The sequence below is a fragment of the Sciurus carolinensis genome, chromosome 7 (assembly GCF_902686445.1).
Source record: "Sciurus carolinensis chromosome 7, mSciCar1.2, whole genome shotgun sequence".
In the NCBI taxonomy this organism is placed as follows: Eukaryota; Metazoa; Chordata; class Mammalia; order Rodentia; family Sciuridae; genus Sciurus; species Sciurus carolinensis.
This window is the reverse complement of record NC_062219.1, coordinates 12,868,670-13,012,848: the sequence shown is the minus strand read 5'-3', so window position 1 is coordinate 13,012,848 and position 144,179 is coordinate 12,868,670. Positions and strand designations below refer to the sequence as shown.

At 38.1% G+C, this 144,179-nt stretch overlaps 1 protein-coding gene across 2 annotated transcripts; it reads left to right on the top strand.

The window, feature by feature from the left end:
* The first annotated feature begins 73,571 nt into the window (after positions 1–73,571).
* On the top strand, positions 73,572–133,870 carry Oprm1 (opioid receptor mu 1). Of its 2 annotated transcripts, XR_007109605.1 has the most exons (5): positions 73,572–74,070; positions 105,935–106,287; positions 107,046–107,566; positions 125,616–129,029; positions 131,186–133,870. XR_007109605.1 is itself a non-coding variant. In XM_047559691.1 (4 exons), exons 1-4 carry the CDS (start codon positions 73,781–73,783, stop codon positions 125,652–125,654), a joined length of 1,203 nt encoding a protein of 400 aa, XP_047415647.1. In that variant the 5' UTR covers positions 73,572–73,780; the 3' UTR covers positions 125,655–133,870. The 2 variants fall into 2 exon arrangements, 1 of the variants encoding a protein (XP_047415647.1); XM_047559691.1 differs by having other exon boundaries at positions 125,616–133,870.
* The last annotated feature ends 10,309 nt before the right edge of the window (positions 133,871–144,179 follow it).

Sequence of the window (144,179 nt, the reverse complement as noted above, 5' to 3'; positions counted from 1 at the left end):
ACATCAAAGAAAGAGATTGAAGAAGACCTTAGAAGATGGAAAGATCTCCCATGTTCTTAGATAGGCAGAATTAATATTATCAAAATGACCATAGTTCCAAAGGTGCTATACAGATTTAATGCAATTCCAATTAAAATCCCTATGACATTTCCAGTAGAAATAGAGAAAACAATCATGAAATTCATCTGGAAGGACGAAAGATCCAGACTAGCTAAAGCAATCCTGGGCAGGAAAAGTAATGCAGGAGGTATCACAATACCAGACCTTAAACTCTACTACAGAGCAACAGTAACAAAAACGGCATGGTATTGGCACCAAAGTAGACAGGCAGACCAATGGTGCAGAATAGAAGACACAGAGACAAACCCACATGAGAACAATTATACTAGACAGAGGTGCCAAAAACATACTATGGAGAAAAGATAGCCTCTTCAACAAATGGTGCTGGCAAAACTGGAAATCCACATGCAGTAAAATGAAATTAAACCCCTATCTCTCACCCTGTACAAAACTCAACTCAAAATGGATCAAGGATCTAGGAATTAGACCTGAGACCCTTCACCAAACAGAAGAAAAAGTAGGTCCAAATCTCCATTGTGTTGGCTTAGGACCAGACTTCCTTAACAAGACCCCCCAGAGCACAAGAAATAAAAGCAAGAATCAATAAATGGGACAGATGGGATAGTAAGGAATTATTTCTAATTATTAGTATTATTTAATCTAATTTTCAAAAGGTTATCTTTAGAAGCTGTATTAAGAAGAAATAATATGATTAATGAGATTGCTTCAAAATAATACAGGAGAAACTAGAAAATATTAGCCACAGGTTAATAGTTGAATGTCTCAGTGGTTACATGGGATTCATTGTACCTGAAGTCTGCTTTTATGTGTGTTTGCGGTTATCCTTTTTGAAAAAGTTAAAGTGTGGTGGTCTTGAAGGACAAAGGGAAGGGGTTTTAGAGGTTAAGGAAGCTTCTTAGTGAGGAGTAAAGGTATAAAGCAAGCATAGTTCAGCAAACGGTTCACATGGCTGCCGCTAAGGATTTTAAAGAGCAGAGAGAATGTAAGACTGGAGTGACTGGCAAAGGTCAGTCTTGGAGGATTTTGTATCCTGCAAAAGAAGTTTACTTTATTTTGAGGGGATTAGGGGACCATTAAAAAGTTTGAGTAGGGGGCCCAAAACCTTTGGAATGGAGTTGAGAAAGCTCAGGAAAAAAACTGAGAATTGATTGAAGTCAGATCAGACAGCTACAGACATGGCAGTTGGATGCAATTTAGGAGAACTTTTAAAAAATTGGGAAAAAAATATTGACAGGGCTTGGTGATTATAAATAAGAGTTAGGAAATAAAATTCCAGGACTACTATCAAAATCTTGGCTTTGTGACCAGTATGGATACAGATGTAACTAATTTAAAATAGGATAATTTTTCTGGGTTTTGAGACTCTCCTAATGCATCTTGAGCTAATGAGTGCCTCGGTACCATAGCATAAGAACAGTCAGTCAATCAAGTCTGGGGCAGTTTGGACACCACCGTCCAAGTGATATGAAAATCAGTCATTACTGAGCTAGGTTCTTTGAATCATGCAAGCGGTCCTCATGTTCTAAGCCACAGTTCCCAAATTCACATGTTCTAAGTCACAGTTCCCAAATTTTTGAGAGTACAGATAGAATCCCAAATTCTGATGGATTCAGAAAAAGGGAAAGGGGAAGTACACAGGATGTATGTTAAAGTTACATTTGGATAGAAAGCATATCATTTATATCAAAACAGATGCTTAAGATGATTTCTTAAGCTGATAGAAGCTGAGGGAAGCTAAAGTCCAAGCCAACATTCATCCCTGTTCTTGGTCATCAGGGAAACTATTTGCCTCAGTTTATTGAATCTGAGAAGACAGGGAGCTAGGCTTTCATTAGGAGTTTCCAGCTGACATGCCATGGCTCAGCTACAACGGCAATACAGGTTAACAAGCCTACGAATATGTCCCTGCACCAACTAAGCTGTGTCCACTTGTTGGGGTTCAGTTTAATGGCATATTTGAAACAAATTTTTATTTAGAAGTTTATGTGAAATAGACATAATAGGCTCCACTTTCCATTGGTAATCTATTAAATGGAAATGAGTTTTTGTACAGAGAAAAACATTCAGTATCTTTGCTGGTTCCCTGTTATTGACAGTACAAAGGACAGAAAGTATTGTCTGACTAAGCAGCACAATACGAATCAGAGGCATTTACATCCATGACTAATGGTCAGATACCTAAAATGGCTTGCGCTGCCAAATATTACTTTTCCCTTTAAAATAAGATGTTTTATAAACATAGGTTTGGGCATGTGACTTTAGTGGTATAGCACATGCTTAGCATGCAAGAGGAGAGACCTAGCTTAATGAGATGTTCTCAAAGCTTCTCTCTTCTTGGAGTTCATCATGCTTAGAGTATCTTCCTCCTACTCTTTTCGAAAGTCTCTTTTAACAAGTGATTCATTCTAGTAAGATTTTTTTGCTTATGATTGCATTTGACTAGATACTGGTGTAAAAAAAAATCATAAATGTGAAGTTCCATGCCCAAGCAGGAAGCAAATATATTCCTTTAAAAAATACAATAAAATTAAAACCATCCCTTCTACCCAGGTGTTAATTTTTATTAGAGCAAGCATTTGATATACTCCAGATGTAACTTTCTATGATCCAGTAAAAATGATAGTGTGGCTTTCAACAGCCCTTAATTAATGTTAATTTCATTACCTTTTATGTCATGATTGAAAGTTACAAAAAAATACACCCTGTTCCCTGGTAACTATTTGCTAAAGTAGAAAGACAGATACACACACACACGCACACACACACACAACCACACAAAATAATGTGAAATTATAACAAATATTTGGTTTTCATTTTCATTTTACATAAATAAATGTTTATTTGAACATGTAAAAAGAATATTTGAAGCACTTCGCTAGAAAATTTAATGCAAAAGAAAACTATTCTATTAATAAAAGATATAATCACAACATTTTTCAAGCTTTAATTAAAATCCTAAGTCATCTGAATTTCTCCATTTACAGAGAAGTATTTGGAGATTTTTATATGTATAAGATTCTAATAATTGATAAACAAAGCATGTTGATTAAAAGTCTCATTGAATACTATCTTCAGGATTTAACAAAAATATGCTCTTCTAGTATTGACTCTGATGTGTGGTATATTATTTTGCAATCATAAAACACAGTCATTATTACTATATTGGGCAATATTCCAGGTCATATGATGGTGAGAAAATAAAGTTCAATTTTTGTAACACTATTCTTTCAACATATTTATGTATGAATGTTCTACTGTACATTTCAAACTTATAAAAACATAAACACTAAAGATTTCTTCTGGCTCATTTTCCTCTTGTTTCGGGCCTTAAGTGCTGCATGTCAGCTCTGTACCAAGCAGCTGTTGCTAGGATCTATCTGTTTCCATAGCAATAGATGAACTCTTCGGATGCATCTAGAATGCCTCCTTGTCTTGGTTACCCCAGTATCCCTTGTCTATATTAAAACCGGTGTACAAATCTCCAAGTGCAACAGAGTTTTTTTGATACCATCCTGCATTTAATATCCATACACGCACACTAGTATAGTGTTGATTTTTTCCCTTTAAACTCTGCATCTTTTTGCCAAGTTGTTGAGGTTTTGCAAAAATTCCTATGACCTAGGGATTAATACCCTGCCAAGTTAATAAAGATCAGAAATGTTTTCTGCTAATGCACTTTTTAGGAAGAGCAATTATTAAGAGAAAACAATGGTGCAAATTGACAACTTCTTTCCTTCTTTTGTCTTTTTATCCCCCTCCCCAACTTTTTTCAAACATTCAGTAGGAAACCAATAAGATGCAACAAAAGTAATGGGCACTATACTTCACATAGATTGCACCAATCCCTTTTGGACCGAAGCCCAAATTTCAAATATCGGTTGAGGTTGACCGTTCAGAAGTTTCTAGACTCTCAGGAGTTCTAAAGGTCTGTATATGAAGCATCACAATAGTTCCTCTGGAGGATGTGTTTGTCCCCACTGGATCTAAAATTTATTACTACAGATCATCTTACTTTAATTTTTAGTTTTTGTTCAGGAGTTTCAAAAACCAGCAGGTACAATACTTACTCAACCAAGTGACAGAAGTTCCTCAATCAACAGAAAGAGAAGGAGGAGAGCTATTGCTAGACACCTTACATTATGCTAACTAATCCTTGCCAAGCACTAAAGAAACTAAGAACTTGGCAATATCTTCAAGAAAGAGAAAATGTAGAGAGAGGTAGAAATAGAAATCTCTACAGAGAATACTGGAACTGACTTTTGGGAGCAAAACCTTGCTTTGAGAACCCAAAACTGACACTGGTTTCTTTTTGTACCTTGTTACTTTCTCAGGGTGAATAGCATCACTTCTGTGTCACATTGTGATTCAAGAAGGCTGTCTCTTCAGTGCCAGACAGGTCCCCACTTTCCCAACCATCCCTAGAGATGTAGGGAAAGAAACACAATGTCCTTAACTGAATTCTACATTTGCTCTCAAAATGTCCATGAAACAGAGCATGAACTGATTCTAGAAGTATCAAGTTTGTTAGCAAGGATTTATTTTGCCATATTTTCCAATCAAAATACAGTGATTTTGTGCTATGCCTCCAACATCACTCTCCATCTAGGAGCAAAAAAAAATTATAAAATTTGAAGGTTATCCTACTAATATGCCATCTTTTTGAACAACTATTTATTGTACCTATAGTCAATCATACTGTATTATTAAGACATTAGAAGTCATCCTAAGTGTTATTATCACAACAAAATAAAAATTTTTTAAAATTGCATTTAGAGATACAATTTGACATTTTTATCCTATTCAAAAAGAAGTTGGGGATCTGAAGTAATATGTTAGGAGTGATTATGTAATTTATTTTTCCTTATTTATAGTTTTTCTGATGTTACTTTTGTAAAAGCAAAAAAAAAAAAAAAACCCAACTCGTATTTCTTAGAAATACCAAATGTCTAATTCTTAATTGTTGTCCATTAATTTCCCCAAACCAGGATTAGATTTATTAGAAATAGCATCTTCTTCTAAATATGGATTTGACATTTTAAGAGTATCAGTTGAAGAGAGTTTAAGAAGTGAGTTCTGCATCCCCTCAAAATGATGAAGAGCTGCTACTGTTCAGAAAAAGCCATTGGTTGCTTTTGCCAGCATTTGGCATCAGATGATGGCTCAGGTCATGTCCATTTCTGCTTTCTCCTCATTATGAGAAAACAGCAGAAGATAATTCCAATAGTAATTACATTCTTCGCTCTGCATTCAATTAGGGATAAATGGAGCTATCTCAGATAAACTTCCATCTCTATAAATGTTCCTCCCTTATTAATTTTTCTATTAATTTTACACTAAACACAGAAAGAGAAAAATATGTAGAAACACTGTTTGAGTTATTTTTCCAAATTAAGGTTTCATTATTTTGTGTTCAATCACTCAACAAAAATATGCAACTACCACACTCCAGATTTAGCTAAGCACTTAGGTGGCAGAGATGTGGGTGATGTCATCACCTCATTATTATGTCATTTGTACATGATGAAAATAATTACTGTTGCATAAACACTAAATGAAACATTTTAGTAACAATATGCAGCATAAATATAAATACTATTCTAGAAGTTGCTACACTGATAATATGGTAATTATTTGATAATGCATACATGATTCACTGATTAATGAAAACTGTAATGACTATGCTTTCAGCACCTCTATAGTATAAGGCACATATTATATGTGTAATGTAAGAAAAAAGTTATTATTACATAGATTATTTAGAATTGGTTTCATCAAGCCTTAAAATATACTTTCTTACATGTTAGGAATGGCCCTAATGAAATAAGAAAAGCTTTATGCAAAAATGTATGTACAATAGAGATTGGTTAAAATAATGGTAAAATGAACATAAAATGAAAGCAATTCAGTTTTAAATTTAGATCAAAGATATGTTTGCAAATGCATTTACAATAAATGTTAAGTGAATAAAAAAGATGGTTATATTATAATCCACTTTTAAATATATCAAAATGATAACAATAGTTAGCTTTGGTGATGATATTTGCAAGTGAATTTTTTAAATTCATCTTTCATATTTTCTAATTTTTCTATAATGAGCACATGTAACATTTTCAAGATACATTAAAATTATTTTGTAAATATAATTGAAAAATTGGAATAAAGAACATAAACTCTAAGTATTAAAAAACATAAAATTACTTGAAGATAACTCTGGTTAACAAAGAAGTCAAAAATGTTATCCCAAAGTCTTGATCTGCTTTATCTCAGTCAGGTATTCTGAGAATAAGAAACACCCTGTCTTGATATTACTGTGTTTCCACTGGTAAGTTACCAGAAATTTCCATCTGAAATTGATGGTTAAGAGAAGATAATCAAAAGGACCCCATACTTTAAGCATTACAAAACCACATCCAAATCCTAAGTCAGGAAAACAGGGGGACACTGGTGTGAACAATGTGAACATCAAAACCACAGCTCAAGGGTCTCTAAACAGCAAAATTGCACCACAATTGGTGATTGAACTTAAAAAGTATACAAGAATCATATGATCATCTCAATAGATGCAGAAAAAAGCATTTTACAAAATACAGTACCTCTTCATGTTCAAAACACTAGAAAAACTAGGAATAGTAGGAACATACCTCAACATCATAAAAGCCATATATGCCAAACACAAGGTCAACATAATTCTAAACAGAGAAAAACTGAAAACATTGCCTCTAAAAACTGGAACAAGACAAGGATTCCCTCTTTCACCACTTTTATTCAACATTGTCCTTGAAACTCTAGCCAGAGCAATTAGACAGAAGAAAGAATTAAAGGTGTACAAATAGGTAAAGAAGAACTCAAACTATCACTATTTGCCCTTGATATGATTCTATATTTGGAAGACCTAAAAAATTCCACCAAAAATCTTCTAGAACTTGCTCTATTTCTGTAAGGTACATCATTGGGATTTTAATTGGAATTGCATTGAATCTGTATAGCACTTTTGGTAGTATGACCATTTTGACAATATTAATTCTTCCTATCCAAGAACATGGGAGATCTTTCCATCTTCTAAGGTTTTCTTGAATTTCTTTCTTTAGTATTCTGTAGTTCTCATTGTACAGGTCTTTCACCTCTTTTGTGAGATTGATTCCCAAATACTTTATTTTTTTCGAAGCTATTGTGAATGGGGTAGTTTTCCTAATTTCTCTTTCTGAAGATTCATCGCTTATGTATAAAAATGCCTTAGATTTATGTGCATTGATCTTATATCCCGCTACTTTACTGAATTCACTTATGAGATCTAAAAGTTTTCTGGTGGAATTTCCTGGTTCCTCTATGTATACCATCATATCATCAGCAAATAGGGATAGTTTGAGTTCTTCTTTTCCTATTCATATCCCTTTAATTTCTTTGGTCTGTCTAATTGCTCTGGCTAGAGTTTCAAGGACGATATTGAATAGAAGTGGTGAAAGAGGGCATCCCTGCCTTGTTCCAGTTTTTAGAGGGAATGCTTTCAGTTTTTCACCATTTAAAATGATATTAGCCATGGGCTTAGTGTAGATGACCTTTACAATGTTAAGGAATGTTCCCACTATCCCTATTTTTTCTAGTGTTTTGAGCATGAAGGGGTGCTGTATTTTATCAAATGCTTTTTCTGCATCTATCGAAATAATCATGTGATTCTTGACTTTAAGTCTATTGATATGGTGAATGACATTTATTGATTTCCTGATGTTGAACCAACCTTGCAATTATGAAATTCATCTGGAAGAATAAAAAACCCAGAATAGCTAAAGCAATCCTTGGCAGAAAGAGTGAAGCAGGGGGTATCGCAATACCAGATCTTCAACTCTACTACAAAGCAATAGTAACAAAAACGGCATGGTATTGGTACCAAAATAGAAAGGTGGATCAATGGTACAGAATAGAGGACACGGACACAAACCCAAATAAATACAATTTTCTCATACTAGACAAAGGGGCCAAAAATATGCAATGGAGAAAAGATAGCCTCTTCAACAAATGGTGCTGGGAGAATTGGAAATCCATATGCAACAGAATGAAACTAAACCCATATCTCTCACCATGCACAAAACTAAACTCAAAATGGATTAAGGATCTCGGAATCAGACCAGAGACCTTGCATCTTATAGAAGAAAAAGTAGGTCCAGAGCTTCAACATGTCGGCTTAGGACCAGACTTCCTCAACAGGACTCCCATAGCACAAGAAATAAAAGCAAGAATTAATAACTGGGATAGATTCAAACTAAAAAGCTTTCTCTCAGCAAAGGAAACTATCAGCAATGTGAAGAAAGAGCCTACAGAGTGGGAGAAAATCTTTGCCAATCATACCTCAGATAGAGCGCTAATCTCCAGAATCTATAAAGAACTCAAAAAACTCTACACCAAGAATGTAAATAATCCAACTGACAAATGGGCTAAGGAAATGAATAGACACTTCACAGAAGAAGATCTACAAGCAATCAACAAACATATGGAAAAATGTTCAACATCTCTAGTAATAAGAGACATGCAAATCAAAACCACCCTAAGATTCCATCTCACCCCAATTAGAATGGCAATTATCAAGAATACAAGCAACAACAGGTGTTGGCGAGGATGTGGGGAGAAAGGTACACTCTTACATTGCTGGTGGGGCTGCAAATTAGTGCAGCCACTCTGGAAAGCAGTATGGAGATTCCTCAGAAAGCTTGGAATGGAAACACCATTTGACCCAGCTATCCCACTCCTTGGCCTATACCCAAAGGACTTAAAATCAGCATATTACAGAGATACAGCCACATCAATGTTCATAGCTGCTCAGTTCACAATAGCCAGATTGTGGAACCAACCTAGATGTCCTTCAATTGATGAATGGATAAAGAAAATGTGGTATATATGTACAATGGAATATTACTCAGCCATAAAGAATGATAAAATTATGGCATTTGCAGGCAAATGGATGAAACTGGAGAATATCATGCTAAGTGAGATAAGCCAATCTCAAAAAACCAAAGGAAGAATGATATCGCTAATAAGTGGATGATGACACATAATGGGGGGTGGGAAGGGTTAGTGTTGGGGTTGGAGTTGGGTTTAGGGAGGGGGGCAGGAATGGAGGAAGGATGGACTGTATAGATGGAAGGGAAGGGTGGGAGGGGAGGGGGGGAAGGGAAAAAATGGCAGAATGAATCAACCAACATTACCCTATGTAAATTTATGATTACACAAATGGTATGCCTTTACGCCATGTACAGACAGAGAAACAACATGTATCCCATTTGTTTACAATAAAAAAAAATGCAAAAAAAAAAAATCTTCTAGAACTAATAAACGAATTCAGCAAAGTGGCAGAATATAAAATCAATACCCATAAATCAAACACATTTCTATACATCAGTAATGAATCCACTGAAAGAGAAATAAAGAATTCTACCCCCCATTCACAATCCCCTAAAAACAAAAAATACTTGGGAATCAATCTAAAAACAGAGGTGAAATACCTACAATGAAGTCTACAGAATACTAAAAAAAGAAATTGAAGAAGACCTTAGAAAAAGGAAAGACCTCCCATACTCCTGAACAGGCAGAATTAAAATTGTCAAAATGTCCATACTACCAAAAGTGTTGTACATTGTTATACAAATTTAATGCAATTCCTACTAAAATCCCAATGATGTTCTTCATAGAACTAGAAAAAGCAATCATGAAAATCATTTGGAAAAATAAGAGACTCAGAATAACCAAAACAATCCTTAGCAAGAAGTGTGAAGCAGGAGGCATCACAATACCAGAACTTGAACAATACTACAGAGCTATCCTAATAAAAACAGCATGATATTGGCACCAAAACAGACATGTAGACCAATGGTACAGAATAGAAGACACAGAGACAAAACCACATAAATACTGGTATCTCATACTAGACAAAGGTGCCAAAAACATTCACTAGAGAAAATATGACTTATTCAACAAATGGTGCTGAGAAAACTGGAAAGCCACATGTAACAAAATGAACCCTTACCTCTCATCCTGCATGAAACTCAACTCACTGTGGATCAAAGACTTAGACCCTAGAACAGAGACCCTGCACCTACTAGAAGAAAAAGTAGGCCCAAATCTATACTATGTTGGCCTAGGACCTGACTTTCTTAACAAGACCCCTAAAGTGCAGGAATTTAAATCAACAATCAACAAATGGGGTGGACTCAAACTAAAAAGTTTCTTTCCATCAAAAGAAACAATCAATAATGTGATTTTTACAACAAATTAGAACAAATTAAAAAATTAATAAAAAGAAAAAAATCATAAAAATCAGAAGGAATTTTTCAGATAAATTACTAAAAATGACAAATGGGTGTAGCAAGTTTTTGGCAAAAGGTTAATGAAAAAATAATCAGTTACATTTCTGTGTACTAACCTTCCTTCAAAATTCACAAGAGAATGATATATGTCAGGATAAATCATTACAGTGGCATAAAAATAACAATTATTTAGAGCAGATTTCATATGTGTATATATGTCTACAGAGAAGTATATAAAACTATACTGGGGGAAAATAAAGCAGACTTAAATACAAAAGAAATGGGTTAAAATTACTGGTACTTTTTATGTATCTTTATATACTGCCCAAGTCATGTAGTCACTATTAGAATTGTGCTCACTATAAAATAATTTTTAGTCAGTGAATCTTGAGCTTAATCTTAGAGGACAGAGATTTGGCAATTGCTTTTCTCAGGAAGTAGTCTTTTGCAATGTGCCATTATGTTAACTCATGATGTCTTTCAACACAAACATATTTACATAATTCCAGAGTTTGGGTAATGGTAGCTTCAGATATAAAGAGGGTATAATGATATGCAAATCTACTTGGTTATAAATTTCAGGGAATAAGAAAGGACATTGGGGTATTAAAGTGTTCACTAAGTACTTGTTTAAATCATTTCGTTCTAAACTTGGACAGTAAGATGTTCCATTGTCAGAGACACCTATATGTGATTTTTTTTTACAATGCTGAGAAATATCAAAGGTTTCAGCAGAGCTACAACAAAAGCTGACACACAGAAAATTAAATTTCAGGCATATGTCAGTGATTTCTTTTATGAACCAATTTCTGCAGTAAAGAAATTCAAACCATTTCAGGATTTGTCATGAAACTGACAAAGTATTTCAGGAAAGCCAAGTTTCACAGGTAAAGGAGACATGTTGCTCAAGAACACATGCAGGTCTAATTCACAGTTTCTTTTCTGTGTTACCAAGTTCAAAATGAATAAAAACTTCTCACCAAGGAAACATTTCTACTTTCAATCATTGCTTTAACACATTTTATGGATTAAGCTAAAATCCTAAAATAGCCCTGTATGTCTATCTACTGTCTGTCTGTCTCCGTCTACTTGGTGACGGACAGTTTGGAGTATATCCTCAGTAGACATAGAGGACAGCACACAGGCTCTGATGGTCACTCTTTGGTGGTGAATTATTTGAAGGCTTTCTCGAGTTTCACTGTAGAACTAAGTTTAAAAACAGGCAAAGAAATATTTTATGGGACTCTATAGCATAAGATTATTTTGGCCCCTTTGCCAACATTTGTTGGATGAGGAATAATTCATCAGTTGTTTAGGAAAGTGATAATACATAAGCCCTCTCCATCAGCAAACTGCACAGAAGATAAATTGTGAAATTATCTGACATCCCTGTATGTATATATGTAAATAAATAACAGTAAGTTTTTTGAATTTTAGAATAAGTCTGTAATTATAGAACTATAATCACAGAATTATAAAAAAGAAGCATAATTTTATCTACTTATAAATTATATAATAATTAGTAGCTAAAAAAATTTATTTCAGATAGGTAATAGACTCTTGGAGATAAGTTTTTAAAAATGAAAAATTTGAAAACTTAATTAGCACATTTACATTTACATGGATCTTGCTAATGTTGTTTCTTTCTTAAATTGGTTTGTATTCACTCCTTTCATCCATATTTCAGTTTATTCTATATTTGGCTTATTACTAATTTTTTCAATACCTAATACAAAGCGCACACTAAAACAGTTTAAAGAATACAGTTTAAATTAAGAATGTTTTAGGTCTTAAGAACATAGAAAGTGATTTTGAGCAAACTCAGAAAATGCCAAGTACAAATGGTACTGATACATTCTCTAGTTCATCCCAGAGGAAGCAATTTTATACCAATCTGAATGTTTTTTAGGTCCAGCTCAGCACAGGAATAACAAAGAATGTTGCATAAGGGAATTGTGGTACATAATTAGAACAGCCTGATAAAATACAGATGTCAGGTGTTGCAGGGGATACATGTGTGTGGAAAATACTATTTGTTCTTTATCTGAAGTTCAGGTTAGACTGGACATCCTGAATTTTACCTGTTCCACCTGGCAATCCTATGTGTAAGACCATATTGGAAATGGCGATTTCAGAGTACACCCTAAGGGTTCTAGGCATGTAATAAATGTTGAAAATGTGTTAGCAAGTGACAATAATAAAAGTGACAGAGGTAAATACGAGATATTGTGGTATGTTGGCCAAATATGAGCAGAACTCCACAATGTGCACCATATATTGTATGAAATGGGGGGTAGTAAAAAATGACACCTTAAATGTTATTGAGAATAATACCAGTTCTTGAGGATGAATTTCAAGCTGTAAATGTATAATGCATTGCTTAGGTATTTGCCAAGAAGGCTTATTCAAGAGTCAATGGAAAGCACAATTTTCTGTGAACAGAAGAAAATGAGAATAGCTATGGAACCAGGCTAAGTCAAGATATTTTAAACAAAGGTGCTTTAAGCTATTTCCTCAGGAACCTTAAGAAGAAAGTTAAATAAAAAAAAAAAAAAACTCCAAAAATTCAATTTAAAGATTTATTGCAGACAAATTTTGCTCATGTAGACCTTATAATTTCTAAAACTAATATTAAATATTGAAAACCTCAACCTACAGGTGGCTTTTTGAGAGTGTTCAGAACCTAAATAGGATAATATGAAAATCCTCCTTTTCAAAACCATTGTTTTTTTTTCCTAAAGGCTAGATAATTCCATTGCCTATCTAGTTAACAGAATTGCTGGGACTCAGACTTTGGCAAACTGACATGAGGACATGCGCTCTCCCCATACCATGCTATGGATGAGACAGAAGAGATTTTTATCTCAGGAATAATTCAATACTTGCAAGTTTGTTAAAAATCATTATTTGATGTTTTCCATCTTCTGTGTTTCCACTGCCCACTCTACTCATCTAACAACCTCTTAAAAGCTGTGCTGAGGAATTTGCTTTAGGCAAGTAGGTTGCCAGTAAGTTATTCTACTGTGTTCTTGGGGATGGGATGGGAAATGACATTTATTTGAAATTCCAAAGTCAGAAAGAATACTATGCCATTGAGGCTTCGCTTGCAGGGAAGGACTGAGAAATCAAATTTCACTCAGATTTTTATCTTTCCTTTTGCATTAATCTGATGAACATCAGATCAATTTTTACTTGTCTGTGGTCTCCAATATATGGTTTTGAGATGGGCTCATTGTTCCTCATGATTTTAAAAAAATCTTAATTTGGTGTCCATTCCAGTCATTTTTTTTCCTTCTTTATATGGAGTCTCTGCTGCTGGCAGCCTGACTTGCTGCTTATCACTGGATGATTTTCCCTGGAGAACACAGGGAGACGTCTGAATTTTGAATTATATAGTGAGGTAGTTGGAGAGGTCACCCCACAATGCCTTCCCAGCCTCTAAATATATTCTTCCTGCCTTGGTTAGGACTCAAGGTTTCTGAAGAGGCCTTGTGGGATACCAGTCAGAATTTGGGCTTAAGTCTTCCACTTGTATCCCAGCTTTGCTCAGGGAATCCATAAGGTGTACTTTGTAGGATTTGAAGTGATTTAGGTAAGGAAAATTTAACAACTGAAAACAAAGAATGCACCATAAAACAAGAGCTCTGCCTTCAATTACTACTAAATAATGAATCCTATATTCTTCATCCATGACACGGGTCAACAAAATCTTTCTGTATAGGATTTACTAGATAGTAAATATCTTCAGCTATGCAGGCCATAAGGGCTCTCTATTATAACTACTCACTTCTGCCAGTATAATATCAAAGCACCCAGAGACAATATATACATAAATGAATGAGGGTGCATTCCAATAAAATTTTATATATAGATTGATCTTCTTAGCAGTTTGCTTAACAAATTATGCTGTGTGACCTTTGAAATAGAATTTCAGTTTGCCATGCAAGTCTCTGTAAGATTATCTAGGTCCCTTGTCTGTGGCTCCTGTGACTGCAATGTGCATCACGCGGTTCCTCATCAGGGATGTGACCACCGTCAGTGAGAGGAACCAAATCTCCCTCAGGTCAGCCTATTCCATCCCTGTCAGCTCTGACCGCGCCCTCTGCTAACTGGCAGGTTTCCTCACTCACAATCCTCCTTTGACCTGGGTCCTCGCCTCTCTTCCTATGTTCTTCCGCTTTTGCCAGAACTCTTCACAATTCCTCTCAGAGAATTCCTTTGAAAGTTGAAGACTCTGAACAATCATGGCCTCTGATTCTTTTCTCCAGGTCAAATCATCTGAGCTTATCCAGAACTCTGTGTGGCGTGGTTTCCAGAACCATCAACAAGCTGCCTGTTCTTCAAGTTTCTAAGCCTCTTTCTAAAGTGTGGTCCAAGAATTCAATATATTCTCATCAGTGCCTACAAAAATATGATTCATCTTACTTGTCCCAGAAATTACACATTGATTACAGGATTGCATTAGAATTTTATCATTCACATCATGTTTTTGACATCTGTTTTGATATTTAAAAAGTTAACTAAGTTGATTTAATACAAGCTATTGCTAAGGAAAATTTTTGCTAATTATGACAACCTTAGAAAGTTCTTTTTGATGGAGATTCAGTTATCTATCTTATCACACCATCAAGTTTCTCTTCATCAACATATTGTATAAATATTTTCTTTCTTCTTTCAAGTCACTTGCAGATCTATATTAGATTAAATAAAAATTTTGGACCCAAATCCAGAAACATTTGTTACATTTGTTACATTCAAATGTAACATTTGTTACATTGAAAGATATTTTTTCCACTCTCATTACCATGTGCATTGCCTTCTTGGCCTATTTTACTTAGTAATGCCCTTTTTTTCTTAATGGGGAAATTTCTAGATAAACTTAAGGATTAAGACAATCACGTTCTCTCCACAGCATAGGGGAAGATCCTACTTCAGAACAAAATAGTAATTTCAGGTAACATGTTTTAAGTAGCTTGTTAAAAATATCAACAGTGATGCAGATGTTTTGAGGCTGGCACAAACAGTTCTGACTGGGGTGAAAGCCTTGTGGAATTGTCATTTCAATTACTCATTCGTTCATCAAATTTTACTTAGCATGTACTATGTGCCAGGTTTATTTCATGCATTGGGGAGTGACATAAGTGAACAAAACAGGTTTAAGCTTTAAAGGACAGAGACTATGTCTAGGCAGAATCAGAAAATTATTTCTGGCAAAATTAATCACAGGAATAAAAGACATAGGAGGAAAACCCCATTACATATTTTGGAAATGGAGATGGAAGTCATTGTCAAATGAAGCAACAAAAGTGCTTACAACAAGAGCTCTCATGGGGTACAGTTATTTTTATTTGTTCTAATTAGTTTTACATGATAGTAGGATGCATTTATACATTTTGATAGACCTTATATAAATGGAGTGTAATCTCTCATTTTTCTGATTATACATATTGCAGGATCACATTGGTCATGCAGTCATACATGTGCATGAGGTAATAATCTCTGTTTCACTCTACTATCATTCCTTCCCTCAGACCCCTTCCCCTCCCTTCACTCCCCTCTACCTAATATAAAGTAACTCTATTCTTCCTTATCCCCACCAACCTTATCATGAATTAGCATCCACATATCAGAGAAAACATTCAGCCTTTGGTTTTTTGGGTTTGGCTTATTTCACTTAGCATGATATTCTCCAGCTCCATCCATTTATCAGCAAATACCATAAAGTCATTCTTCATTAAAGGTAAGTAATATTCCATCATATATAAAAATATATATATATATATATATATATATACACCCCATTTTCTTTATCCATTCATCTGTTGAAGGGCATCTAGGTTGGTTCCATATTTTAACTATGGCTAATTGAGCTGCTGTAAACATTGATGTGTCCACGTCACTGTAGTATATTGATTTTAAGTCCTTTGGGTATAAACCAAGGAGTGGGATAACTGGGTCAAATGGTTGGTCCATTCCAGGTTTTCTGAGGAACCTCCAAACTACTTTCCAGAATGGTTGCACCATTTTGTTGTCCCACCAGCAATGTATGAGTGTACCTTTTCCCTCACATCCTCACCAACATTTATTATTGCTTGTATTTTTGATAATTGTCATTCTGATTGCAGTCAGATGAAGTTTTAGAGTAGTTTTGATTTGCATTTCTCTAATTGCTAGAGATGTTGAACATTTTTTCATATATTTGTTGATCTTCTGTGAAGTATCTGTTCAGTTCCTTAGCCCATTTATTGATTAGGTTATTTGGGGTTTTTCGGGGTTAAGTTTTTTGAGTTCTTCATATATCCCAGAGATTAATGCTTTAGCTGAGGTGCATGTGGTAAAGATTTTCTCCCAATCTGTAGGATCTCTCCTTTAGTCCCAGATAGAGAACACCTGTAAAAAGTTAAATATAGAATATAATATATAATATAATTATGCAATATTATATAACATAATTAATATAAAATTAAGCTATATAGTTATATAAGCATATATCATTATATTACATATTACTATTGTTTTAATGTAATAATACAGAAACTCCAAATTAAGATTTACAACCTATTTTAATGCATCTGTCAATTTTGCAGAATTGAAAACTTGGGTTTTCAAAGGGTTAATAACTTAATAATCACCTGAATGATAACTTGTAGTGCTTCCAAAAAGTGATGAGTGGCTTTTAAGTATTACAATATTCTTTGTAGGTACTTTAATTATTTTTCATAAAAAAATAAAAACACATGCACTTTAGAAAATACATAGCTATGTGTGTTCTCATCACAAACCTTTTCCTGGCTATTTGTCCTCCCCAGTTTAGTAGAAAGAACTAATGAAAAGATGCTTTTTATATCCCACTGCCAATGTAAAATTATTTAACAACTGGCCAAAGTCAATCAATGTTATTAAAATTTCTTTATAGAACTTGAATATGGCATATGTTACCTGTTTACTTTACCAGTGCATGGGGCAAATTTAATTAAAAAGTAACCTTGAAATAACAACCCAAGGAGGTAACATTTTCATACATAAAAGTGACAATTACAGGAAGGAACAATATGTTATTTAAAACTTATTTTATTAGGTTTTAGACAAATGGGATTTTTCTTTTTTTGGCTAAACTTATGTTATTGATTTCTGAATTTATCACCTTGTGTCAGAAAAACTGAATTATAGTGTGAGTTCTTTAGGATATACTAAGGCTTCCTGGCATACCTAGAATTGATTCGTAGATGATATTAGAAAAATTAATTCTATACACAGAAAATTGAAATTAAAATTAGAATATTTCATGTTGTATTAAAAATGTAATCCACAACAGTTAAAGAGAAATATCAAAATCAAAATTATTAATTTTTTTTAATAATAGAGAACACCTTTATGTGAGTGGAGTACAAATTTTAAGTGCAAGACTGCCTTCCAGTCCCAGGCACAATGGAGAATCATATCGAATTCACCCAATATTCATGAAAAACAAAGTACACAAGAAGGAATCACTTTCAGGCATTAAACAACAGCGTGGAAGCATGATACCAGAGAGACAGCAAACCCAGAATCATCTCGATGTTCACCGAGGCTTCCTGCTGGTGGCAACTATCAAACCACACCCAGGGAAGTGGTGGCCCAGCAGGGTCAGGTTGTCAGCTGAGTGGGAACTCGGAGATGGCAGGGTACTGAGGCAGTCTGGAGTTCCAACCATCCAAAGTGGAGAGGCCTTACTGAACACCTGGCCTCCCAGGTGTTTTGAGACCTAAAAACACCTCTCCTTACAATTAGGGCTAACAGAAAAACCAAAAAGAGAAACTTGGATAAAAATTGACTCGGAAGATTTAGCACCGAAATAGTAACTATGCAAAGGATGAATTTCATGGCTGAAAAATGAATTCTCTGTATATTTATGCAGAGAACCAAGTGACTTGCAAAGAGGTAAAAATGGAGCTGGCTTTATATTTTTGCATAGATGCTTTTAATGCTGGAATAAATGACAAATATTTTCCCAACCCCTGCACTACTGATATTATGGGACAATAAATCTTCCCAGGAGGAGCCGCCCAGTGTCTCTCCATACGAGACTACTGAGCACACTGCTTTCCATCCCCAAGCATAGCAGGCAACAGTGTCTCCAGATGCTTGATATCCCCACAGAGGAAAGAGGGGTTAAAGTTGCCCCTGGTTGAGAACACTCGGGTAGAATAACGAAGTGACGAAGGAAAGTATAATCTAAGATATTCTATCATGGGTGACACGATAAAAAAAAAAAAAAGACAGAACCCCAAGGGAACCATCCAATAGGAGAGATGTCAGAGTCAACTCTGAGGGCTGTGAGCATCAGCTCCACTCTTATAACAGGGAACACATCTAAGCAACCAGAGGCTCTAGGGCCACAAAAGATAAAGGCTGTATATAGTCAGAATCTAAAATTAGAAACAAGTAAAACCTGAGATAGTGACAGAAAATAAATTGAAGAATATATAAAATTTCCTTGCAATTCTTAAAGGAAATTTTATAGCTACTTCTTGTAGTGAATAACTCAAAGCTGAACAGTGTAAGCCAATTAGATAAATCTATTAAAACAGAAGTTGTTCACTCTATAAAAGGAAGAGAACAGAAGTAGTGTAAGTTCATGTTCTCGACTATCACAGTAGGACACTGACAGGTGCTGTCTGCGGAGGTGATACAGACAGATGACTCAAAAGGATCCACTGAAAGACGTGAGAAAACAACTAGGAAACCAAGGACGTGATCACATGAGAACTCACACAGTCGCTCTGTTGCACACAGAACAAATCAGAGAAGGGAACCCAACTAGGCAAAAATAGAAGGCAGGAAATATTGTACACAGAAAATAAGATAAATTTTTAAACTTAGCATTAGTTACTAGTTATATACGTTTTGTTGGTAATTTTAAATGACATGTAATCTCAGTTGAATAAACTAAAATTTTAGCTGTTTTAATGACACAACTAAATACAAGTCCCTCAAACAAATAAAAATATTAAATCTGGAAAAATAATACTAGTAAATTGGAATGGCAATAATAGTTTTAACCAGGGTGAAATTCACAGCAGATAATACCACATACATCAAGGAAGGTCACACAATTTATAATTAATATAAATAGAGAGATTGGCATCTCTGTAATACTCCTTTAAAAATCAAAATGTCATGATATATATTTAATTTTTAATTATTCTTAAAAGAATGTTTACCTTTTTCCCTGTGCTTCTTTGTACTAATAAAAAGAAAAGTAGCTTTTTGTAAATAATAATAATAATAATTGCATGAACCTTTCTTTCAACATAGCAATTCCACAATTGGGACTCATTTGTCCACTTACCTAAGGATTTGCTTGTAATGTGTTTAGCACAGCTGGATTAGAAGGCTAACAGAAAAATGTGTGCATATCCAAAAGTGAATGGTTGCATAAATTTGGTACATTCAAACCCAAAGCTATTAGGAATAGACAAGAGATGGTTCATATATAACCCATCAGGGACTGCTCTTTAGGGTATAGATTCATTGCTAATGCGTGCTTCTTAAAACATGTACACATTTCCATACATACTTGTTTCTGCTTGATTAAGTGCAAAACAAGTAGAGGAATGGTTACTATTGCTTATTTCCAGTAGCAGGATTTTACGAGTTTAGGAAGCCTTTTTTTTTTTTCCTAGAAACATCTCTTTACTCTTTGATTTGTCACAAGAAGCAAGGATTATTTTGGCAATTTAATAAATAAATTTTAGAGCCTCAAAAAACAAATTGAAAAAAATAGTTGTCCCTTGGGGGTTTCACATAGCAGAATAAATGTGAATAGAGGAGACACAGTATTATTCTGGAACAGGAGGTGGCGAGGTGGCCCTGCAGCTCCATTTGTGTGTTCCCTGTCTTCTAGTTAGAGTATGCCAACTTTTTCTATAAAGGGCCAGATTGCAAGTATTTTAAGCATGGCAGGCCATATGGTCTCTGTCACTACTACTCAACTCTGCACCTGCAGCACAAACCCCACCATAGGCAACAAGTAAACAAATAACAGTGTCTGTGTTCTAATAAAGCTTTATTTGTGGGCACTGAAACTTAAATTTCCTATCATTTTCATCTGTCACAAAATATTATTATTATTTTGAAAATTTTCTTTACTACATAAAAATGTAGACAGTATTTTTGGTTCGTGGGTTTTCTAAAAGCGGGCTTCGGGTTATAGTTTCCAACCCCTTTTCTAGATACTCCAAGTGTAAGTGGAAATACACCCACTGGGATTAGGTCTGGTTGTCCAAACCAGCAAATGTCACTGGCACCATGCCGAGCCCAGTACCCAACTCAGGCAAGATTAGTGTTCACTCCTAGGTGGTCTGATACACAGAACCTGGAAAATACCTCCTGTCTTTCCTGATGAAGTGGACTTGATTACTTTACCAGCTCTATTCTATACTTAGAAACCTCATTCTCTACTGGAAAAAAAATGCTAAAATTCTAAAGTGGGGGGAAAAATGCATTAGGCTATGCCATCTTTCACAATGTGAAATTGTGAAAACGATTTTCCCCTAACAACTGTACCCAGAAAATGGAAGTTTTAATGGAGTAGATGAGAAGATGAAAGCCCCCTTTTATGTAATAGATCCCACAGAGACAGCCCCCGTGGACTCTGGAGAATGAGTGCTATCAGCCAGGGGTCCTAAGAAGGCAGGGGACTGAGCAAGAGAGAGAGTGGGGGGGTCACAGGTGAGGGAGGGGTGTGGACATTGGGGCATGAGGGCAGACAAGGTCACACAAAACCTGTTTAATGATTGTCCCAGAACATATTCTAGTTTTCGGACTAAAATTAAAACTGAATAAAACAAAGGCATTTGAGGGGAGGAGAGGAGAAACATGAGAATCATTTCCATTTTTCTTCAGATTTCTGGCAAGGAATTTCTCTATGGTTCAGGTGCAGAATGAAGTGGGACAGCCTGCTTGATACACATGTGGAACTGCAGAGAATACGCCTTAGATTTAAGCCAGGATTTTGTGAAGTAGGCATGCTGAGAGTATACTTGGTGGAGAGAATGTTCTAGAAATAAATCTGGAGAAGACTGTGTTAGGGCTGACAATGGAGGCTCATTTTCTGCAGAGTCATTTAAAGTCCTAAATATTCTAATGTGATTTGTTAACTTCCCAGGGGACCTAACCCACTCACCACTTCCAAAAGCCATCTGAAGACAATATGTGAGTGGGCCGCACACATGTGTGTACCATCCCTCAGGAATAATCCCCACAAAATCTATTTTGAAAAATACTGCTTTAGTTATACCCTTCTTAGGACAAAATTTTCCCTAAGGTAAAAATCACCAGACACTCCCAAATCTATGAGGAAGAAACAAAAATTATATTTGAATGCAATTAACAGATTGGCTTTCCTAGGACACCAACTGTGGGAGCTATTCACACAAAAACTTTCTTAAAAACAAAAGCTTCAACTTACTAAAGGGGTTTTATGTTCAAAGAATTTGCATCACTCTTAAAAACTTAGAATTTACTTGCTAATAAAAACTCATAAAAAAATGTTGATAAGTTCCCAATCAAGCCTGCTAATGTTTTCAATCGAGTCAAAATTACCAATGATGCAATATGACTTAGGAAAATCATTACTGTTAAGAATAATTGCATAGCATAGAAATGTAGAAATACATTTTTGAATGCTACCTTAAATTTAATGCTTCTGAAAAAGTAAAATTAGCGAATGATGGTATACAAATTTAAGCAAGGGAATTTTGTGATTTGCCATAAGATTGAGGTATTTGTTCTTACTTTTAATAATTTTAAGTAAAATTAACAAAATATATTAAATAAATATTACTAATAATGTAAAGCTATATGTAATTTGTTTGAAATTTCTATTCTCAGACTATTTTCTTTGACTACCCATATGTCTATCAGAAAGATTTTGCCGTAATGCAATTCCTTTTAACACCATTTAAGCATAACAAATTCAAGCAAGGAGGTGGGGAACACGCATTCATCTCAATGAGTTACCACAGTATAAGGGCCCTAGGAGCCTCCGCTCAAGAGAACAACAGTACAGGGACCCATCTTAAACCCCCTCCTCATCAAAGGTAGTGTGATGGTTTCTTCTATGAGTGGCTACTTTTGCAAGTTTTGAGATGAATGAAAAGGAAAAATTTAGCATGTCATCTGACTTTTCAAATCAGTGTTACATTTATGGGATTTGTCCAGATACTTGTCCAGATATTTGTCCAGGTCTTGCTCTAATTTGTTTGCCTTTACTGATGCATAGTATACTGCTGTATGAATATATCACTATCTAATTATCTGTTCCTCTTTTGTTGATGGTCAGCAGTGGAATAGGTGGATCACAGGGACAAAGGACATTCATATTCAGTGATTAATGCCAAGACTGACAAAGTTGTTCTGACTTACATTTCCACCAGAGTTTCCATTGCATCCTGAGCTTGCTAACATTTGGTATTGTCAGTTTGCTTCCTTTAGCCCTTATGGTACACATGTGGTCATTTGTTATGTCTTAATTAGCATTTTTCTAACTGCTGAAGTTAAGAAACTTTTTTATATATTTGATGAACATTTGTGTATCTTCTTTTGTGTTCAAGACACTGGCTCATAATTTCATTGGATTTTCTTTTTTATCATTAATGACCCTTCATTTAGTCTAGATGTAATCCCTACTCTATGTTTCAATCTTTTTTTGTTAGTATTCGAATGAGTTTGTCAGGATGTTCTAGCTTTATGCAGATGGAAAAAATGACCTCTACATATCAGTGGATATATACAAAAATACCTAGACGTGCTGCAGGTCGTTGGGTTTGGGGAGAGCTTTTTTGTCCACACAGTCACTTCTGGGCCCAGAGTGACCAGTGCTGTACCACATGGAATGCTGGGACTTTCTATGGCCAGGAAATCACAGAAAACTGGAAAATTTCACACCAGGTGTGATATCTATTGTGTCTGCTTACACTATATTGTCCACAACTAGACAATGATTGGTACCTAACTGTGAAAGGGGTTGGATGTGCAGTCTCTCAAACACCAGAAAGGAAAGGGGACCCCTCTTGTAAGAAGTACTAACGTCTTCTGTGCCTGGGCATGTCTCCCTGAGCCCAACGCACGGCTCCATTCCTGTGTCTAGTGTTTGCAGTCATGCACGCCAGCTCAAGTTTATACCCTAGTTTTGTTAAAAACTTCCCCCAAATTAGCCACACCAGGACCCACACACACTAAATGTTTCTGTCTTAAAAAGGTATAAATACTGGGGGATTAGACCATGGTAGACATGTCTACATGATGTTTGGTGAAAAAATGCATTACATTTTCCTTATGTTTTGTAACTGTTAGAGAAACTATGTGTTCTGTTATATGTTATATGATGACTTAGACATTCATCCAGATTATAGCTTTTCAAAATTTTAATAAGAAATTTGAACTTTCTTATGAACATGTCTTTTTAATATCAGAATCTTGCACTTGAAATGGTACGGTGTAGTTCCTGGTCCAGGATTTTAGTGATGATATTTTCAACTTCTTGATATGATCATTAATAAAATTTGGTTCATATTAAATTTTCAGAGAAAAAAACAAAGTGACCACAGCTGAACTTATATTTGAAGATTCCAACAACTTTTTTTTCTTTTAATGACAAATTAATGTCGAAACTGCTTATGAAAATGGGAATGGAGTTTGGATCCAATTCAATTTTGTCAACTTGACTGTTTCAAATTACTGATGAAGGTCTAATTTGTAGCACATGCAAGCATTATTAGAGCAACATCCGGAAGCTAGTATAAATACTAGAAAGGGGTAGATCTACCCCCAAGAGATATACCTGTATGCTCTTTGTGAGGACAGAAATTCATGGATGGGGCTGCTTCATTCACCAAGAGTCCCTGCTCTCCTTGCTGGACCATCTCCTTAACTGTGAGTTAGCTCTGGGGTGCCTGAGACATACACCCCTGGCGGCAACAACCCTCTTCATCCTGATGGACAGCTATGCACTCTGTAGCTGGCTGGTCAAGTCATCAAGGTGGCCAGCTGCTGACCAGTGTGTGGCAGTGAGGTAACAGGTGCCAGATGGCATTCATCCAGCTTGTCACCTGCAGAGAACTAAGATACGCAGCTCTGCAGGGAGGTTTGTGCTAAGGCAGAGACAACAGGTGGCAAGATGTGTCTGGCCCAGCTCCCTAGTGCCGGACTCTTGACTCCTTTCACAATGTTCTAGGCACAAATGACCTGGACCCATTAGGCAATTATAAGGACATTCTTTCCATTTAACACATGATGAAGCTAAGGCACAGAAAGATCAGATGCCATGTCCACAGTGGCACAGAGGGAGGAGTCGGAACCTGGTTCCATAGTTGGTGCTCCAGTCCATCAACTCTCACATGTCCCTTGATTTGCTCAAAGTAAAACAAAAATTGTACAGTTCCAAAGAATGAAAATGTTGTGTGCATATCAACTATCTTCAGTGAGGGACCTGTTGATCTACAGCTAATTTTATATGATCTAACCATATAAATTTAAGAAAATATAAAATACTGTATGATATTTTATTGTGTTTTTTGGGGTATTGTATTATTCTTTTAGAATTCAGGTGCATAGAATTGACATAATCAGCCACAGTTTATGGCACACTGTAATGCTTATTTCTTATATTTGTATTTAATTCATTCATTTTTTTCTGTATTTTCCTAGCTTTCATCCCTTTGGTCATCCCTAGTAACACCTTATATTCATCCCAAATCATCATGTCACCATATACTTTGTGAATCCCATGTACATGATAGCTTTTGGCGATTCACCTCTTTATTTCTCCAAACTTTCCATTCAAAATATCTCTGTGTGTTCTCACACTGTCCCCCATGAGTACAGTAATTTCCTTTCCACTGCTGCATGGTAGCCATCATTTGCAATACCACATAGAATCTATCTAGTTATTATTGACAGACATTCCAGTAGTTGCCCACTCTGGTTTTCTAACCAGGCTAACCAGTCTCTTTTTGTGTTACGATTTTCCTGAAGAATGCATCTGAAGGAGTAGAATCAAGTCACATTGTGTGCACAGACACAAATTCACTCTGCAGAAAAGTTAGGCCTAACTATGTTTAAAAAGCAGGGACAGATCCAACATTCCACACTGATATCTGACCTTAAACTTGGTGGTAAAAAGTAGCATTTCATTGCTTTTGCTTTCTTAGTTTGAGAATTTCCCTCACTAATGAGACTGAATAATCTTTGCAATCTTTTAGGTATTGTGTTCCTTCCTACAGTATTTTAAATTACATCCTTTCTTGGCTAACTAGTAGCACTCCTGCCTTATTATTTCTAAATTGAAGGAAATCCTTATATATTCAAGATTTTAATCCTCCTTATCTATATAGTATACCAGAATCATCTCCTAGTCTATGACCTGTCTTGTTATTTTTGCCTATGGCAATGATTGGCATGGCAGAAATTGTTACTTGTGTGTTATTCATAAACCTCAAATTTTTCCTGTATGTTTTATTTTTTTTAACTATTATTTTTTCTTTTTTTTTATTATTGTAAACAAATGGGATACATGTTGTTTCTCTATTTGTACATGGAGTCAAGGCATACCATTTGTATAATCATAAATTGACATAGGGCAATGTTTTTTGATTCATTCTGTTATTTTTTCCCTTCCCCCCCACCCCTCCCACCCTCTTTTCCCTCTATACAGTCCTTCCTTCCTCCATTCTTACCACCCTCCTTATCCCTGACCCTAAACCTAAACCTAACCCTGACGCTAACCCCTCCTACCCCCCATTATATGTCCTCATCCGCTTATCAGCGAGATCATTCGTCCTTTAGTTTTTTGAGATTGGTTTATCTCACTTACTATGATATTCTCCAATTTCATCCATTTGCCTGCAAATGCCATAATTTTATCATTCTTCATGGCTGAGTAATATTCCATTGTATATATATATGCCACAGTTTCTTTATCCATTCATCAACTGAAGGGCATCTAGGTTGGTTCCACAATCTGGCTATGGTGAATTGAGCAGCAATGAACATTGATGTGGCTGTATCTCTGTAGTACGCTGATTTTAAGTCCTCTGGGTATAGACCAAGGAGTGGGATAACTGGGTCAAATGGTGGTTCCATTCCAAACTTCCTGAGGAATCTCCATACTGCTTTCCAGAGCGGCTGCACTAATTTACAACCCCACCAGCAATGTATGAGTGTACCTTTTTCCCCACATCCTCGCCAACACCTATTGTTGCTTGTGTTCTTGATAACTGCCATTCTAATTGGGGTGAGATGGAATCTTAGGGTAGTTTTGATTTGCACTTCTCTTATTACTAGAGATGTTGAACATTTTTGCATATATCTGTTGATTGCTTGTAGATCTTCTTCTGTGAAGTGTCTGTTCATTTCCTTAGCCCATTTGTTGATTGGATTATTTGTATTCTTGGTGTAGAGTTTTTTGAGTTCTTTATAGATTCTGGAGATTAGTGCTCTATCTGAAGTATGAGTGGCAAAGATTTTCTCCCACTCTGTAGGCTCTCTCTTCACATTACTGATAGTTTCCTTTGCTGAGAGAAAGCTTTTTAGTTTGAATCTATCCCAGTTATTGATTCTTGCTTTTATTTCTTGTGCTATGGGAGTCCTGTTAAGGAAGTCTGATCCTAAGCCAACAAGTTGAAGGTTTGGACCTACTTTTTCTTCTATAAGATGCAGGGTCTCTGGTCTGATTCCGAGGTCCTTGATCCATTTTGAGTTGAGTTTTGTGCAGGGTGAGATATAGGGGTTTAATTTCATTCTGTTGCATATGGTTTTCCAGTTTTCCCAGCACCATTTGTTGAAGAGGCTATCTTTCCTCCATTGCATATTTTTGGCCCCTTTGTCTAGTATGAGAAAATTGTATTTATTTGGGTTTGTGTCCGTGTCCTCTATTATGTACCATTGATCTACCTGTCTATTTTGGTACCAAAACCATGCTGTTTTTGTTACTATTGCTTTGTAATAGAGTTGAAGATCTGGTATTGCGATACTCCCTGGTTCGCTCTTTCTACTGAGGATTGCTTTAGCTCTTCTGGGTTTTTTATTCTTCCAGATGAATTTCATAATTGCTTGCTCTATTTCTGTAAGGTACATCATTGGGAATTTAATTGGAATTGCATTGAATCTCTATAGCACTTTAGGTAATATGGCCATTTTGACAATATTAATTCTGCCTACCCAAGAACATGGGAGATCTTTCCATCTTCTAAGGTTTTCTTTAATTTCTTTCTTTAGTGTTCTGTAGTTCTCATTGTAGAGGTCTTTCACCTCTTTTGTGAGATTGATTCCCAAGTATTTTATTTTTTTCGATGCTATTGTGAGTGGGGTAGTTTTCCTAATTTCTCTTTCTGAAGATTCATCACTTATGTATAAAAATGCATTGGATGTATGAGCATTGATCTTGTAACCTGCTACTTTACTGAATTCACTTATGAGTTCTAAAAGTTTTCTGGTGGAATTTCCAGGTTCCTCTAAATATATAATCATGTCATCAGCGAACAGGGATAGTTTGAGTTCTTCTTTTCCTATTCGTATCCCTTTAATTTCTTTGGTTTGTCTAATTGCTCTGGCTCGAGTTTCAAGGACGATATTGAATAGAAGTGGTGAAAGAGGGCATCCCTGCCTTGTTCCAGTTTTTAGGGGGAATGCTTTCAGTTTTTCACCATTTAGAATGATATTGGCCATGGGCTTAGTGTAGATGGCCTTTACAATTTTAAGGAATGTTCCCACTACCCCAAGTTTTTCTAGTGTTTTGAGCACGAAAGGATGCTGTATTTTATCGAATGCTTTTTCTGCATCTATTGAAATAATCATGTGATTCTTAACTTTAAGTCTGTTGATATGGTGAATGACATTTATTGATTTCCGGATGTTGAACCAACCTTGCATCCCTGGGATAAAACCCACTTGATCGTGGTGCACTATCTTTTAAATATATTTTTGTACGTGATTTGCTAAAATTTTGTTGAGAATTTTTGCGTCAATGTTCATTAAGGATATTGGTCTGAAATTTTCTTTCCTCGATGTGTCTCTGTCTGGTTTAGGTATCAGGGTGATATTGGCTTCATATAACGAGTTTGGGATGGTTTCCTCCTCTTCTATTTCATGGAATACTTTGAGGAGTATTGGAATGAGCTCTTCTTTAAAGGTTTTGTAGAACTTGGCTGAGAACCCATCTGGTCCTGGACTTTTCTTTGTTGGTAGGCTTTTGATGACCTCTTCTATTTCATTGCTTGAAATTGATTTGTTTAAGTTGTGTATGTCCTCCTCGTTCAGTTTAGGTAATTCATATGTCCCTAGAAATTTGTTGATGTCTTCGAGGTTTTCTGTTTTGTTGGAGTATAGATTTTCAAAATAACTTCTAATTATGTTTTGTATTTCAGTCATGTCTGTTGTGATATTTCCTTGTTCATTCCGAAGTTTAGTAATTTGAGTTTTCTCCCTCTTTTTCTTTATTAGTGTGGCTAAGGGTTTATCAATTTTGTTTATTTTTTCAAAGAACCAACTATTTATTTTGTTAATTTTTCCGATTGTTTCTTCTGTTTCAATTTTGTTGATTTTGGCTCTGATTTTAACTATTTCCTGTCTTCTACTACTTTTGTTGTTGGTCTGCTCTTCTTTTTCTAGGGCTTTGAGCTGTAGTGTTAAGTTGTTTATTTGTTGATTTCTACTTCTTTTGTTGAATGCCCCTCATGAAATAAATCTTCCTCTAAGTACTGCTTTCATAGTGTCCCAGAGATTTTGATATGATGTGTCTTTGTTCTTGTTTACTTCTAAGAATTTTTTTTATTTCCCTCCTGATGTCTTGTTATCCATTCATCATATAATAGTGTATTATTTAATCTCCAGGTATTGGAGAAGTTTCTGTTTTTTATTTTGTCATTTATTTCTAATTTCAATCCATTATGATCTGATAGAGTACAAGGTAGTATCTCTATCTTCTTGTATTTGCTAACAGTAGCTTTGTGGCATAAAATATGGTCTATTTTAGAGAAGGATCCATGTGCTGCTGAGAAGAAAGTGTATTCGTTCTTTGTTGGATGGTATATTCTATATATGTCGGTTAAGTCTAAATTGTTGATTGTGTTAGTGAGATCTATGTTTTCTTTATTCAATTTTTGTTTGGAAGATCTATCCAGTGGTGAGAGAGGTGTGTTAAAATTGCCTATATTATTGTGTTGTGATCTATTTTATTTCTGGAATTGAGAAGGATTTGTTTGATGTACATGGATGAGCCAATGTTCAGGGCATAGATATTTATGATTGTTATGTCTTGCTGATTTATGCTTCCCTTAAGCAGTATGAAATGTCCTTCTTTATCCCTTCTGACTAGTTTTAGCTTGAAGTCCACATTATCTGAAATGAGGATGGATACTCCAGCCTTTTTGCTGTGTCCCTGTGCATGGTATGTTTTTCCCCATCCTTTCACCTTTAGTCTATGGGTGTCTCTTTCTATGAGATGAGTCTCTTGCAGGCAGCATATTGTTGGATTTTTCTTTTTAATCCAATCTGCCAGTCTATGTCTTTTGATTGATGAGTTCAGGCCATTAACATTCAGGGTTATTATTGTGATATGATTTGTATTCCCAGTCATTTGACTCATTTTTGTTTTTTGACATGATTTGGTTTCTCCTTTATTTGGCTATTCCTTTAGGCTAGTTCCTCCCGTTGCTGATTTGCATCATTGTTTTTCATCTCTTCCTCATGTTATATTTTGCTGAGAATGTTCTGTAATGCTGGCTTTCTTTTTGTAAATTCCTTTAGCTTTTGTTTATCATGGAAGGATCTTATCTCATCGTCAAATCTGAAAGTAAGTTTTGCTGGGTATAAGATTCTTGGTTGTCATCCATTTTCTTTCAGGACTTGGTAATTGTTGTTCCAGGCCCTTATAGCTTTTAGGGTCTGAATTGAAAAATCTGCTGATATTCTTATTGGTTTCCCCCTGAATGTAATTTGACGGCCTTTAAAAGTCTGTCTTTATTTTGTATGTTAGGTATTTTCATAATAATGTGCCTTGGTGTGGGTCTGTTGTAATTTTGTATATTTGGAGTCCTATAAGCCTCTTGAACTTGATTTTCCATTTCACTCTTCAGATTTGGGAAATTTTCTGAAATTATTTCATTGAATAGATTGTTCATTCCTTTGGTTTGTTTCTCTAAGCCTTCCTCAATCCCAATAATTCTTAAATTTGGCCTTTTCATGATATCCCATAATTCTTGTAGATTCTGTTCATGATTTCTTACCATCTTCTCTGTTTGGTCAACTTTGTGTTCAAGATTAAATATTCTTTCTTCAATGTCTGAGATTCTGTCTTCCAGATGTTCTATCCTATTGGTTATGCTTTCTATGGAGTTTTTAACTTGGTTTATTTTTTCCTTCATTTTAAGGATTTCTGTTTGTTTGTTTGTTTTTTTCAGTATCTCTAACTCTTTATTGAAATGATCTCTTGCTTCCCGTATTTGCTCTTTTAACTGTTGATTGGTGCGATCACTTAATGCCTGCATTTGCTCTTTCATCTCCTCCTTCAATGCCCGCATTTGCTCTTTCATTTCCTCGTTTGCTTCCCTGTTTGTTTTAATTATGTACATTCTGAACTCCCTTTCTGACATTTCTTCTGCTGTGCTGTCATTGGGTTTTATTGATATAGTATCTAGGTGTTTTGGGGACATTTTCTTCTCTTTTTTTCTCATATTGGTCAGATGTCAGTGGGACTCTGAGATATTGCAGATTTCCTCTATTGACTTATAGTGTCCCTGTAGATTTCCAGTGTATCACCTCCCAGCCTTCAGTAGCCTGAAGTCTTGGAGGAACTTGATAATGCAGTGCTTCCAAAGAAAGCTGCCCCTAGCCCACCTACTGGTTCCAGGGCTTGTAGCTGGCTCTGTACGGAAAGGGTCTCATTGGGGGGCCTGCTCCGAGAAGCTGGCCGTGTGGGAGGAGCCCACCACCAGAGTGCGCAGGGCTGTCTGGGGAAGACTCTAGCTGCCCTGCCCTGCTCTGATAAGCCACCCTATCCGTGCCTGCCACCTTGGCAGAGCTTCACCCAGTGGGGGAGACTCACCCCTTGGCTCTATTTTAGTCTGAGTCTCTCAATGCCTCCCCTTCTTGCATCCTGCGTTCTGGAGTGACTAGAGATGTAGTCACCCTCTAGTCCGCCATCTTGGATTGCCCCGTGGAAAGAGCTTGCAGCCAGAGGGGCCTGGAGAAGTCTCTGGCTGCCCCGCCCTGATCCCAGAGGCTATCTGCGGGTCAGAGCTCTCCGCTGGTTCCGGGACTTGTGGCTGGCTCTGTGTAGAAAGGCTCTCACTGGGTGGTCTGCTCTGAGAAGCTAGCCTTGAAAGGCGCCTCCCGCCGGAGGGGGCCGGCTGCTTGGGGAAGTCCCTGGCTGCCCTGTCCTGGTCCCTGAAGCTGCTTGCGGGTCTTAGCTCACTGCGTTGGCTGTGGGACTTGGACCTGGTTCTGTGCAGAAAGGCTCTCACTGGGAGGCCTTTTCCGAGAAGCTGGAGAAGCTGGCCATGTGGGAGGAGCCCACTGTCGGAGTGCACAGGGCTGCCTGGGGAAGACTCTAGCTGCCCTGCCCTGCTCTGATAAGCTGCCTGCCACCCAGGCGGAGCATCACCCGGTGGGGGAGACTCACCCTGTGGCTCTATTTTAGTCCGAGTCTCTCAATGCCTCCCCTTCTTGAATCCTGGGTTCTGGAGCGACTGGAGATGCAGTCACCTTCTAGTCCGCCATCTTGGATTGCCACCAAGTTGTTTTTCACGCTGAAGGCCAGACTGGGAAAGCAGGCTGCTGGCCAGCAGGAGTCTGTGCTTCATAGAATACTTGTGCCTTGAGCTGGAGCCTGGGTGCCAGTCCCACCCACAATCCCGGATATAAGTCTATGTGTTGTATTTTATGCACTTTTTTGTTTTTACATTTTTCTTGAGGTTCAGCATGCACGGAAGACATAGATCCTGATGAATGTTTATATATGTGCAAATCCTTGTAATGAGCACAAAAAGCAACACATTTTTAGCATCTCAGAAGTTCTTATATGCATTTTACCAGACAAACCGCACACCCACCTCCTGCCCCACTGCAACTATGGCTGTGCCCAGTCATTCATGTGTTTGCTCCTCAGCCTCATATGAATGGAATCCAATGTCATGTCATCCCTTGTGTCTGGTTTTATTTGTTCATTGCTATGACAGTGAGGTTTCTGCATGTTGTTGTGGGCAATAATAGTTCAATCTGTCAGTGTGCAGTTTTCCATTGAATAAAGTGTTTTGTCAGCTTTTTCACCTTTGTGACCAAAAGACCTGATGAGAACAATTTTAGACAAGAGTAAGTTTATTCAGGGCTCATGATTTCAGAGGTCTCAGTCCACAGAGAGCTGACTCCATTGCTTTGGGCCCAAGATGAGGCAGAACATCATGGCAGAAAGGTATGGAGGAGGAAGGCAGCTCAGGACATGACCACCCAGAAGCAGAGAGAGATTGCCTCCCTTACAACAAAATATAAACCCCAAAGGCATGCCCTCAGTGCCTACAGTTACCACCCACTAATCCCCATCAGAGGATGAATGCACTAATTAAGTTAAAGGCTCTCATAACCCAATCATTTCACCTTTGAACTTTCTTGCATTGTCTCACACATGAGCTTTTGGCTCAAATCTAAACCATAACATAAATATACCACAATATGTCCATTCTACTCTTGATTAGAATTGAATTGTTTCCAGTGTGGTGCTATTATAAACTGTTACATATCATACAAAGAACTTTTCAAACAAGTCTTATATATATGTCTTTAAGTGGACACATGCACTCACATTTTTCTTTAATATAGTTTTCTATAATGCTATATTATATATATAGATGTAGATATATAAAATCTCTGAGTCAAGGAATGTGTATGTACTTGGTACTGGTAGATATTACAAACCAGTTTCCAAGTGGCCGTGCCAGCCAGCACCAAAGAGCAACACCCAAGAGCTCTCTTTGTTCCTTGCCACGATTGTGTATTGTTGGTCTTCTCCATTATAGTCATTCACATGAGTGTACAACAGAATCATATTGTGTTTATCTTTTTTGTCTAAATATTTAACTTCGGCTCCCGCCCTGGTTTTTAGCTAATTGGTATGAGGAGCATAAACTCTAGAGTGCTAGTGTAATAATCAGTGCACACAGACAATCACTATGCCCCAGGCAACTTCCTGTTCCAAAAGAAACATTACCAGTTTTTGTTCGTTTGTGTTTTAGTGCTGAGCATCAAACCCAGGGCCCTGCACATGCTAGGTAAACACTCTGCCACTGAGCTACACGCCAGCCCTTTTTTTATTTATTTTGAGTTAGGGTCTTACAAATTTGTCAAGACTGACCTAGAACTAGTGTCCTGCCTGAGCCTCCCCAGTAGCTAGGATTACACCTCTGTGTGCACCATGGGACCCAGGAAGATACTACTATTTAAGAATATTTTCTAATATAGATGTAACTTTAATCAACTTTATTTTCAACATCTAGGTATACATAAACTTCTTAATTTTAATGTCTTTATTGACTAATATGTTACTAGATTTCTTAGTGCAAACCCCTTGCTAAATGACTAGAATTAAATGCAGTTTATTATGCTGTTAATGTGTTAATAAATTGTCTGCTTAGAATGTTTCTGTAGCTATTCAGAGGCAAGCTTGATTTGTTGACATTTGTATGTACTATGTTTTGGGGGCATTAATATAAAGGTTATGTTTTCTTCATAAAAGAAATTAAAATTTTTTCTGCTTCTCTCCTCTAGAATTGGTCAAACAGCATCGACTACATCTGGTTCAAAGCACAGTGACAACTTCCTTTGCCACTCTCAAGCCTGCTGCTGTTTTTAGGAAGTAACCCTGAGAGCAACCCCTGTTTCTTCTGCGGCATCTGGCTTACTTATGTTTTTTCACAGGCAATGTAATAAACCAGCCGAAACCATGGACTCTGGTGTCAGCGGCCCATGGTTAAAACCTCGTTATATGATGATTAGCTGTGTGTCCTCAGGAAGATCACTTGTCCTTATGCACTTCTATTTCATCATTTGAAAAATGAGAATCATAAAATAATTATAATAATAATTGTAATAATAATAATGATAATGATAATAAGACTCATCTCATAGGTTTGTTGGGAATTTTTAAAGAATTAAGATAAAGTCCTCAGAACAATGCCTCATGCAGATTAAACAGCATTTAGTGCTATATTTCATCACTTCTGGGGGCAATTTGGGCAATTTACGTTCTTGTAGAAAATGCATTTCATCAAATTAAACTGCACAATATGAACAGAGTTGTCTCTTCTGTGTCTTCAAATTCCCTTCACATTTTTGGTTATTTCCTCATTATCATTTTTTACATTTTATTGGCATTCTTCTCTGTTCATCTTGATTGGTTTTCCTAACAGTTTTAATACTTTTTATGGTCTACTTTTCCCCCAATAAACTAACATGAGATTTATTCATTATTTGCAATGACTTTCTGTTTCTAATTTATTTTCTTCCTTGATTTTTATTTGTTCTTTTTTTTAACATCCTTTTCCTGTTTTATTCCTCAGTTTGGGGGAATATATTTGCTTAATGGCATTATTTACTGCTTGATTTATAGTTTCAAAACATATTTTGATCAACAGTAACAAAAGATAAGAAAATCAATGTACTTTTATTATTCTCCATGTCTCTGCTCTTTCTGCTCAGGTTTTTGTTATGTCGTGTCTACTTTTTAAACATTTATTACACTTAAATTCCTTTCCTTGATCAGAATCCACCCATTTGGGATAGTCTAAATCCCTTCCTATTTCTCCATTCCTCCCCTGACTGACTCAAGTTCAGTGTCAAAGTTGTTTCTTCAAGAAAAGTTCCTGAAACCACATTCTCTTGAGTTCCTACCTGTTTGAACTCCTGTTTTTCTATTTTCCTTTTATTTGGATGACAGCATGCTTGGATACGCAAATTGTCATCTATTTGTTTTGGAAAGGCTTTGGTATCTTTCCACTCCTGATCCGCTTCTAACGAGTTTAACACCCACTCTTCACATATCCTCTTTGACCTACAGATGTCTCTTAATTAAATCAAAGTTGGAGTTTGTCCTTTGCTTCTCTTTTGGTTTACTTTGTTTGCTTTGTTCTGATTTAGAACATGGAAAAAAAAAGCCCATCATACTTAGTCTGCTAGTCTAAAACTGGAAGTCAGCCAATCTTTCTATCCTTCTTTATTATCAGAGCCTATTGTTAGTAGTTGATAGGCCATGCAGAAGGTGCAAAAAAGGCTAAAGAGAGGGTTGCATCCCTAGGACCCTCAGTTCCTCCTGTGAGGGGAAATAGGCCATCTCACATTAAAGGGAGAGTAATTCAAGACCCTAAAGGGAAAGTCACTGATCTTGGGCAAGTGCAATAATCCCAGGGACTGACCTTAAGTAAAACTGTTGTTAGTTAACATATCATTAGCATTGAGCCCGCCCCCACCCCCAGGCATTCTCTGGAGGAAAAGAAACTTACATGTGCACAGTGGAAAGGGAGTGATGTCAGCTTCAGCTGTCAATCAAGGTGTCAGTCAACCCCAGATCCACCCAAGGGAGAATGGGGGCAACTAGCACAAGACAATAAAGCAAGCTCCACTGTGCACCCAGGGCCTGGAGCTACTCCACTTTACAGTGTGCTTTCACTTTCCATGAATCTGGCTGTAGCTGTTTCTCAAGTCTTTGTTCAATTTGTTGTCAAAAGCTCAGTCCTTATCCCTGATCCCTATCCAACAAGGAGCACCCGGTTTTGAGAAAAAGGAAAAAAGAAGGTTTATTGCTTTGCTAGCAAAGGAGAAACACAGGGAACTCCTGTCCCAAAGGCTGTGATTCATCAGCAGGAACAGGGGGTTTTTATAAAGGTGATTCAAGGCTACATTCCACATGTTCTCTGTTGGAGTTGTAATTCACTTGTTAATTTGGGAGATCATCATTTCCGAGATCTTCTGGTACCATCCCCAGAGTCTGGATGACTTCCTTGCCATGGTGGGTGTGTGCTCAGGGACAGATGATCTGCCCAGGATGGGGAAGATGGGTCATCCTGTTTCCCCTGAGATTAGGGAGGGTAGGGATTATGGAGGAACAGGGAGAGGAGAAGGAAGAAACATGTCCATTTTTTAAAATAAGTTGCAGTGGCAGAGCAGCAAGGGTTATATTGAAAGCATAAAGTGGACCCCTGTGACACAGGGACCAGAACCGGGACCAGATGCATCCAGTGCTGGCACGACAGTGAGTCATTTCTGAGCTGGTGCTCATCAAGTCCTTCTGTGCTGTAGAATTCTCCTGAGAATTTATCTCCTTCCCCCCTCCCTTTTTATTTAGCTTGCTTTTAAAAGGTACTGTGAATGTGTCCGTTCTGTGGCTTCTTTTTTCAGTGTGGCATGTGTTTGATTATAGAACCATTCTCCTTGCTGAAATTACACGCGTCTCTTCTTCCAGTTTCTCTGGGGCCTGGTAATTTTTCATTATAATTTGTAGCTACAGCAGGGGATATTCCATGGCTTTAATATGATGCATATTGAAGAAGAGGGAGATCCCACTGAGGTCAGATAAATTCTGGATGGCAGAATTTTTTCTGCTATTTCTCCAATTTCTAGGGTGCACCCTCACTGTGGTCACAGTGCCAGAAGCCTGAGGCTGTGGGCACTTTTTTAAGCCTCAGTGGGGTCCTGGAGAAAGCCAGCCCTGCCTTTTGATCCACTTCTGTGGTCTCTCTCCTTTTACTCTTCCAAAAAAAGGAGGAAAAGGGGAAGAGGGAGGTGGTCACATGTTACGCCACCTGCAACTCCCCTCAGTGCTTGACAAGGATTCTGCTGAGTAATAAAGGTGTTTGCAAAGTTTCATCGAATTGGGAATTTGGTTTGAGGACTTTCCTTCCTTGCTTGCTTAATATGTGTAGGTTTACTATTAATATTTTGTGTGTTCTGTTGAAACAGGGGTCTTAACAGAACCAGGGTTAAAACATAAAAACCAGACTTCTAATGGAACAGTAATTTCAGATTTACTCATTTGCTATGAAACTCTGAGTAACCAAGATTGCTATGAGAAAATACAAAAATAGATTCTAGCTGCCGATCCCCTGTTGACTACTCTCAGATGACCTGAAACACGTAGGCAAATAACTCCAACCCCATCAGGAATGATTAACAGAAACAGAAGAAATAAAGAAAAATAGAGTTCCTACAGTTAAAACACCTTATGACACTGCTTTTTTAATTCATGGAAAGCCATGACATCCTTACAGAGGGACGCCTCTTAAGCCCCTGGATTTAGACCCTCCTTTATCTCCCACGGAATATTTAGATGTAAAATCAGGACATGTTATAATCTGGATTGAAAACATATATACAAGAGTGCAAGATATTCCATTTCTTAAAGATTAGGATTTACTAAATGCTGTAAATATTACTGGCCACCTATCCCACGGAGAAAAAGTTCCTCAATGTGAAGTTCACACAGTAGAAGATGATGTCATATCATTGTTAGCTTCAACTGTCTGGCACTTATTAACCACAGCAGTAGCCACACAACTGACATTTACTTAACCCTGCTGAACTTGCTTTAACCTTTATGATTAGTTAAGCAATATTAATATGTCTTATTGTTTAGTTACAGGTTATCACCAGTAAGCAATTACTAAAAATAATTAGAATACTTCATTGTCTGGTCTAGTAAGATATTTTTGTGATTTTTCCTTGTGATCTTTTTCTGTTCTGGAAAAACATGTGTAACTGTCAACTTTTTAATGTATAAAAAGCTGGCTGGGAAAAATAAAATTTAGAACTTAGCATCCATTCCTTGAGTTTGTGTTGCTTTGTTCTCCACCTCGCCGACGCCTACTCCCTCACCTGAGACCACTACGACCCCTGCTAGGGCTGGACCCGGCAGTCACAGCCTCTGCAAGAAGCGGGTCATGCTTGGGGGGAACATCATTCAGAACCTTCTTGCCTTCATGGTGCCCTGTCGCCCTCCCCCTCCCCCTCCTCCTCCTCCACCTCTTTCTCTCTAAAAGGACTTTATTTTTAAAATTTTCCCTTGTATATTCTTTGCAGCTACATTTCTTTGTGATGTCTGAAATGATGAGTCCACTGTTAGCTTCCCAGTTGAAGTTCCCAGTGGAAATGAAGACAGGGATGGGAATTTTATAACTCCTTTAGATTGCTTCTCTGACCCATGGACTTTCCCATGAGCAGGTGTAGGGAAGGATGTTTCCACGGATGTGGAAATAGCCACATCTGCACTCAGGACTCTCTAGCATCTCTGGGTGAGGCAGGAAGGCTGGAGGCTGTCAGTGAGAATTCCCACTGTTTTCTGGCTTTTGTTTTCTCACCTCTCACCCGAATGCTTCCAATGGAAGAGCAGAGGATGATGTGGCATCTGCCATCCCAGGTCCACACTGGGACATTTCCCCCTTAAACTAAGCTGCTTCTGTACATGGGTTTTATTGCTGTAGATACAGTAGCTCTTCTTGATTTGTTTTAATTAATTTATTTATTTTGATTCATTTTCCACAAATGGGGTACATCTGTTGTTTCTCTGGTTGTACACGGAGTTGCACAATTTGCGTAATCATACAAGTACATAAGGCAATGATGTTTGTCTCATTCTGTTATTTTTCCTTCCCCCACCCCCACCCCCACCCTACCTCTCTTTTTCCTCTATACAATCCATCCTTCCTATATTCTTGCCTCCCTCCCATCCCCTGTTATGTATCATCATCTACTTATCAGAGAGATCATTCGGCCTTTGATTTTTTGGGATTGGCTTATCTCACTTAGCATGATATTCTCCAACTGCATCCATTTGCCAGCAAATACCATAATTTTATTCTTCTTTATGGCTGGATAATATTCCATTGTGTATCTATACCACGGTTTCTTTATCCATTCAACTGAAGGGCATCTAGGTTGGTTCCACAATCTAGCTATTGTGAATTGAGCAGCTATGAACATTGATGTGGCTTGGCCTATACCCAAAGGACTTAAAATCAGCACACTACAGTATTGTAGCTCTTCTTGATTTTATTATTCACTTTTGCTTAGCTCTGCCCTCCCCCATTATTTTTTCATCCATTCCTCTTCTTTTCTTTCCCTTCCACCTTCCTCTGACACCCATCTCCTATCCAGCTAAGTAACCATGCACCATTTTGTATATTCTCCTTATTCAGAGAAGCTTTCACCCAGGGTGATGTGCATTATCTGGATGAGGGAGGTGGACACACAGATGAATATATTTCAAAAAGTGATCTAAATGAACATATATATGTTTTATTGTGTATAAATCATGACTTAAAATTTTAAAATGGTTGTAAGTAGTCCTCTGAAAAACCACAAAGAATAGCATTGGACAGAATGAGAAGACAAGACTAATTACACACACAAGCACACACCTACACACACTCACACAGACACATAAACCAATTGGTTTCTTGGTTATTTTCTCCATGGCACTTCCCTGTTACTTATCAACTCCCTGACACTCGTCAATTTATTAGCTCATTACCTAATTCCCTTTAACTTTACAAGTTGGCCCTACGCTTTAAGTATTGTTTGCTCTCTTATAATTGTTTTAATAACCTGCCACATCTGTGGTTATCCCTCCTGTCTCACTCCTGACATAGTGTATGTTTGCTTTGGGTACTTGGCACAGTTTTCTCTGTTTTACTGATTACATCTATTCTAAGACCAGGATTTGGATTTAATTATTTTCTAATAAATTTATCTTTATTAAATCTTCATTTATTTCTAACTGTAATTATCTAAATTGATTTTTCTGGTTTATTTTGGCTTGTTCTTTTTTTTCATAAATTTTTATGTGTTTCTTTATTTATACAAAAATCCCTGTAGTGCATATGTAAAATACCTCTTTGCACTCTTTAAATTGCATTCATTTGTATGGATTTATAGGCTTTCTTTGTGTATTCTAATCAATATATTGTACATATATTATGAAATATATATATATATATTTACAATCAAGCTAACATATGCATCATCTCACATACTTTTTGTATATGGATGTATGCCAAGAATACTTATGATTTAGACTCAGCAAAATCCATGTGTACAGTACAACATTGTTGACTAATGTACACAAAGCAGTACAGTAAATCACCAGAAGGACTGACTTTCCGTAACTGAAACTTTGTACCCCTTGACCACATCTCCCCAAGGTGCCCTCCCCATACCCTGATCACTACCATTCTGCTCTGTTTCTGAGTCTGACTGTTTTTTAAGGCTATCATGCATGTAGGCCATATTTTCTTCATCCTTTCACCCATCAATAGACATATAGGTTGTTTCCATTTCCTAGAAATCGTAGAAAATGCTGGAAATTGTGGAAATGCTGGCATAAACTTGGGAATGCACATATCTCTTGGACATACTGACTGCATTAGCTTTACAGATACATCCAGCAGTGGGATTGTTGAATAATAAGGTAGTTTAATCTTTAATTATTTTAGCAGGTTTGCTTCCCCATTCAGCAGACTGCCTTTTTATTCTTGGGCAGTGCTCAGATGTATAGTTTGATACAATTCCATTTGTCCATTTCTACTATTTCACCTATGCTTTTGATTTCATATCCCAAAAAAAAAAAAAAATCATTTTCCAGATGAATGTTAAAAAGCTTTCTCTCTACATTTTCTTCCAATAATTTTATGGTTTCAGGTTTTATATTTAAGTCTTTATTTTGAGTTTGTGTCTGTATATGATTTCTGAAAAGGTTCCAGTTTCATTCTTCTCCATACAGGTAGATGGTTTTCCCAACACCCTTTACTGAAGACACTATCCCTGCCCCACTGGGTTTTCTTGGCATCCTTACAAAAATAAGTTGACTATGGATGTGTGGACTTATTCCTGGGCTTTGTATTCTATTTCACTGATCTATCCACCTGTTTTTATGCCAATACATTGTTTTGATTACTGTAGATGCATAATATGTTTTGAAATCAGGGATGAAAAATTGCTTCCAATTTTTCTTGCTCAAGATTATTAAATGACATTTAAATTTATATTTCCCAACTTACTTTCTGGTGTCCAGGAATGCAATAATTTTTAGGTTAATGAACTCCTTTATTTCTGCTAATAATCTGTAAATATAATCTTTGTAAATAATAGGATATCTATAATTATGACTTTTTTCTTTTCTTAATCTTCATATCTTTTATTTCTGTCTTTTCTTACAGTACTAGTGACCTTATCTTATTCCTGAAATAAAATAAAGGTTAGTAATACTCTACCATTCAGAATTGCATGCTTTAAACTCATGCTATATTTGTAATTTTAAACCTCACTCCATGGTCCTCAAATTAACTGGTATCTGGCTGTGCTTTGCCACGTCAGTTTATTTCAGGGCCGTGCTTTGGTCTGAATTTAAATTTCAGCCTACGAGCACTCCCAGCCCCACTTCCAAAGGTTCACTTACTTGGACTAGACAGCATCTCTGGAGGCAAAGTGCTGGGGAGAATGTGGTGCCATCACTGTTACTTCACAGATAATTCATATTCCTCAAAATGAAATACTCATTCCCTAGAGGAGCTCAGGGAGCTGAAGAGCGTGTTTCAATCTCTGTCCATTATCACTTTGGAATGCTTCTATTGCTTATTCCATTAGACAGTTTGGTGACTCAAAGCCAGATGTCTCTATCCCCGTGTGAAAAGTCCTACATTTGTTCTAAAATTACAAATATACTGGAATGCAGAAAATGGCATTTTGAAATGGGCCACAGTGTAGAACATCGGAGCACTCTGAGCACGTCTGAACTAGTTCTAAAAATTTATTTTTTAAATATATTCTCTGCATCAATGTGTTTCATGATATACCAGTCCATATTTTTAAGGTTTTCTTTTAATACACTGTAATTTCACCTAACTTACAGCTTTAAAAAAAATCGGGGGTCATTATTTTTCTCTCTAACCTAAGCCAGACCAATGACATCTCCCTCCCACTTACCCAAGGGCTCCATCACCAGGGCATCCCTGCTTATGTCCCCTACAATGCTGAGTTATTCTATTTATTTAAAATGAAACAGCATAAAAAACCCATTTTTTAAAGCTTTGACAAGCATCTGCTGAATTTTTTTTAATTACCACCTGAATAACTAAAAGCTAAATAAGGAAGAAGCCAAGAAAGAAAAACGAAAGCAACTTTGTTGATGGATGAAAATGTGTTGGCAGGAATACTGGAGCATCAAGACAGATGATAAAACAATAGTAACTTATAGTCACCAAAGAGCAAGGAGCCATTCTAGCTGAATGGCTTCAACAACTCAGCAGATGCAGAGCAAATGCATTTTTCTCTCTCCAGCATGGAAACGTAGACTTTGCAATAACTCTGCTATGTGGTATTGCTAAAACTTCCACCGTGACAGACAAAGGCACTTCAGCGGTCTCCCTCCATAGAGTCTGATGAGATATCTTGACCAATATCGTATGCAGTGGTGCACCCACACTCAGTCTGTTCCCAACAGATATGGGATTTGAGGAAATTCACTCGGCCTGCATGTAGAAGTCCAATGGCATATTAACTCAAGCAGTTCCAGCCATGCCCATGGCAATCTGTTTTCCATTGCCATAACAAAGTGTCTGCTGGATTCCTTATAATAAAACAGGTTTCTTTAGCTCACTGTTTTAGAGATTCAAGAGCACGACACTGTCATCTGCTGGGCTCCAGATCCCCTTCGCGGTGTCAGTCATAGTATTTGGCATCATGGTGGAGCACATGTGTGAGGAAAAGCAAACAAGAAACTGGACCGGAGGGAGGGACCAAGTAGTGCTCTTTTATAGGAAACCTCTGGAGTGAAATGGCAAGGGTCCTACAAGAACCACATTAATTTCTTCCAGGGCAGCACCCCAATGACCCAACCACCCCTTCTAGGTCCCACCTCTTAGAGAGTTCTAGCACTCAACACAGCTACACTGTGGATCAAGCTTCCAATACATGAGCCCTTGGGGGGACCCTCAAGCCAAATCTGAACTGCTGCAATGGCTTTTGGACAAAACAACAAACCATGTAGCGGCAGCAAAAAGGGTCAGGGTCAATCACTCTTCTGTAGAGAAACGAACTCGCAACTTCAAATGGGCTTCTAAATGCCCAGACCACTCACTCAGATTACTATCCCCTGATATTTTATTCCTCCTCAGTAGTCTGACACATTGGAGACATTTCCCTAAACACTCCATTGGTATAAGCAAAGCACTCAGAAAATAATTTCTTCCTCTCTTTCCACTGAATACACCCACATCAAGTACCTGGGCTCTTTGTACCCTACCTCCTTCCTGTGTGATGGATGAACAGTCTTCTAGAAAAAGTCACTTCTTCCACCTGTGTTCTGGATCCCAGCCTCACTCACCTACTCAAAAAGTTGCTCCTGAGATTACATAGGCCACCGTGGCCAAGTTCTCCCTGTTCGCTGGGTCATTCTCTTGACATAAAAATATGAAATCTCTATCTTATAAACTCCTCTTTCAAGACCTCATCTTTGAACACATTTCTGTTTAGTAGCAAAAAAACAATGTTTTTTTATCTTAATTGATGCCACCTTTTATCACCCACCCTCACTTGAACTCATTATTTCACACTTTTATCAACACCACTCCACTGAAACTAACCTTGTTCTTGGTCAATAATGACATTCATATTGTCACACCCAGTGGTCATGGTTAGCTCTCTTTTTACATCATCTCTTAGGAACATTTGACCCACCTGTTCACACTTTCTTAATTCAAACACCAATTTACATAGGTTTAAATCAGTTCTTCTGCTTTTCTGCCTTTCTGATACTTCCTCTTGGTCTCCTTTTTTTATATTCTATACGTCTTCCTCACTTCTAAATATTGGCATATGCCAAGTCACTGCCCTGGACCAAATCTTTTATCTAACTGCATTCCATCTCTACATGGTCTCACCTATTACCATATTTAACATTTCCCATACATAATAACTTCAATAATTAAAACTCAGCTCCAACATGTCCCTTGGTACCCCCTGAATATCCACTAATCTTATTAAGAGTAACACCTACTAGACAAATCTTGCTCTTTTAAATTCACTTTTCCTTAAGTTTTTCTCATCTCAGTGGTATCACAATTATCCCAGATGCTTCAGCCAATAAGTATAAACTAACATTTGATTTTTCTCTTTATCTTAGACCTCAACAGCAATCCATCATTCAGACTTTTCATCTATGACTTCAACTTCTTACCTCCTGAACTGTTAACGAAGACTCCATCATCTCTCACCAAAACAACTGAATAACCCTCTAGCATGTCTCTGCTTCTTTTGCCTCTCCACATCCATGTTCTGATTATCTATTTTTACGTAACAAATCTTATCAAACCACAGTGATTGGCTAACACGAATTGTATTGTTTTTCCTGCTTCTATGTGTTAAGTGTTCAATTATTCAGCTGGCGCACTTGGTGGCTTCAACACAGGTGCTGTTAGAGAATGACCGGGGCAACTGAGAAGCCTGGGCCTCTCTCTCCATGTAGTCTTAGGGTCTTTAGTCTTCGTGTGAACTCTCCAACAGAGTAGCCAAGCAGCTTACATGAGAGCTAGTGGTTCCCAAAGAGAGTACTCCAAGAGAGCGGAAGCAGAAGCTGGAAAAACTTCATAAAAGATAGACCAAGGAGAGGACTCCATGAGAGTATGAATTCTGAAAAGTGTTGTGCATTGGGACCCAAGTTTGAAGAACAGCTGCCCCATTCTCTAGGCAACTTTTTAAAACAGGAATCAGGGAATGTCGCTCTTTGCTCTCAACAACCAAAGACTGTCCCCCACGCTAACAATAGCTGTCCTTAGCATGACCGACCAGATCCCATGTGCCGTTGTCCATGCATGCTTCTCTAACCCTAATTACCAGCACGCTCTGGAAATGCCAGGAACAAGCCTACTAGGATTCTAAATCAGCTCAGTAACTGTTTGAGTCCATGTGACTATAGTAGCAGGTGGACTGCAGGAAACACATGCTTAAATGAAGTCAGAAGTGCATCATTAGTGGATACGACATTGTCCTGTGCCTGCAGGACTGAAAGACAAATAGGACTCCTGTCACCTCAAGGACTTCCTTGTGTATAAAGGTCCATCACCTGTGCGTCTCTCGACCACTGCATTAATAGGCAGACGTGGAATTGCTTTCTGTTTTTCAACGGAAGAACTCAAGTCTTCTAACCACAGTGACTTGCTTAATGCCAAATATATAAGTGGTGGATCCAGAACATAAAATTGGCCCTTCTAATTACTTGCTCAGCATTCTTGCTACTTCTCATAATAAAAGATAAGACAGAAAAACTCTAAGATATCACACTATTGGAAAAAAGAGATAAAATGTTCCAATTTATGCTTGTAGTGTGCTGCCTGATCTCTGCCTGAGCTCCTCAACTCAGTTATTGGAAAAAATAAAGCTGCCAAGTGCTCCTTGGCACCTTCTTTTCTTCATTGTAGACAATAGCTAGATACACCTGAGCACAAATTGGAGTTGCCACAGAACTGCTGTTTTTTTTTTTTTTTTTTTTTTTTGGCAGGGTAGGGTACCAGGGATTGAACCCAGGGGTGGTTAACCATTGAGCCACATCCCCAGTCCTTTTTATTTTTTATTTTGAGACAGGGTCTTGCTAAGTTGCTTAGGGCCTCACTAAGTTGCTGTGGCTGGCTTTGAACTTGCGATCCTCCTGCCTCAGCCTCCCAAGACACTGGGATAACAGGCGTGCGCCACCACACCTGGCCTATCTTCTATTTATTGTGCAATATGACATCAATCACAAGAGAATTGGATGAACCTGACATACGTGGCCCTTGAAGATATTACTGACAGGAGAAACGAAGGAGGAAAAGTGCAAATACGTGGATAAACAAATACCAGACCATGGAGAACACCAACTCATCCACACTATGACAACTGAGATGTAACTCTCGAGTTAAAGTCCTGCTTCTTAATGTGGATGAGTTCACTGGCTCATATTGGAATACCTGGAATGATTCCCAGGCATGCACTACTTCTCAAAGTACTTCCAAGGATACTTACTTCTCAATTGTCACTGGAAGGTTATTCCCTACATGTAGTTGGAGATGTTACCAGATATAGTTATTCCTTTGGTGAATTTCTGAGCCAGTTTTGTTATTGTTGTTGTTGTTGTTGTTGTTGTCATTTTGTACCGGAGAGTGAACTCAGGGGCACTCCACCACTGAACCACATCCACAGCGCTATTTTGTATTTTATTTAGAAACAGAGTCTCACTGAGTTGCTTAGCACCTCGCCATTGCTGAGGCTGGCTTTGAACTCGAGATCCTCCTGCCTCAACCTCCTGAGCTGCTGGGATTACAGACATGTGTTTTGATCTGAGAATTGTTATCAATCTGTCTCACCGTAATAAACTCTGATTACAGAATATACTTCAAAACATGGCTTATCTTGCAGTCAAACATGTTCACATGCTTAACACTAATGGTGAGAGACAGTGTCCAGGTCTTTTATCATTGACTTCAGAAGTCTGATAACCCAAGCTGTCTTGCAGACAACCAGAGCAACCTTCCCTATAGAATATCTGCCTCAAGATATTTTGCGATGTGTCTAAATATGAGTATAAATTATAGACAGAGAGTAAGGCCCATTTCCAAAGCAGCATTCCAAATGATGTATTGGTTTGGAAACAGACTAATGTTGTCTATTGACAGCCAGGTGACAAGTCTATCCATTTTATGAAACTCAACAGGAAAATTATCTCTGGTCTTAGTAGCAGGAAAAACTATCCTTCTATAGAGCAAGTAGTATCTGTTTTCTATGAAATACATAACTGCTTGTTTATCCTTGAAGACTACTTGTGTTATCCTTGGGGAAAAGGAGGAAAACTAAGCACTGTATCCCTTAGGTTACTCCTCTGTGTCCCCAAGAACCTACCTAAGTTAAGGAAACAATGAGAGTAAATCTAGACTGGAATGTCCATTTTAACTTTATCTTCAAGGACACTGACTTTCTCTCATGGGAATTAGGGCCAGTTAGTCTTATCTGTTAAAAGCTGTTTTCATGAATGTCAAGTTCCTTGGGAAGCAGGTCATACAATGAGATAAAGCAAGCTCAGCTGAAGCTGTTTCTATAACCCACCCTATAAACCTCCAGCAGCAGCACCACCCTCCCCACCACAGAAACTGGTATGGATCAGAGCACCATGGAGAGGGAAGTATTCTTCCAACCCACCACCAGTGGACAAAGCATCATGGGAGAAGAAAGTCACTATTGTGGCCAAGCACCTGGAGGCACCCTGTGAAATGGAGGTACACCTTTTCAGTCCACTGGCAGTGCTATCACCACTAGATGGTCCCTGTAAGCATTTCTTAAAAAATCCTCTCTCACATCCCGTCTCTGAGTGTCTTCCTACATCTCTTGGCAACCTATCTCACCCACCCTGACACAATGGGGCTATGAACAGTACACTGCTTCTGCTCTTATTCCAGCAAGTACATGACATTTTACAGTTGTGAAGTTTTATGACAACTGGCCTGGGCCGCAGCATCCAGATATGTGGTCCAACATTATTCTGGATATCTCTATGAAGGTTTTGGATGAGATTAACGTTTGAAGAGGTGAGCTGTGAGTAAAGCAGAATGGCAGACCTCATTCTCAGTTGAAGGCCTGAATAGAACCTTCTCTTAAGAGAGGAAATTCTGCCAGGAGACATACAAAGACTACAACATTAGCTCTTCCCTGGTCTACATCCTTTGGGGCCACTCTGCAGAGTTTGGATTTTCCATTATCATATGAACCATATATAGTAGAGAGTGATATTAATTATACCGAATTAGTCACATTAGATGTCTGAAGTCCAATTTCGTATAGGAGACAATGGATGGGCACAATCCCAAACTCAAATGGTAAATAAAATAGGGCACATGACTTTAGGGGAGCACAAGAAAGGTGTACAAAGAGAAAACACAAAGCAATATGAAGGACATAATCCAAAGGTATCAGAAAACAAATGAGTTTAAGGTTCTTTTCCTAGCCAAGATGAGTAACAAAAAATTAACCCTCTACCTGAAACAACCAGAAAAAAAAAGTGATTAAATATACAGAGCAAAAGTCTGCAAGACATTGGGCTTTTGGTAATAAAGGACTATAATCCCTGAGAGATGCAAGACTAACAGTGCACTTATAATTGCCCCAGTTTGGAACCTTGAGAGTTTTCAGGTCACAGGACAAGACAGGGAATCAAAACAAAAAATGTGAATTATGTGATGAAGGTTCAAGAAAAGAAGTTGACCACAGTTCATTGAACACAATACCAAGGAGGAAAGGTCTGCATGTGGAAGAAACCCTGGAATCTGCAGGGTATCTCCTGAGTATTCAGCATAGTACTGCACAAAACGTGCATAAGGAGATGATTAGAGACTGAGGGAAGAAACATGAGAAACAATTAGAGGGAACAATACCTCACACTCACACAGTGCACAAAAATAATGCCTCTTCCTACCCGCCAGATTAGAAAATATCAGATTTTATGGGGTCCTGTGTAGAGAAGTCAGGAGGTTCTCTAACCTGATATTCAAAAGCCCACAAAAATACAGAGTTTGGTATGTACCTTTGGAAAGGGAAATTATGTTCCTATGATTTTATTTATCTTCTCAAAACTCAATCTTTGTGTTCATTGAACTTCTTTATTATTTTGTTTCTTTTTCATTGTTTTCTTTGACCTGCATTATTTTATTGCCCCACTTTTATGGCTTACTTTGGAATTATTTTTTTTTTAATTTCTAGTATCTTAAAGTAGTAACCAAAGTCATTGATTTGAGGATCTTTTTTCACTCTGGAATTTTAATGCTATAAATCTCCCTCCAAGTACTGCGTTTTTAATTTTTTTAATTTTAATAGTTTTTAATTTTTGTGATTTTATTTTCATTCACCTTGAAATACTTTCCACTTCCACTTGTGAACACTTCTTTTTTTCATAAGTTATTTAGATCTCTAAGATTCCAGAAATATTTCTTTTGATTATTGTTTTCTTCTTTAGTTCCATTGTATTCAGAAAACTTACCTTGTATGACTCAAACCTTTTAAAATCTATTGAGATTCATTTTATTTTCTAGAATATGCTCTGTCTTGTTCAATGTTCACATTAACTTAAAAAAATATGTAACTTGGTCATGTGCAGAGCAGGTTTTACACATGTCAATTAGATGGATGAGAGCATTTAAGTCCTCTACATTTTTACTGAATTTTCTGTCTACTTGACTGTTGGGGGCTGTGCCATGCAGATGGCGCCAGGATGGCACCTGGCAGTCAGCCAGAGGTTGTCCGCAGCGAGGAGGTTAATTGACATAAGCACACTCAGGTGATTTATCGTCCACGCACACAATGCATGCGCATGTGTTCACCAGCACTCCTAATTGTGCCTGCTCGGACATCTAGCTTCTTGCCTAATCTTTGCGTAAGAGGCGGGGCCCTACTCTCCGCCTCCTGGAGGTGATATAAGCAGGCCGTAGGAGGAAGGCAGAGCACGACAGCAGAGCAGCAGCTAGCAGCAAGAGGCAGAGAGAAGCCACTAGCAGAAAGGAAGACGAAAAGGCAGCAAGCAGATAGAAGCAGCTCACAGAGAGAAGCAGCAGGCAGCGGCAGAAGGCAGATCACAGAATGGAGAATTGAGAACACACCTCTAGATCACAGATAGGCAGACTGCAGTACGTGGGAGGCATCACTAAGAAGCACCTCAGATAGATGCACCCTTAGTTCACAGGATGCAGGACGCACCTTTAAGAAGCAGCAGAACTAAGAAGATATAGATCTCTGAAAGTGTAGTCTCTCTCTCTTAAGCAAAGTCTCCCTTTCTCTCTTATGCAAGGCCTCTCTCTCTCTCTCCTCTCAAAGCAAGTAAGCCTCATTTCCTCTACCCTCTATAAACAAGCAAGCAAGGAAGGAAGCAGCCCACTAAAGAGAAAGATAATAGAAGTAGCTCTGTTTCCAGACCACCACTGATAAATACCCGCGCAATAATTGTTGCCGCGGGCGGCAACACTTGACCTGTCAATATTAAGAGTATGTGTTTAAATAGTCAACTGCAATTGTGAATTTGTAGTTCTTTCCATGTTTTTAAGTTTTTAGTCACATATATTTTAGGTACTATTAGTAAATGCATAAATATGTAGGATCACTATGCTCTCCTAGTGAAGTGGCTCCAATGCATCATGAAACAGCTCTCTTTATTAGTGGCAATATTATTACTTTAAAATCCACTTTTTCTGATATTAAAACAGCCATCTCAGATTTATTTTCATTACCATTGTCATGAAATTAATTACTTTCTGTTATATTTTTTATATTTCTTTTTGTTATTCTCTTTTCCTTCAGGATGCTACTATACACATCAGGCTGCTCTTGATGCTATCGTCATTTCATTCATTCTTTTCCTCTTTGTATTTCATTTTAAACTATTTCATAGTTTCCATTGATAAATCTATAAGGTCAATAACTTTATTTTCTGCAGTATCTAAAATCTTGTTAACCTTATCCAATGTATTTGATACTTCATTCCTTTAAGTTTTTCATCTCAAGAAATTGATACAGGGACATATTTTTTCCATGTCTCTCCCTAATATTCTCCATCTTTCCCCCTCACTTCTTGAACACATGGATTATAATTACATTAACTATTTTAACATCCCTGTCTGCTAATTCTATCGTGTGTGTTACTTTGCATTGGCTTCGATTGATTCAATTCTCTCTTCATAATGGATCCTATTTTGCCACTCTTTTGAAATGCTTGGTAATGTTCAACATTATGAATTTCACCTTGTTAAAAGCAGAATACTTTTGTATTTCTCTGATCATTGTTAACCTCTTTTCTGGGACAATCACAAGTTACTTAAAAATAGTATAATCCTCTTGGACCTTGTTTTTCAGCTTTCTTAGGCAGGACCAGAGCAGCATTTAGTCTAAGGTTAATTTCCCCCACCACTGAGATAAAAGACTCATATACTTCTCTAACGCCCTGGGAATCATGAGATCTTCCACTCTGGTGGACTAGAAGCTATTCTCAACCCTCTTTCAAGTACTGCTTGCTCAAATTCTTTCAGGTGGCTCTTCATCTGTCCTCAGACAATTTGCATGCATGTGCTTATCAGTATGCACCTGAAGACTCAAGGGAGGACCATGTGACTCTCTCCGTAAGCCTTGCCCTCTTCTCAGGCACTCTGTCCTGCCAACTCAAGCCACTTTCCTCCATCAAAGGAGACCAGTAGGTTCTGTATGGATTTTACCTCCCTGTGTTGCAGCCTAGGTGTTCCCAGCAGGAAGCTGGGACAATGTTCAGCATCCCCCTGTGTGCTTCCAGCCTCCCAAGAATCACTACCTGATGTCCAAAATCTTCAAAACTGCCCTCATATGTTTTTAGTTTTGTTTAAAAAAAAAACAACAACAACAACAAAAAACAAAGGTCTAGTTCCTATTAGTACATTTCTACTGGAAACAGAAGTTCCCAGATTGAAGTTTTAAATTTGCAAAATGCTAAACCTGAGTTTTAAAAAAAAGCCAAATTTGACTTAGTATACCCTGATTCTGCCCAAATATTTAATTATTGGTGAAAGAAGCTGAGTGATTAGTAAGAATGATAAGACTTAACATTTCCTTGGTATTTTTCTCCATGTACAACAAAGGGAAGAAGTATTTCTCCAATGAAAGCCATCTTAATCTGCCTCTACTTCTACTTCCTAAACTCCTATAGTCTGTTAATCTTCCATTGGCAATATCAAAGGGAGGACATTTCACCCAATGTAGGGCCCGGAAAGCCCTCATTTTATTATGGATGTCTTTTTCTGCCCTGAGAACCATATAGAGAATCACTCTGGGAATCACTGGAGGATCAGAGAATATGAGCAGTGCTCAGTTGTGTTTCCTTTTTACTGCTTCTTTATGGACTTCATATTGTACTTGGATTGAAGTTCATAGGGGTTTTAATAAATGTAAACCTTGGGAACTCATAAACCATGTCCCAAACTCTACAACTGTATTTGTTCTTTATTTTCCTCTGCCCAAAGGAATGCTGGCACTCACTGTATCTCAAAACAATTTTCCACTCCATTTAACTCATGTATTATTTAGTAAATGTTTATTGAGCCTCTACTATGTCAAGTTGCTGGGTAAGACCACCAAGTATATAATGCCTGAAACAAAAAATAGTAGTCTCTATGCTAATGAAGTATATGATCTCTATGCTAATGATCTAGGTAATACAAGTGGAAGATGAGTAAGTGTATGACACAAATTGTGTTCATTTCTTTCAAGAAAATTAATAAGGGGCTATATTAGAGAATAAAAGGACAATGGATTTTGTAAATATATGGAAATCCTATCAATGATAGTACATATAAAGTCACCTGCTGAATGAAAAGAACTAGTCACAGGAAGAGCACAAAGGAGAGTAGGCAGAGAGATCTGTTTGTGTCCTGAGAGTGAGACAAGGACTGGTACTTTCTAGAAATGAAGCAACGTCACTGTGACTGAAGAGAAAGGGATGAGTTTGGAAAGTCACACAGTCCAAGGGTCAGAGTACCACAGTCACTGGGGAATTTAAAGCAGGGCCCAGCAGCAGGATGGCAGGTGTGTTCCCAGTAGACACCGCATTGGATGACAGCAAGAGTGGAAGCCAAGGTGTCAGTGTGCAGACATGTGGGAGTCTGGAGGGGAGTGGCAGTGGAGGGCGTGGGGCAGGTGGGGGTGACAGGAAGAAGGGCACGTGAGCATGATTTTGGATCGTTTCCTTTATGGGTGGGTGTGTGGGGGTAAGTGGGAGAACCAGCTCAGCTCTTCAATGTTTCTGATTGAGCAACTAAGTGAACAATGATGTCACTTACTGATTTAGGAAATTACTAAAGGAGGAAGGTGTTTCAGAGAAGAAATCAGTTCAATTTGGTGCCTATCAAGCTTGGGGTGCCTAGGAGTTTTGAAAATAGACATTAAATAGTCAACTGAATAAACAGGGGAAGACATGAGGTCAAGGAAGGAATTCATAAAGACAGGTGATTTTTTTAGTATGCTTATATATCTTTCCTCCCCCTTCTTCCTAAAATAAAATAAAAAATAAATAATAATAAAATAATAAATAAAATAATAAAATAAATAAAATAAAATTAGAATTGGATAATTTTCCATGGTACAATTTGGGGTTTATAAATAAATAAGAATCAAAGCTGCCTCACATCATGCAAAAAGCAATCTTCATGGAAGTTCACAGTCTCGAAAATCAGGTGGAAATCCATCCTGGTATCACTATTTCTGCAAACCACCTATTGCAAAAATTCATTAGTAGCAATGCAGTTTTACAAAGCAATTATCCAACCAAAATATTCTTTCCATTTAATAAGAAGAAATGGTTTATAACAAAGATTCTTGTAAAATACAGTCATTCAGGTGATGTATGGCACTGTGAAAATGTTCTCTTGCTGACTACATAAAACTGAGCACTATCAGGTCAAAAACTCAGGGTGTGACCTCAGTTTTATCTTCAAAAAATATTTTTTCTGCAGTGTTAGTACGAAAAGGACCATGCCTGTGGGATATTTTTCGCAAATAAAAGAATTCTTTGGTCCTTCTCCCACATATGGATGAGATACTAATAAGTGGAGAATAACACAGACAAAAGAATAAGAACATCTCTCTGCAAGAAGGAAGTCAAGAAATTTGTCTTACTATTGAATAAAAAATCATGAAATTTGATGAAGGGGCTATTTTTTAATTTAACAATTTCTGTTCAGGAAGTGCACTGAGCATATCTGATTTCATTCTTTCCAAACACTGTGAGGGTACAATATTTTCTTAATTTTACAGATAAGGACACAGGCTTGTGGAAGTCAGACACCTCATGCTAGGACACACAACTGGGAAGGGTCATATCTGGGGTTTAAGCCCAGCTTGTCCAAGTCCAGTGTCAACGCTCCTCCAGATGGACCATAATGAGCTCCCATGGAGGAAAGTGGTTAAGAACGTGGGCTAGAAACCAGACCTCCCAACTGAGAGTTGATACCCAATTTTACGAACTTGGCAATTTATCTTTCATCTCAGTTTTCCACCTATAAATTATGAATAAAATAATATTTACCTCATAGCATTGTTATGAGGATTAAATGAATGTAGACAGTCCTGGGATGATCAATTTTAGTAAACGACAGCCATTCGTATATTAAGAACAGTTCTTCTCTACTTAGGAAGGTCATTCCTTCCGCAGAGTGTTCCTAGTAACTGTTGTGAGCAGAAATGCTTCACAGTCAAAGGTCAAATTACTCTAAGACACTTTAAATCTCATCTCTGAGCATAGACTACTACATTGTGTTGTGTGTGTGCCAGGAATGCTTAACCACTGAGCCACATCACCAGCCCTTTTTAAAGTTTTTTATTTTTTTTTTTTTATTTTGCGACAGGGTCTCACTAAGTTGCTTAGGGCCTTGCTAAGTTGCTGAGGCTGGCTTTAAACTTGGGATCTTCCTGCCTCAGTCTCCCAAACTGCCAGGATTACAAGTGTATCCGATGCATCTGGTAACACCTAGTATTTTAACTTCAAAACGTTGGCAAAATTGTCTTTGGCCCATCACAGTAGATGCATTTGATGTTGTTCAAGCTTCCCCCTCCCCAACAAATTCCTCTATTTTTTTCCCATAAAGAGAGTGGCAGGGACTAAATCCATCAGCAGCAAAGCTGGAAAGTCCTCCAGATTCATTTGGAGAAAACTTCACAGAGCTTAGAGGCAGTGAGATCTGTCACAATATTGCAAGCTTGCATCAGGTCAGCCTTGTAAGCACACTGGGAAGAGGAAAGCAAGCACAGCACAGTCTGGCCTCTCTGTTCAGGGTTCAAGGATGACTTTGCCTGAATGAATGGCCTCTTTCTCCTCCTAACAAGAGAATTCAGTCCATTGAATATGGCAGAACTGGGATGCTAAGTTGGTAGAAAAGGGCTCCTGCTCTCCATGTAATTGCACCCCCTGTTCTTGTGATTGTTGTATGCAATAAATGCCATGGTATGAGAAGGACCAGGCCTTGGATCCTGTTTTGATTTGGATGTGAGGTGTCCCCCAAAATCTCATGTGTGAGACAATGCAAGCAAGTTCAGAGAAGAAATGATTGGATTACAAGTCTCGCCCCAATCAGTGAATTAATCACCTAATGGGGTTAATTGAGTGGTAACTAAAGGCAGGTGGGGTGTGGCTGGAGAAGGCATTGGTGGTGTGGTTTGGGGTACGTATATTGTGAATCTGTCGAGTGGAGTCTCCTCTCTCTCTGCTTCTGATCATCGTGAGCTGCTTCCCTTCACCACACTCCTTCACTATGATATTCTACCTCACCTTGAACCCCAAGGAATGAAGTCTATGGACTGAGACCTCTGAAACCATGAGCCCCCAAATAAACTTTTCCTCCTCTACAGTTGTGCTGGTCAAGTCTTTTAGTCACACGAGTCAAAAAGCTGTCTAAAACAGATCCCATCGAAACCTTTCCTGGAAGCTTGGCCCATAGAACTCTGATATCCTCTCACATTGGTGAACATGACTAAGATAGCGTAGGCCAGATGAGGTTGATTTCTTTGGTTGTAGAAATCTTTTCTACTGAATTAGTTGAAAGGGCTACTTGGCATTTCTCTCTTGAATATTATACACTCTACCTGGTCCCTGTGATAGAGGAGCAGACAAATAAGAAGCAGTAAGCACAATAGTAATCACAACTTTTGAGAGTCAAATGATAATTTTCTCAGTGTTGCTATGGAATAAGTGCTATTTATGCCCAATTATGGTTTTATAGAAGTCAATTCAGAGTTTCTTTGGTTACTTCCCTATTATATCATACATTTGGGAGCTTGGATGACTTATAAAGAAATCTAGGACTCCTGGCTATAGAAACTAATTAAAAAAAAAAAAGAAGAAGAAGCCAAGGACACAAGAAAAAGATAGGAAAGCTTTAACAGATAAAAGGTTTCATTTAAAAATGTTGTCTTTCAGTGTAAACTTTTCCTCATAACTGCACATTCACTGTGTACATGTATCTGAATTCACACAGGGCTACACACGCAAAGAATTTAGGCCCTAGTAATTTCAATAGAATGAATATATATGTCTCAATTAACTGAGTCCTGCTGTACGATGACCACAATAACCTTTAAAACAATTTTTAAGTTTTCCCTTTCACTCTCATGTAGACTCTTTCAGAATATTTTCTTCTCAATAAAAAAAATCATCTTGGCAGCTATCAGAATAGAGAACAAAACAGCCCCATTTGTTTATTTCTTTTGCAGATGGACTATGAATACAGATGGCACTATTGAAATTGTGTCACAGAATTGTTTGCAGAAAAGCTGCAGAGGTTTCATTCAAACATGAAAAAATGTTATTTACAACTAAAAAGAATCATACTTGAGAGTCAAGATGAGTCAATCTTCCAAAGAATTCAAGTAATGCTTCAAGTCTCAACCAAATAATTTCTTATTGAACTTCCTCTTCCAAATGTAAAAACTTCTCATTTCAATTCTAGCCCATAGATCATGGAATCTAAAGACCTCCAGAATACAAATGAAGGACAGAACTAATTGCACTTTTAGCAATTACTTTAACAAATAATTGGTGATGCGTCCAATGGAATTGAGTATTTGCAACCTAATAACTTCAACAAAAGGCTTACTATGAGCTAAATAATAGAAATGCAGCATGCTAGGGTTTTTAATAAGTGATTTGAATAGCTAACAAACTTCTGAAATAATCTCAAATGGGGAAGACTCAGCAGAAGTAAGACTTTGTCTTCTAATTATTGTCATGATGAAAATTTTCCATAACATAAATTATTAAGAATTATTTCTCAGAAAGGAATAGTAGATGGATCATCAGCCTTTGTTCTGAATGATGATTGGATGCATCTGTACCCTAAGAGCTGTTGGGCAGATTTACCGAAAATAAAAACTTTCAGAGTTCCCAGTTTGGGCAGAATAGTGGCCTTTGTGGGGACATCTTATTTTCAGAGCATTCTTAACTTATTATCTCTCCAAAGGCTCAAAGTGGCAAATAGTGTACATTTTCACATCCGTGTGTACCCTTAGACTGGAGTCCCAGATACAAAGGAAAATTTTTTTCTCATGATTGCTCTGTTATCCATTTTGATCAATTTTAAAAAATTATTTTTCCTGGGCTGGAAATGTGGCTCAGTGATAGAGCACTTCCTAACATGTTTGAGACCCTGGGTTCAATCTCTAGTGCATGCACGCATGTGTGCACACACACACACACACACACACATACAGTAAAATGTTTTGTTTTGTTTTTCTGAGTTTCTGCACAGCAAAGGAAACAACAATGTGGAAAGTCTACAGAATATGAGAAAAATCTCTCATCAGCTACTCCTCCAACAAAGAATTCACATCCAGAATATATAAAGATCTTAAAAAACTCAACACCAAAAAACCAAGTAACCCATTCAATAAATGGGAAAATGAACTGAATAAATGATCAACAGTTATATGAAAGGAAATGTTCTATAGTTTTAGCCATCAGAACTCTAAAGTACACTGAGGTTCTATGTCACTCCAGTCAGAGTGGCAATCATTAAAATACAATTTATCATTTCAAGAATGCAGGAAAGAGGAACTCTTATTCCCCCTTGGTGGAAATGCAAATTAGTGCAACTACCATGGATATTACCATGTAGGTCTTTCAAAAAACTAGGAAGAGATACCATATGATCAGCTATACCACTTCATGTTATTTATCCAAAAAAATTAAAGTCAGCATCTTTTAGAGATACATGCATACCTATAATTCACAAGACTCAAGTTAAGGAATCAGTCGAGATGTATGAATGGATTTTAAAAAGTGGGTATCTACACAGTAGATTTTTATTCAACCATGAATAAAAATGAAATTACACCATTTGCAGGAAAGTGGATGGAACTAGAGAGCATCGTGTTAAGTGAAATAAGCCAGACTGAGAAAGACAAGCTTCCTCCGATATGTGGAAGCTAGAGGAGAAAGAAGGGGAAAGAAGGATATCTTGAATGTAGAAGGGAAACTAAGAGGGCAGAAGAAAGTGATGGGGAGGGGTGGGAGAAGAGCGTAAGAAGAGAAATTGGAAGTGAAATTGATCAAACTGTATTATATGCATGGTCACAGCAAAACTCACTATCCTAATTAATATGCACCAAAATATTTTTCTCTTTACTGTATTAATTTTTAACATCATTTGGTAATAAAAATAAGGTCTATGAAATATTTTCTAAAAGTTAGTGAAATATAGTACCTAAGTTAGTTTGGATTACTACAACAGAGCAGCATGGATTGGGTGTTTTAAAAATAAAAATTTATTTCTCACAGTTCTGCAAGCTGGAAGTCTGACATCAGATTGCCAGCACCGTCAGGTTCTGGTGAGGGCCCTCTTCCCAGCTGACAGATGGCCATCTTCATGCTGATCTTCACATGGCACAGAGCAGGGAAGGAAGCCCTCTTCCGTCTCCTCTTCTCAGGACACTAATCTGATCATGAGAACTCAACCTCATGACCTAATTACCTTCGAAGGCTCCATCTCTAGGGATCATCACACTGGGGAGTAGATTTCAACACATGAATAGGAACAAACATTCAGTCTATAACATGTGAATACTTTTTTGTAATATATATTGCTCAATGTTCTTGATTTAGATTTGCAAAAGTAAGAAAGAGCAGTTTACAAGTAGACATTAAACTTGAGTCTCAAACATTTTGATTTCCCTTTTTTTATTGAGCTAATAATCAAGAGAGCAATAATAATGAAGGAGACTAAGTGTGAAGTACCAATGAGTTGCAGTGAAAAAACTTCCAAAAAGTAATATAGAAAATTCTAAGGAGAATTTAATTTAAATGATTTGTATTTTCTTCTGTGTGACAGAGAATAAATTGTTTTATTGGGGCTGGGGCTGTAGCTCAGTGGTAGAGTGCTTGCCTCGCACATGTGAGGTTCTGAGTTCGAGGCTCAGCACCACATAAAATTAAATAAATAAAGACATTGTGTCTATATACAACCAAAAAATTTTTTTAATTGTTTGAAAAAGTCTATTCCCCAAGTGCCCAAAAGAATTAACACAAGTTGGCAAAACTTACAGAATGAATTTGTGAATGTGTTTGTCCAATAAATTATTAAAATAATTTCATACCAGAGAAAATTCCTGCCTTGAATATTATAAGGCAGAAAACAAAGAATATACCAGTAAAAGTTTCCCAGAACAGTCAATAACCTTATTTTGACTGAGGTTGACTGACTGTGGTTCAATCAAAGCTGACCTCAGCTAAGGTGATGGGGCTGCTATGCTCTAACCCACAAGTCTCCAACTCCAGCAGGCTGGTCCCAGCGGTTCTCAGAGCCTTGGAAAAGGTCAGAGTACATACAGAAACTGCCAAGAGTTCTTGAGACTTCACATTGCACCTGGCACTCTGTCATTTACAACTCATTCTATTGGCCAAAGATGATGATATTGATGAACCTAGAATTAAATAACAGGGCCAGTCACCCTACCCACTGGGAGAGAACTGTACTATAAAGGGTGTAGACACAGGCAAGGATAAGATTCAGGGACATGATGCTTCCACCATAGTGTGGATGCTACACAGGAAGAATGGTCAGGAATGGGCTCATTGACCAATCTGATCCAATTGACAACATGTTCAGTGGGTGAAGCTGTGAGCCACAGAGACACGTGAGTAAGTAATTCAAGTGCAAAGACCATGAGACAATGTGGAGGAAATGGGGGGTGGGTAAAGGAAGAGTGGAGGGAATAACTCAAGGCACAGATCTTGGAGGACTTTGTAGGTCACTGAAACAACTTCTATTTAAGATGTGAAGACTTCTAAATATAATGAGAAAGAAAAACATAATTTGATGTTTAAGGAATTTCTTACTATGGACAAAATGCTGGGCAGGCTCATGGTTGTCAAGAAAAATGAAGATCAAGAACCATAGAGAAATGCATACCAATAATGAGTGGAACAAATAAATTCTACATACAAGATCATATATTTTAAAACTATATCTATATAATGTCTTAAAGAAAATTTAATGACTTTTCAAGGTAAGGCGATTTATAATTTGCTTATGTTGAATTTGTAAAATAGCTCAGCTAAGCAGAGATTCAGCCAAGGTATGGCCTTGGATAAATTACTGTGAGGCTCATTGAGCACAGATGTCCTATCGTTTCTGTTGAATATGCATTTCTAAAGAGTTTTATGGAATTTTTAATTTTAAAGTGAAGCAATTTCACTGCTACACTCCAAATACATAACCACAAATTGAAATACTATAAAATAAAAAAATTGCCATGAATAATAATAAGGAAGTTGAATAAAGTTACAGGGTACAAAATGTTGACATAAAAAAGCAATATCCTGCATATACACGTGTAGAAGTTATAATGGAAAAGAAACCATATTTACAATATCAAATATATAATAATAATAATAATCACTATTATTACTATAATTATAATTATATAAAACTTCTAGGCTAAATCCTAATAAGACTAGGCCACACCATTAAGAGAAAATCTGTGAAACACTCTTCAATGACACAAAAGTAAATTCAAACAAATGAAAATATATGCCATGTACTTAGGAAGAACTAACATTATAAATATATCTGCTTTCCCTAAGGTAATTTAGATGGTTAATACAATACCACTGAAAAACTGTGAGGTTTTCTTTTCTGAAACTACACAAATCATCCATAAAGTTAATTTGAAAAAAACAAACAAAAATATTAAAAAGAAGTGGAGAAGTGGATGGTTGTGATAGTTATGGAAGTACACTAGGAGTCTCAACAACGGAATTTTAGATGAATGGAACAGAAAAAGAACTTAGAAATCAATTTGGTTCCATGTACATGTACATTCTGAACTCCCTTTCTGTCATTTCTTCTGCCATGCTGTCGTTGGATTTTATTGATGTAACATCTAGATTTGTTTGGAGCATTTTCTTCCCTTGTTTCTCATATTGTTCAGGAATCAGTGGGTCATTAAGATATTGCAGATTTCCTCTATCGACTTATAATGTCCCTGAAGATGGCTAGTATATATAATAGAAAAAAAGATGATATCTCAAGTCTAAAGGAAAATGATGACATTTTTGTCCATGGAATGGAGCTAACTGGATAGCCAGATGGAAACAAGATAATTAGAACTCTGGTTTTCACATACATGAGCATAAATTCCAAAAAGTAGGTTCTAAAAATTGTAATATTGCAAGTTGGCATAGGTAGATTCTTCTACAACTTAGAAATCAATTGAGGCTTGGATAATGTCCCTCAAAGGTCCACCTGTGAAAGCAAAACACACTTGGGTCCTTCCAGATGATAGTACTCTAACACACAATGGAGAAAGAGCTTGAGTCTGCTGCAGATTTTCAACTGGAAATCAGCTGACCAGCCAAACAGGCAGAAAAAGATTCTTCAGAAACAAAAAAACCCCAACCATTATTAATTGTATCTGGAAATAAAAATATGGTTGGAACTTATTTCTTTCATGGCTATGATCTCATTTATACAACCAAATGCAAATATCCCAGTACACCTCTTAGTTTAGTGCCTCATTGGGCTATCAATCCAATCGTGATGCAAAACTTGCCTGTTTTCCTCCCTAGCTCTTATTACCACCTGATACTATATCACAAACTAATTTTTCTTCTCTCTGGCCTTCTCCCTGCTTGTCTTTCTGTTTCTCTCTCCATCTCTCTTCCCTCCCTTTCTTTACAACATAAGTGCCACGAAAGCAGAGACTTTGTCATATTCATTTAACCGAATACCTGATGCTGGAGCCTAGCACATGGCTGATACCCAATCAATATTCATTAAATAAATCAATGTGTGGATATTATTCATTTATCACAGCTAAAACCTACCTCAGAATTGCCTCAGTCATAGCTTTGGCATGTATATAACCAAGTGATTAGGATGGACCACGTCTCTTCTGGGCTGTTAATGGCACTGTTGCCCAGAGGAGCCTGGGATCATGGTAGACTCTAGTGGCTAAACCGAACAGTCTCTGAGTCATTCTTTCCAACTTCTCGTAGAGACAGTTTACACACCTGCTTAGAAGACTTATAGCGCAACTGGGTTTTTCCTGGCAGAGCAGCCAATACACAGTGTGAAACAGTTGATTCCAAAGAATAGGTGTCATTCATACTCATAAATTGTGAGATGGGAAGAAGGAAAGAAGTCTGAAGTGTTGTGAAGTGTCCCCGTACATATCTAACTTCCTCAAGTCGCCATTTGGCTATTTTCCATACAAGTGACTATTAAGTTGTGGAAATAATTGGGGCATCGATCTCTGAATTAGAAAATGGGAACAAAATTATTTGTATTCAACAGAAAATTCAAATCAGACCATCTAAGGGAAGGAGTTCTGTTATTATATGATGTGCTTCTGTCCCTGATCTTCTCACCGCTCACAGTCCACTAAGTCAGCTGCTCAGTCAGTCAAACAGCAACAAGTATCTATGATCACACACCTGTGACCTCTCAATGTTTCTTAACAACATCACCACCTCCTGTGGCCAGCTTAAGGTCCCCTTCTCCCACAGGGATCTTTGCATTTCCTCCATAGGCTTTGCTGAGCCCAAGTATCTATTCACACATTAAAAGGTGCCTCCTTGGGGCTTTTATCTTCCCTTAAGACATTTGAATATAATTATAATTGACATTTTCTAAGGTAATATAACCTGCAATATGATAGCAAGTTAAATGTTCCCTTTAAAAAAAAAAATAGGCAGTCCAGAACATGAATATCTAAATGAGAATTGTCTTTCAAACTTTTAATTGTAAGTTTGTATATTTCTAGAAATACTTGCTGTTTCAAGAACCACTCACCTTAAAATGTTAAAGCCAATTTTTTAAAAGATTTATCTCCAAACTCAGTCTGATTATTTCTTAAATCCCAAATAAAATCATATATAAGCACAATAAATAAACTTGAAGTTTTTATTATTTCAGGAAACCAATTCTACCCTCACAGAATGAAGACTTGCAGCTAAATTAAATGACATGCCAGTAATTTTAAGGAAGCATACCTCCAAATGATGTTTCCTAGGAATATTAAGGGCTATTATAGATGTCTGTAGCCTCCTGCTGGGAAATCTGAAAGAGAACACACACCCCTGTAACACACTCAAGAATGTTTCCTTAAAGAGTACAGTAATACCTGACATACTGCTGGCTTCTGTGAATCTCCCCTCTGTGTAAACATACATTTAAGAAGACATTTTGACATACTTCCAAAGTGTAAATCCTGGGTTTTGCTGGTTAGGTTCTTAATTTGATTAAGGAAATAAAGAGACAGGCATTGTGTAGATACTAGGATTTCAGAGCATTTTTAATGCCCAGAAAATTTTAAAGGATTCAGAAGAGGACTATGTTCCATTAAGAAGCTAAATTTTTAATAGGAGAGTATTGTCTACAGTGAGCTCAGAAGGGAGCTTCTTCAATCCAAAGTCTTACTGTTTGCCTCTACTCTTTCAATAAAAATGAGTAGAAAAAAAGTATAATTACAAGCAAAACACACACACACAAAAAAAAAAGACTAGAAAATATTAACCAAATATATGCACTCAGGTTTTGGATTATTTATTTTTAAAACCAGGGATTGAACTCAGGGGCATTTAACCACTGAGCCACATGCCCAGCCCTTTTTTATTTATTTTGAGACAGGGTCTCAATAAGTTGCTTAGAGTCTCACTATGTTGCTGAGGCTAGCTCTGAACTCATGATCCTTCTTCCTCAGCCTCCTGAGCTGCTGGGATTATAGGCATGCACCACAGTACCAGGCTGCATGCAGTTTTCCCACTGGGAAATGCATTTTGTTTATAAATAAGTGTGTGTGTGTGTGTGTGTGTGTGTGTGTGTGTACACACTCAAAATATATGTTTATATCCTTTAGGAAAAATATTATAAGTACATAGATAAATATATATAATATATATATCACCTCTTTCTTTTTTACAAATCCTGTGGATAAAATATTAAGTATATACATGTATGTATATATATCTATATGTGTGTGTGTGTGTGTGTGTGTACATGCATGGATATATACATACAGCATGCATGGATATGTACATACATATACACATACATATCTATGCATGTACATATATATATATATATATACACATGTATATGTATACAGAGATTGAAAAAGAAGTTTGAGAGACTTCTATATCAAATTAATGTGATATCTTTATAAATAGAAGAAACATTCTAAGAAGATGAAAAGGATTCAGAGTGAAAAACATTAAAATATGTTTGCTGCTTTCATTGTTCCTATATGAAAGTGATCATGGAGCAAACGAAAAGCAAGGCAAAGTTATGCACAGCTGCGTCCACGTGCAAATGGATGCAGAGTAGGGCTGGAATACATAATCCAAAGCAATGGGTGGATTTCATGCCGCAAGAAATCTATGTAATTTTCAGGTTATTATAGGAGTTTTTCTTATGTTCACATTCAAAAACTAATAAAAATTCAAAATTCCTTTGTCAGTTTAATCCAAACAACAGCTCTGTGAGCAGGTGTTTGTATTTCTTGAAATCTATTTCAAAAAGGTAGTCTCACCTAGTATAAGCATACTACAGTAACGCAGCCACATCAGTGTTTATAGCAGCTCAATTCACAATAGCTAGATTGTGGAACCAACCTAGATGCCCTTCAACAGATGAATGGATAAAGAAACTGTGGCATATATACACAAGGGAATATTATTCAGTCATAAAGAAGAATAATATTATGGCATTTGCAGATAAATGGATAGAATTGGAGAATATCATGCTAAGTGAAATAAGCCATCCCAAAAAACCAAAGGCCAAATGTTTTCCCTGATAAATGGAGAATGATATATAATGGGGGTGGGAGTAGGAGGATGAGAGAAGAATGGAGGAACTTTAGATTATGTAGAGGGAAATGAGAGGGAGGGTGGTGAGAAAAATGGTGGATGGAGACAGACATCACTACCCTATGTGCATGTATGATTACACGGATGGTATGAATCTACATCATGCACAACCAAAGAAACAAACTGATGTACCCCATTTGTGTACAATGAATCAAAATGCAATCTGTAAAAATAAAAAATAAAAGGCCCCAAAGGAACCACTGGGTATAACAGACAGTGGGGAACTCACTTAAAGTTGGTGTCATTGCAATAATGATAAGGGAGACAAGTCAGGCTCAAAAATATTCTGTGCTCCAACCCCTTGAATGCCACCTGGAAGAGAAAAGATTAAGACACAGTTTTTGTATATTCCAGAGTGTCTGATCCCTCTCCTGGGATGAAATTTGCTAGGTAGATTGTTTGTACAGATAACATTCATAAGGATTATTTCAGAATATGAATCTAAGAAAGGGTCTGAAACTTAAAAAGATAAAAGAAAGTTATAGGTATGGAAATAATTTAGTGTGAGAAATTAGAAGGTAAAAGAAATGTTTCTGGATGAGAAAGTATACTGTCTGATAAATATTCTTGTGCTGAAGTCCAAGATGAAAGAGGACAAAACTAAGTGTGTAAAGAAGATGTGAATGTTTAAATAAGTCACAGAAGCTTTGCGGAAGGTAAATCTCAAAAAGTTTGTGGTTATGATTAAATTGGCTATAATTAGTACAGTCAATTAAAGTTATTTGAACTTTAATGTACTGATATGAAGCAAAGTCTGAAACATTGATCTGCTCCTCTCTATCAAGACAACTTTCTTGTATTTGTATGTGTTAGGTTTTATTACTTGGGGTAACTAAGTCTTAATGAAATTAGGGTTTGTACCTGTTTTAAAGACTTAAATGATCAGTTGGTAACTGGTTAAACAAACAACTGTGATTTAGGTTATAACAATATAGTTGACACCCTAAATATATGTGACTAGGTATATGTATGCAAAGTTTACCAGCAAGATAACCAATAAGTGCTCTCTTTTATACATTGTATGTGACACAAAAGGGTCACACTGTCATTTGAAGACTTGTTTTATATCTGTTTGCTTTGACTAAGTCCATTTCTGATCATTAACACTGTTTCCTAAATGTGTAAGAGACTTAAGGCTATTCTTTGGTTTTTGCTAACCCATGACAGACCTGTGATTATTTTTACCATAAACTCTGGATTCTAAATTGTACTTTAAAAGTTAAATTTAGTTAAATGTAAAGCTTGGGAGAGTACTTTGCCAAGTTTATATTCTCCAAACTAAAATTATCTGTAGCAATAGTCTTGAATTTGTATAGAAATATCCACTTTTGTTGATTTTCATTCATGTCATTTGATGTTTTATAACTGGATAAAATAACCTGTTGTCCCTAAGTTAAATGTACAATTCTGTGCTACTCTTCACACTGGAATTGGAATTTAAATGTACTTTTGGAAGGTAGTAAGGAGAGCCTGATATGCTAAAGGTGACATTGTAAAATATGAAAGCATTTTGCCACTTGTTCCACAAAAGGAAAATTAAAATTAAAATTAGTTCTCCTAGCCTTTATTTGACTCATTTTTTAGATGTAATGTTGTCTTATCAAGAGCCCCACCTTACCTGAGATAAGACTCTGCCTCCTACCTTACTTCATGTTAGAATGGTTCCAAAATAGGTTAGACTTCAGATCATTAAAGTTGTGTTCAAAAGATTGATTTTTGTTGTAAAACTCACTGTAATCTCAAAATAAACAGGGGGTATGATATATAACTAAGTAAAGATTTAAGATGATAAAATAATTTTTCTGTTATACAAAATGAATGTTTTTGCTCTGTTAATTTCATTTTGTATTTTCCTTGTAAATTTTATAACTATTGCCTGATAGTGTTTTGCAGAGGTACTGCTTCTAATCAAACAACCTAAATTAATTTGAGACAATAAGTCATCACCTATAGGACAGCCTGACTTACAGTAAAATTATTGACCCCAACCAAATAAAAGGGATAACTGTAAAATTATAGATATCAAAGTAATAATCTGTTTCTCTCACTTTAAAACTGGTGAAACTGGCCCACAGTATGTTTAAAACCAAAAATTTGGAGACCAAAGTCAAGGAAGTAAAGAGCCAAGGGAAGAGCAGTCAACATTTTGGCCCCTGCTCTATAAAGTCTGCCAGGACCCAGAGAACAACAGGAGCCCTCTCCGGGCCCTGCAACTCTGGTGAGTCACCCAATAAGCTAATCAGAATGATCAAGAGGACCCTAGAGAATAGGAAGCCAACCAGTGCACATTCTGCAAAGAGGAAGGTCACTGGAGATAGAAATGCCCCTGATACTTCAAAGAGGAGCCACCAATTGTTAGCAGGACTCTGACCCATCCTGGCAGATGGCCCCATTGGTACAAGAAAGCTAAAAGACCCAAGAGGCTTCACACATATCCCCAAGAGTAATCTCTGAGGAATCTCAGCTGACTCTTAAGAGTAGATAAGAACAAGGTCCGTTTTGACCAACCTGGTCTTAAACACTTGGCAGAAGAGTATAGCCTAAGCACAGTCCTGTATGGACACTGATGTACACTTGTGTGAGCCCTACCAAAAGTAAGTAACACTAGAGGCTATAGAGGAAGAGCTCTTGTGTGAGGGTGCCTGATAATAATAATCATAAAAGACTCTAGAGTTGCAAATTTGTCCTCAGTTAATTTGAGTCTGATCTCACAGACCTATAAATCTTTCTACCTCCAACATTAATACACTTGGTCTGTTTTCCACTGATATGATTACGAGTTACTGTCTTCATGGTTTTCAGAAAATGACTGAAATACTAATTGATCTTGTGCTAATTTTTTACAAAAAAAGTAATCTTTGTTGTCTTGCTTGTTGTTGTCTTAGCAAGATCCCTGCCCTATGTATGCCTTGTCCATCTGCCACTATGGACCTCTGAACTTCTCTGATGCTGAGTACCCTTAATTATCCACACCCCACCTGATAGAGAACAAGGACTTTGGGTTACTTTCCCCAACTTCGCCCTCTTTCAGTTTGTTTTCCATAGAAATGGAATATAAAAATTGACAGTGGGGAAATGTAACAGTGTTCCACTTTATGCTTTGAATGTAGCACTTGCTGCTCTGGCACTGCAACTTATTTTTTAAATGGACATGTTTCTTTCTCTTCCTCCTTCCCTGCTCCCCCTTAATCTCTTGCCTTTGCTAATACCAGGGGAAACAGGGTTACCTTTCTTCCCCATCTTAGGCAGATTTATCTGTCTCTGAGTACACACTCACCATAGGAAAGAAGTAATCCAGACTTTGGGGATGGTACCAGAAGATCTCGGTACCAAATTAACAAGTAAATTACAACTTCACCAGAGAAAACCTGGAATGTAGCCTTTGAATCACCTGTTTAAAAGCCACCTGTTCCTGCTGATGAGCAGAATCATAAACTTTGGGACAGAAGTTCCCTGTATTTCCTCTTTGCTAGCAAAGCAATAAAGCTTCTTTTTCCTTTTTCTCAAAATATATAAGGTAGTCTCAATATTAATGTAAAAATACTGGCATTTAGGCAATTTTAAATTATTGTTTTACTAAAGACACCTAAAGGAAATTATGTGTTTGGTACAAGTGCATTAGATTCTGAGATTTTCTGCCCCATATGTCTAATCACTGGGTCTGCACCACTGTCCTGCCAGTTGGTAGCTGCAGAACTGACTGAAGATCTGCTATATTATGAAAGGAAACAATGCTTTATAGTCAGTCAGAGAATGTTTCTTAAATATCTACTGTAGGCTAAAGAAAAATTAGCAAAAACAGACAAGAGGGCTTGGCAAACTCTTTACTAGCAGTAAGGTATTTGTGAGGAATTAACTATTAGCTCTTCAGTCATTAAGAGAACAAAATGTAAACAGTGAACACCCAGAGATGCAGCTAGAAAGGTTGGTAATGAAGGGCATTCAATGTCAGGAGAGTCGACTTCTCCCTGAAAATTGTGGAGAGTCAACAAGAATGACCAGCAATGGCACAGTCTGACTTCCATTTTTGAAATCTCATATATGGAGAAGGAGATAAATCACCTAAAAGCTTATTGCATAATTCTGTAAGGACTTTAAAACCCTGAACTAGAAAAGTGATACCAAGAATGAGAGGGAATTTAAAAGGCAGAATCGATGATCATGATTGAATCCTGGAATAAAAAGGGAGTGAACGCAGTCAATTACTTTATTTGACAAACATTTTTATCACCTTACATGTGCTAAGGACCCTTATAAATGCTTCATTAACAAAAACTCATTGAACACCTGTTAATATTTTGAACAATATTTTAAAGATTAAAAAGACCATCAGCAAGTTAACTAAGTTATCCATGTTCTTACTGCTCATTCATGGTTAAAACTGGATTTTACCAAGAAATGGGACTAGGGTTTATTGTGGTGACCATTATGCAATGTTGCCTACCTAGAAGTGCCAAGGACACCTACAAGGATTCTTGCTTGGAAAATTAGGGGACAGCAACAGTATGAAGAAAGGTATTTTGGGATAGGAAGGTAACAATAGTTGGGACGTGTTGCATTTCCAGTGAAAGTGCATGTCTAACTCTATGTTTTAGGATCTGAGGCTTTAAATAAAAGTCAGAGATAGAGATGCTGGGCATGGCGGCACATACCTAAAATCCCAATGACTCAGGAAGCTGAGGCAGGAGGATTCAAGACCAACCTGGACAACTTAGCAAAACTGTCTCAAAATAAAAAACAAAAAGGGCTGGGGATGGTACTCAGTGGTAAAGTGCCCCTGGGTTCAATCCCTAGTACAGGACCACCCCACCCCCCAAAAAAAAAAAAACCTCTAGATTGGAAAATCTGACAACTGTTTATCTAAATATAAAGAGATAAGAGAGTGTACTAGGTAACAGCAAACCTCTACAAGAGGAAGTTGAAGAACAAGACCTAAATGAAAACTGAGGCTCCAAATTTTAAGAAAGATATTTAGACCTAAGGATTACTTAAGCTAGTTGTTTAAACACTTTACTAAATAAGTTGATTGAGTAGAATCCATGGATATCACCTTCATGTCCTTAAAATAATTCCTAAAGTCAATTTTCTATCATTGAATGTAATTTAATGTTTCCAATAATTCTTTTTGATCATTTGCTGGCTACATACAACAAAACATAAAAAAAAAAAAAAACAGAATGGAAAGGCTAAGTTCTTTCATATACTATAGTCCTGAAAAAATCCCTTTATAGTTGATTGTCGCAGTTTTGCTTTAAAGAAGAGGAATCAACTATCAACAAGCAGGAGTGTTTTAAGTCACAAGAAAGTACAGAGTAGAGCCTGGATTCCAAACTGCCTTTTGATGTAAAGTCCAGGGCTTTTGTCCACTATCCCAGATTCTTCTTAGCTTTATCAGGAGGAGGTTGTTGAGGATGTTTTTTGTTTTTTTTTAAGTCTATTTATTTTTACCTTGTGAGTGAAAAAAGTAGTTATTTCACTTTACTGAATGCAACAATACAGTGACTAAAGGTAATATTAATATCATATTGCAATTGCCTTCTCATTAGCTCTACACATGTAAATGTGAGATAACAGAAAATGTCCTCAAACAAATACATAACATATTCTTCCACTAAAACTTCAGATGCCCCTTTTTTTCTGGGTTTCAAACTACTGCAATTGTTTTGTGCAGAGAACCTATTTCTCTGTTCCTCATTAATAGTTGTTAATCGTGTTTCATTAAACAGACACTCAAAAAATCAGGGTCAAGGTATTAAAATAAGTGTAAGAAGATGGCAAATGCATGAATAACAAAAGCCAGTATATTCTGAAACTCAAGGAAGAGGAGTGATTCCTAGCAGTTTTCTGGGATCCATCACGTGATGATTGCTTTGAAATTCACTATTTTCATGAATCATGTTTATGATATTGATTTGACACCAATGTTAAATCTAGACTGATAGATAATAAATAATTCTTGCTTCAGGTAGAACATCTGGAATAAGCAAGAAACATTAACAAAAAAAGCCTATTATATGGATAAACTATTAAGGTTCAGAGAATTAAAGTTCAGGACATAAGAATCCAGGTTAGAGAAAATAATTATGATTGAAATTAAATGACTCATTTATTTACAGTCCACCTCCTTTATGAAAGACTTGAGCTTTCACAATATTTTAGACCACTCTAGTAGAAAATGTACAGTTATGAAGAAAACAAATAACAGAAGCTGGAATTTGGGGTCTTTTATGCTATACATTTATGGTATTAATATATTATTTCTATATAGTTCTTCTCTGGGTTTCTCAAGTCTACCTTAATACACATATTTGAAAGAGAAATTAAATTTGTTCTGCACATTCTCAAATGGTATACTGAATGGTTAGAAGATACTGAGGTATATACATTAATATAATTTAAGGGAGGACATACAATAATGCTCAGAAAAATTTGCCTTAAAAATAAAAGGATAGAGCTGGGGATGTAGCTCAGTTGGTAGAGTATTTGCTTTGCAAGTACAAGACCCTGAGTTCAATCCCCAGCACCAAAAAAGATAAAAAATAAAAAAGGATAATAATTATCCTCAGTGAACCATGAGAAAGAGCAATAGAAGGACATCAATCTATGTTGAGAATATTTGTTGAAGCCTAAAATTCAAGTTTCTACTTTGATGAGAAAATTATCACTCTTGAGATATTCAAATTTATACAGTCCCCAAATTACAAATATGTGTCACAAAGTAATTTGACTCCAAGGCCAGGGCTTGATGCAGGATGCCTGTTTGTCTTTCTCACAAAGTTCAGTGTAGACTGGTTCTAAGACCTAAGGGACTTGAATGCATGAACAGAGGCTCAGTGCAAGGGAAAGGATACATTACTTCAAAGGAGAATAAGATATTTCTACTAGTCTCTAGGAAATCTCTGAGACAATTTACTGCTGAAATTATACCCTTCAATGAAAAAGGATAAAAATATTGCTGAACATTGACAAAGTGACCTATGATTAATACAGTTTACCTATGCATTATCTGTTTTCAAGATAAATGCCTAAAAATAATACTGGAATTAAATGTTCCTCCAAGCTTCCATCCTCCCTGCTCCACAAGAGTACAATTTACTCTCCACAACCAGTTGGGGATATTTATTCCCAGTGTTTATGTTTAAAAGTCATAGATATGTGCAAAGACAAAAATAAGCAGGAATGAGAGTTAGTTCAGAATTAGTGACTATTAACTTCATAAAATGCTTTACTCCTACTGTATTATGAGTTTATTTCTAAAATAGAAGCACATGTGGACTTAGAAATGAGATATAAATCTGAAAATCTATTAGTGTCCCTGAAGGAGCTTGCTCTGGGCCACTTCAGTTCCCACTATGTAGCACCTCCTGGAGTTTCACACCAGCAAACACAGAAATGAGGCAGATTTGTTGGATTTTATCAGTCTTCTTCTTAGAAGCGTGTGTCTCTCTAGTAAGTCTGGCAATATAAAGGATAGATAACTCCAAACAAGTCTGTGAGATTTAAGATGTGGAGCATCAACATTACCTTTAGGGGACCTGGGTTTTGTCACCCATTCTTGTGCCCCTTCCTGAGGAGGACAAAATCAGAGACTTCTACTTTAAGAGACATTGGGGAGTTGGGGGTAACAGCAACATGTTTCCTCAACAAAGTTTGTTTCTTATGTCTTTTTTAGGGAAAAAAAGATCACTCTTGTTTCAGACAGGTCTGTAAGGTTGGAAATGTGAGACTCGCTGTTATCCTGTTTTCAGACGTGGTGAACTGATACAATGAGGATGTCAAAAGCGGGGAATCCTGCCCCAAAGCGGGGACTCCACCCGAATAATTGCAGTGGTCAGTAGAAATGGAAGATCATTGAGGCTTAGGTAGGCGGTAAGGGTTGTTAGGGGTGCGCAGGGCAGTGTTTTTCCTGTCAGGTTATAGGGGAGAAACGGGTGCTGGGAAAATGGAGTGATGTCAGTCCCCTTTCTTATGCTTTTACTGCTGCCGAGAGACTAATTCCGGCTCTCTCCCCAGCCTGCCTCCATAACTCCCTTTTTCCCATTTTGTCGCCGCCCCGCTTAGACGTTAGAGGTGCTTGCAGAGCGGAGTGCCCAGCGGAGAGCTGGACTCCCCGAATTGCTTTGCGCAAAATCCACCCCTCTCTGCTCCCTCCTCTCCACACTCCGCATCCCACACAGCCCTCCTCCCCTCGCCGGTCGCTGTGGGGCTGGGGACGTGCCTCTGTATACTACTAAAGTGGGAGGGGGCAGCAAGCAGAGGACAATGTCAGATGCAGCTTTTTGCCTTCTGCCTGACGCTCCCCTCTGGTTCCGCCAGGGTTGGTCCCTGTAAGAAATAGCTGGAGCTGTGGCAGCGGCGAGAGGAAACGGCGGAGGCGCGTGGAGCCCGAAAAGTCCCGGTGCTCCGGGTTACCTCGCATCCTGGTCCCCAGCAGGCCGTCAGCACCATGGACAGCAGCGCCGTCCCCGTGAACGCCAGCAACTGCACCGGTCCCTTCGCGCCACCGAGTTGCTCCCCAGCACCGAGCCCCGGTTCCTGGGTCAACTTGTCCCACTTGGATGGCAACCTGTCTGACCCATGCGGTCCGAACCGCACGGAGCTGGGCGGGAGCGGCGGCCAGTGCCCTCCGTCCGGCAGTCCTTCCATAATCACGGCCATCACCATCATGGCCCTCTACTCCATCGTGTGCGTGGTGGGGCTTTTCGGAAACTTCCTGGTCATGTACGTGATCGTCAGGTAAGGAAGGCTCCGGCTGGAGCGCAGACTGAAAAAGGGACACTTGAGTGGCAGGGCGGGAGGGGAAGGGAGGACAGTGAACAGAGTGGTGCTGTTTGTGTCTTCAAAACTACTTTTCAGTTTTTCCCTCTCTTGATCAAGAAAGAGTCCAAAATTCCAAAAGCAGAGAAGTTCCTTTGATAAAAGCAGCTAACGGTCTAAAAGTGTGGGGCGGGGATAGGGGAGGCTCTGTGTTAGAAGAGCCCTCTTGTACTGAGACAACCGGGCTCTTGGTCCCGTGTCCTATGTATGGTCTGTCCCTTTGCACGAACTATGAAAACAGAAAGTTATGAATAATGGGGGTGGATGCTGATTAGTTTTCCCCTCATTAAGTTGCCGAATCTTCTCACTTTTTAAAGAGATGCACCTTGCCAACTTTCCTACACCTGCTGGTTTAAGATGTACTGCAGCCCCACCCCTTTTCCCTGGTCATAGTATCCTTTATGTGCCTCTTCTTCCCATCCTGAGGCCACATTAGGGAGAGGGCGTTTTCCTGGCATCTCTTTTGGGTAGGTAAGGGTAGTGTTACTTTGTTGTAGCAAACATGACAGTTGTGTCGCCTAAATCAGTCTGCAGTTGCTAACTGCGGATCTGCTAGGGGAATGATAAATTACATTTGGAACACCTAAGATGATTCAGAATAATTGCAGGACAAAACAATTTTTTAATGCTATCATAATTGAAGTGACTAAAAGCAGCAAAAATCTGCATTGGAGACTATTATTAGAAAGTTGTATAAGGTGCTTTGGAAAAAAGGAAAGAAAGAAAGGGTCTTTATATAGTGAAATTATTTCAAAGGAGTTTGTGGTCATGTTGTTTGCCCAGATGCTCCAAGTGTGTTTGGCAAAGTGTGTACAAGCTCTCAATACCGAGATTGATGTTGATTGTGTTGACGCTGATGGGTCTCTTTAAATTCTACATGTGAATGTAGAATATTAATATATTTTCTTTTGTTAAAGTAGATAAATATTTCAACAGTTTAAATGACTCCAGATTTGAGTTTTTCCTCTCACTTTGGGTTATATGTACTCTGTGAATATGGCATTATCATATTTAGTTACAATATTTGCTTCACCTACTCAGCAAATATTGCAGGTTTGCATGCAGCTCTCAAATCATTTATCAGTCTCCCCATTATGCTTTTATCACCAGGGTCCTGCAAATTGCATGCAACTGAGTCTTTCTACTTTCTTTCTACTTCTGTGTCTGATTTCTTTAATTAATGATTGTTAAAGAGCAAAGCTAATTTTCCTGATCTTTTGATGGGAAATAAGATCAGTCGTGTCTCTGAGAAAAGAGCACCATCTATTGAAAGGAAAACTAACAACAGAAGGAAAAATACAGCAAGGAAATGGAAGGAAGAATTGATCTTTGAAAACATTGTTTCTCTAATTCAAAACAAAGACAGAGACAAAAACCAAGTCTCATTCTGCAGTTATGACAATAAAAAGCATAACTAAAGGTCTGTCTTGCAAAAGAAAAATGTGTTCTTTTCATTTTTTCTAAAAAAAAAAAACCTTTATAAACTCATAAGCTGATAGAAATAGGAGGAACTAGAGATTATCTATGCTAGATGAGTAAGCTGAGGCACAATATAAATTATTTGTCCAAGAACAGATGGTTCATTAGTTCAAGGCCAATGAATCTCTCTTAGATAACATAATTTTCTTATTTTATTATGGTGGAAAATCATGATTTGAGTTAATTCAACTATTAGACTGACAGAGTGAGTTTAGTTTGCAGTAATAATGTGGAATAACAAATGACCTCAAATGTATGTGTATAATCCTGGATAACAAAAGCATGAGAAAGAAATTTCTAAAGCATCTAAAAATCCTGCCTTTTGAAATACAATATTTTCTTCCTTCTATTACTTCTTGGCATCTTCCTTCATCATCTTCCTCCCCTTCAGTTTTTGTTTTTCTGTAAAGAAAGAGCCAATAGATCAAGCCATCAACTGAGAAGTAAGCAGTTTGGTCTCTTCCCGTTTTCTAAGAGGTTGTTGGTTGGGTGAGTTTGCTCTAAAGGCATTAGCTTTCACCTATTGTTCACTGGGAGAGACATGGTGACATTGCATCCTCTTGGGAACATGATATTATGCTTTACTCTCTGTACTGAGAGTTCTGACAAAATGCAGTACTATTTGAAAGGTCAACCCAAGCACCCACCTGTGGCCGTCTGGGTGTTTAATTCCAAGGTCAGATAACTCCCTGGGAATTTGAACATGAAACAGCAAAATAGGCAGTTCAAGGACAGATGAAGGGCTGGGGAAAGAAGCTGGTCTTTGTCCAGTTAGCTGAGGATATTCTACTAGTGGTCTCTAGGCTGTAATTTCCACTACAAAATTATCAGCTCAGGGATATCATGAGCCCTGCTAGAAGATGGCAATAATTCTGTCTTTTAATGTATTAAGGGCAAGTTTTCATTTTTTTAACTACTTAAAATTTGACAAATGATATTGGTTGATTAAGTACAGTTTTCAAATCCAACTTAGGTAGTATTTATGAGAATAACTTGGTATATTGGATGACTCAGGAGACTAAGATGACTATGGCAACCACAAAGCAAACATAACGGGTACTACAGATGTGTTGAGGCCTGTGTTCTGGTCTCTTAACATCGCCACCATCATCACCATCGTCACCATCACACCTTCACCAGCTGCATTATTAAATGCTCAAAAACCTTAAATGGACTTTTACACAGTGCTGTTCTCAGTAACATAGAGAGGGAAGGCATACCATCTTATGATCTAAACACTTAAAATCCAGATGTTAAATGAAAGAAATATTATAAGTAGCCATTACCTGAAAGTATTTGGGGTTTTAAAGGGGAAAACAATGTTTGCAGGATAATAATATTATTTTTTAAATGTCACAAAGATTTGGGAAAATATAAAGATGAAAATACTGTGAAAAGTAACTTATTCTAAATGGGATGACATTATTGCCAAGAATCTTAATAAAAAGTATAAAAATAATACACAAAGTTATAGCCGACAGAGATGTTTTACTTATTGAAAATGTTATACCAACTATAGAGTTAACCATAATTATAAAAACTAATGGAATTCCAGATGTGTTTGTGAGATTTATTTTCCAAAGAGACTTGTGTAAGTAACTATGAAAATGTTGGTGTAGACATTAGAAGATAATGGAGGATTAGAAACTTAGATTCCTACAGACTGTGGAAACCAGTCTTCTTGTACAATTCCAGCAAAGTGTGCTGAATGAGCCATGGGTATAGCAAATACATGTCCTAGGTTTGGAGGGAAAAAATAACTTTCAAATGATATTGCCTTATCTTTCAGATCGATCCTTAATTTGATTAAATTCTCAATATGATTAGACATCAGAAAATACCATTTAAAGCTATATAAGATGTCATTTTCTTTTCCTAAAATGTATTTCTGGTTTCAGAAAAAAAAGTCTTATGATTTTATTCTTGCTCCATGTACTAAATATTTGACTCAGGTTTAAATGAACAAAGTATCAGTCATAACTTATTAGAACAAAAGCATAGGGTTTTAGACTTAATTCAGATTAACACAGCTAAGAACATAGGAATAATAATATTTCATTTAATTTAAGGATGTATGTGCACACATACATATACATGTATATTTGAGTTGATTCAAGTGTATGTCACTGAATATGACCACTAGTAATTTTCATAAAATAAAAAAGATGATTACTTATTTAGAAAACTCAAATATTGATGATATTCTATTTTGATTTTTAGACTACAAATATCTTAATTAGCATATGTATTTTACAATGTATTTTAAAAACTCCTAAAAAATTCTAACTTGAACATAATTGTTAATATCAAAATATCATCTTAATTGCATATCTTTCATTCATCAATGGAGAACTTCTGATATCTATTACACTTTTAACCTTGCTATTTCCCATAGAGATATTAATTCTGTAGGGAACTCCTCACCCTCTTCCTGGAAGTCTCCTGAATATACCAAGTTGCTCTTGTTTTCCTGAGTTGAAAACTGTAACTGTCATTTGCATAAAGTCATCATTACGTTTTCTGAATTCTTTCTGATCTCTCATTTTCTCCCTTGGAAAAAAAAAGACGATCTTACATTTTTTAAATGTTTTGAACATAAAACAATGTGCAATTACATAATGACTCTCCTCTACCAAAAATTACATATGGTTTTGGGTGGCTGGGAGTATAGTTCAGTGGTACAATATGAATTTAGTATACACAAGATTCTGAGTTCAATCCCCAGCATCAAATATATAAATATACTTAAATTAGTATTAGTAGTCATATTACATATGTAGTATACAAAGTACTGACAACTACATAAATTATTAAAATTATAAATGTATATGCATATATATATATTATATATATATATATAGAGAGAGAGAGAGAGAGAGAGAAGGCAGTTGAAGTCTTTTCTTTGCTCACATTACCCTCCGTCCAATGAGACTACCACTATTGTGAACTTGGTGGTAATTATTTACATTCATATTTATATTATATATATGTATTTTTGCAAACAAATTATCTTTTTATACCTTCTTATAACTTTATAATTGGTGGTATAGTGTACACTAAAGTTACTAAACATAATTTCACTATTTACCCCAGGTAGTTATAGTTCTATCAGGTTAATGATAGAAACTGGATGTCTTACAAAACAAATGAGCAAACATTCTTGGTTACTATTTCTCCTGAAAACGTTCAACTGATCTCACTAAGAAAAATTAGTTTACAAAGTTCCATTTGATTCAATCTGGTGGAGTCACTAATTGAATTTGCAAGAATTTCAGATGCAAAATTCAGAATATAACTAATACCTGAAAGCAGGCATTTAAATGTTCTCCCATGGATTGAAAAGGGAATGAGACAGGAAGGAGTGGCAGGAGGAGGAAGAGTGTGGGCCCCACTCTCCCCACCCTGGGAACCATGCTCTTGGGCATCCATGCAGGCCTAACCTGAGGCCTCTGTTTACAGGTCTTCTTGTTGAGCAGTCCATGGGAAGGCCCTTCCTACATGCCTCCAGGGGACATTGTCAGGGTTCTTGCCCATGAAGCACTATGTGATAGGTTCTAATAAGGGAAGAGATCATTCTGTTCTAGATGGGTTTCCATCCAGACATGAAACATGTCCATAATGTCAAATACTGTTTTTTTTTTCTTTTTAATTAAATTAATGACTCATTCATTAGTTTATGTAGGTAGGTGTCTGAGTCTGTTTGAGCTGCTCCACAGAACACCATAAACTCCTAGGATAAACTTCACCAACAGATCTCAAACCAGGTGTGGGTCTGCCCTGCTCACAGGCAGCTATGTTCTTGCTGTGACTTCACGTGGGAAATATGGCCAGGGGTCTCTCTGGGGCCTCTAAGAGCACTTATTATTCATTAGCCCTCTATCTCCATGATCTAATCACCCCCCAAAGGAGCCACCTCTAAGTACCATCAGATTGGAGATTAGTTTTCAAAATTTGTATTTTGTGGAGACAAAATCAATCTCAAAATGATCCAAATACAACCTTTTAAAAACACTAAGTATTAGTATAATTTAAAGTAATGTTTGAATAAATTAAACCAAACTGATTCATTCACTGTCTTCTTTTTTCATATTTATCTCTTCTATACCCTTTTTAAAATTTTTTCTCTTGTTTATCCCCATTATTTCTCTACTTCTTTTCCTATCAAATTTTTTCTTATTCTTCAAGTTCCAGCTAAAGTGTTTTCCTCTTTGCAGACTCCCCAAAGAACTCAGACAGTCAACACCAAAACTATCTACTACTACTGTGAAAGATCTGTTAATTTTCTCCAGGCCTTCCAAAATGTCACTCGATAGTCCTTGAAGACTTGAACCACATCTGTGTTCTTGTGTTAGCTAAGAAATTCAACAAAATCGACCAAGAGGGTGATGCATCTCTAAAGTACAGTTTTTAGCAATTCAAATATACCTCAGATGAATCAGACATAAATTCTAATTCAGATAATTCTCTCAATTCATTGCTTTGTTCATGCCTATTTAATTTTTTTTCTTACTTGTCATGAAAAATAATCTAGTGTGGATTGACATCACAAATCATAAACTCAAATACACACATATAAATCCATCTGTGCACATGTACATAACTCCGTCAATTGTGAATAAGGAATAGATTGTTTACTTTTTATGATGGAAATACAGAAAGTAAAAGTTTCAACTTTTGAATCAACTATTCAATATATAAATTTTTTATGTGTGTTTCTGTTTAAAGATACCTTGTCGAATGTGTGTTGTTGATTCAATAATATTGAACTCAGGGTCAATAGTATGTGCCTGAATTTCTGTTTGAACAAAGCTTATTTCACACACATACTTTCTCTTTAAGGTGCATTAGGGACACTAGACAGCACTTTAACAGTGTACTTGGGGTCATTTTAAACAGTTAAATCACCAACAAAAACACTACAATGCAACAAATCTTGCAAAACATAAATTGCAGAAAGAACACTTGTTCACAATATATGAGGTGCAACCAGAAGACACAACACTGCCCTGTTGGTTTCACCTGGGACCCTGAACATAGAGCAGTTTCAATTTCTCACTACTTTCACATGTCCACACAAGCCTTTGAATAAATGCAAAGTATTATTTTGGAATTACAAATAATTTTAGTCAAGTCTCAAATACAGAATCCTCATATAATATGGTTTGCATGTATGTGCAACAATGTTCAAGGAAATACAGGCAACTCTTGGTATCCATGGCAGATTGGTCTCAGGACCCCAAAATCCTCAAATGCTCAAGTCCCTTATATAAAATGGCATAGTATTTGCACATAACCCATATACATCCTCTCATATACTTTAAACCATCTTTAGATTACTTACAATATCTATAACAAAGTATAAATTCTACATAAACATTGTTGTGTTGTATTGTTTAGGCAATAACAAAAAAGTTCAGGGCATGTTCAGTATGGACACAAATTTTTTCCAAATATTTTGATCTTCGGGTGGCTAAGTCCATGGATTTGGAACCCTCAGATACAGAAAGCTGATTGTATTTTTAAGACACAACTAAAGAAGAAAATCAGGAAGCTATGTTCATATGAAATGTGGCAACAAACTAATGACATGGGCACTTTTTATGTTTTTAACACCATTTGTTATGATCTGAAGAAATAACTCGAAAACCAAATCCTTTCCCAAATGATTCACTCCTCAGTGTGCCATCAGACACCTAGGTACATCATACAAATTTTAAAACATGCCTGGCACATTGGATTTTCCATGTTGAAATAAAATTCTCAAGATTAAGTTGATTTCCTTATATTTTTAAAGGAAATTTAAATAGGAAAAGTTTAGATAAAATTTGGATGTGTCATATAAGTACGTGACTGTTTGGATTATTCTTACAATTTAGGATTCAGTTCAGTGACCAGAAGTCTTAGGTTTTCATTTTCAGCAAAGCTCTAAAACACACACAAAAAAGAAAAAATTTACCTATATACTACACAATTGCTTGATACTTATATTTAGAAAATTTTAGAGCAACTTTTAAGCAATAAAATCCTTATTCTAGTTTTTCATAGTATACCAAAATGGACTCTGTCTACAATTTAATGACCTCAGGTCTGCAGATTAACCTTCTTCCCGAGAATGATAAGAATGTACAAATAAACTAGGGATTCAATCTGGACCATTAAAATCTATATTATGCCAGAAACACTGTCATTAACTAAAGTTCAGATTAAAATGATTCCAAGGTTAGAATCTCACTTCATTTCACTACAGTTTGAAGTACATATGACTCATACACATGGGATGAGGAGTGATAACCTTGCTCAATATTTCCTATAAAAGTCCAGAAAGTACATACTTTAGGTTCTTGCAGCCGGATGATCTCTGTCATAAGAACTCAGTTCTGCCTCAGAAGCAGCCATCGACAACACATACATTAATGGGAGCAAATGCATTCCAATAAAACTTCACAAGGACACTGAAATTTGAATTTCCATATAATTTTCAAACACCTTGAAATATTTTTCCTTTAATTATTTTCCAACCATTTAAAAATGCAGAACCCTTCTTAGCTGGCAGGTCATAGGAAGAAGTGATGGGCTAGTTTTTACCCAAACCTCTCATTTGCCAAATGCAGGTTTATGTTTTATGTTTTTATTTGTGTTATGCCAAAATACAATTTATGTTCTTGCACGGTCAAGGACTAAGCACATAGTACTTTCTTTGGCGATTTTGATTACTTGTTGTCTAATGGATAAAGACAAAGAATTTTGTTCAAATAACCTCTGAACAATTTCCAGTATTTTTCAACCTCAGAAAATAAAATACAAATAGGAAGCAATACAAACCAACACAGTTACCACAGATTGCCTGACCAAGAATATTGCTTTTCTGGAAACTGATGCTAAAGTGGGAGTCTAATAGCAATGGCACAGGATTCTTTCTACATCTTCCCAAGACCCCATCTTTAAACCCCCATTTTTCATTTGATCCAGATTACCAGCAATGTTCATTACTACCTTTAGCCAGTGATTAAGGAACAAGTGCTTAGAAAAGGGTATTTCTCAAGAATTTCTGTCTATCAAATATGCTTTGTGCTTATCTTGATTCAGTGCAATTTTCTGGGCTTTCTCACAGTATTTTCCATCTTCAATCATTTGGAAGCTTTCACGAAAAATTGAAACTGTCATCTACAAATTCTTATTAACTCTTTAGCAAATATAAAATCTGTCCTCAAAACCACCTAGGCCTGCACACCAGCCGTGCTGCCCCCACAACAGGCACTTGGGAATTGAATGTCAGCTGCTTCTCTCTCAATCTTTCTTTATGCCATTTCAAACACAAGAGCTCATTCCTTGGGAGTTTTTGGTTTTTTGTATTTTGGGTTTTTTTTTTTTTCCTCTTTCTTGTTTCCTTTCTTTCTGGCTTACTTGCTCATATTTTAAACATTTGTTTTCTGCAGTTGTCAAAGGTTGCTTTGAAAGTTGTCATTTCCCTAGAGAATTCAGAATTCAGACTGTTCAGATGGATAAAAAGAAGCTCCAGGGTTGGCCCAAGAGTTCTGAGGATGTGTGTGAACCCTTGGCTTTCGGTTCATCGTTTGGCTCAATGTGCTCCTAAAGACTCACTGAAACCTCCTTCCTGCCTGGCTCCACATCTTTAATCCAGTCCCCATCCATCCATGCCTAAATGACAATGGTGCTCAGAGAAAACCGTCTGGCATGTACAGAAATTCTTTAGATTAGCCAGATGGTCATCAGAAAGAAGTTTGCAAGGAGAGCCAAGTTGAAGGAGAGTTTTAACTGGGTGACTTATTATCCACTGAAAAATTCTACCCTTCCTAGAATCTCTTAAGTGAGAATCTTATCCAAATTTTAGCAAGGAACCCAGTCTTTATAAAATAAATGATAAACTTTGATTTTGCTTCTAATTAACTAATGGAACATCAGAGTTATTGCATAAATCTTTGCAAGATTCTTAGACACATAGAAGAGCCTTCCCAGATCTGCGGGAACAGTGACTGGTCTCACCCCTGGTTGTACATTAGCATCACCTTGGAAACTTCAAAACTAAGGAAGTCTACCTAGGCTAATTAAATCAGAATCTGTGGGAATAGCTCCTGGGTATAGATTGGTATAAAATTTCCCCAGTGGTTCTAACATGCAACCAATATCCCAAAGCACAGGGTAGGGTCCACCCTATCCATTTTATGGATGAAAAAAAGAAGAGTCCTGTTAAGGAGATTCAAAAGATCTGACAGTGTGTTTCACTTCTCTAAACTTTAAGAAGTTGTCTATAGCACAAGTAGTAAATTAAATTATGTTCCAGAAAAGCTAAAGGTCAAGATGTTGGAGATGTATTCCTGAATTTGACTTACCAGCTCTCTTCAGAGTAGGCAAAGTGGAGTGGATGAGGTACTAAACTTGGAATGCAAAGGGATGTTTGAATCTCTGCCCGTTACTAGTTAGTTATAATAGTCACCCCATACAAACTATTAGTTAACCTTCCTGAAGGAATTATAACCATGTTCAATCTTACAAGGTTTTCAGTCCAAAATAGACAAGATGTATAAAAATTGGCGGTCACTCAGAAGTGTTGTGGAAAGGTGAAGAGTTTTGTGATTTGCTCCTAGTTCCTTTTCTCTCCCACTGGATTCAAACTCCATTTTCAGCATGTTAACTCACCCAGAGCATCTGCCTTCCCTTAGGTCAGGATTATTATCCATTATATTTAATTATGGCTTAATTTTTAGGATCACAATTTCTACTGTGACAAAGCAAGGCATTGCTGGGGGGTGGTCACTGTTTGTCGTCCTTCATTTCCACCAATGCTGTCCTAAGGTGCTGGGCCATTCAAAACCATTCTGTTGCTGACCACGATGACATGAAGAAATTCTAAGGATAAATAACTGCCACTTCTTTGATCCCCTATTGATAATTCTTAATAAATTCAGAGGAAAAGAGATGCAAACCAATTGTTTTTAGATAAAATTGCTATTTTCATGACTTAAATCTTTCGCTTTCAAATGGGTGTTGCAGTCAGGGAGTCTAAAGCAGAATCTAAGTGCTGACAGCGTGGGATGAAACTCCTATTCCCCCAGCAGCGCTGTTCCATTGAGTCAGAAGAAGTCATTTACAAAAACAGCATTCTCTGAACTCTGGCTTTGGAAATTTAGGCATTTGAAATTCCACCCCATGACGAGTCATCCTGACCTGTGTTGAGTCTGATTCTCTAATCAAAGTAAAACTGGTCAAAAAATGAGTATCGACCCACAGAGTTCGCATGTCTGCCTATTCCTAAGACCTTCATAACGAATTTTTCCAGGCTTGCAAAGCAATGTCTGCCAAATTCCAAAATCAGAGCAGTGAGCTCTATAAATAAAGCAAATGCAGAGTGTCGGGGAGAAAAACACCCCTGAGGCTTCCAGCGCCCTCTGCGAACTAAGTCTCTTCCAAGTATACAAGCCGTGGCAAACAGGAGATCAATAGAAGGGAGGCCTTCTTTGACTCTGAACATTTTCCCTCTGAAACACTGGGTTCAGGGCCAGTGAGAAGTTGAGCTTTTTGTGGGGGAGGATGAAATGTTAATTGAAAAATGTTGCCAACAATACAACCCAAACACCAGAACCTGATTGTGCTGCCAAGAAGAACAAGGAAAATTATTATCGACAGTATAATTTCATACTTACTCAGCCCCCATCAGCTCTGGAAAGAAAACCACAGGCATTGAATAAATTAAACATGAGCTTGCTTCTTACAATGTTTGTGATCTAAGTCCACTAAAATTAGTGGTCCCATTAAAAGCAGGCAGCACTAATTGAGATCCTCGGAATAGTCTTTCCTTCTGAAAACAGAAAGAAGTTTTAATTAACTTCTTTGTAAAATATACAAAGTATGTAACTCAGGCCTAAAGATAACTGCTTAAAATTTCATAGGACTTTAAATTTTTCATTATATTGAGTAATTTGATTCTCATTAAATTTTTGTGAGTATAGTTAGGGGGGAAAGTTGTTAACCAGACTAATGCTAAAGAAGATGGAACATGTTTGCTATATTTGTTAAGCACTTATGTGCTCCAGATACAGTGGTGAGTGCACTAGCCATGGTCCTTCCTCTTCCAAATGTTCAGTCTAGTGGAGAAGATGGTTAAGCCATGTCACCAGATAATAGATGTCAGAGATAGGACTACATCCTTGTGGGAACATTAGGTTCTTCCAACCACAGTATCAGAAAATCCCTGTTCTCAAGATTGTCGATAGCAATTTGTAGTTCATCTTCCGCCATAACCAAGCCCAACAATGGGGTCATTCCTCATTCAAATCTTTATTCTATTTTCCAAATTTTGTTAAAGGTATTGTTTATGTATCAGAGACAAGACAGAGAAAAATTAGTGGAAAAGGCCTTGGTTAATTTTTGTAGAAGAATGAAAGAGAGCATTATCAACCATAATTTGTAAGTATTCTTCTCAAAGAAGAAATTGTAAACATTTTACAAATAATAAGGGTATTTCAATAGAATAATAGAGAGTACTGGATACATGGAATTCATCAGAAACAAATCTCAAGATTTAATCTTTTAAGACATTCATCAATTAGCATGTCACTGTTAGAACAATGGCCAGCCTACTTATAACCTGCCCCACAAACACAGGCAGGAGAAAAGATCAGTCTGGAAGACAGACTTGAAAACTCTGTTTTTAAAATTATTTTATCAGTTTTGTGAAACTTAGGATATAAATGTTAAAGGAAAAATCAATGCCATCTTTTAAAAAGAATTGCTGTTCTTAACAAAGGAGAAAGAGCCTGCATGTAAATAAATATGTCATACTTCAGGAGACAGTCAATGCCACAAAGAATACTGTAAACACAAATCATGCCAATGAGCATTTCCACAAAAGAGCGTTATTTTCTTAGCAACTTAGAAACGCCAAATAATAGCATATGAATGCATACATATCCTTATTTTAAGCATCTTTAAAATATATTCTTGCCTAAAGATAGGCCAAATCAGGAATTATTCTAACTCTAATATGCTTTGGTGTAGCTGCCATGTTTAATTCACTCAGTGATTTGAAGTTTATACTCAAAGCAAATTATGTTGGTTAGCATTCTAGTTGAAATAGAAGAAATCATGGAAATAATTTCTGAAACATAATTGGTCAAAGAAGTCCTTTGAAAACAGCTGTGTTTTCAGAACAATTACAGGTCCGGTTGCCCCAGTTCTCCTTAGCACACAGGAGCAACATCTGGTGACAGTGTTACTATGACCAAGTAACCTTCAGGAAATAGAGTTAGGGGCCCATATGCTGGAGGCAAATGAACATGAGAAAAACCGAACATGTGGTCCCTAGAAACCTGCCTTAGAGAATGCGTCTGCATTATTAAATTAAAACCCATCACCATCATCATCGTCAGCATCATCATTTGGGGGGAGGTACCACATGTTGGACTCCACACTAACAATCCTTAAACACACTACTGTTTTAAAATGTTTCACCCTTCTAACGATGATTTAATGAAACTACTAATATTTTCCAACTTTTACAGATGGTGAAAATGGGATTCAGAAAATTTAGATAGTAAGCCCGTATCTGTCTGGCTAATAAATGATGGAACGAATATTCAAATCAAGGTTGATATGACAGTGAAGGTTATTCAAAACTGCATGTATGAGTACACCACAGTTTATTTCAATTTTATATAAAATGGCAATGCAACAATAAAAAATAAAAAAAGAAAGAAAGATCAATAGAATACGGAAAGGGAACATGAGGAGGGAGAAGAGGAGGGAAAAAGGAAGTCCTAGAATTTAAAATGAAGAAAACTGTTATATGCTTTTATGAATATCAAAATGAATCCCACTATTATTTATAACTCTAATGCACTAACAAAAATTATAGAAATAGAGAAAAAAACTTAAAATCGATTGCCTAGAGGGAAGATTTTTCAAGCCAATTATTGAGAATTCATTTGCAGGGCTGACAGGTATATTATCTACAGTGTCTCTGTCTTACTCCCCACAATGTTCCCTAACTGGCAATCCATTTGTGACTTTTCCTTTATTGATAGACTGCTTCACAGAAATAAGAATGAAGGAAATAGGAAATCTGTGTCCTTACAAGTCTAAATCTGGATTTTTTTCTTCATATTAGGCTATGACATTTTTAATCAATCCTTTGTCTTGGGCTAACTAGATCTAGGTCTCTAATTGAGTCTGCCTTTCTGCCTTGAAAAATAGAATCCATTAATTATTTGTGCAGCTTCTAATTACAAAAGCTCAGTGTGATCTAAAGATACTCTCATAATCGTAACTACCCCAAACCACATTGTTTCTGGTGCTGTGACAGTGGATGCTAATAATTCATATCAATAAACTGGTGGGGAGGCAGCCACCAACCATCCTGGGCTGGGTGCCGAAGGCTGAAGAGCTAGTTGGGCTTTCTGAGTCCATTATTCAGCCAAGCACTCTGACATTTTATATTTCCTTTCACATCAGTGATCCATTTCTAGATTTCTTAGAAACCGGAAATTTCCATTTTAGAGAAGTAAGCTCCGTGAGGACAGAGACTGCATTTTTTTCACTTCTACTCTTGAGTCTGGAACCCAACAGAGTAATAAATGCTCATGGGACAGAAGGCAGCTGTACTGATCCAGTACTGAACTAACTATAATGTTGCATTTATTTAAACCCTGGTACTTCACCATCCTGTTTCTAGATTATGAAAATATCACTGATCCTCCAGGGTTAATGGCTGAATGAAACTGGGAATTCTCAAAAGTAAAATTCTTACAAAAGGGTCAACCGCATGTTTGGGATCAAAGGTAAATTCCTGTGCTATTTTCCACATTCGCACTGAGAGGAGAACCTGCGTCCATGAAGTAACTGCATTTTCTCCCCCTACTTCATTGTCCTGAGGAATGCAAACGGGAGAGGACTATGACGAGATAATAGTGACTGACAAAAAGTGAATCTGCAGGAATCAAAGAATCAGTCTGGAAGAAAAGGAAAACTTCACTCAAGGATTTTGCTCAAGCATCCACCCAACTAAATTTGATGAAAGATTTTCCATTCCAAGCTCTTGTCTTTGTGGTGAGCCGAACACCAGATGGACAGGCTGGGGCGATTTGGCTGGAATTGTTTCCAAGAGAAAGTAACCGGGCATGTCTGTGCCACTCCAGAGCATAAACAGACACCAAAGTACTAGGAATCCTCCCTTCTCACTCCTGGCTCTTACCTATGACTCTTTTTTTGCTTCTCAAATGGCGGACAGAGACACTTGGGAAATGTGTGAAAACATAACCTTTCAAATCCCAGGCTCATTCTTCTCCCATAGACTATTCCAGCTCATTCCACAATCCATGGCTCAGAGGCAGACTAGAGAAAATGTAGTATCTGGGGAAATTTTCAGTAAATGGAATTCTGCTTTATTGCATCAGTATATAGACTGAAAACTGACAAATATTGAGGAAAGAGTTCTTAGTTGTGAATCTTTCTCCCTGTAAAAATCAGTGTATTTATGCCTTGCCAGGAGAAGGAAGATGGGGACATAAAAGAGGGATAATAGAAAAGGAATTCTTCCCCAGGAAATGGGAAGAGAGAAGTCACAGTATAATGTGTGGTTACAGAATCCAGATTCATCTGAGAGATAGATCACACAGGAGGCCACCCGAGGTGACGGAGGAAATTTCTAGCCTCTGCTGTGCACCAACCATTTCACAAACATCTAAACATGCAAAGTTGAAAATAAGAAAAAGAAGCCTTCCTTCACAGAGCAGAAAATGCAGGCAGTAGAACCTACTAAAATTTCACAGTCTGAAAAATGGGTATTAAAATGTATGCATTCAAACATATTTAGCAGAGGTTTAGTTTGTTTCTGGTAAACAAACAATGGCAAGTTAATCAGAGAAACTAGATTTACATTAGTTTCTGGAAAACAACAATAAATGGGCTTATTGGGGTTGACCCCGGCTTCCTGCCATCCTCACAGACAAATTTGACATACTGGGTCAGGCATGTGACCCCAAGAAGCAAACAGTTTATTTCTGAGCCTTCTCCACGTTATGAGAACAATTTTTAATAATTGCAACATTTCTGTCACCTAAATGTAGATATGCTCAGCTTTTGCATATCTTCCCCCAATTTGGAATAATATCTAATATACAGCTTTGAAATAACCTGGTTCTGATCTTTCAACAAACTGAAGTTCCCTCCAAGAGCAGAAACGTGTCTCATTTGAGAGCCAGTGCCCACCAAACCTAAAAGTAGAAAGGTGTTTAGATAAATATACTGATTCGGTGCTACACGAAGAAGATTTCATGGGGAACAAAAGTAATTATGAAAACATGTATTTTATGAAAATTCAAAGTATGCCCATAATACTTAAGATGTTTTATTTTGTACATAAAGTCCAGTAAAATTTTTATCTTTGTCTAGAAGTTGTGAAGTTTATAACTTCAGTCACAAAACCCAGATATTAAGTATACCAAGCTGTTCTCAGAGTTCGTTCCTGTTAACAGCGATTTATATTTTATCCTATATAGATCAGTATTTTTCAGATTTTCATAAATGAATGTGCAATTATATAATGAGGAAAAGAGCACAATTACATGAAAATAAATAAAAGGGGAATTTCAAAAATAATAGTTGATGCTAAAAGGACATAAAATATTGCATTGGACAGCTTTTTCAGAAAATATAAAGCTAGGTCACCTTTGAAGTTTTCGCATTAAAAACAGTTACATACTTTAATTTGTGACTGAAAACTTTGTTAGTGCCATGAGTCCATTCCAACTTGGAAGACAGCTCTATATTGATTTAATAATCCTTATTGCATGATAAGACTAAAATTTCAGTCTTTAAAAACTAATGGAACCTATTTATTTTGCCAAATTACTGGTTTATACATGAATCACATTTTCTCCTAACAAATGCTATTGAATTCTCCACAGGGGAAGGAAAATACCTTCCAAAAAACTCTCTGTTTAAAATTACTTAGAATAAAATCTCAATTAAGTTGTTTCTGTTTCCTAGAAAAATCCCAGGTCAGCAAGAGAGTTCAGTTATAAAGGATCATATAATTCTTGGATGGAAAATAGTCCTCATCAGTACAAAATTATGAATAAATCAAGATCTGCAGGGACTAATTGCATTACTTTTATTTTTCCTTTGATTGGACCTGAAAGATTTCAGAAAGCTCCTATTGAAAGCATTCATAACACACCAACATATTTATGTATCAACAGGTACCATGGCACATACACACACACAAAAAAAAGAATAAGAAGGTAATTCTCAACCATTTCTGCAAAAGGAATTAGAAGTTAAGTCTTTATGGATCTTAATTAAATTTCCCTTGTGAAACTTAGCAGCAATGAGTACATTTTTATTTCAATTTCAACTCCTCTGGTTATTTATCCTGATATATAATTATTGTAATGTGTTGTTATTAAATGCTATACATGGCCATAACTTCAGGACACACACACAGACAACCACAAACAGATCTTGACTATCCAAATATTTTCCTTGCATAGTAACAAACACCCATCTATTTCAATTTGTAATGTTAAAGATTCTCGCTTTTGAAAATTGTTCTATACCTCAGTTATCTTCGTTTCAAAATAGGAATTATTCAGTTGTCTTAGCTACTGCTGTGGTTTGGGGGGGGCGACATAAATTTGTACAAATGTAAGGAAAGAAGTCTGTAAACATTACTGTATTTTACAGAACTGATCAACTATCGTGGAGCTCAGGTCTCATAGTACACATATTGCAGCAAGTTCAATGCAGTAGTGAAGAGCAAGACCTTATGACAGATGTGGATTTAAACTTGGCTTCTGCTATTGTTTTCTTTTCACACAAATACATCTGTTATTGGAGTAAAATACGCACATCATAAAGTTTACCACTCTACACATCTTAATGGTAAAGTGTGTTTGCATCATTGTGCAGTCAGGACCAGCACCTCCTCCAGAACTCATTTCATCTTCCACAACTGAAACTCTGTGCCCATCAAACAGTAATTCCCATTTTCCCAACAGTCCCTGGCAGTCGGCATTTTACCTTATGGAGTGATGATTTTGGCTCACCTGTGTGCCTCCTATCAGTGGAATCAGCCTATTACCTTTTAATCATAGACTTATTTCATTTCAGTGTATCGTCCTCAAGATTCATCTTTGCTGTCAGAATTCCCCCCGTATAAGGGTGAATGACATTATCCTACGCGTCTATTCCACATTTTACTCTTCCACTTGTCCAGTCTGGGACTCTGGTGACTTCCATGAGCCAGTAGTTACAAATAATGCTGCCATAAACATGGGTGTGTATATATTCCATGGTGCCTCTCCTTTCAATTTTGTTTGTACCTACCCCCAAAAAACCAATGGCTGGACCTTATGGCAATTCTGTTTTTAATTGTCGGAGGAGCTTTTCCATGGTGCTACTTTTCATGACCACCAGCAGTGCAGAAGGACTCCACTTTCGCCACGTCCTCAGCAAGGCTTGTTTTTCTGCTTAATAGTTATGAGATGGTGTTTTATTGTTGCTTGGATTTTCATTTCCCTAATGTCTAGTGATAGTGAGTGTACTTATTGGTCATTCTTATTTCTTCTTTGAAGAAAAATCTATTCAAATCCTTTGTCCATTTTAAAATGGTGTTTTGTGTCACTCAGTTTCAGGGGTTTTTCCACGCTCTGGATATTAAGTCATTATCAAATATGTGATTTGCATGTACTTTCTCCAATCTGTAACTTGCGTTTTTACAACTTTGAAATTCCCTTGATGCACAGGACTTTTAACTTAACTTTTTAAAGCCCACTTCTTGTTTATTTTTGCTTTTGTCACCAAGGATTATGTGTCAGTTCCAATGTCGTGAAGCTTTCCCTGCGAATTCTTCTAAAGAATTCTGTCATCTGGGTCTAATATTTAGGTCTCTAATACACCTTGAGTTAATTTCTACACACCATGTTAAGTAAGGATTCCACTCCCCCTTTTTTTTTTAATGTAAATATCTACTTTTCCTAAAACTAATTGTTAGAAAAGACTGTCCTTTCCCCATTGAAAAGTATTAGCACCCTTGTTGAGAATCATGTGGACAGACACTCGAGGGCTTATTTTCATGATTCTATTCTATTCCATTTATCTGTACACCTGTCCTCATTTTGACTCCACACTGTTTTAGCTCTGAATAAACTTGAAGACAGAAAGCAGGCAGTCACTGGATTTGTTCTTTTTCAAGATCATTTTGTCTATCCTGGGTGCCTCAAGATTCCTTGCCAGTTTCTTAAGATTTCGCGTAATTTTTTGATCAATTTGTCTATTTCTGCAAAAACTTAGTTGATGTTTGGATAAAGATTCCACTGATTCTGTAGATTAATTTTTTTTTTGGAGGGGGGTACCAGAGATCAAACTCAGGAGTACTCAACCACTGAGCCACATCCCCAGCCCTGTTTTGTATTCTATTTAGAGATAGGGTCTCACTGAGTTGCTTAGCACCTTGCTGTTGCTGAGGCTGGCTTTGAACTAGGGATCCTCCTGCCTCAGCCTCCTGAGCCACTGGGATTATAGGCATGTGCCACTGCTCAGGGAGATTCTGTAGATTAGTTTGAGTAGTTTTGACATCTTACAATATTACTTCTCCAATCCATAAACATGAGGTGTCTTTCCATTTATTTGTGTCTTTCAGAGATGTTTTGTAGTTTTCATCATATAAGTCTTCCACATTCTTGGTTAATTTTTCAGTTTTATTCATTTTGATACTTTTGTAAATGGGATTGTTCTCCTAATTTTATTTTCTGCTTGTTCATTGTTAGAGCAGTGCAGAAATTCAGCTGATTTTCTCATGGTAACCTTTTAGGCCACTATTTGGCTGAATTATCAGCACTAACGGCATCTTTTTGTGTAGTCTTTGGGAGTTTCTACATGCTAGATGGTATCATCTTCTTTCTTTCCAATGTGGATGAGTTTTATTTTTTTATTTGGTCTATTTTCTCTGGCTAGGACTTACCCATAGTATAACAAATAGAAGTAGGAAAAATGGATATACTTGCCTTATTCCTGATCTTAGAAGAAAAGCTTTCACAATTCAGCATTGAATGTGATGTTTGCTATGGGAATTTCATATAAGCTTTGAATATCTTAAGGAGGTTTCCTCCTATTCTGTAAAACACTTTTTCTGCATTAAATGAGATTATGCCCTTTTCTCTTCATTTGGTCAGTGTGGTGTGTTATGTTGATCAATGCTTATATATCAAATCATTTTTGCATTCCTAGACTAAATCTCACTTGATTGTGATGTAGAGCCCTTTAATATGCTACAGAATTTAGTTTAATGGTGCATTGTTGACGAGTTTTGCGTGAGTTTTCATGAGGAGTGCTGGTTAGGTTCTCCTTTCTTGTAGTGTCTTTGTCTTGCTCTGGTGTCAGGGCATGGCTACCTCATAGAATGAGTTAGGAAGCATTCTCTCCTCTTTAATATTTTAGAATACCTGAGCACTAGCATTTAGATGTTTTGTATAATTAACCAGTGAAGTCATCAGGTACAGGGGTTATCTTTTTTGGGAAATGTTTTATTACTGATTTAACCTCTTACTAGTTACAGATCCTTCCAGAATTTCTATTTCTTTGTGAATACAAATTTCTCAAAGTGCATTAGCTCTACAAGCAATCAACAAACATATGAAAAAATGTTCAACATTTTTAGTAATAAGAGAAATGCAAATCAAAACTACCCTAAGATTCCATCTCACCCCAATTAGAATGGTGATTATCAAGAATACAATAAACAATAGGTGTTGGCGAGGATGTGGGGGAAAAGGTACACTCATACATTGCTGGTGGGGCTGCAAATTAGTGCAGCCACCCTAGAAAACAGTATGGCGATTCCTTAGAAAACTTGGAATGGACCCACCATTTGACCCAGCTATCCCACTCCTTGGCGTATACCCAAAGAACTTAAAATCAGCATACTACAGAGATACAGCCACATCAATGTTCATAGCTTCTCAATTCACAATAGCCAGATTGTGGAATGAAACTAGATGCCCTTCAATTGATGAATGGATGAAGAAACTGTGGTATATATATATACAATGGAATATTACTCAGCTATAAAAAATAATAAAATTATGGCATTTGCAGGCAAATGGATGAAATTGGAGAATATCATGCTAAGTGAGATAAGCCAATTTCAAAAAACCGAAGGACGAATGATCTTGCTGAGAAGCGGATGATGATACATAATGGGGGGGTGGGAGGGGGGCAAGAATGGAGGAAGGAGGGAATGTATAGAGGGAAAAGAGGGGTGGGAGGGGTGGAGGGGAAGAAAAAATAACAGAATGAATCAAAAACTTTTACCCTAGGTAAATGTGTGATTACACAAATGGTATGCCTCTACTCCATGTACAGAGAAACAAGATATATCCCATTTGTTTACAATAAAAATGAATTTTTAAAAAATGCATTTGCTCTTAAATTATCTAGAAAATGAAATATGCAGTTGCAAAGCAAAGTTTCAATAATACTAGCTTTTAGACCAATAATTTTTAATATGTTCATCTAATAACTCATGTATAAAATATAAAAGAGTTACAATCCAGTATTATAATAATATTAGCCTGCGCACTTACCTTCACTGAGATCTTCATCTTCACTTGGCCTCAAGCTATTGTCCATTGTCCTTTTATTTCAACAGGTAAGCCCTTCAAGATTTCTTGCAGGGCAGGTCTTGAGATAACAAACTTCCTCAATTTTGTTGTCTGGGAATGCACCAACTTCTCTCTCACTTTCAGAAGAGAGTTTTGCCAGGTTTGGGATTATTAGGTGATGATTTTTTTGTTTTAGCACTTTGAATATACCACACTAGCTTCTGGTTTCCTAAGTTTCTGATGAGGATTCTACCAACCACCTGAGAATTACTTAGAGGTGATAAGCTTCTTCTCTCTCGCTGCTTCTGAGAGTCCATTTGTCTTTGTCCTTTGACAATTTACCTGTCTCAGTGTGAGCTCTTCAAGTTAATTCCACCTGGGGGTCATTAGTTTCCTGGATGTCTGTATGTATGTCTTGCACTAAACTTCAGAAGTTTTCAGACATTATTCCAATAATGTCTTCTTCCTTCTCTCTTTCTGGGGCTCCCATGATGTGTATGACAGTCCACTTAATGGTGTTCCACAGGTCCCGTAGGCTCTACTCACTTTTCTTCACTCTTTTCTTTCTGATTTTCAGACTCCATACTTTTGATTGTCTTACATTCAAGTTGTCTGGTTATTCTGACAACTTAAATCTCTTGCAAAATTTTCCCTTCAATTATTATAATTTCAATTATTATGATTTCCTTTTGGTTTTCTTTAGATTTTCCAGCTCCTTGTTGATATTTCCACCTTGTTTATACCCTGTTTTCTTTCTCCACATCTTTCTTCAGTTCTTTGAACATCTTTAAGATAGTTGTTACAATTTTTTTTTTTTGTACTGTAATCTGGTCTCCCTCAGTGAATTTCACTTGTTTGTTTATTTTGTATTTTCTTCTTTTTCTTTGAATAGGTCATGCTTTCGCATTTCTTGGTATACTTTGTGATTTTGTTGTTGTTGAAGAAATCTGATTTAAATATGATAATGTGATAACTCTGAAAATCAGAGTCTGCCCTCCCTCATGGTTTGACATTAACAAGGCTAAGGTTTTCTTTGTCTTAGTTTTGATCCTTATAGGTTATCTCTATAAGGAGCAGTCTGAACTATAAACTTAAAGCCTGTTCAGGCTTTTCTGAGCCTGCACCTTTCCCTGGGTATACAAAATAACTTTCTTATTTTCCCTGTACATGCAGTTGCATGTGAATGTCCTCATCCTTAATATATGGTTCCCAAAGGAGAAGTAAAAATAAAACTAAAGTTGGGGGAAAATGCTTTGACCGTTTAAATGCCCTACAAGTTGCTTCAGCTATAAGAGAAGGAATTGCAACATTTGTAGTCAGAGGGTACAAGGATAGTTGCCTCTCCCTGTGCCTGTGCATCTGTGATCAGGAGCAGTTATCAATCATCACAAAATAGATTATGATATTTGGTGGACAGGGTCTTATTGCCTAGCCTGACACTCACAAGATATGTGCAAGCTGGTCCTTTATCTCATGCCTATCACCAGGCTAATGGTGGGAGCCAGGAAGCTGATAGCCAGATAAGGGTTGCAATGGGCCAAAATTAACTACAGTTAACTGCCCAAATGTTCCTCTGGAAGTTGCAAGTTTTCGATATGCTCCAAAGTTCCAAAATATTTACATAAGACAGATTATGCCAGTGCAATTGTTATCTAGGTGGGGGGGACAGATTCTTGGTGCTTCCTACTCAGCCATCTGTTCAGATTCCTTGCCGCCATTTGTCCTGAGCAAGTCATTTAGCCTCCACGAATCTTGGATTATTCATCCACAAAAGAAGTGATAATATGCATCTCATAGTTTGTAACAGAAATTAAGAAGGAAAATTTAAGTCAGCTCCTTAGAGCAATGCCTAGCAAAGTAAGCAGTCAACAAATGTTACCTGTGATTACAATGCTCAAAAAGCAGCATCCATCTCCATTATCATTTAGTTTGTTTTAGTGACAATTTTAGTGGTAATACAATCACCTCTTTGTTAGGGGAATAGAGGCTCAGCCACTTGGCTAAGGTCACCGACAGTGTTCACACCTATGTATTCTCATTTCAAACCTAATGTTCTTCCTGTCAGACTATGCCAGAATGTTTTATTCCTAACTTGATTAAGAAGCCAAATTAGAAGAAATTAATAAAATCAGTGTCGTTTTTATTACTCCCTGTCTGTGGGTTCATTACACTTTAATGGGGTTGGTCTTGATCTCAGAGTACACAGTATGACTCAGGCAAAGATTTCACCTTAAAATGTAGGTTTTTCTTCTTTAATCTCCTAACATTTAATATTTTGTTTAAGGGACCATTGGACAGTCATTGTAAAATGTAAAATATCCCTAGAAGGTATTGAAACTTCCCCCTATAAATATAATCTGTTGATCATGAATGCACAAGCAGGTCTTCATTGTGATGACTTCTAGAGCTAAAGCCCATTGGCTAACATTTGACAGGATGGAGTGCATCATCCGGGAAAGGTTAACCTGGGGCGTGTTCTGTACCCAGCGACCAGCTCCATACAGGGTCGTCAGCTCTGAAAGAGGGGAGCGTTCTGAAAAAAAGTGAAGAAGCACACAACACTAGCCTTTATAACTCCCCATGTCCACTACAGAAAGACCTTGGGAGGGTCTGTATACCAAGATGCCAATGGAACAGCGGTTTCTGGACCTGTCATGCCTCCTCAGTGGCCTGTACCTGTTTGTGGACATCACTAGAAAATTCTAAATGCTTCTCTCCAGTTGCTAATTTTGCTGGCCTACTGATGCTGGTACCTCCTGATCCTCATTGTTTTCTCCAAGTACACTCTACCATTGACACTCACCAGGCAAAACCCAACAGGAATGTGTCCATAGTCACAAAAAAAATTAGGTTTACTGAGCCCATTGCAGAAAGGAAGAGAGAGAACCACAGGATTTTAGGTTATGTTGGTGATCTGGAACAGAATTTGAGGAAGCAGAGTTCTACCTAGATGGGGGTTGTCCCAAACAAGGGTAACTTGATGAATGGGTATCAATAACTTTTTATCTAGGTCTAATTAAGAGAACAGGATTGACGTTGTCCTTTACTAAGAAGTAAGGGTTGCTTCTTGTTAATGAGGAGGGGGAGATGTTTAGTATTTTATGGTTGTGGGTGGCTTCTCTGTTGCAGGTAAGCTCATAAAGTCGACTTGTTTCTGTCTCATCACATCACGGTCATGGAGAATCCTCTGTATATTCTATGGAATTTTGCTCCACAAAGGAACACCACAGCCTGACTGTTAGCAACTAAGTTTTCTTTTTCTATTACTCAACCTCACTACCATTGTATGTCTTCTCATATTCTCCTCCCGCAATAGAGAAGGGATAAAAATAAGGATCCATGTCAGAGTGGTAAAATGACATGGGATGGGAAGGTGTGATTCTTCCTACAGGAGAAGAATCTTTTTAAACTATGTGATAACTCAAGAGCGAGATAAATGCAAGTGTCAGGGTCAGGAGAACCATCTTGGCACTCAGGCATAGTGACGCAGGTAGGAGAGTGCAGGCTGAATGGAGTTCTGCGGTACAGAGGGTGCTTACAGACCACGTGACAAAGCAGATTACGCTACTGCAACTGTTACCCGCATTGCACAGCACATTCAAGTGTAAGCACACAAAAGGTTGAAATATATTCTCAAGTTCATTAATAATACAGAATTTGCCTTTGTTCACTATTCAAACTAAATTCTTATTTAAGTCAATATACTCTTTCACTTTTTTAAGACAGTTTATTAAGAACAAACAGAAGACTCCATTCTTAGCCCTTCAAAGTCCAAAATACCTTAGAAATTATTTCGAAGGAACATAATGTATCAATGATATTCATGCATTAATTTGTTCAGATACCCACTCACAACAGCCACTGCGCCATCCTCATCACTAGCTTTGTAAACTGCAGACCTCAGATGAACCCTTACTACTGCCAAACGAATGCTTGCTCAATTTATTTTCCCATCCTCCCTTCTAACACCCCCACCTTCTTTGCTTTATCACCTCCCTGTCATTGACGCTCCAGGGAGAGTCTTCATTTACTCATGTGACCAATGTTTCTTGTGTTCCCACACAAGAGGGCCACCACAGTGAGTATGGATTCTTCCTGGAAGCTTTGCTGAAAAAAAGGAAAAAGAACAGACATGGAAATCACAAAATAGACAATAAGGTCAAGAGAAGGCTTCCAATAAATAAATATATATATATATATATTTATAAATATATAAATTATATATTTATATATATCTAAATATATATTTAAATATATATAATTAAATATATATTATATGTTAAGTATATATAATATATATATTATATATATATATATATATGCGGGCAGGCAAAGACGTGCTTTCTGGACCCATACTTCTAGTCTTGTTTCCAGGAATGATCAACAATGACTCAAACCACCTTTGCCTTGAATCCCATCTCTTTGACTCAAGGACAGCACTCAGCTTCCCCTGGCTCATCAATTTTCCATTACAGCATCATTATTCAATGGCATAAATACATCTCTATCAACTCATGCTTTAGATTTGTCTCTGGAAATCACACTCCTCTCTGTCCCTCTTGATGTCAAAATGACTCCAGAGTTCTCTTCCAGGTGCTCACTTCGCATTTACTTGTTGACACTTAACTATTTATCATCCGACCCCACCATGCCATAGAACTTGTCAAGGTCATTAATGGTGTACATTTTGCTAAAGCCCAGGGACATATTTCTAGCCTCGTGTGACAGAATATCTCTGCAACAGTCAGCAAATTCGACCACCATGGACTTCATGAGACTCTTCCCTCTGTGGCTTCCTTGATCCCAGCTCCGGGTTTCTTGTTAAATTTTCTGGCTTTCTCTGTTCCTTTACCTGGCCCTCCTCTCTCCTTTGCATACTCTCTCCTTAAGTGTTTTGTTTGTTTGTTTGTTTGTTTTGGTACTAGGTATTGAACCCAGGAGCCCTTAACCACTGAGCCACATCCCCAGCCCCTGTTTGTACTGTATTAGAGACAGAGTCCCACTAAATTGCTTAGGGCCTCACTAAGTAGCCAAGGTTATACTTTCTCCTTCAGCGTTCTCCTACTGTGCCATGGTTTATACTGAGAAGGATGTCCAGGAGGCTTGCAGCACAGCCATCTATGGGAAGAAGACAAAAGCCCTTTGTGCTCTGGCCTTGGTTTAGCTAGACAGTGGGCACAGTTCTGCTGGGAGAAACTATTTGCAACATTATGGGCAAAGCACTTCTGGAAATATGCATGACTCACAATACAGTATAGAAGGCATGTTTCAGCTTTAGATGGAGTCTAGAGAAATGGGGAGTGCAGAGGGGAGGTACAAATAGTTGTAGTTTTCTATGCCTCGGTTCCTTCACCACAAAATACAGTGATTAGACAAGAGGTCTGGCAGGTTGCTTGGATCCTCCCTCTCATCATCCCGTGATCTTCCATTACCAGAGTTGCTTTCTTCTTTTTAATTTGACTGGTTTGTCAAGGTAACAAGGAATATTCCATTTTTCTTTTTACTTCAAAAGTTGCTGATTCCCTAAGAAGAATCTGTGTTAGTCTTAACACAATAATATATTTTTTAATTCCTTTAATCAGTTCCAGTCAACAAGCATTTATTTGCTGATATACTTATTGTCCTGGATTTTGTGGTGAATGGATAATTTTCCTTTGTTTTTATTTGTTTTGAGGTTTTATTTACATTGCTGTTTGTATTTTACTTATATAGACTGCTGACATCACCACCAAAACATCACCGAACAGGATGTCTTCACCAAAAGTATATCTGAAGCCTTGTGTTTGTTGTATCAAGTTGAAAAGGAAGTTTTGTGGACAGTCTATGCACTTTAAAATGTATCATATCATCTACAGCATACATTTGAGCTTCAAAATCTGCTACAAAAATTTTCTGATATCAGTGTTGGTATTTTTTTCAAAAAAAAAAAAAACTCCTATCAATATTGGTGGTATTGTTTTACCCTCTGTCTTAAAAATAGCATATTCTTTATTGTTCCTGAAATATTAAAGAAATATTCAGGAAGATACCACCATTTGAAGTTGCTGATAATATATCCTTCATTATTTCTTATGTGTAAAACTTTCATATCCTAAAATGTATTTCCTTTTCTCTTAGAAGTTCTAATTTTGAAAGCTATATCTAAGTTCTAAAAGACGGGTCTTTAGAACAAAAGCAAAATATGGTTATCCATGAGCCAAAAAGCTCTGGCTCCAGAAATGAATGCTCTGATGCTGTTTTCAAAGTCACTTAACCCAAAAAAATAATAATCTATATATTTACAAACAAAAGACTAAAGTCACAAATAAGAACATTTCATCCACTTACAATTATATCCATCAGAGAATATCATAGTAATGTCTTTCTAAAATATGTATCACAGAACACAGAAATCAAAGTAGCAAAACATGATTATTCATATAAACTTCAAATGAGGCAAGAGCTAGTTATGTTCTGATGTAAAATTTTCAGAAAGTAAATAAAACAGGAAATAGGCTCTTCCAAGAACATGGAGCCTGCGGGCTCTAATGGACAGAGTTTTTTCTAAACTTCCGGCCTATGTCCAGAAGAGTGGACATGTGCCTTCCCCAGCCTCCACCCAGCTTCCAGTTCCAGAAAGAGGGTGTCAAAAACTGCATACAGTAAAATAAGAAAAATGAAGAAAAGAGGCATAGAGAAACCAAAAGAGAATTGTGATGAAATTAGCAGGAGAGTTAATATGAAAGCAAGGTGCACCATTAGATTCTACACAATTATTTGGAGGAGACAAATTTTGCTGATTTTTCCTGATAAAAAGTGCAAAAATGAAAAGGTGATCGTTTGTTCATTATACATTTTCTATGTATAAAGCTCATCATTGCTCCAAAAAAGCAGAACTTTCCCCTGTTCTGTCTGAAAGATAATTTTCTCATGACTTGTCAAAGAAAGACATGGAGGGAAGAAAGTAGAGAAGGTAGAGAGAGAACAAAAAGTTGAAAAGGTTGTGGGTAAAAAGAGCAACACTCAACTAAAAAGACTCTATCAGTCATCCACTCTGGTGACACACAATGGACAGCTAGTTGACCTCTGCAAGGTGGTTCCTGTGTCTGGTTTTCTGGAAGCCTCTAGTTTCTTCTCTTCTGAGGCAAACTGGCAACTTTCTTCTCTTTTGAGGCAAACTAGCAAGCACTAAGTACTTTCCTTCTGCATGACTCAGGTATGTGAAGCCTCTACTCCAGTGTGAATCTTTGCTGGTGTCAGCTCCTTGGAAACGTGCTCAGTGAACATGTGGCATGGCTTTGAAGTAAATATAAATGAAATGAAATGTTTCAGAACATTTTACAGCAAACTGAGAAATTCTCTCTATACTACTTCATTGAGCTAGTGAGAACACAACAGAAAATATAAACTAATATATGGTCTCCTTCTGTATTAATAGAAAATGAGCATATAATCACTAGTTGCTTTGGGGTTTATTATTTTGAAATACCCCCAATACACACACACACACACACAAACACCTGGGTGTAATATGATGAAATCAGGTACTCATTTAATCACATTCTTTAGGATGTAGTAACCTAAAATGTAGGCAAGCACTTCATTTCAATGGATTTCCCCAATATCTTAAGAACTAAAAATGATACTCTAGTGAGTGTTTTATCCATTAAAAGTATGGGTTTTTATAAAAGGGTAAGTGGACATTAATGTTATGGCAAAATTTTTCCTAAGTACAATGCTGAATATATAAAAGAGACTCATTGAAACCTTACTAAATGAAATATCTTTCTTCTTCACTCAATTAGGTAAAATGTGAAAGGGCAGAAAAAGCATAAGGAGACAGTCTTGGACATCCCAGCAGGCTAAAATGTAGTTGAACAATATGAAGGGCATAACGTAGTATAAAAGCAACAAGCTGGGTTCTCAATTATAGTCTCCCTCTTTGAGACTCCCTTTGTTTTATTATCGAACTGAGATAAGTTCATCACAATTCAGAGAATTAACTCAAAAAAATAAATAAATAAATATAAGTGTCCATTGGTGAACCCACATAATTTATTCAGTGGAATTTCATTCAGCACTAGTTGGTCAAAATCAATGAATTTTTGTAAGTAAGAATAGTTTTGAAGAATGGATGTAACAATAGATAGGAATGATTTTCTCAGTACATAAAAAGGATGGACATCTCCAAGTGAAGGATTTATAGGCCACATAGAAGACTAGTGAGCTACCAATAAAACAGACTTCACAATGCCTCTTCCCCAACATGGTACCTGGACTCTACAATCACTGTAATGGATCAAACACTGAAAGTCCTTAGAAGAACACAGGTTTTTTTTGTTGTTGTTGTTGTTGTTGTTTTATAAAATATTTTATTTGGAGCCAGGCACAGTGGCTGTAATCCCAGAGGCCAGGAGACTGATTCAGGAGGATCATGAGTTCAAAGCCAGCCTCAGCAATAGCAAGGCACTAAGCAACTCAATGAGACCCTGTCTCTAAATAAAATACAAAATAAGGCTGGGGATATGACTCAGTGGCCAAGTGCCCCTGAATTCAATCCCTGGTATCAGAAAAAAAATAATTATTTGGTCATTAACTTGGGGTTTGTAGAACAAAAAGAGCTGATCATCCAAAATAAATCTATATACATATCTATTATGAAAATTTCAATGAGGTAAATAGAAAAAAAAGTAGCTTGGGTCAGTGCTTAGAAGACCCAATGCAGGGGTATATGGGAACAGTCAATGTCAGGAAGACCCTGCGAGTAGAATTATAGTTTCCAGGGTCATGCCACACCTCCCAGTTCACTTTGCCACTCCACACATTTATGGCACAGGAAAAAGGAGTAAGCACAAAAGATGGAAATCTCCAGGGGTTCTACTCAGATCCACTCAAATAAACTGAACATAAAGATAATCCTTGGCCCGCTTGCTGACTCTGGTTCGTATACCCCCAGAATGGTTTCTAGTGGGTCTTGATCATGCATTTAACTTCCCTGGGAAAACATTCCTACCACCACATCAGAGCAAAACAGAGCAAAAAGCCTATGTTTGCTGAACACTGTTACCCCTTGTCCAATTAGACCATCTTCTCATATTAAAGTCTTCGGGTGTGGGCTGACAGTAATTGGTATTCCTAAACCTTCAGTCTTGTATGAGTCTCTTTCATGTATTTAGAAAATAGCTGAGCCTTCTTTCATATGTTGCTGAGAGTCAGAGCCTTCTTTCTTATGTTGCTGAGAGTCAGAGCATGTGTAATTGGGAACAGTATGCTAACTATCTTTAGAGGAAAGCTCTATGGATAACTTGAGAAAAATCAAACAGCATTGTTTCTCTAAAATGCCCACTGAAATATTCTCAATAGATATTCACTTTGTAGTATTTTATTTTTAATGAACAGGTAAAATTTTATATTATATACACATGTATATGTCATATACAATATGAAATTGAAAATATATATGTATTATACGATGTCTGAATTAAGCTGATTAACATATGCACTAACTCACTTTTCCTTTCATCATGGGCCCTAACCTAATTTGGTTTCACAAATACCTCATTCCAGAGAGGAAGTAGTTTTTTTAAAAATTGAAATGAGCATAGATTGTGACTACCTCATACTCAGGTAAACCAGAAGAGGAGGTTGAAAATATGATGAGTCAGAAAAATGACCTTAAAGAGCCCAATTATTTAACATAAAACATCTTATTGAAGACCAGATGTGAAATGTAAGGGCTTCTCAATAGACTGTACACAAGTCAATTGCGGTCAATAATGCAGCTGAGTGTGCCTTTGGATCATACAACTCTATAATCAGTAGTAAATCTAGCAAGGATTATTTATCTTACTTATTTTATTTATTTTTGCTTTGGGGAAGAGCCATCTGTTTATAAACAGCATAAAAAATGTTTAAACATCTTAAATTTCAAGAAATCTCAGTTACTTTAAAAGCTTAAAATCAGATTTAATTTTGGTTTTGGTTTACTTGTGTGTCTTGAAAGATCTTGTCTAAATTATCTTTTTAGATTTACCATATTTATAGTCCTCACTGAAATCGCTTTGATTTATCTCATCAAGTTAAATGGCTTTCCCTACCTTTGCCCATTAAAATCCTTTAAGGAAATAAAACTTTTAAAGCAACTTACAAAATAAAATCTGAAAATAAGCCCTCTCAGATGGCAAGGCAACTTTCCATCCATATACTATAGTGTAGCTCCAGGATCTCTGTCTTAAGAGCTCAAGAACTAATTCCAACCATTTGGAACATAGGAGGTTCATATAATTTGAATTCCTGGTGTTCACTAAAACCAAAACGCTTTCCTGGAACACGGAATTAAGACCCTAAATCAATGGGTCTATCCTACTATTTCCACCAATCATCTGCCATCTTGGGTTGAATAAGTTAGATTTTTAACTTCAGGTGACTTAAAGAACAGTAAGCACCAGCTGAAGTTTAAATGAACTCAGTGTATCATGTAAATAAAAAGTCCAAGGAAGACTTGGCTTCAAGCATGGGTTTCTCTTTAGTTCTTTCAATTCTCTATCCTCTGAGTTGGGTCCATTTGCAGATAGGTTTCATGCAACTACATACCACATCTGTAATCTCAAATGTTCTCCATTATTCCATGCAATCTTCTTGTTGGAAGCTCACCGGTATTTCAGGCCAGCATCTTTACTGACCATCACTGTTTTCCTTTCATCTCTTAGATACACCAAAATGAAGACTGCCACCAATATCTACATTTTCAACCTTGCTCTGGCAGATGCCCTGGCCACCAGTACCCTGCCCTTCCAGAGTGTCAATTACCTAATGGGAACATGGCCTTTTGGCACCATCCTTTGCAAGATTGTGATCTCCATAGATTACTATAACATGTTCACCAGCATATTCACCCTCTGCACCATGAGTGTGGACCGCTACGTCGCAGTCTGCCACCCGGTCAAGGCCCTGGATTTCCGCACTCCCCGAAATGCCAAGATTGTCAACGTCTGCAACTGGATTCTCTCTTCTGCCATTGGTCTGCCTGTAATGTTCATGGCAACAACAAAATACAGGCAGGGTAAGTGGCACTGCAGGCCTGAAGGGTGGAAGGCTAATAGTTTGATATATTGGTAGTGGTAGGGGCCAAGCAGAATTGATGTGGTCCAATAGCTTCATCCAACTGTAATTTTAATTATTCTTTCTAACAAAAATGCCTTTGAGTAGGGAAGTCTTCCCTGAAATGTTAAGCCTACTAAACATTTTAAAGATAATATAATCTCTTTGTTCCTGATTTTTCTGTGCTTCCTTTATCAAAATGGTGAGTAAATATGAACCTAGCTCTCTCAAAAGTAATTAGAGTGTAAACCCCAAAAGTATTCCATTGAAGCTTGCTTTAGAATTTCAGGTGGCTGCCTCCTTGAAAAACTTGTCTTTTAAGACCAAACAGCAGATTAATGACCTACCTTCTTCAAATTGGAGTGAAATATCCATTAGCTGGAAGCTCCTACAAACGATGGACAATGCTCATATTTCTACATACATACAAATCCCACAGAGTGTCTAGTTTCTGGTGAGAGGTACATAATCATTCACTGAATGAGTGTGTAACATGCCCGAAGTAGACAGCAAAATGGGAAATTTAGAAAAAGTAACTTTCCCTGAAAATCAACAGAGTTGAATTTCTCCTCCAATTGCTTTCCATCTATCCTTGCTGGCTTGTGTAGTGATAGTCTCAACCCAGCTCCCAGGGCTTCAGGGCGGTAAAATGGCAGGATTAGAACATGATGATAGAATTCAATGTTGTGCAAGGTTTTTCTTAAACTCTTCTTCTTCCAGGTTCCATAGACTGTACCCTAACGTTCTCTCACCCAACCTGGTACTGGGAGAACCTGTTGAAGATCTGTGTTTTCATCTTCGCCTTCATCATGCCCATCCTCATCATCACCGTGTGCTATGGACTAATGATCTTGCGCCTCAAGAGTGTCCGCATGCTCTCCGGCTCCAAAGAAAAGGACAGGAACCTGCGGCGCATCACCAGGATGGTGCTGGTGGTGGTGGCTGTGTTCATCGTCTGCTGGACTCCCATCCACATTTACGTCATCGTCAAAGCCTTGATTACAATCCCAGAAACCACGTTCCAAACCGTGTCCTGGCACTTCTGCATTGCTCTGGGTTACACAAACAGTTGCCTGAACCCAGTCCTTTATGCATTTCTGGATGAAAACTTCAAACGATGCTTCAGAGAATTCTGTATCCCAACGTCCTCCACCATCGAGCAACAAAACTCCACTCGAATTCGTCAGAACACTAGAGACCACCCCTCCACAGCCAATACGGTGGATAGGACTAACCACCAGGTACGCACTTTCTGGTTACATGGGGGTGATATAAAAATTCTAGCACTTGGTACTGATCCAGGATGGCAGTGCTTTAGGAGATCAGGAACCAGGGGGAGAAGGGAGGGAGGAGAGGATCACAAGATGATCATGGTGCAGAGAGGAGCTTTGTGATAGAATGTGCTCTATGTGTTTTTTTATGCTCATTTAGGCTTAGAGATATACCAATCATAAAACCAATAAGCTGCCAAAAATCACTATTTTCCTGACCTTTGCTTCTATGCAAAATTAATGATTTTAGCATATTGTGGAAGTGATCCTGATCTAGAAATATTCTATATTTCAAAGATCCTTCCAACATCCCTGTTGCTTCTCAAAAGCCTGTTCTACTCTGGTTCACGGGTAAAGAGCCTTGTCTGTGTGGCCAGGGACACAAGATATTCCAGAAAAGCAGTGTCATAGCAAAAGAGAAAAAAGGGGAAAAAAAATGGCCAGCTCCCACTCTTGTTTGTAGATGTTGATATCTGAACTCTAGGGCAAATATCAAACATAATTCTAATTGTTTGAGTTCAGTTAATAATGTAATAGTCATCAAACCAGTTGGGAATTACATTAGAAAGAGTGATTGTGTTTTGGAGATGTATTCCTAGGCCCAGGAGAGTACAAGATGGGATTGACATCAAAGAAGATTCAAAATTTACACTCAGTATTGTAATCACACAAGAAATCAACAAGGAGGAAAGAGAAAAAGCTAGCTCCAAGACAGTATCACCTTTTTAAGTCACTGCTTTGCAAAGTTTGACCTCTGATCTAAGAAGTCAATCAAATACATAATTAAGACATTAATATTCATTTAAATAAATAAATGTTTCAAAAATCCTATCCAGATCACCCCAGCTTCCAAAACTTACAGCACATATAACGTTATAACCCAGAACTCAAATTCAAAACTTCCAGTGAAGAAAATGTCTAGTTCAGAACTTCGGATAACGTTCCTAGATTGGAGGGGCAGGCATTGTGGGGACAGTTATTCCATAAAAATTAATAAGAATCGATGTCTCGGAGGAGCCAGAGGAGGCCTTGGCTACCTTAAGACTCCGCTCTTCTTCTCACTGTCTCCTCACTCCACCCCTTGAGTCCCCACTGCTGCTACACAGTCCAGCCCAGGTTTGCCCTTCCTAGTTGACCCCAGGACTTACGTAATGTGGGCCAGAAGGATCTGCTCAAGGGACACTGATCTTCATACCCTGATATGAAAAGTGCTAAAATGAACCCAAGAACTGGCACCCTGGAGAGCAAGCCGTAATGATGGCAAAACCACTCCAGTCAGAAGGAAATTATTAACTTATCATGTCTCATCTTAATTCCATCTCAGAAATAAAAGCCAGAAAGAAATGATTTTTCCACTCTGCTTCTTTCCTCTCATTTTTCCACGTCAAGACCTCTAAACCTGCTCCTTTTACTAAGCAATTCTCCTTTTCAGTGGTTCTCAAAAATCTTATGAAATCACTTAAAAATGATTGGGATCTAAATACATTTTCTCTGATATCAGGATGACATTTAAGACTATTGGTCCTAAGCTAGGGTAAAAATTATTGCATTAGCATACCATATTTTGTTGGGGCAAAATGATGGCCACTAGAAAGTACTGGCTCTTTCTCTCTTAGTGCCTACACCTTCCCCCTCTCCCAGGCCCTTTAAGGTGTGGCTGCTTGGTAATGTACCTTAGGCCTCAGTCACCCTCACTGGGCTTTATCACATGGAAACCACTCCGTCTGAGGCTGCTTTTGACTCCCTTCCAAATCCATTCTTATTCATGTGGCTTGTGCATGGTCAGACAGAGGAGAAAGGAAGCTAACTGGAGAAGTTCTGTTTAAGTAACCAAAAGGTTTGCTTTAAAAATACACCCAATTAAAACTTATCTTCACTGCTGCCTCTGTGAAGCAGCATCATTATCAGATAAGAGCAGAAACACAGTAGCCCGGAATTGGCCATTTCCCAAATGCCCAGCTGGGAGAGGTGGAAAGAGAAGAGAGACTGCCGGAAAAGAGGAAGACACCCTGACGTATTTGAAAATCAGGATAAATCAAAGATCCCTTTCACTAATCTCTACTAATATGTCACCATTAGAATTAAGGCAGTTACACACAGACAATTAGAATGATATGTAAGCCCATAGCAATAGTTTCAGTAATACATTGACATAATTAGATTTGAAGAAGAAATAAGAGACTTCATGGCCTTGTCTCTAGGATTTATTTAATTTGTTGTACCCACTCAGAATCCGATAAACAGGTGTTTCGTCTTTGTTGTGAATCTTGTGTCTATTTGTTTGACATCATGAGCTGTGTCATGCAAGGAAACAAAGCTGGTTGGATTCGCAGTAACTTTTCAGTTGCATGCTACGAGTTTGCAATAGTGATAAATGTTTACGTTCTGTGTTTGTATTTTCTCCAAGAAAGACATTATGCTACATATGTCATGTTTCAAGTATGTTAGTCCACTTCATATTCTGCAGATCAGAGGTCCAATATCAAACCTTCCCAGGGTGTCTGTATTCTGACAACTGTACACTGTGGCCATGTCAATACAGCGCAAAATGAAGTGGCGATGTGGCAGTTATGAAGGTAATTTGATAAACTGTATGAGAAAATGCTATGCCCCAAATAAGCTTTGAGTCAGACTTCCATAGGTAAGGGCATCTCTGTCAGTTTTTGCTGCCTAACGAATCATTTCAACCTTGAAGCAACCACCTGTTTAGATTACAGTAGTGCCGCATGAGCAATTTGGGTTAGGCTTGCCTGGACTGCCCTTCCATCTTGTCTGGGCTTACTTCAGTGTCAGCCACCAGTGGGCTGTCACCCATCTAGGGGTGGCCTCAGAAGGCATGGCCAGCTCCAGATGGATTCCCATCCTCCGGCATGTTAGCCCAGTCTTGTTCTCACTGTGGCCAGGGACTCTGAGAGAGAGTAAAAAGAGAACAAACCTTCCTGATGCCCAGGATCAGAAGTGGCATGAAGTCACTTCCATGCTTTTAATAGATCAGGTAAAGTCAGCACATCAACCTAGATTCAAAGGCAGGGGCTGATAGGATCTGCGGTGACATCACAAAGGGATGTGGCTGGGGGACAGGTGGATACTTGTGGCCACTTTTGCTAACAATCCACAGCAGACACATGCTTCAGGGGATGGGTAACACAAGAACACATCTGTCAAGATCCTTCTTGGGCCCCCAGTATTGACCTAGCACAGCATCTGGCACATTAAAAGGTGCTCCAGAAAGATCTGTTGAATGAATGAATGGTGGGCGGGTTCACGGTGTTTTGCATGCAGAGTGTATGGGAATGACCTCTTTCCAGTGCAACCTACTGACAACCTCAGGCATGGTGTCACATTCTGGCATGGTGTCGGGCTAACTCTGCAGGAAGAGGAAAATACTCACAGTGAGATTCTTTGTTTTCTACTGCCCAGCCATTGGTATTCTAATCAAAAGTTATACTTTTCTAAAACTTGGAGACCTGTGGGTTTGTCTTCTAAATTTATTTTTAACAAGTGGTTTTGATGACACCAAGTGCTGATTCCATGCCCTAAAGAGGTCTTTTCCTATTGAATGTTCAGGGGACAGGAAGAGATGGTCTCACGTGGTGTTTGTTCATTCCAGGGCTCAGCTTCTGCTCCTGCTGTAGCCTGCCTGATTTAGGTTCAACTTGTTGTCTTTATGGCTTCTTGATCTTTATTAGGTACATTCAGGCATAGACACTCATTTTCCATCTGTTCTCATTGCAACTGAATTCTCTGCCCATGCACCATAGCAGCCTACTGCTGCCTACTGAACTCCAGCGTGCCTCAAAACACTTCCCCCATCTATCTGATCCATCCAGGTCCGACCCAGACCTGAAACACTGCTCACTCTCACCGGCCTTCCCCAGTTGATTTCCAGCCCAACCATATTTACAATGCATTTCCTATCTTGGCACAGAGGTGATCTTTGAAAATATTTAATATTATATAGGAAAAGAAATACTCTGGTGCATCAGTTGAATTATTATTTAAGCAATTAGTGAAACCTACAACCTTAGTATAATGTTCTCTTACCTACTTATGGCTGTGTACAAGTTAAAAATTGCTTTCACAAGCTGCATCACAACAGCTTACTATAACAATCAGGATGTGTAAACATGAGAAAATAAATACTTGTGGAGGTTAAGCAATTATATAGATCAAACAATCACTAAGAGGCAGAATCCAGACAAACACCCCAGGATTCTCACATCTCTTCCTACACTTGCCTACGCTCTGCCACTTTTAATTAGCATTATATGATTGCAGCCAGAGATTCTCAAAACTTTATTATGAACTCCAGGAAATGTACGTTCTTAAGATTATTTTCAAGAAATTATAGCTCATTGTGGACAGGATCCAGGAATCTGCATTTTGAATAAAATACAAAACCAAAATTCTGATTTAAACTTTTACTTCTTCTTCAAACACTACTAAATTTACTATTTTTTGACCCGAGTAATTATTTCAGTCAGGGACTGAAGGGATAAATTCTTCACCAAATGAACCCTGAGTTTTGCAAAACAATGTAATTGTTCTTGAAAAAGTCCTAACTTTCTAATCTATCTGCCAATGAGCCTTAGGAGACAAAGTACATAACAGCAATAAAGTTAACACTATGTGCCCTGCTAATTCCTCATCATGGCTATGTCAAGTTGATTCCTAAACCCTTTCATTCCCATCTTTAAAGCATACTTGACATTTCAATGCAAGTACCAGGTCAGGAAATTAAGAGAAGCTTGTGTTTGGATTAAATATAAAATTGTATTATTCCCAGTTTAACCAAAAGCAGAAGCCTGACTTTTAAAATCAACTACATCATCTCAAAAGCTGGATCATGGATTTTTACAAGACATCTGTGGAGAGCTAATTTGGAAAGGAAATTATTTCAATGACATTTTTTTTTCCATGACAAAAGCCCCAAATGAGAATAGCTCTCAAAATTACAGCACTGGACCACATTAATGCCTATTTTGTGAATGAACCCAAAATGACTATTCTTTCAATTCATTGGTTTAAAAGGAAATTGGTTCCAATCATCTGTGCATGTATGTGTGTGTGTGTGTGTGTGTGTCCATGTTAGGGGTGTGTACATACACACATATGCCTTTAAGCAATCTGGAATTACAGTGTATCTAAGTTTAAAATAAATGATATCTCATAAATAACAGTAGAACCTGCTGTTTTGGATCAATAAGCTATAATCTGAGTGAGTAAAATATTGTTAAATTAGAAATACATCTGTTCTCAGAAAATATTTGGCCCTAAGAATATTACTAATAGCATCCATTGATCAGTTTGTAACATAAGGGATATCTTAATCAATTGCATGAAGTCTGTACAGTTAGGGGAAGCAGTGTTTAAAGAAGTCACTTGCCCAAGGCCATGTTAAAAAGTAGTGGCTGAGGATTAAATTGGGTGTCATAACCCAAACTCTGACTCAACGTGCACCACTGTCCCCTGGTTTGGTTTTCACTCAGAGTGATCACGGCTCTTTTAGGGAGATTCAAATTTAAAGATTGAGTTAACTAATAAAATCGGTACAGAATTTTCTTGTGCTCACTGTTCCAATTAATGTTAAGTAACATAAAATACAGCAGCGTGTTTTTTTCTTTAAAAAGGTAATTTAAAATAAGATATCTTATTTGGCTAAACAAAGGTAGTAAATTGTTATTTATACCCATCTATGATGAAAATATTCTCGTCTCTTGAGATTTAATATTTTCAAACACCTCAATCTTAATTTGCTGTCTCACATAGTTTGGGAAGCTAAATATGAAAGATGGATATTTTTTCCTTTTTAACTCTCTATGACATCACATTTGTTTTTTACTTCCAAACCTCCATAAACTTGAAATGCAATCCCCTAGTGCTTTTTAGCATTTCCATTTTCCCCCCACATTGAATGTAATGACCATTTGAATTAATGCACCAATCACAGACCAGCCTGACTCTTGATTATCATTCTGACAACCAATCTTTGGGTAGGCTGAAATAAGTAATTGTAAATTGATGCAATTTGACTTTAAAAATTTTAGAAATTGTTTTGTGAAAGACACTCTGAGAGCTACAAATTTCCAGAACAAAATATATCTTACTGATATTTCCCTTTCAAATTGTTTCCCAGGAAATCAAGAACCTGGAGCTGGACCTTTGGTCAGCCTTCTCCCTGCAAACTCACCTATTTCCTTTTACAGTATAGTTCACTGGATTAGAGTGAATGGAAACTTTTCATGATGAAAGAAATATCAAAGCCATGTTGTTCTCCAATACATTATATGTATGCATGTGTGTATACATACATGCATTATGTTTGTATATAATGTGTGTATGTGGGGTAGGGATTCATTTCAGGTACTAAATCATTTTAACAGTACTTCTTCAGAACATGAATCATTTTCGTGACATATAACAAGAAGTTCTCCCATGTGAGTCTGGTCCCCCATCTCCGGTGGTAGGTGCTCAGGGAGTGAGTACCACAAGCTTTGACCTTACCTGGAGGGGAGATAAATGTGCAGTTAATGTAGTGTTTGTTGCTTTACATTTATAAATAAAAAATAGACCAGTTTTCTTCTTTCTATATAACTCCTTAACTTACAAGGAACATGGGCAAACAAATAATTAGCCAGATAAATTGGCTTCATGTATTTATTATATCTCAAATAAACAGAAGTTGAAAGTTTCATCACATTTTGAATAATATCCCTTTCAGTCCAAGAATAAATATGTACAAGAACAGTCTGGGTCTTTTACATGTGTAAAGGATGGAACAAAGGAAGGAAGAAAGAACGGGAAGAAGGGAAGGAGGAAGGGAAAAAGCTAACCTACAGACATTTTGTGTCTGAAATCAGCTACTTCCTGCTATTCTGTTTTCCATACAGAGACCAAAAATCCCAGGAATACTGGAAGTATAAAATAATCTACTAAATCCAAATTGGATTGTTTCTATTTTTTAATACTACCAAGTCTTAATAAAGGTTAAGAAGACACATTCTTGAGATTATGTGTATAATTCAGAGTCCCCGATGATATGCCTAAATTCCTTAAAGAGAAGAAAGTGATGATTTCTTGTTGTGTTGAAAAGGGTACCTCTAAGACACATGTGAGAAAAGCAAAATGTAAAGAAGATGACATCATGAAAGAACACCTTAACCATGAAAAATCTAAATATTTTTTAAATTTTTAACAATAAGAAAATGCAGTGAATGGTGGACATAGAATGGGATATGACTGCTATATACTTGACATAAAATCACCTACTAAACCCATCTTACAATTTACAACTAATCAAGAATATCTCACTCTTGCTGTTCTTCCTACTTCTCTATCATGTCAGTTAAGATGGCTTTATGTTCAAAAATCCCCCAATATAACTAAATACAGACTGATTCTGATTCAAAGGGTCAACCTAAAAGAGCACTCTTTGAGCTACTTTTTGGAAGTGGAAGACACTTGCATAGGATTTCACAATGCTGTAAATAAGGGTAGCCAGGGGGCTAGCATGTACTTGACCAGCTGAAGATTTTTCGGGTTGCCTCAGAAATTCAGTGAGACACACAGACTTTGAAATGGCTATGGGATAAGTGAAGAGCAACATTTAAATGACAAAAAAAATGCAACTGGATTTATCAAACCAATGCAAAATAGTCACATTTCTTAGACACTGGAACTGATAAAAAGAACAATATAACTCATCTTGTCCAAACCTCTTCTTCCTGAAAATGGGAGAACTGTAGCCCAGAAATGTATTTTCAACATATACCTTTATCTCTAAACAGAGAAATGATAATGAAGATTTTCCAAAGACACCATATTGAGTTTAAGAAAACTTTTGTAACTAAAGAAAAAACACAAGATAATTGGATTTTATATATACTCTAGTGCATGTAAAATTTTTAAAAAAATTTAGTTGTAGATGGACACACTTTTGCTTTATTTACTTTTTATTTTTATGTGGTGACGGGGATTGAATCCAGTGTCCCACACATGCCAGGCAAGAGCTCTACCACTGAGCCACAACCCCAGCCCTACTGCATGTAAATTTAATTTAAAAATTCAAACAAGAAAGGGAAGCTTTACCATTAGATAAAAGTAGCATACACAGATCATATAGAATCCTGAAAATAATTTAGATGGCTCAAATATTTACTCAGACTTTGCCACTGACTTGCTGGACGTTCCTGGGCAGGTTTCTGCAGTGTTCTGTGCTATATAAGAACGGTGATGACCACAGAGGCCAACATGTGGGCTTGATGTGAGCTTGGCATCTGATGGTCCAACAGAGGTCGGGCAATGGGCTGCTATTATTCCAAGACTCTTGGCAAGGTGTTACTATTTTCACCTCCTCTCTTTCCTTTTCCCAAAACTGAATTATATCTCTTGGAAAGAAAAATTCAAAGGAACAAAATAACATGCCAATAGAGACCATGAGGTAGTGTAAGCCAAGCCTTCTCAACCTTGGCAATAATGACATTTTTGGCAGATAAATATTGCAGAGAGTTCAGCAGCATCCCTGGCCACTCCCCACTAAATACCAGTGGCATCCACCCACCCTCAGTTGTGATGACCAGAACGTCTCTGGACATTGCCTACTCCTGTCCCCTGGGCATGAGGGGACCCAGTGAGAACCACTGATCTAACCTGACCAACTGTTAACAGATGCAAAAGCATTAAGGCCCACATGAGTCATGATGCCGCCAAATCCGTGCCTGGCAGGGTTGGAACTAGATTTCAGATGGCCTGACTTCAGTTGAACCCTCCTCTGAGGCACTGCACTGATTTCTCCAAAGAAAGCTCTCCTGAGCATGCCTCCCAGTGGCAAGGGGAAAGGCTCAGCATTTGTGGAAGACAAGAGGAAGGAAGGCACAGGGTGTTGCTTGAGGTTTCTCTCTAGGAGAAGATGAGCTTCAGCTTGAAACATTAAGAAAGAATTAAAGGTCAGTAAAGGTGAAGATATTGCTAAGGAGGCCCTGAATGAGGTCAAGACTCCTACAATATCAAAACATTAGTGAACTCGTGGATGAAACATAGTTAATGAAATACAAATCATCCTCTCTAGAGCAAAGAATGAGAGGAGCCCTAGGAAGCTCTGCAAAGAAATAGAGCACCAACATTAATGGGAACATTGTAGCAACTAAAGACCACAGAACAGCTAGCTTTGTGCATGCTGCAATCAAACCCAGATCCAATTATTAAAATATTCCAAGAGCACTCAGATACCAAGCCAGCAGCCTCTAAGAGGCAAGATCAGATTAGTTATGGCAAAACAAATTTTATTTTCATATAGATTCCTGGACAGGGAGACCAGGTAACATCAATATCAATAGTGTTTACAAAAGTAGATTTGACAGTTCTCATTAATTTCCATGAGATTGTGCTGTCTTTAGTTGTGATCTGAATGTAATGGTCCAATGAGGCAGGTTTGTAAACTTAACTGACTCTTGTCCTAACTCTCAATCAATGGAGGAATGCTAAATAACCCAGATAACAGGAAAAGGAGCTAAACATACTAAAAAGTAAGGCAAAACTACAAACGTAGTCACTAGAGAAACATTTTAATCCAAAAATTCAACTGTGGTAGCATAGAATATGAGTGATACAGATACAAAAAAATCATAGTGATTTTATTTCATAGACAAGAGTATGCTATAGGCCATGCAAACCTTTGGAATTATTATTTTAACTGAATTCCAGTGTTGAGCACATATAAAATGTTAGTCTCACTCCAATCAACCTCACACTTCAAGAATGAGGTCAGCAAATTAGACTGTGCTCAGAGATGAGCAAGTAAGATGGGAGGGAGTTGCCAGAACTGCACTGGTTGCCTAGGAAACAGACTCCCAGAGGACCAGTTACCACACAAGGAACGTGAACAGGGGATTGCCCTTATCCAACCTTACCCCACTAACCAAGGCCAAAGGGTAGAAATTACAGAGAAAGTTCTTTCAATACAACCAAAAATAACTTCTTTTTTAAAAACCGCTTTATTGTGGTGTGATTCACATACAGAAAGATATACTTATTTCATGTACACAATTTGATGAGTTAGAAAGAACTTTCTTTTCTTACTTTGAGATTCAAAGTTACTAGATGTTTCTAATGTTCAGACATCTGCATTTTGCCAACATGAAAGAGACACTCAGAGAGAATTCAGGTATTAAGATTGAGCAATTAAGAAATCAGAGGAAATGAGTCCCCAAATTAAGATTTTCAGGTTTCCTAGTTCCATGACGTTCTTGCCGATCACAACTACAGTAAAATGTAATGTAGTCCATGGAGAAGACCTCGGAAGAAAAATGCCGGAGAAGTTTGCCTTTCGTTTTAATTAGTGTTTTAGTTAGTGGAATTGATACTGTGTATTAGTGTCCTAAAGGCTTTAGACAGTTTCTGTGTGTTCGTGTATGTGTGTATGTGTTTGTTTCATTTTTAAGCCAAAATTCTCAAATTCATGTGAGCACAGGTCCAGATTTTCACAGGATACCTGATACCATCTCACAGAATGATGGTTTTCTCTAAGTAATTTAGGAAAATTCACTGTAGACCATCAGTCCCAGTTAGCTATGAATCTGTTGGAAATTCAGTCTTTAATGACATTAGCCAGGATCCTAAAATCAACTGTTGAACTCTTTTCCCACCCATGTAAGTGGTCCGAATACTTCATCATACAAAAGAAATGCTAAAACTATATCTCTGAAAATAGAGAAGGTTGTATTTTGTTTGCGTTTTCACTCTTGTTTTGTTTTGAAGCTTGCCACTCTCTGGCTATAATTATAAGGAAAAAAAGTCTGTTTAGCTTTGGGATATGTGTTTATTGAATTAAATTACACATTGCTAAGGGTAAGCATTATAATTGACATATTCTTTTGTTTTGAATGAAATGTCTTTGGAGGAAACAGATTTATTTCAAAAGGCATCTATACTCAACTGTGAGAAGCATACCAAAGGTTGAATATTATATATAATATTTTCTTGTGAAATAACACAAGATTGGAAGCCAGTGAAACTGTATTCTGGTGCCAACCATAATAACCCCCTGTGGGAGTCTGGCATCCCTTGCCAGGGGCAGCTTATAGGAGCTCTTCCCAAGTAGGAGTTTCTTGGCCTTTTTGGAGTGCCCAAAAATTAAGACCATAATTTGGGTTTGATTGATTGCTGCATTCAGACTAGGGAGTCCAGTTCCTGTAGTGGACCACAAAAGTAATAACCAAAGCTTTATTTTAGGAGAGAAAAGATTTATTACATTGAACACAACAAGTTCATATTAAAAGCAAGATAAAGCATATGGTAAATCAAGTCTAGATCAAGACCAAATTATTCCCCCTCTCCTGAGTTCTCCTTAACTGAATTTGGACTCTTCTACTCAGGATCCCATTATGTCTGCTTGAGGAGATAGAGCTTGAAAGAAAGGCTAAGATCCCTCTCACTTACCTGTGCAGAGATCTTTGCCCTGAGTCAGCAATTCCAAGGGGCTTTTGTGAGGCTCTGGTGGGTTTTTTTGGTTTGTTTTTGTTTTGTTTTGATTTGGTTTGGGGTTTCTATCATGAATGAGATTTTTGGAGCCTGTTACTGGCTGAAACTCTGATCAACTTCAAAAGTACCCGATTCTGTGACTTACTTCACTTGCCACTTTGGGTAGCATCACGAATAAGGAAGAGAAAATGGAACACAGAGACTCACTGCAAAATAAAAACGTCAAACCACCCAATACCACTGGGCATGTCACTTCCCTTCTCAAGGTTTTTGTCTCTTCCATAGATGGACGAAGTTGAAAAATATGATCTCTTAAAATTTTCTCTAGCTTTGAAACTGAAGGAAATACACATTAATCTTTGTATGGAGAGAAACTAAAAGTATCTTAGATCTGCTTCAGTTTAAAGTGTAAAAGCTTTTTATTTTTATTTTTTAATAGACCAAAAGATAGCCCAAAGGGGTTTGCTTGTTGGCTTTCTGGGAAAAATTACAGTTTTTTTTTTTAAAAAACACTCTTGACAAAAATGGAAAACTGTTGGTAGGGAAGGGCATTACATCTATCTATCCAATTGCACCTATCTAAGTATTGTATCTAATGTCAAATGTCAAATCCACTGAAATGTGTGACTGCACTGTGATTATTGTCAGGAAAGAAGCCCAGCCTTAGAAAATGGCAGGGAGTTCCAAGACTCCAAAGGAGGTATTTTAGCAAGCAAGCAGAATGGCTTGTCACCACTCCATGGGTGACAAAAATAGACAATCTGACTCAGTGGACCAGATAAAAGAGTTTATCACAGCACAACAAACAGCAGGAGCATCAGCATGGTAGTGCCAGTCTCCTTGCCCGCCCATCTTGCAGTACAACACAAAAGACAGATTGCTGCTGCTCACAGGGCATTGTACCACCTCCGAGGAGTCCAGAGTTAAGTGTTCAGTGCCTTTGTGGTGTGCAGTAAGCAAACTGGTTCTCCTCCCTCATAAGTGAGAGTCATGATGGGTCATGATTGATCTTCAGGGGGCCATGTGGGGAGTAGAGGTTCTAAACTGACCATCTGACCAGCTATAGAAACAATTCTGGGTCAGAAGATAATTAGGCCTTATGGCTCAGGTCAGTTAACAAGAATGGGCAGGCATGCTCAGTGGGCTCTCTCTACCAGTAATTCACCTGTCAGCCCAGCATATGCTTACAACTTAAATATTCATATAGTTATGCTACCTCATTAGCAATTTATTTTAACCATACAAACACTAGGACCAAATCTCTTCCCTTTATTCCAATCGATAGTGGGTAAAGTTACTGTCAACAGAATCCCATTCACAGGATGAGATCAATCTGAATTACAGAACTTAACCATGAATTCCAAGATTCTAGGTTCAAGTGAGAAGGTCCCAGAAAGAACTAGTAAGTCTTAGTTCAGATAACCATCCAGCTTCCTTCCTTGGGGTGTGCCTGGATAGAGCCACCACACTATGGTATTCGTCCTAACATAACGCAGCAGTTCAAAAGCATTCGTGCCCTCTCTGCTGCTCAAGATGTCATCTAAAGCCAATCAAAATCCATCTCCAATGGGGGAGTTCAGATGGACCTGCTGATTTCCTAGGGTTGGTTCCATCTCATTGGCTATCATGATTAGATGTAAAGATAGATTCCTGATCTGTCTCTAGAATGTGGTCTCTGATGCCAGGTAATAGGTAACTCATGCTGCTATGTGGAAACAGAAAACTGTATCCTTCAAGTACAACATCCCTCTTTACCTGGGGGCCCAACAGAAGGAATGTGAACTGAGGAGTAGTGCCAATAATTGCAGGGAGTCGAAATGAGCTAACTGTCAGCCCCCAGGAAGGGATATCTTCCCTTCCCACTCTCCCACATAGAAGCATAAAGGGGACAGGTTAATCCGGCCCAGGATTCATTGATTAAGGTGATTTGAATAGCTATGACATTAGTTCTGTTAAATCAGATGGGCAGGGTCACCAAGTACCTGGAACCTGGACAGTCATACATGGCATAATCTCCAGATGCTCTGGTGTCAGGGGAAGCATATGAATTGGTATGAGCTTAGTTAGAACTGTGTTTACCTCTGAGTGAGTATTTGTACATGGAAAAGAGAGATTCATTTTTAAGAGCTACTTTTGATAACATCAGGTACAGTACAATAATTCAGGGCCAAGCAGGTCAACATGAGTTTCTCTATCCCACAGGGGAGGGATGGAGATGATAAACCCAGCAGGAGCACAGTTGGGCAGTCAGAGCTGTTCCTTATCTCCGGTGGACCATGTGATAATTTTGCCAGTCTGAAGGAGGGGAATTCAGAGAAAAGGGGAGTGTTAATTTTTCTCTTCTCCCACAATTTTGGAGTCTTTTAAGTGTTCCTTCCCTCAATGAATTGAGCAGTGGTGCCAGAGACAAATCCAGTGTAGAATTCCAAGGATATCTCTAGGTGGAAGTTGACCTCCTTTCCAGAAACCCATAGTTCAAAAGGGCTCCAGGTTTGGTCTACTGGAACAGCATGTTCCACTAATTCCACGCCACCTGCTATGTGAATCCCCAATCAAATTTGGCAAATTTTCTAATTAACTTGTACATACAACACAACAAAATTGATACTCAGACAAGTCCCATGTTGTCTCTGATATCTCAGTAGTCCAATTAAGTTCTCAGCTTCCTTTCTGAAAGTGGCCAACCATAGGGAAAAGGGTCTCTGGGATCAGACCACATTGTTTTCAAGATTTTTGACTCTGGTGCTGACCCCTGTGTATTTTCAGATTTAATGAACCTTTCTGGACCTTTATGTGATTTAGCATCTGCTAAATTTATTGCAACCTATCCATATAACGTCATCAATCAGTAGGACCACCTCACCTGGAGAAAAAGAGAGAGATTTGACCTGTTTTGACACATCCCTTAGTAGCAAATAGCAGGAGAACTCAAATAGTTCTTCAGCAGCATGGTGTCATGTTTTGGAGGCTCAACCAGGAGAATTGTCTTTGTATTCAAGTAAAAAATAATTAGCAAAAAGACCTGACCTAAGTCCAAGCAGGTGTTATCATGGGCAATTGGTTCTGAATACCCAGTACTACAGGATACTGTCTGCAACAGCCAGGACTTCAAGATGAATTCAGCTGACAGTCATCCATCAGAAGTCTCCAGGTCCCATCAGCTTTTGCCATTGACCACACGGAGCTATTGTATAGAGACACTGCATTTGTTCATTAGTCTTATTGCATTTAAGTCCTTAATCAAGGCTGTGGTTTCCTTTCCTCTTAGAATTTAGAATTCTAAATTGTTTCTTTTTAAAACATGGAAGAGAACCGAAAGCCGAGTTGAGACCTGTCATGCACATGCCCTACCATTATCTCTCTACAAGTGGCTCTTGTAGAACATGAAAAAGTCCCCTGGACATCACAAGCATTCACAGAACAAGCACATAAATTACCAGTACCAATTATACAGCTAGCCATGGAAACAGCAAAAGCAGTGTGTCACACGATCCAATCAGTCCTGCCCAATGGTCACAGTTACTTCCTTTCCCATTTTATTCCATTTCAAATCTGGATGGTTAAATGCATGGTCCTTGCCCCTCAAAAGAACATAGTATTTGATCAGGAGTATTGAAGAGACATAAGCTGGGCATGGTGGTGCACACCTGTAATCCCAGCAGCTCGGGAGGCTGAGGCAGGAGGATCCTGAGTTCAAAGCCAGCCTCAGCTACTTAGCGAGGCCTTAAGCAGCTCAGCAAGACCCAATCTCAAAATAAATTTAGAAAGGGTTAGGGATGTAGCTCAGTGGTTAAGCACCCCTGGGTTCAATCCTCAATTACCAAAAAAGAAAAAGATAGAAGAAGACATAAAAATTTACATTCACCCCACCCCTAGCTCTCTCCCCTACCTCTGTTGTGCCTTCCACACAATATAAGGCCTCTGCCCCTGCAGGGTCAGGCAGTGGAGGCTCTGAGGGAGCAAGTGAGGTGCACAGTGGCTTCCTAGTGCCTCCAGCCTCCATTAGAAGGAGATTAATCTCAGAGGAACCTGGTTCTATAGAGGTAGGTAGTTTCAACTGTGTGAACACATCACCTTTTCAGGATCCACCATTCTGAAATCTGAGCTGCATTGCTTTGATCTCAACCCGCCACTCTCTTCTCTGGGAACTCCTGCCTTCATACGCATATCCACACAATCCTGTGATTGGGTCATTGGGGGCTTGGTTTTTTCCATCCTGAGCTTTGTTTTGGGTGGTGAGATGTTGCCTGGTTTGCAGAGTCTGCCATCTCTATCCTGGCCTTCAACGGCCTCCAATCAGGTGCAGGATCTCCCAGCAGGAAGGGCAGCAGAGTCTTCCACTTGAGAAGAGGAGGGAAATCTTAAAAACTCAGCAGTATTGCTCCTAGTGAGGGGTCTTTGTGCCCATGACAGACAGATTCTCAAGTAGTGGCCATCCTCAGGCTTCGAATTGCTCTCTCCACGGTGTTTCATGCAAATACACTGTCCTCAAGAAAGAGTCCTGGGTTGGCCATAATGTAGTCATTAAACAGAAATCCACAGAGCAAACATTATCATGGGGCATGAATTGGTCTCCATGAAAGAATCTGCACTGTGGCTTAAGGCACAAGGTCCCGCGTGGTGAGGTGTGGATGCCATCATTGAGCCCAAAGAGCGTCACCTTCTCACTCCTTCCACACACCAGCACCACAGCCCAGCGTCTGACGGCTCCCTGGTGTACTGACAGCAGCATCCCTGAACTTCCCTTCTTCCCCTCTCGTGGTGGATGTGCTTTATGGGACATAATGCCCTCTAGATGTCCCTGGTTGTGACTTAAAACTTGGTACAGCTGTACTGTCCTCTATGTTGGGGTCCAGAGTGTTCTGTAGGGTCCCCTGACCCAGAGGAGAGCAGGTGCAACCACAGCAGCTGGTTAGATGCCATCCCTCACCTCCCAGCCTCCATCCATTGACCCAACTCATACACATCAACAGGTGGGACAGAGGTGGACCATCCACTGCTGGCTTCTGTACCACTTGGGCCAGACTAATTGGTAGCAACCCCAGGGACTTTCCAAATGTCCTTGCCTATTTTCTTCCAAAGAATGGTTCCCTATCTTGGCACCCTGAACTTTATGCCACCTTGGAAAAATCTCATCCTCTTGAGAGATGGGGAAAGGTAACAAGACTCTGAAGATGACTAAGCAACACGCAGGTGGGCTTGCTGCCACTCGGGAGACTGCAGCAAAAAGACAAATGGCTGCTCATGACAGCAGAGCGAGCGAGGGAAGCTTCCACATGGCGGTGCCAGTTCCCACCACCCACAGCCCCAGGGCAGTGCAAGGAGGCCAGATGGCAGCTAGACGCACAACAGCTCTGTCACAGTTGAGAGACCCAGAGCCAAGTCACAGCACCTGGGGGAGCAATAGAGAAGTCTTCTCCAGGAGCAAGCGCTCTCGCAGGGGTCAGTGCTGCAGAGATGCCTCCATTGCCTGTGTGCTAGCTGCAGAGATGGCCAGAGTCACAGCCAGCAAGTGTGTAAGGGACAATCCTGGCTCTTGGTGGTGTGCCTCGGCGGATGCGACTGTGATCCAGTCTATTCCTTATTCTTAGGAAACACACACTGGAACATTTAGGGGCAAAGGGTCACCTTGGTGTCAAATGGAGTGTGTGTGTGTATGTGTGTGTGTGTGTGTGTGTGTGAAAGAGAAAGCCAACGGTTAAATAAATGTTAGCAGTAGATGAATCTGGACATTGGTTAGACAAGTGTTCTTTGTACCATGGAATTTTTTTGCACATTTCCTAAAATTTAAAATCTATCAAAATAAAGCTTTAAAAAAGGATTTTGCATCCCTTTTGCTTACTATGCAAACATCTCCTTTTCTTCTCACCAAAATTACAACAATAATATAGCAATAGTTATTCATTAATGGCAAGATATTTCCTTTCCACCGTGCTCCTCTCCTGTTTTTAAATACCAAACCACATGTTCTTGTGCCTGAACAGATGTCACCCTCAACAGATATGCTGGCTTTACTGTAAAGGTGGGGTGCAGATGCACTTTGAATCAGTTATTCAAAGGAAAAATCCATTAATTTTGAGAACTGGGTAAGAAATAAAAACTCATTTTGTTTAGAAGTAAAAATCATAAAAGTATTGCAAAGAAAGGCATTGGTGTTCCTTTAGAAATCTTGATAAGTCATAAATGATTTGGAGATAAGAAGGGAGGAAGAAAGTAAAGAATAGAGGGAGAAAAAGAGTTTGGCCTAAGAGGTATTCTCTCAAGGAAACCACCAATAATGGCCCTGTGATGGCAAGCATAAATTCCTCTTCACTAGTGTACACAAATGCTAAAGCATATTCATAATGACCCCAGAGATATTCGTAATGACTGAAATGATTAATTGACATCTTGACATTTAGGAAAAATTCCAAGCATTCCAGGTGAAAGTAGGCATAAGGGCCCTCAGTGAGTTCTTACATACAGAAGATGCTCAATTAATGCATGCTGCAACCAAATCTGAAGCGTTCACAGTCTTTGCCCTTTCTTTCTCTCCTTTCAGCTAGAAAATCTGGAAGCAGAAACAGCTCCTCTGCCCTAATGGGGTCTCATGCCATTCAGACCCTCCCTGAGCTCTGAAGCCTCCATCGACATGGAAGCAGGTTGCTGGGAGAATGGATAGGAGCTTGAGTTCCTAGGAAAGCGCCTGCTCCCTAGTCACCCAGCCTGTCCCCTCTGGCTTCTCCACTCCGCCTGTGAGAGGGGCACACAAACTCTATCAAGCACTCGAAAGGAAAAGAAGACATCACACCAATGATTCTGGCTTGTGTACATAATCACCAGGAAGTCACCCAAGGGGACCACAGTCTGCCGTGGTATGTGAACTGGGGTCATCGTCGATGGTGACTCTTCTGTATGTATTATTCTGTTTTCAGCAAATATTTATGACCTTATCAAAGAAAAACCACCAATTGCTAAATTCACCACAGTAACACATAAAGTGAATGCTACCTCTGACCAAACACATCGTGTGGAAAGTCCCTGCGTCTCTAATCTTTTGTGTGGGAGAACAATATTCTATTTTTGACCACTAAAGCTCACCTTGAAATTGCCATCTGGTTAAGACATCAGTTGCACTTCCATGTCTTGGTTTCACATTGTCTAAAAGATGACATCTTTTTCACCCAGTACCATAATTGCAAAGCAAGACATGAACACAAAAGCTCATCTGAAACGCATCCAGTAATGCGTCTGCCAGCTGCAGAGGGTTGAGTCCCCCACGGGGCAAGCACCTCTGAGAGTCACAGTGGGGATGTCCCTTCCTGAGGCTGCCCATGTTCACTCGCTGGCTCTCACTCAAGTGCCCAGAGGGTGACAGTCAGCCACAGTTCATGGCTTCCCCCACAGAAAGCAGAGCACTTGGACACACTCTTCCCCCCTCAGTCTTCTCCACACTTGACACGGTATTTTCCCTTTTAAGAACTCAGTTCAAAATACAGACGCCTTTTGAATCAGTGTGATAAAATGACAGATGTTTGTGTTGAGTGCCAGCATAGTTTAAACGATTTTTAAAAATATGGACTCGATAAACTTAATCTCAAAACATAAAAGACTCAAGCAACTACAGAGAAAAACGTGGGATCTGCTTTCCAACCTTGTGTAGTTACTTGGATGTGAAATACCGACCTTGGCCCCAAACCGTTTCCCTGAACATTGCAATTATCTCATGTCATCACCAATATTTTGGTCTTTTGGAGCTCTGCTGTCAAGTTTTCTTTGTAAAGCGTCAGTCTTCTGAGTGGTTTCTCTAAGACAATCCCCCTCCTAAACTGGCTTTCTTTGTGGTGACACAGAGCAGAGATTTGGCAATTGCCCATTTCACTTGATCTTTACAGACTGTGAGTCTGATGGCCCATGCTGAGGAGCTCTCCACGTTGGACATCTGTAGGCCCTGACTGAATGGATCCAGGGCACAGCCACTACAGTTATCTATAAGTCCACATAGAGAACAGGGCCCCTGCTTCCCCTGCAAGAGTTCAGAGTCTATGAGCTTCCAGCAGATTCAACTGTAAAATGTGTTTCCCTTCATCAATCTAACAAGACACAAATACACTCCAGACAGGCACAGGCAAGGCACATGGGAGACAGCTGCCAGGGACGGAATGACTGAATTTACCGCCTCAGATCCTGCCAGCTGTAATCATGTGGGCCCAAACCCCAGGAACCATTACAGGAGAAACAAAACCTAGATAAGTGTTGTAATGCTTCCTCCTGGCGATGCCTTGAATACCCCTCTAGTGAGCTCTATTTCTCAAGTATTATGGTCCAGGATAGAAACACAAGATGTTTAACTTTTTTTTTTAACATTTTCTGATCAAATAATTAAAACCAGAGTCTTAAAAAGATTTAGAATTTTAAAGCAGATAATGCAAATGAAACACACTAAAGGAGAATGAAATATTTGTACGTAAGTACTGGGGAGGCAGATTCTTACTCTGAACACACCATGTAGTGGGATTTGTCTCGAGGGTTGGTGCAGTGTTGCTTTCTGCTCAGAAGGCTATTTCTCAACCACCCTCCTTCTGCCTAATGAGCCTCTCTCGGTATGAATCATCTGGCATGTGGTGGAGGCAGTACAGTATTGACGGAGGACTTGATCCATCTCCTACAAGCGCATGTGTGTGCACAAGGCTCTTCGAGGCCTGCGTCCAACGCACAGTGGGGGCTTCATCTTAAAAACAGGACATTCTAAATAATGCGTTGTTGACATTTTGCATAAGAAACCATTTTGGTTGTAAAATCCATGGCAAGTAGAGAGGTAACAACACTGACTCAGGTGGGCTAAGGTTTCCTGTGAAATCTGAAGATAAAGAAAGCACGAGGTTCTGCCTGTTCTCCCTTCTTATTTCACCCCTGTCCTTAGGGATGGGATTGCTTCCCAGTGTGGTTTCCCAAAACAGAGACCTTAGACATGAAGCGGAAGTTTTGCTACTTTGATTACTTGTGATAGGACGTCTAGTTGACTGGGTCCACAGCAATGGTGGCCTTTCCTCCCTCTCTCTGCCTTCCCCTCACTGCCGTTTGGCCCCACGTCCTTCTCTCTCCAGTCACTGGAAAGGGAAGAAGAGAGGAGAGGAGACCCAGCTGAGGAAAGAGTGATTCCTGAGATTCATGGAGGGAGTCTGTAGAGAGAAGCTCAGAAGGGGACTGGAGCATACTTTTGTTTTAAACATTTGGTTGTAATATTCTGGATTACTCTTAATTTGATGACTTAGAATAAGTGTTTAGTGAAGATGCTAAAACTTGGGTTTTTAGGTCCTACAGATCTCCATCTGAAGACACATTGTGAAAGGTTTTTGGCTTTGTGGTTTTGAGAACATATTTCAGTTCTCCTAGTTTCTGTCTTCTCTTGAAAGTGTGGATAATAACAGCAACCTTCTTGGGTTGTGGTCAGGATCGAGGGAGATAATGTATATAAAAAAGGTTGACCTACCAGGTGGTAAATGCTCCCTATGTATAGTGAAAATTATCAATGTCAAAAAACAAAATAAAAATAAAAAATAAAAGACAGGTGAAACCTGAGGGGTTCACTAGGAACCATCCTGATCACCTTTGGCACAAAACCCTGAGAAAGGGCCTCCTTTCTCCTGTTTTTTCTCCCTGTTGGGGGTGGTTCAGAATCATGGTCAGAGAACAGGATATGCAGGTTGTATTTAAGAACACTATCATTAAGGTCTAAGGCAGAAGTCACTTACAGGGCCTAACTGAGGGACATCTGTCCAGGAGCCAATTGAATTTAAGTGAAAAAAAATGTCAACCCTCAGTCATTGTTCTCCACTGTCATCAAAATATTTAAAATACAAGGAATTATGCACACCAGTAACTGCTCAAGAAATAAGCAAACCCAAATGCCAACAGCTCCAACGTTCAAGTTCTTGTCACGGCACTTCCTAGAGGAGGAAGCAGATGGGCCAAGGTAATTCCATTCATCCTGTATTATTGTGTCATAGACAGATGCATTACAAACAAAAGGACCTAGGGACTATTGACACTGAGATTTAGGACAGTGAGAAGTGGGTTAAGGGTGGATTAAAGATGTGTATCTTGTGACAAGGTCCTTTTCAAATAACATTGCATAAATGCTGTGTATGCATTTTAAAGGAATTTTCAGCACTCTGAAGACATTAAAATAAATATGTCAATCTTTGAAAGCACCTCTTGACTCGAATATACCAATGGACACTTCTAGATCCTGGGCACACATTCCAAGATTGATCAACTTTCCAGCATTCTTTCAACACACATTTAATACAAATTTAATCACATATTTTTCAACTCACTTTGCATTTCCTATTAACTTGCAGTAACTGAGAAGTTCATTAAGTCTGCACATGGGATCGCACTTAAACTTTACAAAGTTACAAAGGAAGTTTGGACGGTTCCCACTTCCTCTGCATTTTAAGAGGTTCAGGTTTGCATTTCAGAGCCAAACCACCAGGAAATAATGCTTAGAGCCCTCATGTCTCCAAGTTCTGGACTCTGTACCCAGGGATGCCAGCTCCCCTTTGTCTCTCAACCTCTAAAAATCCAGTATTTCTCTGATCCATTCACATCCAAGAGCATTTCTTTATGCTGAAACTACACTAACACTCTGTTGCAATAGATTAAGATGCTCCTAGATCACACTACTAGGTCTGAGGCAAGGCAGGAGTGTGTATTTGGGAAATAGGAGGGAAGAATTCAGTAGAACCAACACAGGGGAAGAAAGGAAGGGAGCGCTTGCCATTTTTATTATCCTACCCTTGGAATTATTTAGCTTCACACCTTACTGCACTCAAAGTAAGTAGTTGGCATGACCACCCTTTGTCCAAAGAAATCATCTTTAAAAGTGCTCAGATGTGGGCTGGGGCTATAGCTCAGAGCATTTGCCTAGCACGCATAAGGCACTGGGTTCAGTCATTAGCACTGCATAAAAATAAACAAATAAAATAAAGGCATTCTACCCATATACAACAACAAAAAGATTTTTTTTAGAAAAGTGCTCAGATGTTTTGTAGAGCAGGTAGCCATCTATTCAAAGTTGCAAAGATTCTATAAGATCTATGAGGGCCACATCTCAGCACAAGCAGCTACACTAGATGGTTTTACAGATCCAGGTTTCAGGAAAAGTTCTGTCCTTACTAGAACACCACAGAAACTAAATCAGTCCCCTGATAGTGCAAAAAAAAAAAATGCTCAACGTTCATTAGGATATTTCCATATGTTTCCATGTAAATGTAGTTATATTTTCTACTTTTCAGGTGATGTGTCTTCATTTTTGGTTTTGAAAGAATGGTGATATTAACTATCTCTCTCAAAGGAGGATAACCATCACTTTTTGTGGTCAATGAAGTTGCCTGTATTTATACGTCCCAATGACTTATGGTCACCCAGAACTGTTTCATGAATCACATGTGGTTTGTTTTCTCAGCTCACCATTATGTGTGAGAAATATAGCCTAACTGAAAAAGAGATTAACTGCTGGAGTTCCAACTAATACTAGGACCTTCTTAGCAATATATGCATTGCCCATAAAGAAAAACGAGTTTGTATTAAGAGTTCAGAGAGGGAGCCTAGAAGCCCATTAGAGATGGGGAAATTCACCTTGTCATGTGCACCATAATAAAAATGTTTAGCAACAAAACACGTCTCGGGAAAAGATTGTTTAAATTATAAACTACAACTTCCTTCTTACCTTGAAATTGGAGTTTTGAAAAGACCCAGATCTTTCAAGCAGGCTATTATCTTCCATTTATCTTTATGTTCCCGAAGAGCAACATCTCTTGTTTTGCTACAAATACATAAATGTTCAATTGGCATTACCTGCTAATGTTAGGAAATTTCCCATGAATACAGAGTTACGAAAAACTAACTGGAAATGAAAGAAGCAATATAAACTGAGGAAGAAATAAGTAGAAGGGAAAGGGAGGAAATGAAGGAGATGGCTAAGATCCCAGGTGAAACTGAATATAGTCAGATGTGCCCATCAGCAAGAGGGAGATTCATTAATTTAATTAATTTGATTAACAAACACTGAGAGAAGGGCAGGAGATGACATTTGTGTGGCCTAGTGACTGTGATTTTTCTACCCAGGAGGACAGAGCAGAGGACTCTAAGAAAGAACGACAACTGTTTTTCTCCACTTGGAGGGAAATAGATGTGCCCCAACCTGCATGACACTCGCAGGTCTCCCTTTGCCCTGGCTGCCTCAGGAGACAGGCTTCTGCTTCGCAGAGATGCTTTTCTCACTTCACATCTGGTTATGGTTGCAATGTCACCACCCCTCACTTTTGTGACATCAAAACAACCATACCTACAAATTAGTGGGTTCTTCATCTCGTCTGCAAGCCTGGGTGGAGTTGGCTGCCCTTCACAGTTCTGCATTGAGAAGCCCAGTTACAGGTGTTGGGTCTGCTGTGAGCCCCCAAGGGGTCTCCAAGCAGAGGTGAGCCAGTGGATCCTGCCGGACTCTGAGTGACATTAGTGTTCTCACTTTCCCTAAATGAGAAAACGCCATTCTACAACACACACTTAAGAGCAGTATTGAACTCTGTGCTTTTGATCCCCCCTGGACAGTACATGTGACTTTTCTCTGCCATGTTCCAAGACATCGTTCCTTAAAATTCATGAATATCATTGTCTAAGGATTCTGAGTGGCAGAGACTTTCAAAAGACAAACGGTCCCATCTATACTGTGCACTTGGATAAAATCGGGCCATTAAGTGTTTCTGAATGCCTGTTCCTCATATGCCTACTTTTTGAGTGGTTTTTGTTGTTCTTTGTTTCCTTTTTGACTTGGAGATTTGGGGTGGATATTGTTTCTTATTTGTTCTTGTGTTCAAAGTTTTTCACTTCTCCCTCAAACGTCTGTCATCACATGATGATATTCTTCTTAGAATAAGACCTAGCAGCCCTTCCTCTATCTCTCCTGAATGGGTTTCCTTTTGCAGTGACCACTATAGGAGGTCAGTGCTGCCATTGAGAGGGACTATGCTATGGTTTGGCATCATGGTAGGCCACTCACAGTCTCCATTCCTCCTCCTGAGGTCTCCTTCTGTCCATCATTTTGATAGAAGAGCCAGTCAGAATTCAATGTCCAATATCCTATCAACACTAGAAGCCCATCAGCTGATTCTTGTTCTCCTGTCACTCTGCAGGTGGGAAACCTGACTCCAATTGCAGCTCTTGCCTCTGCAGGGGTCCACTCCAAAAATAGGAGAATAACTAGGCTTCCTGTTACTCCCTTTGACTGTGATACAGTTTGTGCCCATGTCCCCAGGCTCACTCTGCTCAGACTCAGAGGGGAGCTGCTACTGATCACTGCTGTATTAACTCAAAACCCATTTGCCTTATGGAAATTTAGGGCCCTTATTTCCACAAGGGAATAGAGAAAGCCAACAGACCTCCTACCCAGCTGGTATTTTCCAAGCAAGCTACTGCATCTATAAAATTAGATTCAAATAACAAGTTATTTTCAGGATTTATAAACTCAGTATTGGAAATAGTACTCGGGCAAGTGTTCTCAGAATCCCCTTTCTATCTATTAATCAATTGCATAACTTCTGCATAGGCTGGGGAAAAAAACATAAGAACAATTTGGGTTAACCCAAAAGCTTTCCACTGATTTTGTGGTTTTGTTTGTTTTAAATAAATCCCATCCATTTATCAGAGGGAAACAAATGGGGGTGGAGTTAATCCTGATTACATGATTCCTTTTTCACTTTTACAATGAACTCATCCCTTCTAATCAAATCTTATCATAACCAAATCTATAAATTAAGTTACCTAATACAATTTTTAATAATGGCTGATGTCCATCATTGTAAGCAACATTCACTACAGTAAATCCCAGTGAAATCTAAGAACTGAAGTGGTCCATTGAGGTTTACATGGACAGGATGCCGACAGTTTGGCACATGGACACAGATAAGCATATAAAAATATGAATATCTCTTTTAAAGTATCCTTTTTCTCATAATGAGACTGAAGCTTCCAGGAGAAAATTGAGAGATCAGTTTGGCTACTTGCTTTCTTATTGATTCTGAAGAGAGTTGAAGCAACACGCTAGCTGTTGACTGCCTAGCTGATTTCTCACTTAGAAAGAGCTTGAAACTGAGCAATTACAGGCACCGCAAGAGAAGGGCCGCCTGGCCCCTCAAGCAGAACTGAGGTTTAGTGCAGGCGAACCCAGGAAGTGGCAATGCCAGATAATGGCTACGTGCTTCTGATATGGCTTTAAAATGAGAACTGTTTCTTCTGGTTCTGCTTTGGCATAAGGCACAGACATCTTCACAAAAAATAGGGACAACTGATGTTGGGCTGGACCTATAACATTCGTCATTCTGATTCTCCAATGCTAAAAGAGAATAGGGGTTTTGACCTATCTCTGTATTTCATTATATTTTGAAGCACAGGTCTCATAATATTGAGACTCTCATATGCAGGTATTGGAATTTTAATGTCCACAGTTTGAGAAAATCCATAACGGAAATTCAAATGTTCATAACACTTTTAAATGCATTTTAGTCAGATTTTTCACTGCTATGACTGCAAGACCAACAAGAACAATATTAGGGGAGGAAAAGTTTATGAGGGCTCATGATTTCAGAGGTCTCAATTCATAGACCGCAGGCTCCATTTCTCGGGGCTCAAGGCAAGGCAGGACATCGTGGCAGAAGAGTGTGGCAGAGGGATGCAGCTTACATGGTGATTGGGAAGCAGAGACAGACTCCACTCTCCAGATACAAAATACATACTCCAATATATACCCCACCTTCTCCAGCCACACCCCACCTGCCTTCAGTTACCACTCATTTAATCACATCAGGCCATTAATTCACTGATTGGGTTAAGGCTCTCTCCCAATCATTTCTTCTCTGAACTTTCTTGCATTGTCTCACACGTGAGCTTTTGCAGGACACCTCAAATCCAAACCATAAAAAATATGAATTTGATTTCTCAAAGAACATCTACATTCATTGGAAAAATACTTCTCATATATATTCTTAAACATACTTATTTAGTTCAAAGTCTGATTAACCCATCTCCTCTCTGACCACTGGGAATAGCTTTGCCGCCTCTCAAGAATCCAAGGACCACTTTGATCTTTTCAAATGACTGATTTGGTTGAATTTTCCATTATCAATCAGGTGTTGTGCATCTTAAGCATACTTTAAAATACCCACCACCATTCCCCAAACCACTCATGTATATTTGAGCTTGTGGGCACACACACACACATACGCACATATATGCACATCCACACATACATGCACATGCAATATGCACAGACATATGCACAGAGGCATATGCACACACATACATGTGCATGCATGAATGCACTCATACATACGTGCACATACACGCACACACAACATGACAAATACATTCATATTCACACACATGCACAACATTGTGAACTGAACCCTTAGATATCATATGGTAAATCTGATCTAAATAAAAAGTAATCAATGAACGAAAATTACAAAGGGCTTACCTTCTTAATTGGAAATTTAGAATCAATGTTACTTGCAAACATTATTTACATTTTTATTCTGGAAATAAAATGGAAACTTTATGTTTTCAAATATGCCTTCTTTTAATTTAAATCTTAGTTTGAGGTTCAAATCATTCTATTATCTCTACCCAAACCATCAACTTCACTGAAAATATAAACCATCATAAAAATCTGAATCCCTAATATTTAATGTTACTATTTATAATCTAATACTCCTATCATAAAAATGTCTGTGTTGAGCATAGCACTCTGATATTGGAATATAAATTCTCATTAATTTAATAGGAATTAAGTTTTAAATATTAGTACCATTATGTGCCAAATATATATATAAATACATACACACACCCACACATATATATAAATACCTGTGTATGTATGTGTGTACCAATACCATTATATGGAACTATATATGCCCTTGTTTTATGGGAATATATCAAAGATAAAGGGAATATATATATTCGGATATTAATGGGAGTTTATGCACTCATATTAATGGGAATTAATAAAAAGGACCATACACTTTTATACTGACATATAAATTCCCATTAGTTTAATGGGAATTAAAGAAGAAATGAGTTTCCACTTAGTCAGTCCTCTCTTTGCAGTACATGTCCCGAACTTTTCATCTAATTAAATAATAATTCTAACTTAAAATGACAAATGATCTTGTTTACATTTTGCTGTTATATGAAAAAAGAAACCATTCTGCAAACAGCGCTTTATAAAAAGAAACTGCAAAATCTATCAAATGTAGCAAATAAACAAGTTTTATTTTAAAGTGTGAGTCTAAACATTAGGTGCTGTGTCACTTGTCATCAATTTTTTTTTTAATATTCATGACACATTTTTACTTTCCAAAGATAATTTCTGCTAGAAAAGAGAAGATGTGCTGCAAGTTTTTAATTACCTTTGGAATTGAGGCAACTAATGACATTTAATTTCAAAAGATACCTACAATATTTCAGTGGCAAAAAAAAAATGATCGAAATATTGCTGAGAATCTGCTTGGTTAGAGTCTCTCATGGTTAAGTTCAAATATTCTAAACAGATTCAAGCCCAAAAACTACCTTTCTCCCCAGCAACAGAAAGGGCAGAAGAATGATTCCTTCTTCAGTCTGTAGCGTCAGGTTAAACCTAACATGAGCAATCAATCCTCCACCATTCATCTCTCCCATGCTTTCCTGGGCTGGGAGAAGAGCAGAATTTGATCTCTTTCTTTGAAAATGTCAGGGTACAATGAGAGCTGTAGTCCTGCTGCTCTGCGTACACACTCAGCCTACAGGCAGGATAACATTTTCATTTACAGCTGTCCAAATACCTAAAGAGCAAACGGAAATGCCAACTGGTAGCATTAAAAATCTCTAGAATAGTTTGTATTTGACAGATTTTGTAGCCAAGTAAATAAAAATATGATCACATCTTTCAAAACACACTGTGAAATCCATAGATTAACAATGAGCACAACTTGTTTCTTGTGTTTGTCTTTAAGACCTTTTCCCACATTTACCTTTCAAAAATATTTCCCTGGGAATCTGTTTCATCTATTTACCCCTACCAGGAAAATAGAGACAAATACATATATTGTTCGTTATATGATGCCCAAGAAATAATATTTAAAAATATACAACATCCTTTTCATTGTGATACCTAAGAGTGTTTCTTTAACATTCTGATTACTCTGTTTCAATAGGGTACTAACCCCATCATACTGTCTTTTTATTATTGAAAACATAAGTACCTTCACTTTCAATAAAGACTATGCTATCATTTCATCATTTCACACATTTCCAGGTAGGACAAGATGCTCAGAGGTAGCTTTCAAAAGAATGACCTGACTCACTATGATGGTCTCAGATGCAGATCAATATGTTGACTAGAACATCAAACAGTAAGCACATCACTAACTTATCTTCACATTATTCCTATTTGACTGTTTAAGACAGCAGTATGTAAAAATAATATAAACTTTTGCATTGTATTACTCTTGATGTGCCAGAACCCATAAATGTTTTGGGTTGTATTGTTATATTCTTGCATGTAACTTATGATATATACATATGTGACTAATAAAGAAAACCTAATAGTGATTCGTCTGATTTCCCTTGTCTTTCTTATTCTCAGTGACAACTCACCTGTTTAGAAAGAACTCTCTTGAGGTAAGTGTTGTAATGTAGAAAAAGAACTTAAGAATTAGGCTAGCAGATGTCTTTTATACTGAGTAAGTACTACAAAGGGAATAACAGAAATGGACTTTCTGTCTTCATGAGTTATTTCTAATTTTAGAAGCAAAACTTCCTAAGCCTTGACAACCACCACTTCTTTAGCTAGAAGAGCCAAAAAAAAAAAAAAAAAAATACAGATAAAAAGAAATCCTCTGGTATAAACTAAACTGTTGAAAATACAGGCAGCTAAATTCACCTCCTTGTTCAATTTTCAGCAACAAATGTACTGTTGATATAGTAAGTATTGTTTTTTGCAAGAAACAAGGAGTTCAATAGGTGACATTTAGAGCATACTATAAGTGGTTAGGTGTCATTTTTTTGAATGTGTGAAGAACCTCAACATGAAAACATTCTGTGGTAAGAAAAAACTATTTTAAAATAACATTGGATATGGGGCTGGGGTTGTGGCTCAGTGGTAGAGCACTTGCCTGGCACATGTGAGGCACTGGGTTCGATTCTCAGCACCACATATAAATAAATAAACAAACAAGCAAATAAAATAAAGTTCCATTGACAAGTAAAAAAAAAAAAATTTAAAAGAAAAATAACATTGAATAACTCCAGGTTATCTATTACAAAGAGTTATCAACATGGACATTTTGAAAAGAAAAACCTGTGTCCAAATGTGAGCAAATTTCTGCAGAGCATCATCTAATGATGCAACTTCCTAAAACCCACTTCTGTTATTCTTCCTGTGCTACTCACAACCTTTGAACGGTGTCCACTAACTGGTTAGGTCCCTTCATCCAAGATGTGGGACACCTATAGAAACTTAAACTGAGCAGCAAATATACCATTCATGCTTACTTTTCAAATAAATATCATGCCTTCAGAGTTCTATTATTTTTAACAATTAATAGGTGAATAATTATAGCATCAGAAAATATATACATTTCATATATGAAAATATACATACATATAAATATGTATCTAAAGAATTTAGAAGCTCTATGATTGCCAACCTATTTTCATGTACTTGTGCTAATTTTGTTAAAATATTCACAGAATTGAAAACTTGGGACTTAATGGGCCGAAGTTCAATCCCTTCCCATGACATTTAAGGGCTTTCATACTTTGTGTGAATACACCACAATTTATCCATCCACTCTGCCTCTGGTAGATGTGTGGGCTGTTTTATAGGCTTAGATGATCTTAAACAATGTCAGTGTGTACACATCTTCAGGAGAGAGTGGTTTGGTCAATCATGTCCAGTGGTTTTCTGAAGGGACTTTATTCACTTAGCTTCCCTCCAGCAATATGAGATGGTCCCAGTGCTGTCCATTCTGGTCAACATTTGATATGGTCACTTTTTTACCGATCTGGTGGCCATTTGTTACATTTTTATACCAATTATGCTGACCATCTTACCTTTACTGCATTTGGACACTTGCATTTATAAAGTGCCTATGTACACTTTTTATCTGCTCTTTATTGGGTTGTAAGTTATGTTCTATTAACTTGTAGTTCTTTAGATCTTCTAGATACAAATCCTTCATTGGATATATGTTTTTGCAAGTATCTTTTCCCACTCTATTTTTTTAAATTTTTTCCTTTATTAAAGGTATAATCAGATGAAGGAAAGTTTTGGATTTTAACATTTAATTTTTCAAAGACAGTTGGTTTTATTTCCTGGCTAAGACATCTTTGCCTACTACAACGTGAAAAGGACATTCTTTGTTTTCATCTGGAAGCTTCTACCTTTCGGTCTATAATCCTTCTAAAAATTACTTCTGTGTATGATAGGAAGAAGGCTTTGATGAGGTTTATAATATGAAGATTGATCGCTGTTCTTGTCGCTTTACATTTCATCTAATTCATTTGTAAATTTCTACAGAAAAAGCCAATGGGGTTTGGATAAAAACGAAGTGCTGCCTGCTGGGAATGGCTTGCAGTTTGGTTGACTGGTGTGCAGGTTTTGAGAGCTGAAGAACATTTAAGCCTGGCTATGGACAAATTTTAAAGAACCTAGCATGTCATCGTTACTCCACGCACAGCAGGGAGCCGCTGTCAATACTGAGGCAGGGAAGTGGGCTGGTTAGATTGGCATTCTGAGTGACCACTAGGAGGCAGCACCCAGGCTAGACTCCAACCACCCACGTTCTCAGATACTGACCCATGATGCAAAGTTATGTTCATACCCAGGTGCTAGGAGTGAGTTACTCCTTCCAGAACCACGAATCAAAGAGTTATGTTAAGGAGAGAGACCTCCCCCAATGACAAACACAGCCCATGTCGTTCTCCCTCCTGGGGCACCAACGTTCTATCCACGCCTTGGTTTGAGAGGCACAAGAGCGCCAACCTCTCTGAGCCTCAGTCCGCAGGGAGGCCTGTAGTTGTTTGGGATATGCCAGATGATGGTGGCAAGTACAAGAGCTCTGTTACTGGAGCCGTGCCGAACAAGTCCCCCTACACACACACACACACTCACACACACACACACACACACACACTCCCTCAAGTCTCCAGGCCCAGGCAGGGAGCAGAACCAGCACTAAAAGTTCTGGAGTCATGATACATCCTGAAGTCACACTACGAACAACAACACTCAAAGCAGCAGCTCATCAAGAACGTTCAACCATGATTCAGAATCTTCCTCCTCAGACTTCTGACCCCGATAGGAGGAGCAACCGGGCCACCTGGCAAAAGTACAGACTTGTTTTTGTTTTTGTTTTTCCAAAAACTGTTTTGCTGAGCAGCTCATTTAAAATTCACATGCACTTTTAGGATGAAGCAAAAAGAAACACTATGTGAGAAGTCAGCATGAGAACAGTAGTTAATCCAGTTATCACAAATAAGGGATAGGAATCATTTAAATTAGAATTCATGTGGGAAGATGGTCTCACAGACCTTCTTTAATTTTCACCCATCTCTTACGAGGTCGTGAGACTTCCAGCTACAGACTGGTGGCCTACCGAGTCTTGGAACTTTAGTCAAATGACAAGACTTATTTTCACTATTTTTATAATTCACTGTATAGAAGATATCTTTTGCAAAAACAAAACAGGTTAGAATCACAAGAAGTGCATGAGAAGAGACATCTTCCCTGTGTACCCTGTGTCCCCATCCTAAAGAATACTGATGCACTTAATCTCTGTTTGGACCTGCGTGGCATTGGCTCTCTATTAAATCCCATGTTCTCCCTGGTGGCCGGCTCCATGTTCAGCATACAAGAGGCTTGAGTCAGTCACAATTCCCAACTTCTCTGAGCTACGTGAGCCTAATATCCAAGTCTCCACACTTCCCTCTCAGCCTTGGGAAATGCTGAGGCTCCCAAGGAATGAAGGCAGTAGCTGTGGAAAATTCTGCCAGCACAGCGCAGTTCTTGCATGAAGGATAAAGCTGCTAGTTTCTCTTTGAAACTAGATGGGGATTTTCTGAGTAAAATCAAAGGAAGTACATCAAAATTTTGAGATAGAGAAAATCTACAGAATCTGATATTTAATACTCCCAGAAGAAGCATCACTGGAAAACACAAGACCTTGCTGGACTTTCCTTTTTTTATGTTTTCACTATTTTGATCACATGTTGAGAATGTAGGAACCATTATCTTTTGAGGACTTAAAGCCCTTATGAAGATATAATTCATCTCTACCCATCTGGAAAGCCTGAATAATTACATCCCAGAGAAAGAAGCCTGACTGGTTCCATGGAAAGAGCTGAATGAATTTGTTGGGTTCTGGCTGTCTCGAAAGCCTGCGAGTCTATATCAAAGGCACCACATGCAAAGTCCTACCTGGGTCCCAACCTTCCCAAGTGCTCTTTTGCTGGGTTAACCCTTCCTCCCACTGTCCCTCCCATTCCTACTGCACCATCAATCCATTCTAAGGCCAATTTTTTTTAAAAATGTGGAATACTCTGTCCAAGATAAGTGAAAGGGAGAAATAAGAGAAATCCTTATGGGAATTTACAACATTAAGCTGTCCTCGACTCTCTAGAAAAACAAAGCAATCAAATTTTAGCTGAATAATCTAGAAAGAGATGTCAGAGATAGTCAAGTGGTTCTGCAGGCTGAGCTCATCTAAATCTCTCATACTCTCCTTCCTCTCTAGAATGGCAAGGTGCCCTCATGTCCCACCTAGCCCCTCTGTCACTAAGACTTGTTCCCTAGCACTCTTCTCTCTCTGACTCAGCATCCCCATGGACAATGCCCAAGACATTTTCTGAAGTTCAAGCACAGCAAAAAGTATAGCTCCTTAAATTCAAACGCATGGAGAGCAATAGAAATGGGCACCACAGGACATGCGTGCAGCTGGGGTTGAAAGGGATTCCAATCCCTCACATGCAGAGGAAGGGCTCAACAGCGAGGCAAGCAGAGTAGGAGGTAGATGCTCACACCTGCCTGCCAAAAGAAGACCCTATGACTATTTGCAAATAAAAAGTGCCTTTGAGGCTGTTATAATTTAGATCTGAAATGTCCCCTGTGTCAGACAATGCAGCAAGGTTCAGAGATAAAGAGATTAGATCATGAGGGCTATAACCTCATGGGTGGATTAATTCATTTGATGGATTAATAATTTGAATAGACTACCAGGTGGTAACTGTAGGTAGTGGGCATGGCTGGAGGGGGTAGGTCACTGGGGCCTGGGCCTCGGGAACTAATTCTGTCCCTGGCCCCTTCCTGTCTTTCTCTCTCTGCTTTCTGGTTGCCATGAGTTTTGCTCTGTCATGCCCTTTGGCTATGATGTTTCTACCTCGAAACCTGCTGAACCGGATGAAACCCGTGAAAATGTGAGCCAGGATAAACCTTACGTCTTAGAAATTGTGCTTGTCAGATATTTTGGTCACAGTCACACAAAGCTGACTAACACAGGACACTCACCTTTTTAATGATAACAAAGACATCAATGATTCTGTGAATGTTTGTCAAGTACAAACTGTTCACACAAAGTTCTTTATGATCATTACCTTGTTTAATCTTCACTGCAACCTTATCAGGTTGCAGAATACCATTTTACAGATGAGGAAATCAGTCCTAAGACAGAACAGTATTCGCAATAACCCAGGTAAATTGTAATATCAAAACTATGTTCTCCACCTCCACATTAGAGTACTTCTTTCAAAAATTAATTCCCCAAGTCTATAGCGATCTTCCACTGAAATGCAGATAAAAGTCACAAGTCAAACATGTATGTTTTACATGCCATGAGACCCTAAAGAAAAAAAAATTCACAGTATGAAGTTGAGGTCAGTGGAGGAGACAATGAAGGACACCTGAGGAGGACGGACTCTCGTAACCCAGGCACAGGAACAGGTACCTCTGGACTGAGACCCTCTCTCTTGTGAGGTCCCTGGTCTCATGAACACTCAGAATCCATTCATTTCCATTCATGACATTGGACATCATGCTGAGCACTAGAAACAGAGATAAAAAGACCTCCGCCATTTCTACTTACTAGATATTTTAACCTCTCTAAGCCTATTTCTATCAAGCCCAAATCACTATTAGTTAGCATGCAGATTAGACAGTATTCAGAAAGCTTTCCATTAAAAAAAAAGTGGGGTGTTTGATAATACCAACATTGATAATACCATTGATAATTATTTGATAATACCAACAATGCCTTCTGACAGAGGTGACTCTCAATCTTGGTCCTCATTAGAATCATCTGATTGCTTTAAAATAAAAAGTACAAAGTCTGGGTGGGTTCCTGAGGAAGCTAAGGGTGCTACCTCATCATGAACACTCTTTAAAAGTCCACCATGTGATTCCAGTGTGTGTGCTTTCTGGTTGAGCATTCAGAAAGAATAAACAGCCTATGTGTTTGGAGGGAAGGGGATAGTCAAGCTGGGTCTCCAGGTACTGACTCCTGACTCTTGTAGCTGGTATAAGAATCGAGTAGACAAGACAGGAAGAGGTGAGGAGCAAGGCTATTTTCTTTCTTGGGGACTCCTTTAGGAAGTATCTCACACTCTTTGGAGTTCTCCCCCTTGCCAATATCTTACTTTTAAAATTTCTTTCAACCTGGTGCATATTACCATCCAGAAAATATGCAGATCCGAATGGCCGCAATGTCCCAAGGACAGAACAACAAACAGCAGTGGCCCTTTGAGTGGCGCCTTGTCTCACCCATGTCACTGGCATGTCAGACAGGGCCCTGGGGACGCCCTCTGAGGTTTAGTGACCATGAAGAAAGAGAGCGTGGCTAAGGCTGCAGCTGTCTAACACAGCCACAAATCTGCACTTGGCTAATATATTTTCAGAGAAGCAGCCATTGTGAAAGACACTTCCAAGCCCCTGGCAAGTGTGGGTAATGACTGGAAGCTTTTCATCTTCTCTGGTGAGTGTGGAGCAGAAGATCTGATCTGCAGACCAAAGTGGCCAGAAACAAGGAACATTCATCCCATCGCCACTGCTTACACTTACCAGTGACGTTATCTCCTGGCAAACATCACTGGAGAATCAGGGGAGCCCAAAAGCCGCTGAGGAAGCCAGTGCGCAGACTCCAGTGCCTTGTTCCCTGCACTGAGATAAAACCAGCACAGAGGGTCTGAAACATTGATATGCAAGTCACTCTCAGGCTATGAGTCAGTTTTCTTCTGAAAGCAATTAGCAATTACCAGCATTTATTCAGTGAATGGGAGTCAGGCAAACAGGCAGACGCTGACAGTCTGTCATTATCACACAAAGGAAACGCAGCTTTTTTCCTCCCCAGAGGAAGTAAGACTTGCAGAACTCCTCAACTTTCAGGCTCGCGCGCTTCCCAGACCTATGATTTGTTTCATCATCAACCTTAAAAATAATATAAAGTTCAACCATTTATATGTGAGGAGCTGCTTGCTGCTTGCTTGGGAGGTGCAGGTGCACCTCCCAAGACTCCCATGCAGCTCCAGAAAGTGCTGGAAGAGGCTGTAGAACCTTGATGTGCCAGTCAACCCTCAGAGGGCGCCACGGCCACCCTCACCACCCTCTGACTCCCTCCAGAGGGCACCCTTTCTGCAAACTTCACATATGATGTCGTGTCCACTGCCCCACTGTGTCAGGGTGGTGGGCTAGGTTGCAGACAGGCCAAAGAACATACCTAGAGACAGCATGAGAGACATGTGGCTTATTGGGGAAAGTTTATGAGCGATCAGTGATGGCTCCCAGAAGAGTTCGGGGGCAAGAGGGTGACAGGTCGTATGTGCCTCTCTAATGAACAGCCTCCTCTCCCTCAAGGTGCTTTGTCCAGAGGTGACCAGCTGCACAAGCATCACATATTCTTTCCACAGTGCCCTCAGTTCCAACGAGTCCCCACTCAGAGAGGGGTTTTATATGTTAGGCTGCAGAAGTAATGATGCCATTAGCATTAGCTCGCTTCGTCTGCTTATCTGACCAGCATCCCAAGGAGCAACTGTCTTGGTGCAC

Coding starts and splice junctions, on each gene's coding strand:
- Oprm1 (XM_047559691.1), top strand. CDS start 73,781: ATGGACAGCAGCGCCGTCCCCGTGAACGCCAGCAACTGCACCGGTCCC. Junction 106,288..107,045: donor AACAACAAAATACAGGCAGG/GTAAGTGGCACT, acceptor TTCTTCTTCCAG/GTTCCATAGACTGTACCCTA. Junction 107,567..125,615: donor TGGATAGGACTAACCACCAG/GTACGCACTTTC, acceptor CTCTCCTTTCAG/CTAGAAAATCTGGAAGCAGA.